This window comes from Erpetoichthys calabaricus, chromosome 11 (genome assembly GCF_900747795.2).
Source record: "Erpetoichthys calabaricus chromosome 11, fErpCal1.3, whole genome shotgun sequence".
Taxonomy (NCBI): domain Eukaryota; kingdom Metazoa; phylum Chordata; class Cladistia; order Polypteriformes; family Polypteridae; genus Erpetoichthys; species Erpetoichthys calabaricus.
In genome coordinates, this window is record NC_041404.2 from 39,314,011 (window position 1) to 39,458,189 (window position 144,179).

Consider the following 144,179-nt stretch of genomic DNA (forward strand, 5'->3'; position numbering starts at 1 on the left):
GTTTGCATAAATTACAAGGCTGTCCATTTAAAAAAGCAAAAATCCATTTTCATAATTTGCCTAAAAATCATTTTCCTCTTTCCCTGGCCAATGAGCTGTTTTGCATATGAAATTACAGCTTTCACAGATTACAGATCTCAATCTTTGCTCCACGGTACTTGTCAGTCAAGTTGGGCCACTTACACATATATATCTGACAGATCCGACAAAATCTTTCTTAAAGCTCATACTTTACAATTTTACCTTGTTTTACCGTATGTTGCTCTGTTTTACTGTGTGATTAACCAAATCTATATTTTATGTAAATTATACATTTTATAAAAAATTATATTTTACCTGTAAACTTGTTACAGCACTTATAGTCAGTGAAGATTTTTGTGTGTTATTATTAGAGACATCCACAAGGATGCGCTGGGGCACATCATCAGTGATGTTTCCAGGGGTCATTGGGTGTTTTTGGTCTTGCAACATCAGACACCTTCACCTAGGTGATCCAGCAGGGGTTGATCAGGCCCTGATGTGTGTCCTTGCAGCGTTTCTCCATGGATCACTCCTCTTCATACACAGCCATCTCAAAGCTCTCTCTGCAGCGCTGCTCCAATGGCTGATCACTCCGAAGGCCCCTTGATGCCAAGCAGTATGTAAACTCTGCAGGAAGATCAGCCAGCAAAGTCTCTGCTGCACACCTCAAATGGGTGGCAGTGAGCTTGCCACCCCTGTTTCTGCCATTCCTTTCAGAAGTCCCTGGTATGTTGTGTGCTTCCAGTTAAATGCCTCCTCAATTTACTTTTCCCAGGGCACCATCAGTTTAATCACGGTTAGTTGTTTTGAGGCCTCTAAAAAATTGACTGTCTGGTCGTAAACATGTTACTATGACATGAGGCGGAAACTTGAGCCACTTGTCCAGGTCGACTATTAACTGTAAATCATGTGTGGTGTTGAGTAGACCTGCTGAATCTCTCGGCTGTAGTTTGGGCTGCTCCAGGTCCTCATACTAGCCATGTGCTTTCTACAGGGGGCATTGGCGCTTGCTGTTAGTGATAGTTAATGAGACAATGTGAAACTGCTTTTAGCACCTGGTCATGTCACCAGTGATAGTGACCCTCTGCTATGGCTTTTGAGTAACTAGTGTCCCTCTTCATAGACAGCCTGGATCAGAAATTGAATGTGCTGGAACTCACCTCACTAGATAATCAAACCAAGTGAACTTGTGCCCTATTGCATAGTCCAGGGGTGGGCAGATTCAGTCCTGGAGGGGCGCAGTGGCTGCAGGTTTTTGTTCCAACCCAATTGCTTAATAAGAAGCACTTATTACTTAAGTAACACTCGTGCTTCACTTTATTTGTCTCGCTCGTTAAGATTTTGAACCCTTATTGCTTATTTTAGTCTTAAACAGCTGTAGTCTTTTGTTTTTTTAATTGCTCCTTATCAGCAAATAACAAAAGAACCCAGCATTTCTCCATTTAGCTTGCTACTATTTACACCTGTGTGTATTTATCACGCACTATTGGGTTTAATCAAATACTTGGAAGGAAAGTGAAGAGAAAAAAGTGAAGCGCTGAGAATAACTCATCTGTTTTAGACTTCAAATCATTTGGATAATATCCTTAGAAAGGTACTTAAATCTAGGATATGAGAATGACTTGACATGGCAGAGTTAAAGCACTAGCAAGCCATGAAATTAAATAATTGACAAGGATTGTTTTTTAATTAAGCAACTGGGTTGGAACAAAAACCTGCAGCCACTGCGGCCCTCCAGGACTGAATCTGCCCACCCCTGGCATAGTCCCATCATGCCCCCTGCTGTCCGATACCTGCAATTCTGCTGTTTTATACTTCCTCTGCTGCTATTTGCACCTTCTGCTAGACAAAGTGGCACCTCTCCTTGCTCCATGCCTTGGTGTATTGTGGCGTGGGGAGATTGCCTAACCCTGCTTGTCCCATTGTCACTGGTCTGACCTCTGCACTGTGCCTCAAAAATAAATTGAAATAAATATATTTGAATAGACTGCCTTCTGCACCTCTTCAAATGTCCAAACCCCTGAACCTGAAAACTAATGTATTTAATCTTTCATGAAAGCCAATCAATCAAAAATAAAACTCCTACCAACAAAGGCCAGAAAAAGTCTATCGATTAAATAAACTAGTCAAAGAAGATGGGCGCAACAGTAGTTATGAAAATAGCATTTGCTGTTTTGGTGATTCTTACTACATTGGGACGAGGATATAACAAATATCCCATTAGTCTAACTGTGAAAGCCAGCTGTGATGGTGTAGGGGGTGCAGAATGTGTTCTTGTGGCAAACATTGTGTTTCTTTAACAAAAAGAGCAAAGCTTGAATGCCACAGCATATAAGGAATTATCTATGAAAAGAGACAAATCAAATGTGTGCGCCTTAATCTAAGAGGCAGCAGCATTAATTACTGCACCACTATACCACATGAAAAGAAGATGCAAATGTATTATCATATACCTAGGTTCACTGTGCAGGCTACATACTTCACATGACTGTATTCTGATTTGGCCATACTCACCAGTCGTAAAGGTCCCATAAGTTAGGCAACCCGGAGCTGAAGGACCTGAACCTCCTCACTCCTGTTCAGAGAAGGCTTCATGAGAGCCTAATCGAATTTTAAATATCACCGTTTAGGTTACTCCATTTTAATAGAGAAACACATAATTAGCATTCTTTATTTACCAGGAAACCAGAAAGCATTTTTTATTTACAAGGCACACCTAATAATGTATAAGTGACATGCAAATGCTCTAACCTTGTGTGAGAAAGAGGAACAGAAAATACTGTAGCAGTTTACCCATTCAATAAACAATTAGCTTAAAAGACTATTTATTGCATTTTTGTGAAAATTCAGGGCGAATAAACATCATAACCTAATGTGCCCATAATACAAAAGGAAATTGTATCCTGTGGAACATGACCCGGACACAACACAATGCCTTTTCCTTCTTCAGGCCGCCTCCTCCTCTCTCCTCCAGACCTTGTCCGTCTTCCACCCGACTCTAGTCACAATATGAAGGGAGGCGGCCCCTTTTATATTCCCCTGGATGTGCTCCAGGTGTGTTCCGGCAATCTTCCACCGACACGCCCCAGTGTGGCGGAAGTGCCGGCTGCATCCCTGGAAAGCACTCCGGGTGTCCCTGTTCCTCTTCCCCCCAAGCACTTCCACCACACCTGGAGTCCAGGGCTCCCAAGGAATCCGGGTGCCCCCTGGCGGTGACCATGGGCCCCTACAGGGATGAGCTTCCATGCTCTGCACCATTGGTCCCCATGGCCGCCAGGGTAGTCGCCCCCACATGGTCTGGGGAAGGCGTAAGCCCTCTTCCGGTCCTCCTGGGCGTCCCGGCTGGGTCGCCCCCCCCAGCCACTTCCAACAATCCATACTCCATGGGAATATAACAAAATTTATATTTATATAGCACCTTTTGTGTTAATTTTCAACACCAACTACTTTACAATGAGATAGATGATAAATAGCCTAAAGAAGACAACCGTGACATAATGTAATAGTAATAAAAATCTACTCTATATATATAAAATCCTAAGCCTAAAAGTGCAACAATTTTATGTGACGTTTTTATGTCAAGTTTTTTGTCACGCTTTAAATCGGGCTTATTTTAAAACCTACATATATATGTTTGGTATCATTCTTTTCAGAATTTATGGAACTTTAATGTGGTGTTGTTAGATTTTTATTCTGCTTTTAAATTATAAATTAAAAAATATGAAGATCTCACATCCCGCGAGACGATACTGTGTGCCAAGAGATTTAGCCATGCCTGGGGCTGGAAAAAAAAGACAAAGAGTAGAACAGCTGCTGTACAGGCTTTAAAATGTTTGAAGCGCCATGCGTGATGCAGATCACCAGCAACCAGCAGCTGACCAAGCAAAGAGGAGGTAAAAATAAATGTATTTGTTTCCCATTGTATCACCATTTAAGAGGGAGTTTTGGAGGAGCGACCGCGTCTCCTTGGGGTGCGTTTAGCCCCCCTCTTCACAATGCGAGCGGCAGAGACGCGAAGTGGCTGGTGTGTAGCACAGGCTGGGGTTGGCAAACGAAACGAGCAGGGGGCAAACCCGTTAGGGGTTGCCACAGCAGATCATCTTTGTCTGCATATTGATTTGGCAAAATTTTACACCGGATGCCCTTCCTGACGTAACCCTCCCCATTTATCCGGGTTTGGGACCGGCACAAAGAAACACACTGGTTTGTGCATCATAACGATAATAAAAATTATAATAATAACATCAGCATCAAAAACATAACAAATATTATTAGACACTTTTTAAAATGCTAAATGTAGAGTAAAAGCTATATTTTCAGCAAGTTTTTAAAAGTGTCAAGCTCTCTAACAAAGGATTGGATTTTTCTCTACAGTATTGGCGCATAGAGAAAGAAGGTTGCCACTGCTGTCATCTTACATTACATTATGTGTAACTGTTGGAAGATACAACAGACCTGCCTTAGAAGAAGAGAGTACAGCTTAGAATATACTTGAGAAGACCAGCTCAGGTAAAGCTTTATAGACTAGCAGAGAACCTTAAAATCAGTTCACTAGCTTAATGACAGCTTACTGAGATCCCTGATTAAGTAATGGCCATCAGATGTGTTCATTCATTTTGCTATATCAACTAAGGGCTATTTACTGTACATCAGTGCAGTGGTTCTTCAGCTCTCCATTTATACTCCTTTTCCTTTTTAGTAGTTTGGTGCTATTTTGATCATTTAGGTTGGCCTTTTTTTGGTTTTATGAGTTTTAATAATAATAATAAATTACATTTATATAGCACTTTTCTCAGTACTCAAAGCGCCATCCACACAGAGAGGAACCGGGAAGCGAACCCACAATCTTCCACAGTCTCCTTACTGCAAAGCAGCAGCACTACCACTGCGCCACCTGTGAGGACAAAGTTTTTGGCTTTGTTGCTCAAGAATTTCTAATTTGGATAATTGATTTTAGGCATTATAGTAGTTTATCCATTGTTGGAATTTTTGTTTGCATTTTGCTTTTTTCAATTTTTTTAATTAGTTTTTTGGAATGTTTGATTTTTGATGCTCTTTTTGAGTTCCTGTTTGTTTGGCCAGGTTTTTGATGTTTTTCCTCATGTTTTTGGGAATAACACAGGAAAACAAGCTAAAATAAAACACCTAGCAGTACAAAGCAATAGCTGAACTCCTAGTTGTCTTTTATATAATACTAGTCGTCCCCTTCAGTTCTGACAAATGCTTTTATTGCTTAAGTTGGTATGCAAGATAAACTAACTAGCCAATGTTAAAGGTTAAATAGTAATATTCAATCTATCTATCTATCTATCTATCTATCTATCTATCTATCTATCTATCTATCTATCTATCTATCTATCTATCTATCTATCTATCTATCTATCTATGTAGCAGTGGGAGAAAAGACCCAACCAGTGCACTCTGCATGCAGAACTGGCCAAGCTGCTAGCCCAGCTGACATCAAGGGGAGACACACAATAGCATTCAATAATAAAATTAATATAAAACTTTCGAACTTTATTTGTCCCCAGGGGCAAATATGGCTCTCTGTCAGCTTGTCCCTAAGGAGCAGAAGTTGAATGGTGTTGAAAGCGCTAGAGAAATCCAGAAACATAATTGTTACTGCACCAAGTGGGAGAGGGATCAGTATAGCATGTAGATGATGGCATCCTCCACTCCCACCCTCTCCTGGTATGCGAACTGCAGAGGGTCGAGGGTGTGGCGGACCTGTGGCCTCAGGTAGTGAAGCAGCTGCCGCTCCATAGTCTTCATCACATGTGACGTCACGGCGACATACCTGAAGTCATTCAGCTCACCAGGACATGATACCTTTGTGACTGGGGTGATGCAAGATGTTTTCCAAAGCCTCGGGACTCTCCCTTGTTCCAGGTTCAGGTTGAAGATGCTCCCCAGCTCCAACGCAAAGGCCTTCAAAAATAGTAAAAAGTGTCCAGGAAACGAGTCCACATAAAAGAAAGTGGTAGGAGTGATCAGGAAGATAGAGAAAAAGGTAGAAAGATAAAGAAGATAAAGTCCTCCATGGAGCTGCTGGAAAGGCTGCCACTCATGGCCTAACTACTATTACATCAATCTCATCAGAGCCTCTGTCTGCTTTCTCTATAGCTGACTCCAATTGTGCTAAGCCATATTGCAAAGCTGTTTTTGGCTCTCTTTACCATTGAAAATCTCAAACAATTGAGGGATAAAGAAAGTAAAGCAATGCAACCTGGCTAACTGATATTATTGCTTGTAACTCTTGTTTGTCATATGTATTCATTGGGGCACACACTTCAAGGGACTTCTGTTCTTTAAAAGTTGCATCCATCCATCCATCCATTGTCTCCCACTTATCCGAGGTCGGGTCGCGGGGGCAGCAGCTTGAGCAGAGATGCCCAGACTTCCCTCTCCCCGGCCACTTCTTCTAGCTCTTCCAGGAGAATCCCAAGGCGTTCCCAGGCCAGTCGAGAGACATAGTCCCTCCAGCGTGTCCTGGGTCTTCCCCGGGGCCTCCTTCCGGTTAGACGTGCCCGGAACACCTCACCAGGGAGGCGTCCAGGAGGCATCCTGATCAGATGCCCGAGCCACCTCATCTGACTCCTCTCGATGCGGAGGAGCAGTGGCTCTACTTTGAGCCCCTCCCGGATGACTGAGCTTCTCACCCTATCTTTAAGGGAAAGCCCAGACACCCTACGGAGGAAACTCATTTCAGCCGCTTGTATTCGCGATCTCGTTCTTTCAGTCACTACCCATAGCTCATGACCATAGGTGAGGGTAGGAACATAGATCGACTGGTAAATTGAGAGCTTCGCCTTGCGGCTCAGCTCCTTTTTCACCACGACAGACCGATGCAGAGCCCGCATTACTGCAGATGCCGCACCAATCCGCCTGTCGATCTCACGCTCCAAAGTTGCAGTCCTACTGAAATTATAAAACCCTTTCTGCTATTCAAAACACCCCCCACCCCTCCAGCACATACTGAGTCAAGTCAAATCAAGAGTATTTATTGTCATTTGATCCATATACAGTAGTACAGCATACAGTGAAACGAAACAACGTTCCTCCAGGACCATGGTGCAACATAAAACACAGGACAACGAAGAATCCACGGCACATAACATAAAGACACATGATATATAACAAGGTGCATGTGAGTCAAATGAAGAGATTACATAAGGCAAAGAAAGCAGAATGTACTTTAGTTTTACTGTCGATCTTTACTCTGAAAATAACAACTAAAGAAAGTCTAGTGTAACAATATGGCTGCAATAGTAAAGATCCCTAACTCTGTACATTTTCCTTCCTAAGTAGGCAGTAGGAAGAATTTTTGCTAGAGATAGCAGCAAGATCATTATCTGTGACTGTCTTCCATGAATAACCTTTGCAGTGTTTTTCTCAGACACCACTGTAATTTGACAAGTCACGTGTTAGTCAAGCTGACATTCGCTTCATTCTCCCCCTCCCTTCATGAGAGTAGACACAAAACATATGCTGTTGTGGTAGCAAGGATCAGTCTTCACTAACCCATCCCTTCCCTTCCGTTACAAACAAATAAAATTCTTTCACTAGGATAGATTTACCTGATTTACATAAAATGATTTCTCAACTGAAAACCTCCACCTGCGTCCTTGACCCAATACCAACAAGTTTTTTCAAAAAAGTATCGGGCGTGCTAATTGATGATATTCTTGACATAGTAAATTCGTCATTAGATACGGGGGTCTTCCCAGACTGTCTTAAGACTGCTGTAGTTAAACCCCTAGTCAAGAAAAATAATCTTGACCCCTCTTCTCTTGAAAATTGTAGACCCATCTCTAACCTGCCTTTCTTAAGTAACATTCTAGAGAAGGCAGTCATTATGCACTTAAATGACCACACCAATAAACATGCTATTCATGATAAATTTCAGTCAGGTTTTAGAGCAAATCACAGCACAGAAACTGCACTCGTTAAAATAGTAAATGACTTGCGGGTAAATACAGACTGAGGCCACTTATCTGTTCTCATCCTCCTAGATCTGAGTGCCGTATTTGACACCATTGATCATAATATTCTTAGAAATTGCCTTAGTCAATGGGCGGGCCTCTCTGGCAGTGTCTTAAATTGTTTTGAATCCTACCTGGCAGGGAGAAAATTCTTTGTTAGTTGTGGTAATTACAACTGAAAGACACATGATATCCTATATGGTGTTCCACAAGGCTCTATCCTGGGTCCGCTGCTCTTCTCAATCTACATGCTTCCATTAGGTCAGATTATCTCAGGGCACAACGTGAGCTACCACAGCTATGCTGATGACACACAGCTGTACCTATTAATAGCACCTGATGACCCCGATTCTCTTGATTTCCTAACACAATGTCTTACTTGTATTTCTGAATGGATGAATAGTAATTTTCTTAATCTAAAAAAAGAGAAAACTGAAATTTTAGTGATTGGCAATAATGGATACAATGAGGCTATTAGAAATAAACTCGATACATTAGGATTAAAAATCAAGACGGAGGTAAAAAGCTTAGGGGTAACTGTTGACTGTAATCTGAATTTTAAATCGCATATTCATCAGACCACTAGGACAGCATTTTTTCACTTAAGAAACATAGCAAAAGTTAGACCTCTTATATCATTGAAAGATGCTGAGAAATTAGTTCATGCGTTTGTTTTCAGTCGACTAGATTACTGTAACGCACTCCTCTCAGGACTACCCAAAAAAGACATTAATTGTTTGCAACTAGTGCAGAATGCAGCTGCTAGAATCCTAACTAGGAAAAGAAAATCCAAGCACATTTCTCCAGTTTTGATGTCACTGCACTGGTTACCTGTGTCATTCAGGATTGACTTTAAAATTCTGCTTATGGTCTATAAAGCCTTAAATAATCTCGCCCCATCTTATATATCGGAATGTCTGACATCTTATATTCCAAATAGCAACCTCAGATCCTCAAATGAGTGTCTCCTTAGAATTCCAAGAGCAAAACTTAAAAGAAGTGGTGAGGCGGCCTTCTGCTGTTATGCACCTAAAATCTGGAATAGCCTGCCAATAGGAATTCGCCAGGCTAATACAGTGGAGCACTTCAAAAAACTGCTAAAAACACATTATTTTAACATGGCTTTCTTATAACTTCACTTTAATTTAATCCTGATACTCTGTATATCCAATTCATTATAATAACTATTCATGGTGGCTCTAAAATCCGTACTAACCCCTACTCTCTCTACTGTTTCTTTTTCCGGTTTCTTTGTGGTGGCAGCTTGCGCCACCACCATCTACTCAAAGCACCGTGATGTTCCAACATTGATGGATTAAAAGCCAGAAGTCTGCATGACCATCATCATCAAGTCCTTCCGTGAGAACCCTAAATACAAAGAGGACTATTTCATTTATGTTAGGTAGAATGCCCAGAGGGGACTGGGCAGTCTCGTGGCCTGGAACCCTTACAGATTTTATTTTTTTCTCCAGCCGTCTGGAGTTTTTTTTTTTTGTTTTTTCTGTCCTCCCTGGCCATCAGACCTTACTCTTATTGTATGTTAATTAATGTTGTCTTATTTTAATTTCTTACTTTGTCTTTTATTTTTATTTTCTTCATTATGTAAAGCACTTTGAGCTACTTTTTTGTATGAAAATGTGCTTTATAAATAAATGTTGTTGTTGTTGTTCTTTTAGGAGAATTGCCAAATACCTGGGCTACACAGACAACGATGGCTCATTATTTGAATTCTATTTGAAATTTTAATGTATATATTGTACAGAAAAATCTCACTTAAACTGGATGAAACTGGTGGCATAAAAAGATCTAAGAAATGATAAACAGCATCACATTCATTCTTGCCTCCCATTCAGGGTTGGCTTCAGCCTTGTGTAAATGTCCCTCAGAATCGATTCTAACAACCCTGCAACCTTTTATTGCACATTTCAGGGATTAGGGAGAAACCTGAGGGAAACTTCATATGCACAATTTGCAAGCTGTACACCAGCAGTAATTCATTCCAAAACGTTTATGTTATAAATGACTGTTGGTGTTTTATGAGGTGACAGATGACATGGTGGTTGCCGAAGTCGAGATAGTGGATTGTTCGGTCTCCAAATTCATATCGGCCTTATAAGCGACATGGCGACAGTACTCATAAGTGACGTGTCTTATCCACTGCTGGCTGTTTCTTTCTGGCCTGAAAATGATGACAAAGACCTTGGGCAGAGTGATGCAGCCAAGAATACCCCAAGAGGATAATGCAATGGACACCCCAAGTATCACCGTCTGCAGATCTTTGATATCACTCACGATTATGAGAATTGTGCATCCCCAGATAGCAAGGAAGATCAACATACTAAAGGAAATGGATCGGGACTCACTAAACGCAGGAGGAAGAGCATTGCTCTTGATAGCCACCCCCCAAGAACCTAAACAAAGGAGCCCGAGGTAGCCATAAGAAATGTAGTACCAGTACTTATTGTTACAGTCACAGGCCATGTTGGTATATTGCTTTGCTTGGGGCACATAGGTGAAGTGAAGGGGATCCCTCAACATCCATGCTAAGCAAATGGCTACCTCTCCCAGAGTACCCACTGTGATGATTATAATGTAGGAGTGAATCTGAAGCTTGCTTGGTCTTTGTGCTTTGTTGGCAAAGGCAATCAAAATTCTGCAGGACCTGGCAAGAATACTGGAGAGGCAGACCGAGAATCCCATAGCTGAGAGAGGCAGGCCAATCAGACATGTGTTATTTGTTGGCGTCACAGCAAACACGAAGGAACTGGAGAAAGCAATAACAAGACCAGCCAAGTAGCAGTAGAAGATGTTCCCTCCAGCCATTTTCACAATAGGGGTCTTAGCACGTGTCAGAAAAACTGCCAGGGACCCCACACACATAAGAATCCCTAATGGGGACAAGATGTAGATCAAAACTTCATGGACAATGGTGAGAGGCAGGCAGTCTGCAAGAATAAAATGAAACAGGAGATAAGGACATTAGCCAAATGACATAAATGAGGCTCTGCTACTCTAGGCATTAAAGTTGTTCTCACAAATACAGATTTTGTTCTGAAGAATGCTTTTCATTTGTAGCAACATTTATCCTGTTGTGGAATTCACATGGACAGTGGACTTTAATAATCCTAAAGTGGAGTTCTTATCTCTGGCAACCCCTTAACAGCCATGCACTCACTCATAATTTGTGCAGAGGGGATATGAGACATAATTGTGATGAAATAGTTCAGATAAGACAAGTGACTCACTTTAGGGAGAAGTTCACGTGGGTAAAAATGTAACTAAATGTACTTTCACACACCCAAGTGTCCGGAGTGTCACGTGGGTGTTGGTCCACCCATTCCACTTCCTCCCCTACTTAATCAGCCATCATAGAGGAAGATGGTGTTCATTTAGAACTTAGCTTCTGACAACGACAGACCCCAGAAGCTATTCTCAGACTACAAGAGATAAAAAATATGTCACTTTTCTTTTACTTTCTTTAACTAAATCCAACCTGGACATTAAATGGGGTGACCCTTAGAGCCCCATCTCTTCTTTTTCTGTATTTCTGATTTAATTCGCAGTGCACAAACTCCTGACTTTATATGTTGTAAGCAGCAGGCCAGTGTTTGGGCAGCAGGGAGCTTTGAGTTACGGTTAGAACCCTGCAGCATACTGTGGCCAGACTGCTGTTGGATGATGGGAAGAGACAAATCCATTAAGTGAAGCTCTGACCTCTCTAAAAGCCAGAAGTGGCAGGCCCGGTCTTAGGTATTATGGGGCCCTAGGCGAAAGGGGGGTCCAGGGGCCCCCTGAGGGGGGCAGAGCCCCCCTGGAAGCTCTGCGAAATGCGTGAAAATTAGACCAAGGAGACGTTTTCTTGTAGCGTTACGAGGTCATCACCCTGCGTCCCTTTTTCGCCCGGAGTAGTTAGCTGCTACAATTTAGCCAGTTTGAACTGTTAAACATGCGAGGGGAGGGTCGGGCCGGGGGCCTGGCCGCCGTCGATCCGGGGCCCCCCGGACGCCGGGGCCCTAGGCGGTCACCCACTTCGCCTATGCCTAAGGCCGGGCCTGGAAGTGGCTCTACTCTGTTGGACCCTTCAGCAAGACCCTTAACCTGCAATTGCTCCATCTTGGGTATGACATTAATCTGCATCAAGCCTTGAAAACAGGTCATCCAACTTGCAGGGAAAACTCAGGGGTTGGTGGCAGGATTGGCATTCCAGCCATTGTAAAAAAACTCACATTGTTCCTGTGTGGTACTGAGGTGTCACCCATTACATGGCTGCACTCGGATCCCAATCCGGGTGGTTCATCGTGTGGTGGGTGCGGTGAAATGCTGTAATCAATGCGTGCTTCCAACCTCCTGCTCTTCCAGTTCAGTCCTAGAAAGCTGTACTGGCTGCAGGTTTTTGTTCCTACCCAGCTTCTTAGTTAGAAACCAATTATTGTGAATAACAGAATCCATCCATCCATTTTCCAACCCGCTGAATCCAAACACAGGGTCACGGGGGTCTGCTGGAGCCAATCCCAGCCAACACAGGGCACAAGGCAGGAACCAATCCCGGGCAGGGTGCCAACCCACTGCAGATAACAGAATTTATTATTTAATTTATTATTTAATTCTGTATTATAAATTTGTTCTTGTTCCAAAAATATCATTCAAATGGAACAGCTTAGTAATTCCTGTTTATTTTTTCTCTTCAAGTTCTTTGCCAACATTTAATTAGATAGATAGATAGATAGATAGATAGATAGATAGATAGATAGATAGATAGATAGATAGATAGATAGATAGATAGATAGATAGATAGATAGATAGATAGATAGATAGATAGATACTTTATTAATCCCAATGGGAAATTCACATTCTCCAGCAGCAGCATACTGATACAATAAACAATATTAAATTAAAGATTGAAAAAACAGACAATAACTTTGTATAATGTTAAATGCTGCGGTGGGTTGGCACCCTGCCCAGGATTGGTTCCCTGCCTTGTGCCCTGTGTTGGCTGGGATTGGCTCCAGCAGACCCCCGTGACAACTGTGTTCGGATTCAGCGGGTTGGAAAATGGATGGATGGATGGATGGATAATGTTAAATGTTAACGTTTACCCCCCCGGGTGGAATTGAACAATCATTATTAAGGCAGATCATTAGCGTAACTGTTTTCAAAGGAATGGATTTGATGGTTTCCTCAGAATAATGTAGATATATACAATATCTGTAGATAAGATATTAGGACAAATTAGATAACCAAATAAGACTGATGGTCTGAACAGTCACCCCTTGTCTTGAAAATGTTAAACCATCGGATAGTCTGCCAAGTTACATAACTTTTTTGACTTAACAGTTTGTAGAAGACATAAAATTAGAAAAAAATATATAAAAAGTCAGCATCCTCAATTGCATTTGGATTGTTTGGTAATCTGAAATGAAAGTTAAATAAAATAAAGGAGTCCAGACTCTTGCTGGTATTTACCTGTTCCATTGCTGAAAGTCCCTCCTGAGCAGGGCTGACATTGCATACAGCAGTGTCCAATCATTACACTTCTTTCTGAGACTTTACAAGATTGAACACACACAGCTGAACTCGGCTAAAAAAATAAAAGAAATATAACACACAGTCATAAAATACATTAATTCAAGGAACATCATGAATAATTGATGACTACAATTATTAAAAATACATTTGTGAAGTTTTCATTACCCAGTTTTATAAAGATTTACAAAACACCACATCCACCCATCAGTTATCCATGAAACAAAAGAGTATTGAGACAATGTTATATTAAAAATCATAATTTTCAGACAGTCATTTCCCAACCTGCTATATCCTAACACAGGGTCATGGGGGTCTGCTGGAGCCAATCCCAGCCAGCACAGTGAGCAAGGCAGGAACAAACCCCCAGGCAGGGTGCCAGCCCACCGCAGGACACACACACACACACAAGGGACAATTTAGGATTGTCAATGCACCTAACCTGCATGTCTTTAGACTGAGGAAACCCATGCAGACACGGGGAGAACATGCAAACTCCACACAGGGATGACCCGGGAAGCGAACCCGGGGCTCCTTAATATGAGGCAGCAGCGTTACCACTGCGCCGCCCCATAATTTTCATAAAAAATTAAAACAGCCCATTTTAAAGGGCACTTTTAAAAATACTAACATACTGTAACTTAATATTTTTGGTGCGAGGGGGTCAGAATCCTCCCACCTCTTGATGCCACTGTCCATTAAACCGGTCACTCAAAAAAAATGAACTTTTGGGGATGCTCACTTTATGTACCTAATTTAAATTTCTTTAACTTAACATAAGATACAGTCTGTGATTAATTATTGTTCAATTTTCTTAAACATTTTTGAAAGTATTCCCAATAAAGTAGTATCTAATAATTAGAAACAGAAAAATATCTATTAATACAAAATGACCAATACTAGGCATAAAATCACTATCAGTATTACACTATGAAAGGGGGAAAAGAATTAAAATAAGTAAGCCATCTAGCTATTAACATTAACTAAAACACAGTAATTTGTTAAACTTAGATAAATAAGTTATAACTTGGAAAGGAACTGATTTATTGTATAATGGGAATTGCAATGGCACAAGAAGATTGGGGGTTTGCTCTGAATATTCGTGTATATCTGGGACTAAAAGATCAGCTGTAGGGCACCAGAGATTGGGGCTTACGCCATTGAATCCTCCCACTTCCTGATGCCACTGTCCATAGAACAGCCATATAAACATACAGTATATTTTTATATGAGTTAGAGCAGCTACACCCTTCTAGTGTAATTACTTACTTCAAACACCATTTATCAGCAGGTTGATAACATCGGCTCTTTACAATAATAATCTCCAGATAATATTGTTCCATCGATTCAGTCTTATATATGCTTACATACTTGCTTTTCACTTCCATTTCTTTCCAGAGAAGTGACTTTTTCTGTACTCTAATGGTTGACTTATACCAAACACAGCAGCAGAGGACGCTTGGTTCTGTCTGGCATTTGCCTCATTTGAATTTGGGATCTGTGCAGTGATGAGTCAAATAAACGAGGAAAAAATACAAAATATACAAGTGGCAGCAACCACTCTCAACATAAAACTGAAGAAGTAAACTAACTCATAGTTGAAGTTGCTCAGAATGGTCCTCCGTTTTAAAATGGACCAGCTCACAAATTCACAATTGTTTTTCAATGGGAACATTTTAAAATTCAAAAACATCCATACAGTGCTGTTTGTTCATGATATCTGAATGAAAATTGAACTGTTTCAACCAATTTCTTCGAAGAATGAGTGTGCCACATCTCAACAGAATTGGTCCAGTTTGTTACATGCAGACAAATGGTCAGACAGGCATGGGATTTCGCAACAGATCCCAGAACTCCTAAAAAGATGCACTGTATGCAGTATTTCTGAATTTCCTAATGTTTTGGACCTCTGATCTGATGGAGGTGGAAAATACAAAAAATGCACACAATATTGGAAAATAATTTTTACTTACTTATCATTATTTTACTTTTCTTTTAAAATTGCAAGACTATAACTCTGTCTTTAAACATTTTGTGAACCTCTGAAAAAAGACCATCACTGTAAGATTTTCAATTAATTATTGTACAAATACTCACAGATTGCGAGACGTTGTAGCAGTTCATATTTGTGTATGTTTTACCTGCATCAATATTGCATACTTTGAAGTCATATTCATTGTTAATTGCAGTGCTAATTGAGCTTGGCAGCTGTGATGTTTCATTCTGGATAAAACAAACAAATAAATAATCTTCACTTCAAAGAAATGTTACTATATATACTGTACTTTCACATTCTACAATATATAATATGACAAAAATGTTTGTGCTGTTCAGCTGTCTCTGAAGCAATGGCTTGCCTGGCTTATGGAGAAAGCAGACCTTTCTGTGATTTGATCAAACCGGGACACCCCTTCTGTGTATGTGCCAGGGGAGCAAGCATGGGCTGCACAGTACCTCCTCGGGACCACTTGGTGGAAGCCCCCCTGGGTGACTGTGGTGCCTCAGATACCCGCAGTGGAGATGGAGTTCTCTACAGCCCTGTTGAGATCTGGGGTGGCCACCAGGAGGCTCTGCAGAGGTTCCTGGGCCCGTCTGGGCCATAGTTCAGCCACACCTGGAGGTACCATTGGAGGCAGGTGGTCAAGCACCTGAAGCACTTCTCGGTGAACTATAAAAGGGGCCAACAGCCACCACTCCAGGGGCCTGAGTCGGGAGGAGGAGGAGGACAACACTTGCCGGGATGAGTGGTGATGCAAGGAAGAACAGTGTGGTGTTTTGGTGCTTTTGGGACTGTGTTGTGCCTGTGGACACAGGTGAAGAAAAATAAACGTTCACTTGCTTTTATACGTGTCTCCGGTGTCAGTCTGTGTCGGGTCGGCGCCTATATAACGCCTTTGCTACACAGGCTTATGTCTGACATCGAGGAGAGAGAGAGATGTCCCTCCATTAGAAATCTTTGAAGACCGATTATTTCTAACACTTTGTGCTGGACTCAGAGCATTTGGGCTGTAAAGAAACTTACGTCAGAATACTGCTTGTAGATTTCTGTTCTGCATTCAGTACTGACGTCCTTGAACTGTTGTTAGCTAAACTTCTGCAAACTTAACTGAATGCTCGGATCTGTTAATGGATTTATTTTTTTTTTCACAAACAGTATATTTGGATGGGCTCCAACCTTCCAGACTATATCCATAGTAACTCATGTGCCCCTCACTTTATCCTTCACTCTATTCTCTGTACCAGTGACTATAGGTCTACTGACTCTTCAGTAAAAATCATTAAGCTTACCAATGACGCTGCTGTTATTGGACTAATTACTAATAGAAGTGAAACAGCATACAGAAAGGAGGTGACTCATCTTTGTTTTTTTGCGCCACAAATAATCAGATACTCAATGTCACCAAAACAGTGCAAATCTTAACTGAATTTTGCAAGCAGCAGTTACAACCTCTCCCTCTAGAAATTAATGACTCTACAGTCAATATGGCCAAATCCTTCAAATTTTTGGGCACAAACATTTCCAGCTGGGACCTCAACACCACTGCCATCACTATGAAGACTCAGCAGCAGATGTATTTTCTACAACAACTAAAGAAATTAAATATTTTCCACTTCTTCCTAGAACAATTCTACAAAGCCAATAGTAAAAGTGTGATCACTTTATCTATTGTTGTCTGGTTTGGTTCATTAATGGTGCACTCCAAAAATAAGTTACAGCTTGGTTGTGAGGTCTACTGACAAAATAATTGGCTTTGCTCCTCCATCTATTGCAGACCTGTTTGTATCTATTGTTATACACCATATCAGAAGGATCACCATGGACTCATCTCACCCAGATCATCACTTGTTCCTGGTAAATGCTTTAGTGTCCGTTAAAACTAAAACTAACAGACAACTAAACAGTTTTTTTCCCAGAGCCATAGTCCTTGTAAACCAGTAACTTTATCTGTCTTCCTAATTTATTCCTGTGTTCTTTTATATATGAAGGGTGTGTTTGTGTAGACATATTCACATATGTGTGTCAGGTGCACACACACAATGCATGCACGTGCTTTCATTTGCACATCCTCTTTATAATTGCATTATTCTGCAACTGTTTATAGGTTAAGTTTTTTAATTTGCATCATTTATGTAATTTATATGTCATGTGGTTTCCTATTATCATTTGCTTGCTCTCAGAGCCATTCAAGTTGAAGTGTTAAGTTGACTGGCAGTTCTAAACTGATGTCACACGAATGGCCCTGTAATATATCGGCACCCTTTCCAGAGTTCCAGCCTTGTGCCCAACATTGCTGAACATGCTCAGCACCTCAGCAGCCCTGAATTGGATTATGCAGGTTTGAGAACGTTATGCATTGTACAAGGCATTAATAGGTACTCTACTTTAGGAATTACATTTTAGGTTTGCTTTCCTTCTGAAAGCAAATGCGGGAAAAATAAATAGTTGCATTTGTGATCTGAGTTTAGTTAAAAGCCCTCTTATGTGTGTAACATTAAGAAAAGTTGAATACCGAACCAATTACATATATGTGACTCATCTAAACTTGCCTTTAAAATATTCCTAATTGACAAAAATTAAAAACAATGAACAGTAACCTTTATCAAACTAGGGCAGCACTGCCTTTGCATATTACATTTTTTCAAAGTGCTTACATTTCTACTTTAATGGTCTAAACTTTTCGTATGTATATCACATTTTTCAAATGTGCTGAAATATCTAAAATTTACATTTTGGTATGCTAAAGGCAAATCTACTTATTTTTTTGTTTTTTATTTTTAGATAAAATTAAATAATCATTTTTGAATGAAAAGTTTTATTTGTTTTGGTGTAATTATATATTTCTAATCCTATGTTTAACATTCTTCCTTAATGACCTGTGTATGAAACTGACTACAGGACTATAAATGGGGAAATGCTGCCTCTCGGTGGCCAAAAACGCTATCAGCATCGTCTTCAGTCAGTCAGTCAGTCAGTCAGTCAGTCATTATCCAACCCGCTATATCCTAACACAGGGTCACGGGTGTCTGTAGGAGCCAGTCCCAGCCAGCAGAGGGCGCAAGGCAGGAACAAACCCCTGGCAGGGCGCCAGCCCACTGCAGGACACACACACACACACACACACACCCACACACTAGGGACAATTTAGGATTGGCAATGCACCTAACCTGCATGTCTTTGGACTGTGGGAGGAAACCGGATCACCAGAAGGAAACCCACGCAGACATGGGGAGAACATGCAAACTCCACGCAGGGAGGACCACATCATCTTCAGTCTCCCATTAAACACTTGCGGTTTACTATATGTCACATTTATTACATTTTAATTTTTTGCAATTGTTCCTTTATAAATCACAAAACATGTTCATTCATATTTTAAGTATGTTTTTAACAATGATTTTAAGTAAATACATTTTATAGCCTGCACACTTCGCTTTCTTTTTGTTTTGGTTTACCAAGAAGTTGCTGTGCAAGGTCAACTGGAAGTGTGCAGCACATGACATTCCCAGGTCTTGGTTTGTCCAACTTTAAGGACACAGCAAAGAAAGCCTTCATTTGTAAAATGTTTCAGTCTGATTTTTGGCAACTGGTTCGTTTGTTAATTGGCTTTTATGTTATAATTTGGCTCTCGTTAACTGAAATTATTTTGGTTATAGACTCCTCCACTACATTCTTGAATTTATAATTTTTGTTTCACATCCTAGGATTGTTAATCAGCAATTTGACTTCCCAGTGTTGACCTTTGCCGCTTTATAAAACCCCAGTCCTTCTCTTGATTCCATTATTACATAATTAGGTCCACTTCTATTACCCCCAGCGGAGTTAGTACTAGGGATGTAAAATAGATTGATGTACAGTGATCCCCCGCTATATCGCGGTTCAGCTATTGCGCCCCCGCTACATTGCAGATTTATTATTATTATTATTATTATTACTAGGGGGCTCTGCCCCCTGCTTGCTTCACTCACCCACCCCCAGGTTTGGCTTACTGGATAAACAATTTAAAGAGATTGCTATTTTCATGGGAATTGTTACATATGCAATGTTTTCATTTTTACTTTAAAACTTTTGTAAAAACAATATTTGTCCTTTATTTCCTGCCCTGGTGGTTAAATCTCTTTCTCGCGAGACTTCTAATGCTGCTCGCGTTGTGAAGGGAGGGTCTGAATGCACGCTAAAGAGATGCGATCGGTTCAGCTGGTGTCTTGCTGCTGCTGCTTGCCAGCTGTGTGTACTGCTTGTCGCGCTTTGTGTCAATCATTTAAGACATTTGTGTATCTGCTGCTAGTGTTCTGAAGGGGGGGGGGACACTGTGTCACGGGTTTTGTTTCCTAAGTTTCCTAAGTTTTGTAATGACCTGGTCTGCGCAACCCCCTACGCTCCTGCCACTTCATGTCTCTCCCACTCGTGTTGGGGGGGAGCTGAACGCACGCTAAGGAGAAGCGGACGGATCAGCTACTGGCTTTGTGCTGCTTCTGCCAAAATGCCTGTTCTGCTTGTTGCTCTGCACGCCGATCATTTAAAAGCTTGTACAGCAGCTGTCCTTCTGTCTCACTGCCTTGTCTTGCGTGACGTTAAAATGTCTCTCGCTGGATGTCAAATTGTCTTCTGAGAAGATCACACCTCATCTCCCTGGTCTCCCTGCCAAGATTTTTTTTTTTTATAATAGAGAGATGTTACTCATATCCTTAGCCTGACATCCACATATCATATGTGTTTACAAAGTGTATTTTAATAAGTTTACATGTGTTTAAAATGAGGGGGAGGGATATTTTAAGGCTTAAACTATAAAAAAAAACATTTATTTATATGATCTTTCTATATTGCAGATTTTCACCTATCGCTGATGGGTCTGGAATGTAACTTCCGCAATAGGCAGAAATGTAAAGAAATGTATCAATACACCTCTTAAAAATTGAGGTTCAACGTTTACCTTAAGAAATTCTTACATCTCCTGCTGTAATGCCAAATTAAAATTAAATGTACTTCATAAGTATAAGAGGACATCCATCCATCCATTTTCCAACCCGCTGAATCCGAACACAGGGTCACGGGGGTCTGCTCGAGCCAATCCCAGCCAACACAGGGCACAAGGCAGGAACCAATCCCGGGCAGGGTGCCAACCCACCGCAGATAATAATAATAAGAGGACATGTTTTTCAATAAATCTTAATTTTTATATTTTTGACATTTCTTATATTTCCATGCCTATGTAAGCAGCCAGAAACATTTCACTTTCAGTGAAGTATAGCATTTTCATGAAGCTGAACAGGACGATGAGATTTGTTTCCCTACTAAATACAAATTCTCTGGAAACATTTTGGGCTTGAAACAAAGTCGGGTAGCATCAATAAAACAAATGCAATCTTTAAAATCTGTAGAGCTATAATTAAATACACGGACAACACAACCAATTTCACAACTCATAGGAAGAGAAGGCATAGCATAAGCTCAAATTCATCTGCAACATGACAAGAATTAAGTAGGTGTAAAAGTAAAATCTTCATACAAACATTATTGTAAGTATATTATTAATATATATTTTGTTCTATATACAGTACTTTAATCAAATAAACATGTAGCATCCACTTAATCAAAGTGACCTTTCTCTTCGGTCATTGTCAGAGTATTACAGTATGTGCAGACAGTGCTATTAAAGAAGAAAGCAAAAATCAGCATACAGTACTTAATGTGTGCACAGGAGGAAAGTTCACATCTGAGCTATCAGAGTGGCATGACACTGGGCACCAATTCACCTTGTTGTTAGGATCCAAAAACATTCCTAAACAATCTAGCTATCAGAGATTCTGGGTTTGGAAATACAGATTAAAAAAAAAAACTAAATAAGCAAGGAATGGCAAAATAAACAAAAAAGGGAAAGTATCCAAAAATAATTAAAAGCTTCAAATTACAAGCTTAACTGAGAATAGCGGAAAACCACAAAATAAGACTGAATACTGTTATACAAACCCACATCATGCACTTTACTGAAAGAGAATTCTGTAATTCCAAAACTGAAACTGTAAAGAATAAATGCCAAACTCAGTACCTTTATACTCAAGAACTAAATCGTTCAGTAAAATCAAAACACCATGCTAACTCTAACAGGGTAAATCCTAATAGTTGAGTGCTTTATCTCTCCATTCTTGTCTTGGGTTGTTTAGTCCCACACATGGGAATTTGAAGCCTGTACAGTTCACCTCAGGCACAAGACAGGAATCAGTTTTGGACAGAATGCCAATCCATGACTGGTCACTATCACACCCACTCTCACTCAAACAGGGTCAGTTTAGGGTCACCAATATAACTAACACTCATCTCCCTGATGTGTGGGAAGAAAGCCAAAGGCTCCAGGAGCACTGAAAGGACATGCAAACTCCACACACATTGTGCCTGGGTGCTTGCAAATGTGAGGCAAGAGCACTAACTATTGTCCCTACCCTGAACTAAAGTACAAAAAAACATGAATAAAATATTTTTTAGCAGGCAAAATTTCAGTAAAACAAGAAGAAGTAATTGATTGATTAAGTTTTCTAAGGAAATACTGAGAATAGAGTTCAAATACGAAAATAACAAATCAAAGGTTAAACATACCTGTGTTAAATACTGTGAGGTGTTGGTCCACATCTGACACTGTTGCATATTGTTGTAACATGTATTGTTGGCAACTTTATAAAGGATTTGAACCAGAGTGTAAATTTGACCAATCATAACCCCAGACCAATTTAATTGATACTTTCTAGAATCTGAAATGTTGTTCTGGAGTGTCACTGTGACATTAAAGTTGGCAGAACCTCCTATGATGGAAGATGCTTCCGAAGAAGTTGTTATATTTTTCATGACTTCCTAAGGAAAGACAGGATTTGCAGCATTTTCATAATAAATTGATATTTGAAGGATTACAAAATTCTAAACACATATACTGTATCTACTAAAATGCGTTTGTTATTGTAATCAATTTTCTCATTCTCATAGATCACACTCTTTAGATAAGGAGGTCATAAATATTAGAATAATTCTTTAATAATAATAATTCTTTGCATTTATATAGCACTTTTCTCACTACTCAAAGCGCTCAGCAATTGCAGGTTAAGGGTCCTGCTCAAGGGCCCAACAGAGCAGAGTCCCTTTTTGGCATTTACGGGATTCGAACCGGCAACCTTCTGATTGCCAGTGCAGATCCCTAGCTTCAGAGTATAAAAGTATTGAAAATATAAAAATCTGATCAGCCAGGACCAAAAAGAGAAAGTCAAGAGACATACCTTGGAGAAAGAGTACGAAGCATCATCAAGTCGTATCTCATGGTAGAGCAACATCGAGTGATTTAGGATGTTACTGAAGTACGTCAAGTCCTCAAGTGATTCAAGGCAACAGTACACAAATGGTCTTGTAGTGTTTCCTGACACACTTGTAATTAGTCCTTTAAAATCTTTTAAAGTACCAAAGAACAGAGTAGCATTATCTGTATGTCTCAAGATATTTTTTTTTATTTCATTTGTCTTTGCGTTAAAATCAGAGACTACCATCTTCCAGTCATTGCAATAATCTGAGCTGTTTTGATTTTCAAACTCTATGTATTCACTGCATGCATCATAAATTGTTCCCACAAGGGTCCAGTTTTTTACTGCAAAGAATGACCCAACAACTTGACCAAAATTAATTAAGTCTGGAGAAAATGATTGCAATCCATTTCCATTCACCACAATCTGAAAAGAGAGAGAAAAAAGATTTGAGACTAAGCCTTCAGGGTGGTATAAGCTGTTATCTTTCTGTTTTGTGTAGATTCTGCACAGTGTGAAATATCCAGCCATCTTTTTTTCTAACTCTCTTATTTGGTTAAAGGGTCACATAGGGCTTAAGACCACTGCAGCAGCATTTGGTATCAAAGAGAAATTAACCCTGTATGGAATCCTGAAACTTCTAATCGACTGATGCACACACTCATATTAATACACAACAGCAAGCATTTCAGTCACTCATCAATCTAACTTCCACTGAGAAGCAAATCAGGGTTCCTATAGAAAACCTACAATGACAGAGCAACCATGTGGAAACTCCATGCAGTGAGCAGGTTTGAGATGAAAACCCAGGGGTCCTGAAGATGCGAATTGTGTAAAGTAATTGCTCACATACTTTCAAAAGCAAAATGATCTTCTTGGTGGATTAGTAGAGCATTTTAAATTACTTAGTGTAACCTCCTCACAAACTGGCACTGCCCAGAACCTACACCAATATGGTACCACATTATTCAGATTTGTAAGTAATAGGAGCTTTGCTGAAAAGGATAGACAGGTTAACAATACAGAAGAGACTACACAAAAACCAAATAATAGGCACTTCTGTGCTTTTCTAGGCAAGTCATGGGACACCTTCTGACTGAGAAGCCACTCACCAGTATAAGACACATTGACCACAATGTCTCTCCCATCTTTTCTTTGAATTCTGCAACCCTGAGACCTCATATTTCTTAAAAAGGCCGTGGCCTCTTTTTTTTTTATTGTGGCCCAAGGTCCTTACTTAGTTACCATCTTAAAATGAGAGAAAACACTTCCAGCTTTTCTAAGGTTTCCCACACCGTTTTTTAATCCAAAAAAAAAAAGTTTCGGCTGTGCTTGTATTCTGTAACTCATTTTAAACATCTTTAGGCCTCAGTACAATGTTCTATATCCTTGTTATCTATGTGGTTATCTACATTTTGTGGTAGCCTAATTAATCTTGAAATCTGATAAGACAGAAAGAATAGGATCATAATGTCATTGTGCTCCACAAAAATGGGCAGTCATGCCCCTTGGCAAATAGGAGTAATTAAACAAGAACATCAAATTATTTGACATAATGCTTCAGACAGGTAGGTAGAAATAAATTATAATTACACTCAGAGACATACAGTAAATACAAATGTTCCTAATTAATTCCCTCTTATCAGGTTTTCAAATTCATTTTACAAAAGATCATCTAGTGATTGCTTGACCTTTTATTGTTATGGTATTACATGTTGTCACACATGTGCAAGTAGGAGGCAGCTAAAGGTCCTGAGTAATGATAATTACACAACCAACCAAAGGGTGGCGGGGTGTGCTAACTGTCTTTCTCAGTCACTTGCAGACCATTCCACCATCTTGACTGCTGTGATCAGTACTGTTTTGGACTCAGTTGTGTGAACATCTCTGTTCAATTATTGCAATTTTAGCAGCCAGAATACAATACATGGTTGGCTGCCCCAAACCTTTATCATGTCTTTTGGCATATTGAGCGACGGACACTGAGCAGGCTCCTGTCAATCATAGAGAATCCACTGCATCCACTAAACAGTATCATCTCCAGACAGAGGAGCAGCTTTAGCGGCAGAATGCTGTCACTGTCCTGCTCCACTGACAGACTGAGGAGATCGTTCCTCCCCCAAACTATGCGTCTCTTCAATTCCACCCCGGGAGTAAACGTTAACATTATTCAAAGTTATTGTCTTTTTTTACCTGCATTTTTATTACTCTTTAATTTAATATTGTTTCTGTATCAGTATGCTGCTGCTGGAGTATGTAAATTTCCCCTTGGGATTAATAAAGTATCTATCTATCTATCTATCTATCTATCTATCTATCTATCTATCTATCTATCTATCTATCTATCTATCTATCTATCTATCTATCTATCTATCTATCTATCTATCTATCTATCTATAATTTGTAACAATGTATTTATTGGTAGACTGGTTGGGCAAACTCCCATGCACCCTCCAGGACCCTGCTAAGGGTATAGAGCTGGTCCACTGTTCCGCGACCAGGACGAAAACCACACTGTTCCTCCTGAATCCGAGGTTCAACTATCAGACGGACCCTCCTCTCCAGAACCCCCCAATAGACTTTTCCAGGGAGGCTGAGGAATGTGATCCCTCTGTAGTTGGAACACACCCTCTGGTCCCCCTTCTTAAAGAGGGGGACCACCACCACGGTCTGCCAATCCAGAGGCACTGTCTCTGATGTCCATGCGATGTTGCAGAGACATATCAACCAAGACAGCTCTACAACATAAAGAGCCTTGAGGAACTCCGGGCGTATCTCATCCACCCCCGGGGCCCTGCCACCCAAGGAGTTTTTTGACCACCTCGGTGACCTCAGTTCCAGAGATGGGGGAGCCCACCTCCGAGTCCCCAGGCTCTGCTTCCTCATTGGAAGGCATGTTAGTGGGATTGAGGAGGTCTTCGAAGTACTCCCCCCATCGACCCACAACGTCCCGAGTCGAAGTCAGCAGCGCACCATCCCCACCATATACAGTGTTGACACTGCACTGCTTCCCCCTCCTGAGACGCCGGACAGTGGACCAGAATCTCCTCGAAGCCGTCCGAAAGTCGTTCTCCATGGCCTCCCCAAACTCCTCCCACGCCCGAGTTTTTGCCTCAGCAACCACCGAAGCCGCATTCCACTTGGCCTGCCGGTACCTATCAGCTGCCTCCAGAGTCCCACAGGACAAAAGGGACCAGTAGGACTCCTTTTTCAGCTTGACAGCATCCCTCACCACCGGTGTCCACCAACGGGTTTGGGGATTGACGCTACGACAGGCACTGACCACCTTATGGCCACAGCTCCGGTCAGCCACCTCAACAATAGAGGCACGGAACATGGCCCATTCGGACTCAATGTCCCCCACCTCCCTCGAGATGTGGTCGAAGTTCTGCAGGAGGTGGGAGTTGAAGCTACTTCTGACAGGGGGCTCTGCCAGATGTTCCCAGCAGACCCTCACAACACGTTTGGGCCTACCAGGCCTGACCGGCATCCTCCCCCACCATCAGGTGGTGATCAGTTGACACCTCCGCCCCTCTCTTCACCCGAGTGTCCAAGACATGTGGCCGCAAGTCCGACAACACGACCACAAAGTCGATCATCGAACTGAGGCCTAGGGTGTCCTGGTGCCAAGTGCACATATGAACACCCCTATGCTTGAACATGGTGTTCATTATGGACAATCCGTGATGAGCACAGAAGTCCAATAACAAAACACCACTCGGGTTCAAATCGGGGGGACCATTCCTCTCAATCACGCCCTTCCAGGCCTCACTGTCATTGCTCACGTGAGCATTGAAGTCTTCCAGCAGTACGAGGGAGTACCCAGAAGGTATGCCCACTAGAACCCCCTCCAGGGACTCCAAAAAGGGTGGGTGCTCCGAACTGCTGTTCGGTGCATACGCACAAACAACAGTTAGGACCCGTCCCCCCACCCAAAGGCGGAGGGAGACTACCTTCTCGTCCACCAGGGGTAAACGCCAATGTACAGGCTCCAAGTCGGGGGGCAATAAGTATGCCCACACCAGCTCGGTGCCTCTCACCGGGGGCAACTCCAGAGTGGTACAGAGTCCAGCCCCCCTCAAGGAGATTGGTTCCAGAGTCCAAGCTGTGCGTCGAGGTTCCCCTTCAGAGAGGTGACATTCCACGTCCCAAGAGCCAGCTTCTGTAGCCGAGGATCGGACCGCCAAGGTCCCCGCCTTCGGCAACCACCCAACTCACACTGCACCCGACCTCCTTGGCCCCTCCAATAGGTGGTGAGCCCATGGGAAGGGGGACCCACGTTGCCTCTTCGGGCTGTGCCTGGCCGAACCCCATGGGTGCAAGCCCGGCTACCAGGCGCTCGCCATCGAGCCCCACCTCCAGGCCTGGCTCCAGAGGGAGGCCCCAGTGACCCGCGTCCGGGCGAGGGAAAACGCCGTCCAAATTTTTTATTCATCATAGGAGGTTATGTTGAACCGCACCCCTCACCTAGGACCAGTTTGCCTTGGTTGGCCCTACCAGGGGCATAAAGCCCCGGGCAACAGAGCTCCTAGGATCATTGGGACACGCAAACCCCTCCACCACGATAAGGTGGCGGTTCGAGGAGGGTACATGTGTTTTGTTGACTTGGAAAAGGCGTTCAACCGTGTCCCTCGGGGAATCCTGATAAGGGCTGTTCGGCCCCTGTACAACCGGTGTCAGAGCTTGGTTCGCATTGCCGGCAGTGAGTCGAACCCATTTCCATTGAGAGTTGGACTCCGCCAGGGCTGCCCTTTGTCACCGATTCTGTTCATAACTTTTAAATTTCTAGGCGCAGCCAGGGTGTTGAAGGGGTCCGGTTTGGTGGACTCAGGATTGGGTTACTGGCCCTGGTAGGGCCACCCAAGGCAAACTGGTCCTAGGTGAGGGATGAGACAAAGAGGGGTTATACAAACCTCCTATGACGAATAAAAAATTTGGACGGCGTTTTCCCTCGCCCGGATGCGGGTCACTGGGGCCCCCCTCTGGAGCCAGGCCTGGAGGTGGGGCTTGATGGCGAGCGCCTGGTGGCCGGGCTTGCACCCATGGGGCTCAGCCGGGCACAGCCCGAAGAGGCAACGTGTGTCCCCCTTCCCATGGGCTCACCACCTATGGGAGGGGCCAAGGAGGTCGGGTGCAGTGTGAGTTGGGTGGTGGCCGAAGGCGGGGACCTTGGCGGTCCGATCCTCGGCTACAGAAGCTGGCTCTTGGGACATGGAATGTCACCTCTCTGAAAGGGAAGGAGCCTGAGCTTGTGCATGAGGTTGAGAGGTTCCGGCTAGATATAGTCAGGCTCACCTCGACGCACAGCTTGGACTCTGGAACCAATCTCCTTGAGAGGGGCTGGACTCTCTACCACTCTGGAGTTGCCCCCGGTGAGAGGCGCCGAGCGGGTGTGGGAATACTTATTGCCCCCCGACTTGGAGCCTGTTCATTGGGGTTTACCCCGGTAGACGAGAGGGTAGCCTCCCTCCGCCTTCGGGTGGGGGGACGGGTCCTAACTGTTGTTTGTGCGTATGTGCCGAACAGCAGTTCGGAGTACCCACCCTATTTGGAGTCCCTGGAAGGTGTGTTAGAGGGCATACCATCTGGGGACTCCCTCGTACTGCTGGGAGACTTCAATGCTCACGTGGGCAATGACAGTGAGACCTGGAAGGTTGTGATTGGGAGGAATGGCCCCCCCGATCTGAACCCGAGCAGTGTTTTGTTATTGGACTTCTGTGCTCGTCACGGATTGTCCATAATGAACACCATGTTCAAGCATAGGGGTGCTCATATGTGCACTTGGCACCAGGACACCCTAGGCCTCAGTTCGATGATCGACTTTGTGATCGTGTCGTCGGACTTGTGGCCATATGTCTTGGACACTCGGGTGAAGAGAGGGGCGGAGCTATCAACTGATCACCACCTGGTGGTGAGTTGGCTTCAATGGTGGGGGAGGATGCCGGTCAGGCCTGGTAGGCCCAAACGTGTTGTGAGGGTCTGCTGGGAACGTCTGGCAGAGCCCCCTGTCAGAAGTAGCTTCAACTCCCACCTCCGGCAAAACTTTGCCCACGTCCCGAGGGAGGTGGGGGACATTGAGTCCGAATGGGCCATGTTCCGTGCCTCTATTGTTGAGGCGGCTGACCAGAGCTGTGGCCGTAAGGTGGTCGGTGCCTGTCGTGGCGGCAATCCCCGAACCCGTTGGTGGACACCGGCGGTGAGGGATGCCGTCAAGCTGAAGAAGGAGTCCTACCGGTCCCTTTTGTCCTGTGGGACTCTGGAGGCAGCTAATAGGTACCGGCAGGCCAAGCGGAATGCAGCTTCAGTAGTTGCTGAGGCAAAAACTCGGGCATGGGAGGAGTTTGGGGAGGCCATGGAGAACGACTTTCGGACGGCTTTGAGGAGATTCTGGTCCACCGTCCGGCGTCTCAGGAGGGGGAAGCAGTGCAGTGTCAACACTGTATATGGTGGGGATGGTGCGCTGCTGACCTCGACTCGGGACGTTGTGGGTCGGTGGGGGGGAGTACATCGAGGACCTCCTCAATCCCAATAACATGCCTTCCAATGAGGAAGCAGAGCCTGGGGACTCGGAGGTGGGCTACCCCATTTCTGGGACTGAGGTCACCTAGGTGTTCAAAAAACACCTTGGTGGCAGGGCCCCGGGGGTGGATGAGATACGCCCAGAGTTCCTCAAGGCTCTGGATGTTGTAGGACTGTCTTGGTTGACACGCCTCTGCAACATCGCATGGACATCAGGGACAGTGCCTCTGGATTGGCAGACCGGGGTGGTGGTCCCCCTCTTTAAGAAGGGGGACCGGAGGGTGTGTTCCCACTACAGAGGGATCACACTCCTCAGCCTCCCTGGAAAAGTCTATTTGGGGGTTCTGGAGAGGAGGGTCCATCGGATAGTCGAACCTCGGATTCAGGAGGAACAGTGTGGTTTTCGTCCTGGTCGCGGAACAGTGGACCAGCTCTACACCCTTAGCAGAGTCCTGGAGGGTGCATGGGAGTTCGCCCAACCAGTCTACATGTGTTTTGTGGACTTGGAAAAGGCGTTCGACCGTGTTCCTCGGGGAATCCTGTGGGGGGTGCTCCGGGAGTATGGAATACCGGACCCCCTGATAAGAGCGGTTCGGTCCCTGTACAACCGGTGTCAGAGCTTGGTCCGCATTGCCGGCAGTAAGTCGAACCCGTTTCCAGTGAGAGTTGGACTCCGCCAGGGCTGCCCTTTGTCACCAATTCTGTTCATAACTTTTATGGACAGAATTTCTAGGCGCAGCCAGGGTGTTGAGGGGGTCCGGTTTGGTGGGCTCAGGATTGGGTCACTGCTTTTTGCAGATGATGTTGTCCTGTTTGCTTCATCAGGCCGTGATCTTCAGCTCTCTCTGGATCGGTTCGCAGCTGAATGTGAAGCGGCTGGAATGGGAACCAGCACCTCCAAATCCGAGACCATGGTCCTCAGCCAGAAAAGGGTGGAGTGCCCTCTCAGGGTTGGGAGCGAGATCCTGCCTCAAGTGGAGGAGTTCAAGTATCTTGGGGTCTTGTTCACGAGTGAGGGAAGAATGGAGCGTGAGATTGACAGGCGGATTGGTGCGGCGTCCGTAGTGATGCGGGCTCTGCATCGGTCTGTCGTGGTGAAAAAGGAGCTGAGCCGTAAGGCAAAGCTCTCAATTTACCAGTTGATCTATGTTCCTACCCTCACCTATGGTCATGAGCTATGGGTAGTGACCGAAAGAACGAGATCGCGAATACAAGCGGCTGAAATGAGTTTCCTCCGCAGGGTTTCTGGGCTCTCCCTTAAAGATAGGGTGAGAAGCTCAGTCATCCGGGAGGGGCTCAGAGTAGAGCCGCTGCTCCTCCGCATTGAGAGGAGTCAGATGAAGTGGCTCGGGCATCTGATTAGGATGCCTCCTGGACGCCTCCCTGGTGAGGTGTTCCGGGCACGTCTAACCGGGAGGAGGCCCCGGGGAAGACCCAGGACACGCTGGAGGGACTATGTCTCCCGGCTGACCTGGGAACGCCTCGGGATTCTCCCGGAAGAGCTAGACGAAGTGGCTGGGAAGAGGGAAGTCTGGGCATCTCTGCTCAAGCTGCTACCCCCGCGACCCGACCTCAGATAAGCGGAAGAGAATGGATTGATGGATGGATGTCTACAATTTTTTTTTAATTTCGATTCACTTTCCATTTTGTTTGCAATTGTGTTCTGTGACTTTAAATGTGCTACCATGTTCTGTGTGTTGTGGGTGGGACCCTAGGAGACGGGGCCACCCTGACATTACAACTGCAGGATCCTCTTTCCAGGTTTATATTGAGCCAATGTAAGAAAGATCACCTGACATGCTTTATGGTCTTTTTGCAGGCCTCTGGCCCCTTTTTTCCACGTTTATGTCTCCAGGTCACAACACTTACTTATAGGCATATCCACTCCTATCAGGATAGCAAAATATCTAGTTTAAAACAGAATTTAATAATATGAAACTTCTTGGAGGTTGTGGTTAATTTTGCTTGTCTGGTGGAAGACAGAAATGCTTTAAGGACATTAACAGGGGCTCTGTTAAGGTAAGCAGTACCACTTCACACCACGAGGGGTTGCTCATATTTTGTCCATTTATCCTACACAGTTCTAAAGAATGCTCAGTAGCCGAGTGAGGTCACTCCCCCCTTTCCCTGGAGGTCCATCCTCTTTCAGGCAACACAACATATTAAACCACTCGCCAGCAGAAATGGGCATTAATTATTGAACCAAAGAGGACAGGAGACAGAGCTCTTTCTTTGTGAAAGTAGCATGATTGAGCAATTGCAGTGTCTGGCAGCTTATTTCTTGTTTCTTCTTCTATTCCTATTTATGGGTGCTACAACTGATCAACCATCGACATCTATCCGTGTCTTTTACATCATTTTCTGCCACACCGATTGCTTTCAATGTCCTCCCTCACCACATCTATAAACCTCCTCTTTGGCCTTCCTCTTCTCCTTTTGCCTGGTGGTTCCAGCCTCAACATTCTTTCCCCAGTGTCCCCTCATCTGTCTTCTGCACATGCCCAAACCATCTCAATCTAGCCTCTCTCACTTGGTCACCAAACTGTCATATCTGTGTTGTTCTTCTAATGGTACTCATTCCTAATCCTTTCTACCCTCATTACTCTGAGTGAAAATTGTAGCATCTTCAACTCCACTACTTCCAGCTCTGCCTCCTGTCTTTTTGTCAGTGCCACCCTTCTCAAACTATTCAGCATAGCTGGTATCACTACCATTTTATAGACCTTCGCTTTCACTCTTGCAGGTATTCTTCTATCACAAATGATGCCTGATATTCTTCCCCACTCAGTCCACCCTGCCTGCACTCTCTTCTTCACCTCTCTGTTGCACTCTCTGTTGCTTTGGAATGTTGAACCCAAGTATTTAAATTTGTCTGCCTTTACCACCTCTGCTCCTTGCAGTTGCACCCTTCCACCACCTTCCCACTCATTTATGCACATGTACTCCATCTTACTCCTCCTGACTTTCATTTCTTGTCTCTCCAGTGCATACCTCCACCTCTCTAGGATCGTTTCAACACATACTACTCTCTGCTCTCATTACAGATCACAATGTCATCTGCGAACATCATAGTCAACGGTGACTCCTGTCTGACTTCATCTGTCAACCTCTCCATCACCATTGTAAACAGGAAAGTGGTCCAAACCCAGTGGCATAGCTTGAGTTCATGCCGCTCGGGACAGGGCGGTGATTCAATTTGCCCTCCAACATATCTGAATATGTTAACCTATTTAAATGGAAAATTAAAATGACATATAGAGAAAAATTAAGATACATTTTGCATAGATGTATTCCTATATAGGGATACAGCAATAATTTTTCACATATAATTATTTAAAGCATCAACTAGACAAGAATATAGTATAGACTCACTGATAAGCTGTGTTCTAATAATTAGTTTAATATAATTACGCTTCAGTTTCCTCCCACAGTCCAAAGACATGCAGGTTAGGTGGATTGGCGATTCTAAATTGGCCCTAGTGTGTGCTTGGTGTGAGGGTGTGTGTGTGTGTCCTGTGGTGGGTTGGCACCCTGCCGGGATTGGTTCCTGCCTTGTGCCCTGTGTTCGCTGGGATTTCCTCCAGCAGACCCCCGTGACCCTGTGTTCGGATTCAGCAGGTTGGAAAATGGATGGATGGATAATTACGCTGCGAAAACCAGAACCAGAGTAGTGTACAAGTGATAGGTGGGGACGTTTTCTGCCCATAGCAAGAACGCATTCAGATTGATAACGAAACAAAATTATAAATTGTAAATTAGTTGTTTATCTTCCTAGAAATTATTATCGGTGTAATGTTTGTTTATTTTTGTTATTGTCTCATAAATTTCAAATGCTCTGTTTGATGCTGTCACAGAAAGGCAGTCTGAAAATTATTTTTGAAGCTTTTGTGGATAAAAATCAGAGAATTTCAGTCATGAGTGATATTTTTCCGAACCCTGCTGCTTACACACGAATTGCACTGAGCCTTTTGGTCAATACAAAAATGTGCCACCCGGGGTGGACTGCCCCCTTCGCCTGCCCCTAGCTACACCACTGTCCGAGCCAATCCGTGATGTAATTCCACTATCCCCTTGAACCAGGCTGTCATTCCTAATACCACACACCACACCGCAGTCACAAAGTCCTCATACATATCCTGTACCACCCTCACATACTTTTCTGTTACTCCTGACTTCCTCATACAGTACCACAACTCCTCTCTGGCATAAACATGCAGTGCAATTCTTCCTGACCTTCTCTGTACTTCTCCAAAAAAAATGATAAACAAGAAGCTTATTTCTTGTTTGTCATTTGTTTTTGTTTTTTTTCTGTTATTTAAATGGGGTTCAATGGAGAGGTGTCCCAAAACTTTGTCTCTTTAAATTTTTTTCATTATTTTCTTTTTGATAAATATATAAACAAAGACCAAAATACAGGGAATCCTTGGGTTATCTGGAACTCCCTAATTAATCTTTTGGATCTACCTGAAGAAAGCCTCAAAAACAAAATTGTATGGTGTCCCTGAAAGTAAATTTTAAAAACAAGCTTTGGTGTACTTTGATAAATCACCCTTGCTCAGTTTGAAAGAAAACATGCTAAAATTTGAATTTGGAAGAAGATTATCTTATCACTCAATTGCTACATAAAAGATCTTCAGAAAAGACCAAAAAACGTGTATTGCCACTCTACCGGGTATACCTCCTGCTCTTCCTCTCCTATCAAAGAGGACTGTTTCATTTATGTGAGGTAGAATGCCCAGAGGGGACTCGGCGGTCTCGTGGTCTGGAACCATTTTATTATTTTTTTCTCCAGCCGTCTGGAGTTTTTTTTTTGTTTTTTCTGTCCTCCCTGGCCATCGGACCTTACTCTTATTTTATGTTAATTAATGTTGTCTTATTTTAATTTCTTACTTTGTCTTTTATTTTTCTATTCTTCATTATGTAAAGCACTTTGAGCTACATTTTTTGTATGAAAATGTGCTATATAAATAAATATTGTTGTTGTTGTTGTTGTCTCCATTCATCAAAAAACAAATTTTGGTGCCTCCACTTTAAATATTGCTTCCAGTATTAACTTCCTGCAGTGGCCTCAGAAGTTAAAGTTCATTGGACTTTCATTTCATTAATCTTTCATTTACATTAATAAATTAAAAATAAAAAGAAACAGCACAGATGCCATCAAACATACACAAATGCATACACATACAAAACACACTGTTTGATGTTATATATATTTTACTGTCCTATGTTGTCTGAATATTGATTTGGCAAAATTTTATACCGGATGCCCTTCCTGATGTAAGTCAGAGAGGCGAGATTGCGTTGGTTTGGACATGTGCAGAGGAGAGATGCTGAATATATTGGAAGAAGGATGCTAAGGATAGAGCTGCCAGGGAAGAGGAAAAGAGGAAGGCCTAAGAGATGGTTTATGGATGTGGTGAGAGAGGACATGCACTTGATGGGTGTAACAGAACAAGATGCAGAGGACAGAAAGATATGGAAGAAGATGATCCGCTGTGGCAAACCCTAACGGGAGCAGCCAAAAGAAGAAGAAGACTGTCCTATGTAGTTTTAGTTCCAGGTTGATGATTAGGGAGTTTTCTTGTATTTTAGCCTACATTAACCTCTAAATGGTGTGATTCTGTTTCTGTGCTCTAAAATCACTTGAGCTTCAGTACTGGTCTGTGTCAGGATGGCACTGTAGCAAGTTGTTTCACCCGATTACCTTAATGTAGATGATAAAATAGTCATTTTAGCTGCTAATGAGTCATTTAGTCTGACTATACTACATAATGAAAAAGAAGAAAACAACAGACAAAATTTTGTATTTCCTTCTAAAACAAATGAATTAAATGTCCCAAATAAATAAATATAACCCAAAGGTTTAGTTGCTGGTGATACAAGTCGTAGCACCCTGACTGCTGGCAGCTTCTTCTGTCACTCACAGAAATGTGTTTGTGTCATGAAAAGTGTCAACTCTGTGTGATACTAGTCAGAAGTACAAGGTGGTGTGAATTTTCTTGCATGTACTGTATGATGTGATTTGTTTATTTAAGATATGCTTATACTAAGTAAAAAGATTCTGCATGGCTAATTATACACTCCAGAGTACCAGAGTACAGTGTTCAGCCAGCAATGAATAGGATACCACAGGATATTTCACATATTAAGTATAAATCACAATTAAAAATAAAGGACAAAATGTCCTCCTAGTCATTCTGTTGTTTGTTACCTGTAGGGTTCCCGGTCCAAAGTTTGTTAAATAGTTTAGAGAGTCTTGAGTAAAAAGAAGAACTACAGGCAAATTGTCCAGAGGGCAGTTATCATTATAGTAACAGTCATTTTCATAGTTATCAAGGCAGTCTCCACAAGAGCTGTAGAGTTTATATCCCAGTTTAAATCCAGAATAATTGTTCTGTGTGTTGTTCAGTGCATATTCAAGTGCAGTAAAGACTGTATACATTAGTTGGCTGTATAAAAAAGAAAACAAGAGGTCAACAATGGGTGTGAAGTGCATAAAGCATTAAATAAAATACAACGTATACCACAGTGACACAACTACAGTACTTGTAAAACACATCCACCTATACATTTTCTAAATAAACTTTCTTCTTTACAGAGTCATATGGTGTTGGGAGTCAGTCTTCATTTTGACATACACTTTGGTGAACAGTGGTGCAGTGGTTTGTGTTGTTGTCTCACAGCTCCACAGACCTGGGCATCACTGTGTATACATTCACAGCAGAACATGCAATGACGTTTCAATATTTCAACACTTACTCAATGCTTCCTTGAGCTGTGCAAACTTCAAACATCCCCACAATATACAAATCACCATCTTTCTCTGACACACATGGCAGGTTTACTTGTGCTTGGCACCTCCAAAAACATCCCAGGATCAAGAAAAGACAAATGGTTGAAACATCTTGCATTTTTAAAATTCCTCTAAAAATCAGAAAAAAAAGAAAGAAAGAAAAATGAATGAGATCAGCCAGTGTAGCACTTACAATCCTACTGTATGTACAAAATTGGACACAAGATAATTTTTAAAAAATTAATTTGTTTATTTTGATTAATTCATTAGATGAACTTGATGTCTCTCACAGAGGTTTAACTCTTGGAGCAGAATTACAACTTGTTCTGAAATTTCAATCAGTCTAAATTTCCCTTTTAATAATAGGTCAACATGATTAAGGAACAATTATGGCATTAGAAGCTGCCATGTCTACGTCTATATGGAGGAAAGGTTTTATTCTTTACTAACTGGAAATGGCAGGAGATGATCTGATGAAAAATGTCTCAATTTTGTTTTAGAAATAAATTCCAGTCAAATTGGGCCTAACTGATTTGACAGCATTGAGTTTGCTGGTGACACTAGTCTTGGTGGTCTTATTACATATTAGACTACTCTGTGCACAAGCATATGGTTCCTCAGGGATCAATGCAGATCTGCTGCTACTTTTATATAAACTGCTCAAAAAATTAAAGGAACACTTTGAAAACACATGAGATCTCAATGGGGAAAAATCCTGCTGGATATCTCTACTGCTATGGACTGATATGGTAATGTGTTAGGAACGAAAGGATGCCACATCATTTGATGGGAATGAAAATGATCAACCTACAGAGGGCTTAATTCAAAGACACCCCGAAAATCAAAGTGAAAAAATGATGCGGTGGCAGGCTAGTCCGTTTTGCTGAAATTTCATTGCAGGAACTCCAAATCATACTCAGTAGTTTGTATGGCCCCCTTTTCCTTGTATGCATTTCTGACAATGTCGGGGGGGAGCATGCTTCTAATGAAATGACAAATGGTGTCCTGGGGGATCTCCTCCCAGATCTGGAACAGGGCATCACTGAGCTCCTGGACAGTCTGAGGTGCAACTTCTGAGGTGTTCTATTGGATTGAGGTCAAGCAAGCATTGGAGCCAGTCAGTGGTATTAATTCCTTCATCCTCCAGGAACTGCCTGCATACTCTCGCCACATGAGGCCGGACATTGTTATGCACCAGGAAGGAACCCAGGACCCACTGCACCAGCATAGGGTCTAAAAATGGGGCCAAGGATTTCATCCCAATACCTAATGCCGTTGTCTAGCCTGTACAGGTCTGTGCGTCCCTCTATGGATCTGCCTCCCCAGACCATCACTGACCCACCACCAAACCAGTCATGCTGAACGATGTTCCAGGCACCATAACATTCTCCACAGCTTCTCCAGACCCTTTCACATCTGTCACATGTGCTCAGGGTGAACCTGCTCTCATCTGTGAAAAGCACAAGGCACCAGTGGTGGACCTGCCAATTCCGGTATTCTATGGCAAATGCCAATAGAGCTTCATGGTGCCGGGCAGTGAGCACAGGGCCCACTAGAGGTTATCAGGCCCTAAGGCCACCCTCGTGAAGTCTGTTTCTGATTGTTTGGTCAGAGACATTCACACCAGTGGCCTGCCTGCTGGAGGTCATTTTTTAGGCTCTGGAAGTGCTCATCCTGTTCCTTCTTGCCCAAAGGAGCAGATACCAGTCAGTCCTGCTGATGGGTTAAGGACCTTCTACAAGAGGCCCTGTCCATCTCTCGTAGAGTAACTGCCTGCCTCCTGGAATCTCCTCCATGCCCTTGAGACTGTGCTGGGAGACACAGCAAACCTTCTGGCAATGGGAGGCATGTATTGATGTGCCATCCTGAAGAAGTTGGACTACCTGTGTAACCTCTATATGATCTAGGTATCACCTCATGCTACCAGTAGTGACAATGACCGTAGCCAAATGCAAAACGAGTGAAAAACAGATGAGGAGGGAAAAATGTCAGTGGCCTCCACCTGTTAAACCATTCATTCCTGTTTTGGGGGTCGTCTCACTGTTGCCCCTCTAGTGCACCTGTTGTTAAATTCATTAACACCAAAGCAGCTGAAACTGATTAACAACCCCCTCTGCTACTTAACTGACCAGATCAATAGCCCAGAAGTTTCATTGATTTGAGCGATACTCTGATTAAAAATGGTTCCTTTAATTTTTTAAGCAGTGTATATATAAATAATGTAGATAACAATATAAACGACAAGCTGGTTAAGTCAGAAAAGTATACCAAATCAACAAGGAATAATCATTAACCTACAATCAACCAATTCATCACAAGCAACAAGCAACCTGGACAGAATTCAGACTTGGACAGACTTGAAGGACATTAAAATTTAATATAAATAAATATAAAATATTACACATAGGAAGTAAAAATGGTAGACATGAATACATAATGGGGAATCTGAAACTTGAAAAGTCACCTTATAAAAACAGTCAAAGACACTGCAGTGGACTGTGAACTATCCCTATCCGGAGGGTATAAGTGAAAAGGAAAATTGACAAATAGGAGGAGATCATTCAGTCCATCACACTTGTTTGTTTTGCTAATAGCTAAGCTGTCCCAATGTCTCATCTAGATACTTCTCGAAGGTGGTCAAGGTTGCTCCTTCGACTACATGACTTGGTAGTTTGTTCCAGGTTCCAACAGGCTTCAGTCCTAAATGCACTTCTTCTTCATTTCCACTGATGTCCTTGAGTATTGATTCACTTTATAGTTGAAAGAATTCAGCAATGCCTTTGAGGATTTTAATGGCCTGGATTAGGTCCCCACACAATCTCTTCTGCTTAAGGCTAAATGTATATACAGAAATAATAATAATAAAGACTAAAAGAATGTTGAGTTCTAGAGCTCAATGTATAGAGTGCAAGCCAAGGGATGTGTATATGAAACACTTCTGAGGACTCATCTGGAGAACTGTGCACAATTTTACTCTGCTGTGATAACAAGTCATGATAATCGGGAGTCCCAGAAAGAACAAGCTTCAAGTGGATGAGGGTGCACATGTGAGCTAGCATGTGCCGCTCTGAAGTTGATTGGGGTACTTGGTTGATTGCGCATTCACGTGCAAATGTGAGTGGGTCAGTCAAGTGCTTCATTCACACGTTGGAGCAGGTGGAGGCACCTGCACTCAGTCGGGGCTATAAAGGGAGCCTGCACAGCAGAGAAGATGAATAAAAGAGAAAAGAAAGAAGTAAAAGAAGAACAAAGATTAAGGGTATGAGAAACAGGTAGGATTAAGAAAGCTCATGCTGCGAAAAATAGGTTGTTGGTTGGGAGTATAGGGAAGTGAATGGCAAGCCCTGTACTCAAGAGCGGGGCTGGAGAAGGGGCTCTCCTACTGAGCAATGCTGTGGAGTGCGAGCAGCCCCGTTGTACGGCGTCTCACTTTAGATGCCAAAGGACTGGCTGAGGGAAACGTGAGCTGGGTTCAGAGTACAGTCCTACAGATGCTGCGGGACTGGTGGTGGGAATCCACACCCAGGTTTAAAGGATGACTGCACTTGTCTGCGGGTGTCTCCTTTTGCTGCCAGGACCTGATGGGATAAGCTGAGGAGACGTCAGATTTCAGAAAAGGCATTGGGGCTAGCATTTTAAGGAAGAAGATTCTGCATGTAATTTAACCTGATTTTGTTGGATTATTTATTGAACATTTTAATTCCATGTTTCACTTCATTTTATGGATTAGTTATTTATTGAAGAAATATACACTGCACTTTTTGTCACTGTTTGTTTTTGTAAATGCCAAACAATGACGAAACACTCAAAAATGTATTTTCAGAACCTCCCTTCCAGGCATACAGACAACCGCCAAACCTGCGTCAACTACTTGTCCGAAACTCCCTAAGTGGACCAACAGAAAATGGCACATTTCCCTGCCTACAGAAAAGATGTAAAACATGTGCTCACATTTATAATATAGACCATGTAGTTATACCACACTGCCAACTAGAACATTGCAGATCATCTAATTTGGTCTACCTGATTCTCTGTATGAAATGTCCTCACACTGCACTCTATGTTGAAGAAACTGGACAAACACTCCGCCAAAGAATGAATTTACAAAGGTTCCACATCAAGCATGGCAACACAGATGTTCCTGTAGCAGCCCACTTCAACAGCCATGGACACTGTGAGAGGGACTTTAAAGTCACAGTGCTTATGGGCAACTTCAGAACACAGCAAGAGAGAAAAGAATGGGAAATGAAACACATGCTAAAATGTAACACATTACAACATGGTTTAAATAGAGACAAGAGGTTTATGGCCAGATATGAGGATTATTTACAGTGCATCTCTCTAACTGACCCAGACCACCTGACGACAGATCCACTTTGTATGGAATAACTCATCAAAAACTTCAAAAGACTCTTTTGGACAATTATCTTATGAAAAGATCTGGACCATACATTGTTCTCCTCTCTTGCTAAATGAATCTTACCTGAAGAGGTCTATTCATTTTTTATATTTAAGATTTCTCACTTAAAGGTTTTCCAATGTTGTTATTTGTCCTAGTGTGTATATAAACACAGGGAACTCCAGTTTCTGTATTACATCTTGCCTGAGGAAGAGACCTGAGCTGCTTTGAAAGTCTGCATATTGTAATCTTTTTAGTTAGCTAATAAAAAGTGTCATTTTGCTTGACTTCTCAGTAAATAAAGGCACAAAGATTTGCACCATCCCCTTGCTGACCATGTGTGTCCTCACTTGCCACGTCTCATCTTCTGGTACGTTATCAGTAGCTCCGGGTTTAAGAGGCTCCCAGAAACAATCAAGGAATAGAAGCTGACCCAGACCGTAACATCCACGTGTTACAAAAAACACGTCAATAGGATTAGCAATTTTGTTGGGTTGAATGGCTTGTTGTTGCCAAGATTGTTGTAATGTACTAAAAACAGAACTTGTCAAAGGGTGGAACCTAATCAGTGTGCAATTAAATTAAATATGTGAATGATCACTCTGTTATTTGGATGTGAATGGCTATGGTGTAAAGGGAGTGCAGAATTTCAAGCTTCTGAGCCCCAACACTCCCAGCACTCGATATCAGAGAAAATGAAGACATATGATTGGTAAAAACAGCCAGTGTAGCGCGAGGGAGGTGTTGTGTTCAATCTGGCTTAAAGGGATGCAGGTGAAACTAGACACGTTTTACATAAGCAAACTAGCATTTTAAGAAATAAGGCAGTATGTCAAAAAGGCCCCAAAGCAACTAAAAGGCACCATAACAGGCTAAATGACTTCCTAAACAGGAAAGGTTTGTCATCACAAGCATAATGGAAGGGTGATGCAATGTAAGACATCAGTCTCTTTTCATTTCAGAAAAGACGAAAAACTGGAAATATTTTCTAAATAATTGGTAAAAAAACACCACTCATTGTGGTGGGCTGCTGCCCTGCCTGGGGATTTGTTCCTGCCTTGTGGCCTGTGTTGGCTGGGATTGCTCCAGCAGACCTCTGTGACCTTGTATTAGGATATAGTGGGTTGGATAACCCATTCATTCTCTATATAAATCCATTAATTCCATTACAAAAACACAAGGAACCAGGGCCAGTCCCAGAAGAAATGAACACTGTGAAACTCGAATCCATCACAGGACAGACCAATTCAAACTTGAAGATTTAAAACCTGCAAGCAAATGAACACAAACACTGAAATGTCAAAGAAGGTACAGAAAGATGACACACAGGAAAAGAAAAAACACACCGTGCCAGTATTGCACATCTTGAGTGTTACAGTATTGCTGCAGGAAGTTTTGTCAAGTATTTATAAAAATAATAATTAAAATGCCAGTAGTTACAGAGTCATTTCCTTGGTTAATGTCTGAGTAGGACTGTGTTTCCTTCCTACACTGTTGAAGTCCACTCACCAACTTGTTTGTCCTCCTGTTTCCATGATACCATAGGTGGAGAGCACATTCTCATCTATCTGGTAATTGTCCTGTATTTCCACTAAAGACAGTGTCAAGGATCTACCCTTGTTACATGAATGAGTTTGGTGGTCTTGGGTTGAAATCAAAGGATATCACTTGGTGATTTTCACTTTGATTTGGACATGTCTTTTCCATGCTGCGGCCAAATACACACTGCTCCTTATTAAACCTTCTGAAATAAAACATGACTAGAGGAAGATTTGTCCATGGTGATTTTTAATAATGGTAATTTTGATGTGTACTTCCTTAATCCAGTTGCTCTTCATCTACTGCCGTCGCCAGATGTTTTGAGAATGACACAAATATTAATTTTCACAAAGTTTGCTGCTTCGGTGTTTTTAGATCTTTTTGTCAGATGTTTCTATGGTATACTGAAGTAGAATTACAAGCATTTCATAAGTTTCAAAGACTTTTATTGACAATTACATAAAGTTTATGCAAAGAGTCAATATTTGCAGTGTTGGTCCTTTTTTCTTTTTCAAGACCTCTGCAATTCACCCTGGCATGCTGTCAATCATCTTCTGGGCCAAATCCTGACCGATGGCAACCCATTCTTGCATAATCAATAATTGGAGTTTGTCAGAATTGATGGGTTTTTGATTGACCACAAATTCTCAATGGGATTAAGGTCTGGGGAGTTTCCTAGCCATGGACCCCAAATTTCAATGTTTCGTTCCCCGAGCCCTTAGTTCTCACTTTTGCCTTATGGCCCGGTGATCCATCATGCTGGAAAAGGCATTGTTGGTCACCAAACTGTTTTTGGATGGTTGGGAAAAGTTGCTCTCAGAGGAATTTTTCTTGCCATCCTGTATTCATGGTTGTGTTCTTAGGCAAAATTGGCTGAGAAGGCAACCACACACATGAATGGTCTCAGGATACTGTTGGCATGACCTGGGACTGATGGCAGTGCTCACCTTTTCTTCTCCGGATAATCTTTGTTCCGGATGCCCTAAACAATCGGAAAGGGGATTCATCAGTAAAAATGACTTTACTGCAGCAGTCCTCAGCACTCCAATCCCTGTACCTCTTGCAGAATATAAGTCTGTCCCTGATGTTTTTCTTGGAGAGAAGTGGCTTTCTTGCTGCCCTTCTTGACACCAGGCCATCCTCCAAAGGTCTTCACCTCCTTCACCGTGCGTACAGATGCACTCAAACCTGCCTGCTGCCATTCCCGAGCAAGCTCTGCACTGGTGGTGCCTAAGAACACAGCCATGAATAAAGAATGGTACCAAAACATCCTCCGAGAGCAACGTCTCCCAACCATCCAAGAGCAGTTTGGTGACCAACAATGCCTTTTTCAGCACGATGGAACACCGGGCCATAAGGCAAAAGTGAGAACTAAGTGGCTCATGGAACAAAACATCGAAATTATGGGTCCATGGCAAGGAAACTTCCCAGACCTTAATCCCATTGAGAATTTGTGGTCAATCCTCAAGTGGCGGATGGACAAACAAAATCCCTCCAATTCTGACAAACTCCAAGTGTTGATTATGCAAGAATGGGCTGCCATCAGTCAGGATTTGGCCCAGAAGTTGAAAATATTGACACATAAATTTAATGTAATTGTCAATAAAAGCCTTTGAAACTTTTGAAATGCTTGTAATTATACTTCAGTATATCATAGAAACATCTGACAAAAGATCTAAAAACACTGAAGCAGCAAACTTTGTGAAAATTAATATTTGTGCCATTCTCAATACTTTTGGCCACGGCTGTATGCCACAGCAAGAAAACTGGCTGTGAACTGTGTCAAAAAACTAAGCATCTCTGGTCCACTAGCAAAAACTTGGCCTAAGATCCAATTTGGAATTAAAATACACTAACGGTATTCAAGGTCCAGAAAACCAAAGTTAACATATGTGATTATAACAAATAACTTAGATGATGTAAAAAATGTATAAAAAAGCTGAACTTGCAAAGAAAAAAAACATCAAGCGTACCCTTCTCTGATTTAATTAATTAATTAAATATATGTATGCTTTTTAAGATAGTAGTAAATAAGAATATGCAGATTGTAATTGAAATGAAAATTAGTAATAAGGAAATGCATTTAGAACATTTGAACATTAAAATAATCTAGACAAGAACAGACCAATCAGCCCAACAAATCTCACCAATCCTATCCACCTAACTTCTCCAAAATAAAATCAATTTAGTTTTTGAAGGTTCCTAAAGTCCTACTGTCTACCGTGCAACTTGGTAACTTGTTCCATGTGTCTGTGGTTCTCTGTGTGAAGAAAACACTTCCTAATGTCTGAACAAAATTTACTCTTAACAGGATTCTGTGATCCCATGTTTTTGTCAGTCAGTCAGTCATTTTCTAACCCGCTATATCCTAACACAGGGTCATGGGGGTCTGCTGGAGCCAATTCCAACCAGCACAGGGCGCAAGGCAGGAACAAATCATGGGCAGGGCACCAGCCCACCACAGGGCATTCACACACACACACCCACCCATACACCAAGCACACACCAGGGACAATTTAGGATCACCAATGCACCTAACCTGCATGTCTTTGGACTGTGGGAGGAAACCGGAGCACCCAGGGGAAACCCACGCAGACATGGGGAGAACATGCAAACTCCACGCAGGGAGGACCCGGGAAGCGAACCCAGGTCTCCTTACTGCGAGGCAGCAGCATTACCACTGTGCCACCGTGCTGCCCTCCATTGTTTTTGTAACAGCCTTCACCCACTATACTAATTCCATTAATAGTTTTAACCATGTCAGTCATTTACTTAAACTGAGCAACACCTCAAATCTTTTCTCATACCTCATCCCCTGCGGTTGTGTAATCAGCCTTGTCGCTCTTCTCTGGACTTTTTCCAGCTCTGTTATGTCCTTTTTTGTAGCCCAGAGACCAAAACTGCTCACAGGATTCAAGATGAGGCCTCACCAGTGTGCTATAAAGCTTTATCAAAACCTCCTTGGACTTGTACTCCACACATAATAGTGCTATGAAACCTAACATACTGCTTGCCTTCTTAATGATTTCTGAATGCTGTCCGGTTGATAGTGGCAAGCCTTCAACAACTCTTAGGTCTTCCTCATAAGTGATACTTTCAACTTTCAGAGTTTCCATTGTGTATTCAAATTTAACATTCTTAGTTACTACATGTTACTACATGTAATACTTTTCCTTTACTTATATTAAATTTAATCTGCCACAAATCTGCCCAAGCCTGTATGCTGTCCAAATTCCTCTATAATGATTTAATGGAGTCAGGGCATCTGCCAATTCACGTAATTTGATATCCGAGTAAGTCTATTAATAATAAGTGTATTATAACTGTTATTCATACAAAGAAATACATCCATCCGTTCATCATATTTCTAAACCTGCTTATCCAGTGCAGGGTCACAAAGATACCAGGAGCTGTATTTGTTAACCTTTACTTTATTAAAATTAAAAAAGGAAGCACTGCATCGCCCCAGAATGGAATGCCCTTTTTAGGATAAAGGTACACAAATAAGTGAATGGATTTAAGGTAAAGAGTGCTGGGCTAGGAGAGTCAGGGTAAAGTTGTTACACGATACAACATAAAACAACTTATGTACCACAGTAGGTAAGCAATAAATCAACATATTATATTTTACAATACTGTCAGTTAATTCCACGGTTTTCAAACATTTTTGAACAAGTACCACTCCGCGAGGACCAGTAAACTGAAGTACCACTGTCAATGAATCGTTAATTTACGCCCATGTTGTTTTGAAGAAAAAGTCACTATAATCACTATAATGACTATAACTATGACGTTAAAGTGATATTAAACTAATTAAGGAAACGGGTGTCCGCGCTAATAAAAGCCGGCTTGGAGTCTTCCACGCATTTACAGTAGTATACTTATACTATATATGATTATATGCAACATATTGGCATTCTAGCAACATCGAATCGTGGAAAATAAAGGACCACACGAGTACCACTTGGCATGATTTGAAGTACCACCAGTGGTACGCGTACCACAGTTTGAAAACCGTGGAGTTAATTCTTTGTTATTGTATTTTGCTTTGTGCTTTAAAACACTGACTGCCACAGTGAAAACTGATACATTTGTTTCCAATGGCAATGTAAATATATGGTGTTATTTTAATATACTAATTAAAAACATTTTCTTATTAAGCAAACTACCAAAAAAAGTATTTTCTCTAAAAACAAATGTGTTTGACTTATCACATTGGCACATGCAACAGAAAATACCTTGTGCATGCCAGCTATGTAATAACTCAGCTGGGTCTAACAAGTTAGGTGCAACAATTCATTGCAATAGAATGTCATGTTTCCATTTGGACTAAGAAATAGTGAGATGCTGATCGTAGAGAGATATTCAGATGGAAGTGGCTCTACATACATAAATTAATTTTGTGAAAAATAAATGTCGCCCAAACTATAGTTTGTAATAAATAACTAACTGAAAGTGAAATATTCTATTCTTTGAAGCCTCACTGATTTTTCATTCCTATTTCAGATGCCACTATCTTCTATTTACACGTGCTACCCATGTTTTTGTATTTGGAGTTATAGTTGCACAGATGGTTTATGAGAAAACTTGTAGGTGGTAGCTATCTATGGAGGACCTAAAAGAAGTTAATTTGTTTTCAGCTGTCAACATGTTAATAAATAAGATAAAACCTTTCTAAAATGCATTGGGCCAAGATGCTTGCAATTTTCTGGTCTCAGAGATTCACATATGGGGTCAACTTAATGGTGTTATTGAAGAGTTAGGGATGTAAGGTACAGGATGACAAGGGCTTCAGGCCTACAACAGGTAATTGAACGTGATAAAGTCCCATCGTCCTTTTCGGTGACCAAAGGCTACACCTGCAGGATGAACCTTAAAGGTCACCATTGCATCTAGATCTGTCACCTCTTAGCCTGGTAAAAGCAGCCAGATGACCTTGGTGACCACCTAGTCCCAGCTCTAAATCACACACTCAAACACACCTTGGTGATTTTTACTTAAGATTCAACATTCATTTTAGCTGTAGGTTATATCTACTGTTTACTGTCAGGGTTTTGACAGCAGTATAAGATCTTTTATTGTGGGGCTCTGGCGATTTTCAAATGAAGAGTGAACACCTTCCCAAAATGTGTGATTTGTGATTTTGGTAATTCCAGCTCTGCAACATTCTTCACATGGGTTTGGACTGCAAAAATGTCAAAGGTTTAGGTCTAGCTACAACTGACACTGTGTGAAAAAGTTATTGTCCCCAAGTTAAATCAACACCATTAAAAAGATAAGTAGAGTCAGCTGATTGACCACAGCAGGCTTGATTAGAGCCAGCCTCAGTCATTAGAAAGCTTACTTATGATTCCATATTCATCTTACTAGCACAGAGATTCACAAGCACATAAAATTATGATTAAAGGATAATTCCTGAAGGGGTTTAGAAAAAGATTTATTGATATCTATCAGGCTGTAAAGGGCCACAAAGCCAAGGCACTGGAACTCCACCAAACCACATTGAGAGCAATTGCCTCCAAAAGGAAAACACATTCAACAGTAATGAATCTTTATGGGGTGGCCAGTCTGACAATATTATTCCAACAGAAACAGTGCAAATCATCATCCACAAAGTCCGCAGGGATCCAAAAAGATAATCAAGGAATTACAGACTTTTCCTGCACCAGCAAAGGTCAGTGTTCATGACTCCATCATCAGGAAGGCACTGGGTTAAAAACACACAATGAAGAACCTATTGATCAGGTCAGAAGAGAGGGGGGTGCAGCTGGTATATCACTATGAAGCTCAAGGAGGCCCATGAAGCCCAATGCATCCCATAATTTATATTACAATTTGAACATTTATTTATTTAATTAATTTTATTTTTATTGTATTTTTTAAAATTTTGCAAGTCTGTTTAGTTTCAAAATTAGTAGAATTGTTAAGACTTAGTATTGAGTCTGATCTGGCAAAACTGATTAGTTTTGATTATGTAATTCAGAGTTTCTCCAGGAGAAAGGCCAGGAAAGCACCTTTGTTCAGCAGACAATAAATGCTATTATAAACATCTTTTACTATTGTAAATATAATATTTTATTATTACATTTATACCTATACACAGTTATCTAAATGTATCACTGTAATCTATGATTGTTAGAAATAAATAATAATATACACACATACACATGTATAGAATTTTGTATAAGGGCCCACACACCTTCTTTGCACCGGGGCCCGGATTTTCTCTCGGCAGCCCTGCTATTGGTAATCAAGAAGATCATAAATGTGCTCCTTTGTCAGGAAGCACCTGAATGGTCCCCAAACCTTAAGGGAGAATTCTCACTGGACACATTCAACAAAAATACAGTTTTTTTGGGTGAAATGAGTCCCTTTATGACTTACATAAAAAAAAATAACATTACACAATAAGACCATTAGTCAAACATGTGTGGTGTGGGGATGTTTTGCTCCTTCAGGACCTGGATGATTGACTTGAGATAATTAAATCCAACTCTGTATCAGAAATATTTTAAGGAAAATGTCCAGTCATTTGTTCCTTAGATGAAGCTGAAGTGTAGCTATCATATGCAGCAAAACAATAATCCAAAAACAGGGCCACATCTGAATGCCTGAAAAAAAGAACATCTGACTTGTTGATTGACCTAGTAAAAGTTCAGACTTAAACTCGACAGAGATGCAGTGGCAGCACCTAAAACAAGCCAATCAAGCCCCGAAACCTAACAATGTTTCTAAATTGAAGCAGTTCAAGAGGGTTATTCTAACCATACACTCCTAAAAATAAAGCTTGCAGAGTAGTTGTTCAGAGCAATGCCACGGGGGAACCATTTTTGGTTCCCAAAACAACCATCCAGATGAAGGTTACAGAAAGAACCTTTTTGTTTTGATCCATATGATGCCCCATAAATTGAACTGAACTGCTGATAAAAGATTTGTGAAATACCAAAGCATTTGTGATTTGAGAAGGACTCTAGCTGCTTATAATAACAAGGACTACATTCAGATTTTCTTAATCTGTGAGTGTCCTGCTAGGAAGCCTACTATACATTAAAATTTCTGCTTTGTTCGCTTGTAAGGAACCTTTTCAAAGTCCAAAGAACCAGTATCATATGCAAAGGACCCTTCACTGAATGAAATGATTCTTTTTCAAGCAATAGTTCAACAAGGATCCACACAACCCAGTAAAGTGCCATTTCACAAACTTTATTTTTAGGAGTGTAGCCATTGCAACTAAAGGAGCTGCAGCCAGGTGTTAAGTGTAAGGAAGCAGTTACTTTTGTGACAGTGCCAGTTGGTGTAGGATAAATTTGTTTTTTTTGTTATTAAAAAAGTGTTGCATGTTAAAGGTACTTTTATCCACTATTAGATTTTATTTGGATACAATACAATATTCAGTGTCAAAAATTTGCTGAAACAGAGAAAATCAGGAAGGTGGCAAATACGTTTTCATAGAACTATTTTTCCCATTCTGTCAATTACATGTAATATTATAAAATTTACCCTTTAATTACTGTATATACTGTGACGGACAGCCGGGTCCCATGCCCGGCAGGGACGCCCCTGCTGCATCTGTTCCCGCGGAGCAACCATGGGCAGCTCAATACCTCCCCCGGGATGCTTGGTGGCAGCCTCCCTGGCGGATGGTGATCCACCAACCTGCCGCATGGCTCCATGGGAGATGGAGTCTTCCACAGCCTGGTTAGGAGCTCAGATGGCCGCTAGGGGGAGCTGCATGGAGTCAACAGCCCGGCTGGACGAATCTTCAGTCCCACCCGGAAGTGCAATTAGGACCAGGTGGTCAAGCACCTGGAACGCTTCCGGGTGGGCTATAAAAAGGGCCAGCCACCACCACTCGAGAGCCAGAGTCAGGAGGAGGAGGACTAAGCCTGATGAGGAGTGGTGGTAAAGGAGAAAGGATTATTGGGGTGTTTACATGCTTTATGGACTCTGTATTGCCTGTGGGTCACAAGGAAGACGTGCGCCCACGGGTGAAGAAAAATAAAACCTGTGTGTATTTGATACATGCCTGTGTGTCCATCTGTGTCGGGTCAGGCACCTATATAGCGCCTCAGTTACAATACTTTCTAAAAGTGATGCAGACTAAACTAGGCAAGTTATAATCCTAGTGAAAGATGCTGGACCATACACAGTTAATTATTATTCAAAAATTCAGCAGCAGGTTCAAGCATTTATAGCTTATCTGGAGGAAGCCAAATCAACTTTTTAGCTTAAAATGCGATTACGTTTAAACCATGCAGTTTAATAGTATTGCAGTGAAGGGTTTAGACTAGCATGAGAACTATGCCCATGAGCGTGCAGAACACTGAACGCAGAGATCTTTGTTTAAATTCCTTAATAGTAATAAGATGTTAAACATTCAAAAATTTGAAAAAGCCAAATCCTGCAGTACTTATTTATATTCCCTGCTTTGTGCCTCTATTAATGCAAGTTATCACCAATATACTAACAACCCAATTGCACTTCACTCACTCAAAATATGGAACCAATGTAGGAAGCATTTTAAGATGGAGAATCTTTTATCTGTGGCACCTCTGCATGAGAACTACCTTTTTCAACCCTCGTGAACATATGCAGTTTTTAATATCTGGAAAACATTTGGGATTAAATTACTTAGAGATCTTTATATAGACAACACATTTGCATCCTGTGAACAATTACATTCCAAATTGAACTTTCCAGCTACACATTTCTTTCACTATCTTCAAATTAGAAACTTTGCCAAACAGAACCTGCCCGATTTTCCTCATCTCACACCTTCCTTTATGCTGGAAAAAATATTGCTCAGTTTCAAGGACTCAGACAGCATTTCTGCAATATATAAAATCATTTTACAGTCCCTCCCTTTCAAAGATCCAAGAGGACAATGGAAAAAGGATCTCTCCCTCAACATATCAGAAAAGGAGTGGAAGGTAGCAATGCAGAGAATTCACTTGAGCTCCATATGCACAAAGCATACAATTATTCAACTCAAAGTTATATATCGAGCACATCTGTCTCGTTTAAAATTGACCAAAATGTTTCCAGGGCAAGATCCAACCTGCGAACGCTGCAATCAAGTTCCAGCCTCACTGGGTCACATGTTTTGGGCGTATGCGCCAAGTTAACATCATTCTGGACAAAAATTTTTAAGTGCCTTTCAGACAGCCTTGGTGTCACAATCCCCCCTAACCCATTAACAGCTGTGTTTGGTGGACCTCCAGATGGGCTTAAAGTGGAGAAGGACAGACAGACTGTGATTGCCTTCACTACACTGTTGGCACATAGACTTATTTTGCTAAACTGGAAGAATCCTAACTCTCCCCTTTTAAGTCAGTGGGTACCCGATGTTTTATATTATTTGAAATTGGAAAAAATCTAATTCTCACTTAGAGGATCTGTGCAGAACTTTTTCAAAACCTGGCAGGATCTAATCAATAACATTTTAAATTAAGCTCTTAAAGCACCAAGGAAGCAGACTCTCTTCCAATTTCTTTTTCTTCTCCATTTATCTTTATCCACTTATTAAACTCATCAATTTACTTATTTTTATAAGCTTTAAGTTTTACTCCGTTGACCATGCTCTTTCTCAGGGGTGGGGGTTGATTTGTTTTCAATCCTATTTTTTTGTAAAAATTGATCTATTTGTATGGAATGATTACAATAAAATCAATAAACTAAAAAAAAAATTTGAAAAAGCCACATAATGTGCACATTGTATTTTGTTGTTCTCATTTATTTTTAACGAAACCGTCTGACTACAACCACAACTCAATCATTATTACCCCTGTCATCCCAATATAACTAAGAGAGCTCAAAAGGTTGTATTGAAGAATTGGGTAAGGGTGCTCCAGGTTGACCAAGAATTCATGACACATACCCACCCAGCCACTCTATACTTTACAGATTTCATTTTCATACTTACCATTTATGTATGATAAATGGCAGAGCCAAAATTATGTCTCAGCACCTTGCTTTTCCCCAGCAGGTGAAACTGCCCTGTTGATCTCCAAATATGTTATTTTAAAATTCAGCAATCCATTTTACAAAACCACTTCTTCAACTACACAATTGCAAATGCAGGAACTGATTTCAGTTACTTCCTGCTCGGTCTATCAAAGAGAAAACCTGCATTTAAATAAACAGAAACCTTTTACCGGGCTCAGACATGGGCAGCGCTTAATTTCCCAGGACCTCTAATTTTGAGCCTCATTCACTCTGGGACACCCAAATGCACTCCATGACCCTAAAATCTGTATTAAATGATTATATTACTTTTCTAATGTTTAAATAAAGTTTATCATAACTTCATAAAGCCCTGCTTTAGTGGTTCTCAACCTTTTTGGCTTTGGCATGGAGTTTTATCTATTTTTGTTCAGTGATGACAAAATTAGCAGTAGTCTTAATATAAACTCACTGACATTATCCCCAAAATGGCACACAGTAAATGCATATTCCGAATTTAAATATATTGTACATAATAGATTAAATACGAATGATACTATCCAAACATATAAAAATAGCACATGGGTTTGTAATACTGAATCAAATGTGGTGTCCATTTGTCTTTGTAATTGGAAACCTGGGCTTGTCTGATTTTCACGTTTGTCAGAAGCAGGGATGACTGAAGAGAGTGCGGAGAGGAATATGTTTTAGTTTGCTGGAGGCTGATTCTGGAGAATTTTCGGTGCACTTACATAATGCATGATAGATAGATAGATAGATAGATAGATAGATAGATAGATAGATAGATAGATAGATAGATAGATAGATAGATAGATAGATAGATAGATAGATAGATAGATAGATAGATAGATAGATAGATAGATAGATAGATAGATAGATAGATAGATAGATAGATAGATAGATAGATACTTTATTAATCCCAGGGGGAAATTCACATGAGGCAAGACGAGCTGCTTTAAATTATACTTGGTAGTTCGATGTGATATGAGATGACGCCCCGAGTGACTGCTGATTTGTTGTGCAAACAAGCTACAATGTTTTTTATAAAGCCTCAAGATTTGCATTTATTCATTTAAACAAAGTTGAATGATTTCCTTCTTTAGCCTGCTCTATTTCCTAATGTTTTCATAGTTTGGAAGGCTTCAGGGTCACAGTTATTGAGCTTTATCAGCTGTTTATTGCACACTGTGAGATATGGTCGGCCATTCAACCCAGCCAAAACACCCAGGCCACCAGATGGAGCCCTCCTTGCAGCATGGAGGTGCCCCAAATGCCAGCAGGGAATCATGGACAGTGGAGTTATAATGCACAGCCCTGCTGGATACCATGGGGGCCGCCAGGAGTCGCTGCAGGGAGGCCCAGGGATTTATATTTTCCGTATACTTCCGGGCTGAAGAAAAAGAGAAGTTTTTACCTGACCCGGAAGTGCTGGATAATCATATGGTCTGAGGGCTCAGAAGCACTTCCGGGTCGAGGACTATAAAGGACTGTGGGAGATCCCAGACAGATGAGCTGAGTTGGGAGGCAGGGTGGCTAAGCGTCTGGGAGTGGAGGATTGTTTATTGGTTATTGTTCTTGGATTTATTGAGTATTGTGGAGAGGAGGGTGCTTTGTGCACTTATTTATAATAATAAATATTATTATTGGACTTTTATCTGGTGTCTGACATCTTGTCTGAGGGTTCAAGGGGTCAACAGTGCCTCTAATTGTCACAACACCAAAAACAAATCAATATGCACACACATTCAAACCTTACTTAATACTGCCACCCCTCCTGCTTCCTTAACTACAGGGGCTGTCAAGGTTCATAACACAGTCACTGTTCTACATCATCCCTCTTTAGCTTTGTTTTTTATTTCAAAATATATGAGCAAGTTTGCTTTAATATTTTCTTTAAACACATTCAAGAATGAAACATTTTATCAAGAGTTCAACATAGCCTTTCAAATTTCAGATCCGATTCACTGCATATATTTAGGATTAGGTCTGCAGACTCTTCCTGCCCATATCACACATACATTTTGATTTGAATTAGAAACATGAACTGTCTATAATGGTTCATCGTTACTGAAACATCACTTTGCATTTCAGAACTGTTTGAATAAGACTGTCTGTCTTCTTGGAGTTGATTGGTTGGTGATTTAATCAAGGAACTGGAATCACTAGAACACATAGTCTGTTGTGGCTTTGGCTCTGGGACAGGTAAAATGTGTCTGCAATTTCTTCTGTAGTCTACTCCTTCTGAGTGAATTATGTAGGACCTTGGTTCATCATAAATGTCCTTCACAGTTCCTACACAATCATGACTAGTTGAAATCTGAATTCTCACAACTTCACCTTTCAACAATGGTCGAAGAGGACTACTGGTTTTGTCATAGAATAACTTCTGTGAGTGATGCTTTTTTGATAGTTGAGCTTTGACTACCTTATTACTCATTGAGGATGCTGATTAGAAGAGTTGTACGTGTTTGTCTTGATATCAGTCATGGAGCTGGTAAACCAAGTGCCTGGTCACAGAGGATGCTTTGAAGATATAGTAAATTGAGTATTACATCAGTTCCATCTCAATTGCAAGAAATGCTTTCCACTACGGACTGCTCATTCAGCCTGACTGTTAGCTTGTGGATAAAATCCCAAGATGCAGCAAATTCTTTAAAATTATCTGAGATGACTTTATGTGGAATTCCATGAACTGAGAAGTGCCTCTTTATTTTTGTAATTACTGTGTTAGATGTCAGATTATGAAGTAAGTCAACTTCAAACCATCCAGAGTACGAATCAACTAGTACCAGGTAATGTTAACCTTTCCATTCGAAAATATCTCCTGCTACTGTTGACCATGGTAAATCAGGGATTGGGTTTAGGTGAAGAGGTTCTTTTTGCTGATGTGGTTTGTTACTATAGCAGACTAAACATGAAGCTTCTCTTTCAGTATCTTTAGACACTGAGGGACAGAACAGGATACCTCTTGCCCTACTTTTAGTTGATTCAGTGCCTGGGTGGCCTCTGTGAAACATTTTTATATAGTCCTCTCACAATGATTTATGAACTACTACTTTTGGGCCTTTCATAATGATACCATCTTCCACCATGAATTCATCCTTGATTGGCAAATACTGCTGAATTTCAAGTGGTACACTTGTTTGATATGATGGCCAGCTTTGGTTGATAACATCACTCAGCTTTTGAAGAACTGGGCTTATAGCAGTGTAGTTTCCTAACTCATCAAGCCATGATAATGAAATGTGCTTGACTTCCATGACTTCAAAATCAGTTGTTTCATTTTCATGTTGTTCTGTGGAATGGTCTGCCTGCTACTATAAGACTAACTGTACAGACTGCATCTCTGTTGTTAGTCATTAGCACTAAAACATAAGTAACATGATAGTTATAATTGGACACTAACCCTCACCTATTCTGTTTCTCTTCTTGGTACTCAAATGTGGCACTTGGTGCCACGGCCCACCTGTTAAGTTGTTTTGCCTGCCTAAGGTAAAGTCATCCCTGATGGAGGATTGCAGGAATCATGGGAAGGAGGGGTCCTTTCATCGGATTGGCTGGCCCAGTGCTGTTTCAGCCATGGAACGGCCAAATGGGGGAGGCAGCTTGATGGATGAGGTCTCCAGGACTCTAAATATATGCAAATCTTCTTATGTGATATCATTTACTGTTAAATTCTGCTCCGTACTTCTAAAATTTTTATTTTTATACTGTATTGAGGATTTGTTCTGTTCTGTGTATTATATTGTATTGACCCCCTTCTTTATGACACCCACTGCATGCCCAACCTACCTGGAAAGGGGTCTGTTTTTGAACTGCCTTTCTCAAGGTTTCTCCCATTTTTCCCTACAAGGTTTTTTTTGGGAGTTTTTCCTTGTCTTCTCAGAGAGTCAAGGCTGGGGGGGCTGTCAAGAGGCAGCGCCTGTTAAAGCCCATTGCGGCACTTCTTGTGTGATTTTGGGCTATACAAAAATGAATTGTATTGTATTGTATTGTATAGTGCCATATGGCCATAGTGCAGTAACTGACGCTCTCTTACAGTGCAGATAATGTGCCTCATTCGGGACTCTGTGAGCAACCACTCATTTGACAGTGGTACCCAAGGATTCTCTGAAGGGACACAGTACCGAAGGAGTCCAGTCTTCATCTTAGGTCACTGGATAGCGTCCATGTCTTGCAAACATATAGCAAGACAGGAAGCTCCAGGACTCTAAAGACTTAGACCTTCATCCTTTTGCAGAGACATCGGGAGCTCCACACACCACTTTCAAGCGACCTCATGACCACCCATGCTCTCCCAGTCCATCTACTGAATTCATAGGAAGAGTCACCTGAGACATGAATGTTGCCGCCGAGATGAGTAAACCCTTCAACAAAGTCGACACTTTCTTCACAGACAGACATACTGCTAATGGCAGTGCCCAAGAGGTCATTAAAGGCCTGGATCTTTGGTTTTTATCCAGGACACTCACAAGCCCAGACACTCAGACTCCTCACTCAGTCTCTCAAGAGCCCTGATCAGAGTCTCTATTGACTCCGTGAAGATCACAGCATTGTCTGCAAAGGCAACATCAGTGAATCTTTCTTCACCAACAGATGCCCCACAGTCGCTGGACCTCATGACCTTTTCCCATCACCCAGTCCAGGCAAGTATATGAGCAGAGTAGGAACAAGAACACACCCCTGATGAACCCCAGAATCAACTGGGAAAAATGCAGAGGTTCTGCCTACACTCTGCACAGCACTCATAGTACCAGTGTACAGGCTGGCCATGATATCCAGTAACATTGAGGGGATCCCACAAAGTCACGATGTTCCGCAGAGCAACTCGATCAACTGAGTCGAACACTTTACGGAAATCGACAAGTGCTTCAAAGAAGCTCTACCAATATTCACATTTTAGCTCCATGAGAACTCTTAAGTGCCAGAATGCAGTCGATGGTAGACCTTTTAGGCATAAAACAAGACTGCTCCAGTTGCTGGTAGGTGAACAATGTGATCATGGATCATATTGAGGATGACCCTAGCAAGGACCTTACCCAGCACTCAAAGCAGTGTTATTCCCCTGTAGTTGCCACAATCCAGGCAATCACCCTTCCGTTTCCAGATAGGGAAGAAAGTCTGGTTTTCTAGTCAGTTGGGATGATGCCCATCTTCCAAATGGAAGAAAAAATTGCTTGCAATGCCAGGAGGACAGCCTTACCACCAGCCTGAAGAAGTTCACCCCAGATACAGCAGATCTCTGCAGCCTTCCCTACCCTTAACTGGTTCACTAACTGTACAATCTCAGTGAGACTGGGTGGTTCAAAGCTAATTGGAGGATCAGCCTCATGAACTGTGGACCCAGAGATATTAAATGCCCTAGCTGGTGGATCAGCTTTAAACATCTGCTCAAAGAAGCCAGCCCAGTGGGTCACAACTGCAGTGTCATCCATAAAGACGTTTCCATCAGTTGCCCTGATTGTGACTCTCTGAGGAACAGATTCAGATGTGCGTAATGCTTTGATTACTCTGTAACCAGGACATGGGTCACTAGACCACAAATGGTATATCACTTGCTCACAGATTCCATTAACAAGCAGATCCTTATCTGCCCTCACAGACCGGAGTTGTCATTAAGCCAAGAGCTGCAACTCCTCTCGATGATGTCCAGAATGCCCTGTGAGATGAAACACCTCCTTCTGGGAACACTGGTAACACCAAAACAACCCTCAGCAACCTTCAGGGTCTTGTCACAGAAGGTATCCCACATAACATTAGGATCAGCAGTCATGCCCTAATTCGAAAAAGGTATTGATTTACTTCATGAGGTAGAAGTACATACTAAACAAGAACAGTGGCATCAGATATTTGAAATATTAAAATCTTCTTCTTCTTTTGGCTTCACCCATTCAGGGGTTGCTTCAGCCATCTCCACCTATCCCTGTCTTTAACATAATTTTCTGCCACACTGACTGCCTTCCTCACCATATCCATAAACCTCTCTTTGGCCTTCCTCTTTTCCTATTGCCTAGCAGTTCCATCCTCAACATTATTTTCCTGATGTACCCCTTATCTCTCCTCTGTACATTCCCAAACCATCTGAATTCTAGCATCTCTCATTTGAGCATCAAACTGTCGAACCTTTTTTGTCAGTCTAATATATTCATTTCTAATCCTGTCTACCCTTGTTACAAAAATCACAACATCTTCAACTCTGACATTTCCAGCTCTACCTCCTGTCTTTTTGTCAGTGGCACCATCTCCAAACCATACAACATAGTTGGTCTCACTACCTCCCTTGCACTCTTGCAGGTACTCTTCTATCACCAATCACTCCTAGCACTCTTCTCCACCCAGTCCACCATGTCTGCATTCTCTTCTTCACCTCTCTGTATATAAATTCATTTACCTTGACCACCTCTGCTCCTTACAGTTGCACCCTTCTGCCACTGTCACCCTCATTTACGCATATGTACTCCATCTTACTCTTACTGACTCTCATTCCCCTTCTCACCAGTGCATACCCACTCCTCTCCAGGGGCCTCATGTATAAACGGTGCGTACGCACAGAAATGTTGCGTACAAACGTTTCCACGCTCAAATCGCGATGTATAAAACCTAAACTTGGCGTAAAGCCACGCACATTTCCACAGTACCTCATACCCTGGCGTACGCAATTTCTCCACTCGGTTTTGCAGACTGGCCGCACCCAGCGTCAAAGCAGTGCTGCTGTTCCTGTGTGGTCACCCTTTCTTTCTTAGATCCACATTCCTGTCGCTGCTTTATAAATACACTAAAACTAACTGCATATTGTTTATTAGTGTAATGCATCTGATTGTAATTAACCTGCAGCAATATAATGGTCCAGTGAATAGCCATAGTATTCCAAATACCATAACTGCTTTAGCGTTGTTACTCTCACTGCATCTTCTTCTTCTTTCAGCTGCTCCTGTTAAGGGTTGCCACAGCAGATCATCTTTCTCCATATTACTCTCACTGCACCACTCGGAGTATTTATATCACTGTATCTGAGTGGGGAATCACAGCAGCAGCTGATTGGAAAGAGAATTATCGGTATACAGCATGAAGCAGACGCTGCCTGAGCCACAGCAAAATGCTTCAGAGACTTCCTGTACGGACTTCGCGGTTTAGAAAACGTTTCATCCCAAGAACTATAAACGCACTCAATCAGTCCATCAAGTGCTCCTTGTAGAACTGTTTGTACTTATAAATACAATTACCTCACTGTAAACTTGCACTACAGTTATAATATGCACAACCTGCGCCACTTTATAAAGCGCGTATTTACATATTGATGACAATATAATTTTTAAGATGAAATGCAGCAAAATATGTTGAGTATATTATACAGATAAAACTATAACTTCATTTAAATAATCTGTATTGTTAATAATTAAACATGTGAGGACACGGTGCTGCAGTGCTAGCTAGTTCAGGGATTGTTCCTACATTGCGTTGTATTCTTGCTGGTCCTGACGCGACACTGGAAGGACAGACGGATAGAATAATTAAACACGTACTACAAACATATTTCAATGTTCCTTAAAAGTTTTGAAGAGTCGGCGTTCTAAGCTTACAGATGGCTTCACGTCTATTACAGAGCTGATTGTGTGGCCATTGTGTATTTGGATAAAGAAAAGTAAGGACAGGAATTGGAGGTTAGTAAGTTTGAAAGAGACAGTACTTCTGTAATAAATTATTTCATTGAAGGTCATGTATGGCGCAGCAAGCCTCTTGCGTGAGACATGAACAAGAACTGTGCCACTGTTTTCCCATGTTTAATAACATGCTTTCATTCCTATCATCATGAAAAAGATATCACGTATACATCTCAGTATTTTAATTATTCAGAGAGCTATAATATCACAAATGTAATGGATTCTGTGTCCTGTCGGAGAAAAACAAAGCCCGTTTAAGAAGCACGTAGTGATTCACACACATAGAGCACATAGAAGATCAAATACAGAACAAAGCATTTAATGTGCCACTTTAGTTACAATGGGATTTGAGAAACTAGTAAATTAAACGATTTTAAGATGAAGTTTATGATGTTCTACTTTAATGGCAAAATAAACTACATGATTAAAGTGAATATTTCGAGATTAAAGTTGACATTTTGTGCTTTTTTCCCACTGTGTGCCTATTTTTTTTTCACTGTACCCTAATAAGCTTTCATATGACACTCAGACGGTGGGCTACAACTCGCCTTTTCACAGCGACTTTGATATGTGATTTCTTTTTTATTTCGGGCACTGTGCGACTTTGTGAACTTGAGCTTTCGAGTTTCTCCGACACTATGTCACTCGATCAACTTCCTTTTGTTGTTTATATCACTGTTTAAACCAACAAATAGTACGTTTTTCCTTTGCCTCCACTTGGTATTCGCTGAAATTCTTATATTTTCCCCCGTGCTTTTCCCATTGTCTTTTCACAGAAGACTATTTATATTGATTTGCATATTCAAAGAGACGTAATTCTGGGAGGAGTTGGAGCAGGACAGAAGGCGCGTGCACATGCGTTACTTTTCACGCTGATTGGGATTTATGTAGTGGTAGAATGTGAAAGTTTGCGTACGTACAGATTCCTGCATCTGGACTTTTCTGTGCGTACGCACATTCCCGCTTTTGTGCTTATGCCATGTTATAGTGTGAGTTCTACGCACGGCGTTACACATGAGCCCCAGGTTTGCCATAACCTGCTGCCTACAGTATTCTCACTACAGATCTCAATGTCATCAGCGAACATCATAGTCCATGGAGGATCCTGCCTGATCTCATCTGTCATCTTATCTATCACCATTGCAAATAAGAAAGGGCTTAGAGCCGATACTTGATGTACAGTGATTCCTCGCTATATTGCGCTTCGCCTTTCGCAGCTTCACTCCATCGCGGATTTTATATGTAAGCATATTTAAATATATATCGCGGATTTTTCGCTGCTTCGCGGGTTTCTGCGGACAATGGGTCTTTTAATTTCTGGTACATGCTTCCTCAGTTGGTTTGCCCAGTTGATTTCATACAAGGGACACTATTGGCAGATGGCTGAGAAGCTACCCAACTTACTTTCTCTCTCTCTCTCTCTTGCGCTGACGTAGGGGGGTGTGAGCAGAAGGGCTGTTCGCACACCTAGACGATAGGGACGTTGCTACCTTCTGTGTGCAGCTGCTTCCTGAAGGACATGCTGCACGGTGCTTCGCATACTTAAAAGCTCGAAGGGCACGTATTGATTTTTGACTTTGTTTTTCTCTGGCTCTCTCTCTATCTTTGTCTGCTCCTGACGGAGGGGGTGTGAGCTGCCACCTTCAACAGCTTTGTGCCGCAGTGCTTCGCATACTTAAAAGGCAAACAGCCCTATTGATTTGTTTGCTTTTCTCTCTATCTCTGTGACATGATCTGCTCCTGACACGCACTCCTTTGAAGAGGAAGATATGTTTGCATTCTTTTAATTGTGAGACGGAACTGTCATCTCTGTCTTGTCATTGAGCACAGTTTAAACTTTTGAAAAAGAGACAAATGTTTGTTTGCAGTGTTTGAATAACGTTCCTGTCTCTCTACAACCTCCTGTGTTTCTGCGCAAATCTGTGACCCAAGCATGACAATATAAAAATAACCATATAAACATATGGTTTCTACTTCGCGGATTTTCTTATTTCAGGGGTGGCTCTGGAACGCAACCCCCGCGATGGAGGAGGGATTACTGTAATCCCACTCTCACTTTGAACCAGGCTGTCATTCCTACCACACACCTCAGCGCATTCACACTGTCTTCATACATATTTTGCACCACCCTCACATACTTTTCTGCTACTCCTGACTTCTTTATACAGTATCACAACTCCTCTCTTGGCACCTGGTCATATGCTTTCTGTAAGTCCACTAACACTCAATGTAATTCCTTCTGACCTTCTCTGTACTTCTTTAACAACACTCTTAAAGCGAACATCACATCTGTAGTACTCTGTCCTAGTTTCATACAATAAACTACAGATCGTTACCTCTCCTCTCAGCCTAGCATCCATCATTGTTTCCCATATCTTCATGGCTGATCAACTTTACACCCCTATAGTTACTACAGCTCTGCACATCTCCCTTATTCTTGAAAATTGGTACTAATATACTGTACTTCATCACCACTCCTCACACATCTTCTGTCTTTTCAAGATTTTGTTAAACAATATGGTTAGAAACTCTATTGCCATCTTACCTAAACATCTCCATGCTTCCACTGATACATTGTCCATGCTAACTGCTTTTCCACTTTTCATCCTTTGTATATCTTCCCTCACTTCAGCCTTGGTGATCTCTGGTACTTCATGATGTACTATTTCCAGTTCATCCAACCTATACTCTATCTCATTTTCTATATTCATAAGTCCTTCAAAGTACTCCCCGTCTTACTCTCCCCACTTGTCAGTAAATTTCCATCTGCCTCATTTATCACCCTGACCTACAGCACGTTCTTTCCCGCTCAGCCCCTCTGTCTGGCCAATTGATACAAGTGCTTTTCTCCTTTCTTTGTGTCCAGCTTCTCATATAGCTCGGCATACACCTTTTCCTTAGCCTTCGCCACCCCACTCTTCACCTTTAACAGCATCTCTTTGTATACAAGTCTGCCTTTCCCGTCTCTTTGGTTATCCCATTTCTTTTTCGCTAACCTCTTCCTCTTTATGCTTTCCTGTACTTCCTCATTCCACCACCAGGTCTCTTTGTCTTCCTTCCTCTGTCCAGATGACACACCAAGCACCTTCCTAGCTCTCACCCTTACCACTTCAGCTGTGGTGTTCCAATCATCTGTCATGTCTTCACCATCCTGTCTCACTTTCTCTCTGAATTTCACACAATAGTCGTCCTCTTTCAGCTTCCACCACCAGATCCTTGCATCAATTCTCACTCTCTTCCTCTTTTTCACCTCAGAATTCATCCTGTTTACAACCAATTGATGCTGTCTAGTTACACTATCTCCTGCCACCAGTTTACACTCTCTAATCTCTTTCACATTGCATCTCCTACATAGGACATAGTCTACTTCTTTGCACCTTGCTCCACTCTTATACATCACCCTGTGTTCCTCCTTCTTCTTAAAATATGTATTCATCATGCCATTTCCATCCTTTTTGCAAAGTCATCCACTATCTGCCCTTCAACATTTCTCTCCTTAACACAATACCTGCCTATCACCTCCTCATCACCAGAGTTCCCTTCGCCAAGGTTCCATTAAGATCCATTAAGATCTGTTCCAATCACCACTCTTTCATCTTTAGGTATACTCTCCACTATTTTGTCTAACTCACTCCAGAAATCTTCTATCTCCTTCATCTTACATCCCACTTGCAGACCATATGCACTGATGACATTTAACATTACCCCTTCGATTTCCAACTTTATGTTCATCACTCTCTTCACCTCCAAAACATTCCTAACATACTCTTCCTTTATAATTTCCCCTGCCCCATTTCTCTTCCTGTCCACACCATGGTAGAACAGTTTGCACCCACTTCTGATGCTTCTGGCATTACTGCCTTTTCACTTGGTCTCCTGTACACACAATTCATCTACCTTTCTCGGCTCTATCATATCAGCCAGCTCTCTCCTTTTACCAGTCATAGTGACAACATTCAAAGTTTCGACTCTTTCCCTTCCTTCTTTCCCATTGTGTTTAAATTTGTTTCCCCCTCTTGTTCCCCTTTGCCTTCTTTGACCTGCAATAACATAGTTTCTGCCGATAACCTGCTGGACAGCAGCATCAGTGGCAGTCGTTGGTAACTTAGGCCACAACCGATCCATTATGGACATTTTGTTTCTCATCCGCATGTTTGATTTAGCACAGATTTTATACTGGATGCTATTATTGACGCAACCCAGTTTACCTCAGCTTGGAACTGGCACTAATACCACACTGGCTTGTGTGACCCCGGTGGCTGAGTTATTTGAAATATTAAAATATGTGCTTCAGTTTAAATGTTTAAACTTTAAATAATCTCGATTTTAATAGAAATTGATCATTTTTCACCCTCTGATAGAGGGCAATAGAGGGCTAGATCCCTAGTAAAGGATTAAAAATCAAAAATGACATTATATTTGTAATCGCTGACCTTGAAATAGTTCAAAATGAAACTCTGCATGCGTGTGTTTAGAATTTTTCATTTTTTAATTTCTGGGAGTGGCTCATAAAGGGCTAGGACCGGTAAATAATCAAATATCAAAAATATTATATTTAAGATCAGCAACCTCAAAATAGTATAAAATAACACTTTATGTGAGTTATTTATCAATCCCCATTTTTCAAAGTTTTTTCAAATGAGTAAGTTTAACCACCATTTCCCATTAAGACAGATAGATAGATAGATAGATAGATAGATAGATAGATAGATAGATAGATAGATAGATAGATAGATAGATAGATAGATAGATAGATAGATAGATAGATAGATAGATAGATAGATAGATCAGAAGTGATTTTAAAGTGTTTGTAAGCAATTCTTATGAACACATTAAAAAGACACATGTAGGTCTGCTTAATATTAGTTTGCCTTTTATTTAGTGTAGTCTGAATAAAGTTTACACACCTTGAATAGCTCCTTCAAAAGTAATGTAATGATCAGGCTACGGATTCAGGGGTCCATGTGGCTGGACAGCTACCGGTCACTGGGCTTTCAAAAGGGCGCTGTGCGTTATGCAAATAAAACATCTCAGCGAGAGGAGGAGGGTGGAAGGAGCGCGGCAGACAGGATGGAAGGTGGAAGGTGCTGGAACAGAAGCGCTCTTGCTGGGCTTTGTTGACAGGGAGCAGGAGAACACAGTGTGCGGATGAGAAGGAGCAGCAGCACGATGTGCGGGAACAGCGAGGAGAGAATGAGCAAGTAGAGGGGAACGTAAACGTAAGAGCGACGTGCTTGTATCACTGAAGTGGAAGCCTAACCATGTTAAAGGAGTTAAACGAGTCCGATTGCGACTAAAACGTTGAGGCGACTACCACGGTTGGAACAGTGCGAGTTTAGTTGGAAGCCAGTTAATAAAGGCTAATATAATTAGTGCGTCCAAACTCCAGAAACACGTGCTGATGTTGTTCCTCCCCTAATGGTTGTGGATGTTACAGTATTAATTAATTTAAAACGCGGAGCAGCTTGAGCAAAGATTAGCCCATTGTGATTGGCTGAGTGAGGGTCCGTCTCCTGTACAGTAACTACTTTTGGACTGGTGGTAAGGGGAGTGATATAAGGTGTGTGTAAAAGTAAAATAATAATAATAATAATAATAATAATAATAATAATAATAATAATAATAATAATGGATGGAAAGATGTGAATGTGGAATCGGCAGACGTCTACCCGATAGATTTGAATAAAACAGGCAAATGAACGGGAAAAGACTGAAACGAGTCATTTAGTCAGTAGAGTGTTTTTAGTTGGGTTAGCTTAGCGCAGCAGTTCAAGCTGATAACACGCACTCGCGGTTGCACTCGTAAGTTTGAACTTATCCGGGAGTTTCAGATATTTATCTAAGACGGAAGGATTTCTCTTACTCAGTAAGAAGAATACATTTTATCTGTCTATAAAAGGAATCACATCCAGCACAGAAACCGTTTCGGAGTTTAGCACGCGTGAGTCCGTTGGACATTTTGGACGTTTCAGTACTCCAGAGTTTGCTTGCTCGGGTGTATCTAAAGAGCAGTCCAGTCTGTCGTTTCGTCACCTCGCACCCACCTAAGCGGTGGATTATTTAGAGCATTATTCTTTTGACAATTATAATATTGTAAATATTATGGATGTTTAAATTTCCTTTACAAAAAAAAGAAGAAATTTATGTTGAAACAAAGCATTTTTAAATATGTAACTGAAGTAAATTTAGGAACATAAAGAACAGAACTGGACTGGAAAAAGAGGCAAACTGTTGAATGATGAATTGGTTTTATATTTTTAAATTTTTTTCTTTTTTTAACAATGATGCTAAATGTTGAATTTTATAGTTTTTGTGCGCTATAGCAGTTAACCAGCACAGTTGTATGTAAGCCAGTAAATATAAACGAAATTAGATCACTTCTTAGAAGATTGAGAAGGACTGTTTTCAAAGGAAAATTTAAAAAAACTATATTAGGTACATTTATTACACAACCTCAGAATGCTGCCCATGGATTAAAGGATGACAAAAATAATAAAAATTACATTATACTTAATTAAGTAAACAAGAAACCATTCAAAAAGGAGGACCTAGTTTTGGCAGCATCAGTGAGCAATTCTGAAATCCCAAACTTGGTGATTAAGCATAAAAAGCCTTTACAGTGAAACACAAACCTTGAAATACGATGTGAGCAGCAAACTTGAATTCAGGTTTCTTGAAGGCAAGCGCAGTGGCCAGAGATGTCAGTGTCTCCTTACTGGCTGCACCAGAGCTTTCTCCTCATAAAGATCCTGCATTTTTGCATAAATTACAAAGGTGTCCAATTGAAAAGGCAAATGATACGCAAGCAGAACACTCCTTTTCATATTTCATGACCATTTTCCTCTTCCCTGGGGCAACAAGCTTGCATTGTGCATGACATTTTAGAACGCTTTGTCTGAATTCCAGTTCTGGTGATTCTGCTGTACTTGACAGGCCAGTTCAGCCACTTCAATGTCTACTGGAGTTTTTAATAGATACCTCAAAAGCACTTCAAAGAACTCACATGCTATAATTTTGCTTTACTGTAGTACTGTGTGTTTAAATAAATCTGTATTTTTATGTTTCACCATTATGTATTTAAGCTGTCAAGCACTCTGAGTCTTTACACAGTAAAGAGCACCATATACAGTAAAAATGAATTACATCATGAGAGGTGGAATTCATGAAAATGTTCATTTTTCAGCTCAACTCACAAATCTGCTTACTACAATGCTGAATATTTCAACAATTGGACATCAGCCAAAAAAAATCTCCCCAGCAGTGTTTTTGTGGCCAGTAACAGTTCAGTGATGAAAGAGAGCAGTCATAACAGATGAGCGATGGAACTAAAGGTATCATTTGGGGTATTGGGGTTCTTACTGTGTTAGGCTAAGGATTTGACAAATACCAATTGAGTCAAAAAAATCAGCTCACGAGTGATGGTCTAGGTGGTGCAGCGTGTGTTCTTGTGGTAGACATTGGGATCCTTTGACAAAAAGAACAATGCTTGAATGCCACAGGATGTGAGGAATCAGCTATGTCAAGAGATAAATCAGTTTAAGTTCCTGGAGCTAAGAGGCAGCTGTATTATCACACCACAAACATGATACAAGCTTATAATGGTGTACCTAGGTTTTCCATACTTCACACATCTGTATTGTAAATTTTTAAATATTTTGGTCATGCTTACCAACCACATGTTACGACAACCCTGGGCTAAAGCACTTGAATCTTTTCACTCCCAAGAGGCGAAGGCTACAATACATAAGGACCTAATCCAGGTCCTTATTATTACTGATCAGGATAATCCAGTTTAATAGTAAAAAGCATACTTGAATACTGGAGTAAATGAAGGGGAAGTGAATTCAAGAAGAAAACCAGTTCTTACAATGGCTGGCCACCTCACTCATTCTGACGTTGTCCGCAGCATCTTTGCCTCTTCTGGAAATCACTGGTGGAAACTTATTCCAACCTGCAAGTCTACAAAGCCTGCTTTTTAAGATATTGCAGACAGGAAAGTCGATGTGCTTAAATCTAATTTCTTTACAAAGTGTGCGTGAATTTAGGCTAAGTGATTTCCCTTCAGTTTGTTAAGTTTGATGGATGAAAGGCCAGAGGTCCACATGACCATCATCATCAAGTTATTCCATGTGAAGCCTGAATACAATGAGGACTGATTGAGATCATTTATGTTAGGTAGAATGCCTAGAGTGGGCTGGGTGGTCTCGTGGCCTTGGAACCCCTGCAGATTTTGTTTTTTTTTTTCTAGCCGTCTGGAGTTTTTGTTTTGTTTTTTTCTGTCCTCCCTTACTTTTATTCTATGTTAATTAGTATTGCCTAATTTTATTTTTTATATTTTGTCGTTTTTCTCTTTCTTCATCCTGTAAAGCACTTTGAGCTTATTAGTATGAACATGTGCTATATAAATTGTTGTTGTTAAGGAATGGGGTGTTGCTGGCATTAGGATGTTTGTTCAAGTATAATCCTGTTGTAGTAAAGACCTGCTGTTGTCACTTGTTACTTAGCTGACACTTTTATCCAAGGTGTCCATTTGGGATTCAATTGGTGATACAATTTCTTTTATTTTTCTAATTAGAGCACAGGCAAATGAAGTGACTTGCTCATGTCACACAGTGGTGTCAGTAGTGGGATTTGAACCCACAGCTTATGAATCTGACATCTAAACCCTGCATGCTGCATTTTTAGAAGCCACAGGTGTGCTGATTGTGTGAAGCTGAAAGTGCAGGCTACGGTTTGTGGTCAGTTAAAATGAGTAAATGTTATTTCTGTATATGAAATATATGACCTTTGTAAATTTTATTAGTTCCTATGAGATCAGCATTTTTATTTTTTAGGGACTATTCCACCCAAACATGTAACTTTTTTATTTTTACTTACCCTTTGTTGTTTGTAGTGATGGGCAAGAAAAAAAATGTAATGTCATGTTTTCAGGGAGAATGCAGATCTCAAAGTGTATCATTCAACAGTCTTCAGTGGCTGCGGGTAATGCTAAAAAACAGCAAACAAAATTAAAATGTTTATGAAAAAAAATCTCAAGTTACTTGTGTGGCCTAATTCACAAGTAAGTTATCCAGACAAATGGTATGCACACCCCCAGAACACTTGCACTTTTTGCTAAAATGATGGTAGACCAGAAATCTTTCTTAAATCGGGATCCAGAGAGTTAAAGAAGGACAAGATCATAGAAAGAAGACTTCCAGACTTGAGATTTAGAAAAGCCAGTTTGGACCATCAGGGGGCGTACCGCTCCCCAAACCCTGACACAGACAGGCTGAGACACAAGTCTTGCCAAATAGCACACCTTTTATTTAAGTGGGGAAGTGTTTTTCTCTTGTCCCACACTTCACAGCACAGTACAAAAAGTGCCAAATACAACACAGTACTTTCTCTCAGTCTCCACGCCTCCTCCCACAAGCATTGTGTTCCACCTCCCGACTCTTGTTCGTCACTGTGAGGCTGGTGAGTCATTTTATAGTCTCCAACCCGGAAGTGCTTCTGTTCTTCCACCCACGTGGTCTGTAAGCACTTCCGTGTTATGCAGAAACCATATGGCTCCTCTATTTTTACAGCACCCCCTGGCGGCACCCACGGTACTGAACAGGGCTGAGATAAAAGACCTCCAAGTCTCATAGTGCCCTGTGGTAATCCGGGGCACTGCTGCAATCCAGGGGAGTTGCCATCTAGCGTTCTGGGGAAAGCAGTGCTGCCTTCCACCATCCTTCCACTTCTTCGTCTTGTGAATGAGGCTCGTACACCAAGAAATGTTCAACAAGAGTTAAAGTCAAAATTCAAAAGTAAAAGCAAACTTTATTGTCATCTCAACCATATACAAGTATACAGATAGACGAAATTGCGAAGCTCAGGGTCCACAGTGTAACATCATGAAGTGCAAAAAATAAATAAAAAATAAATCCATCCATCCATTTTCCAACCCGCTGAATCCGAACACAGGGTCACGGGGGTCTGCTGGAGCCAATCCCAGCCAACACAGGGAACAAGGCAGGAACCAATCCCGGGCAGGGTGCCAACCCACCGCAGGACACACACAAACACACCCACACACCAGGGCCAATTTAGAATCGCCAATCCACCTAACCTGCATGTCTTTGGACTGTGGGAGGAAACCGGAGCGCCCGGAGGAAACCCACGCAGACACGGGGAGAACATGCAAACTCCACGCAGGGAGGACCCGGGAAGCGAACCCAGGTCCCCAGATCTCCCAACTGCGAGGCAGCAGTGCTACCCACTGCGCCACCGTGCCGCCCTAAAAAATAAATTACAAATAAAATTAAAATTTAAAATTAAAACACAAACAAGACAAGACATTGTGCAAAGACAAGACAAAGATGTAGCAGCAATATTGATGTGTAGTAAGCAATATGAACATTGATGCAATGTATGGCATTTGCAATCTAGATACATAAATATAATCAATAGATATGTAATATAATACATAAATAAATGAATAAAAGATATAGATAATACAGAAATTATCAGCGTATGCTAATAGTTGTATAAGACTTGTGTAAACAATGACAGGTCAGAATGTTTCACAGCAGAAGGATATCAAGAGTATCAAATACTTAAATGTCAGTATGAGATCTTCAGTTCTTTTCTACCTGCACACTCGTCTTTGCAGGACAGTGGCTCGCATGTATAAAAGTTCTGTTTTTAGAGGTGGTTCAGGCCGTGTCGAAGATCGCAGGGGGCAGCCTGGTGTTAAGAAGTCTGACAGCTTGGGAGTAAAAACTATCCTGCAGCCTGTCAGATCTGGCTGTGATGCTGCAGTATCTTCTCTTGGATGGCAGAAGTGTGAAAGTCCATGTGAGGGGTTTAAGAGGTCCTGCACAATGCTGCAGGCCTTGCAGACACTGCGTTTGTAAAATATGTCCTGTAGTGAAGGGAGAGGCACCCCAATAATGTTCTCTGCTGTCTTCACTATCCTTTGCAGGCGCTTGCAGTCAGATATGTTGCAGTTGCCATACCAGACCGTGATGCACCTAGACAGAACACTCTCAATGGTGCCTCTGTAGAACATGGTGAGGATGGAAGGGGGAAGACGTGCTCGTTTCAGCAGCCTCAGGAAGTGTAGTCTCTGCTGGGCTTTCTTGATTAGTGATGAGGTGTTATGCATCCACGTAAGTTCCTCAGTTATGTGCATACCAAGGAACTTGGTACTGCTAACAGTCTCCACATCTAAACCGTTGATGCTGAGTGAGATGTGGGCAGGATGTGATTTTCTGAATTCCACGATTATCTCTTTTGTCTTGTCGACATTGAGAGATAGATTGTTGTCTTCACACCATGCGGACAGCCGTCCCACCTCATCTCTGTATGCTGTTTCACCATCCCTACTTATCAGTCCCAAGAGGCTAATAGTAGTTGCAGTGGAACCAGTCGTATAAGGTCACCACTGAGTAAGAGGAAGCAACCCTGAGTGGGATGCAAGTCTATTACAGAGTATACTCACACAGAAGCACACTGTCTCTCAACTTAGAGTCCACAATTATTAAGAAAGAAAGCATACACTCCAAGATAGATACCATGGCAGAACAGAAAATGAGTGAACTAGAGCACTAAGATGGGTACGTTTACTCAAATTCCTAATCCTGTATATATGGCATATGTAGTAGACTTTAAGGGCACTACTGGGCAGACACCAAACCCAAGTTTATGTCCAGAAGTCCAACGTAAATGAAATTGATAAGTGTTGCCATGGTGGTTGTCCTTCTGGAAGTTTCTCCCATCTCCAAACAGGTTCTCTGCAGCTTAGCCAGAGTGTCGGTTTCTCGGTCACCTCTCTTTACCAAGGCCCTTCTCCCTTGATTGTTCACTTCTGCTGGACAGCCATCTCTAGGAAGTGTTGTAGTTGTTCCTCACGTCTTCCATTTCACAATTATGGAAGTCCCTGTGCTCTTAGAAACCTTCAGTGAAGCAGACAATTTTGTTGGTTGAGTGTGAGCAGACTGCTCCAAACACACACATACACACACACACACACACACACACGCACACACACACACACACACACACACACGTCTTTCATAGAGAGAGCTGAGGTGATAGATAGATAGATAGATAGATAGATAGATAGATAGATAGATAGATAGATAGATAGATAGATAGATAGATAGATAGATAGATAGATAGATAGATAGATAGATAGATAGATAGATAGATAGATAGATAGATAGATAGATAGATAGATACTTTATTAATACCAAGGAGAAATTCACATACTCCAGCAGCAGCATACTGATACAAAAAAAAAATAAAATTAATTAAAGAGTAATAAAAATGCAGGTAAAAACAGACAATAACTTTGAATAATGTTAACGAAGAAGGACGCCTCACGACTGGACAAACTGGTGAGGAAGGCAGGCTCTATTGTAGGCATGGAGCTGGACAGCTTGACATCTGTGGCAGAGCGACGGGCACTGAGCAGACTCCTGTCAATAATGGAGAATCCACTGTATCCACTGAACAGTATTATCTCCAGACAGAGGAGCAGCTTCAGCGACAGACTGCTGTCACTGTCCTGCTCCACTGACAGACTGAGGAGATTGTTCCCCCCCCCACACTATGCGACTCTTCAATTCCACCCGGGGGGGCTAAATGTCAACATTATTCAAAGTTATTGTCTGTCTGTATACCTGCATTGTTATCACTCTTTAATATTGTTTTTTATTGGTATGCTGCTGCTGGAGTATGTGAATTTCCCATTGGGATTAATAAAGTATCTATCTATCTATCTATCTATCTATCTATCTATCTATCTATCTATCTATCTATCTATCTATCTATCTATCTATCTATCTATCTATCTATCTATCTATCTATCTATCTATCTATCTATCTAATTTTATACCCTGACATAATTTAAAATGATAGGAAAATGTCTAATATGTGTGGGAGATCTTTTGGATCATTTCCTAGATACAGGAGGATGTCATCAGTTTAAAATGAAATTAAGTGTTACGTAATGACATAGGAGTAAGAAATGTAGATGTTTGAATGACCTCGGCGAATGGCTCTAAAGATAAATTAAAGAGAAAAGGGAAAGAGGATAGCCCTGTCTGGACCCTTTCCTATTAAGGAAAGAAGGCAATATGTCTGTATTTATAAGCAACACAGCAGAGGGAATAGAGTATAATGTTTTACTCAAGTCTGCAAACTCAGTTTAAATCTCATTTTGTCCAGTACAAGCAAAGAAATGCCCAATTGAATTGATTGAAAGCTTTTTCAGCATCCAAGGAAAGTAAAGACGTAGGTAAAGGAAAGGCTGGAGCTACATGAATTGTATAAAGGAGTCATCTAAGATTATCTGAAGCAAACCGAGAGCAAATAAAACCAGTTTGATTGGGGAGAATCAATTTATGGATAACAGATTGAAGCCTGCGTGCAAGGACTTTACCAAAGAGTTTGATGTGTTGATTAATTAAAGATAATGGCCTGTAAGTCTAACATTGGGTAGGATCTTTGCATTGTTTTAATAAAAGAGTAATGACTGCGGTGTTGACACTTGGATTCAGGTACTGTGAAGAAATGGCCGCAACAGTCTGTTCATTTATTACGAAAAGCATTACTTTCATTGTTCCAGCTGTTTATTGTAGGACGTTAGCTTGGATTTCACTTGATCAGTCTAGGCAGATATGATACTGTGAGTGTCGTGAGAGATGGATGGGTGTCCCAGCTGGAATGGAGGTTGGCTTCCAGCTAGAAGAGGAAGCACGATGAAAGAAGATGAGGCGTCTGCTGCCCAAGATTTATTCTGCCCCCATACACAAGGTGGCAGCATCCCACTGGTGGGACAACCATCGGAATATTTGCAGGGCATTCTTGGACTTGTAGTCCTATGGGACAGTCTTATTGGGGTTCCTGGGTGCCACCAGGGGTAGCTATAAGGGATCACGAATGACGTCTTTAATAGACTTCTGCCTGACCCGGAAGTGCTTCCACTGTGCAATGCTGTGGCACCAGAAGTACTCCCGGGTCTGGCCTGTAAGAGTAGTCAGAGTCAGGAGGAGTGTGGACAAGGCTTCAAGGAAAGTGTGGAAGTTACTAAAAGTGTTGTTTTTCAAAATTGCATTATTAAGAAAGAGAATTGAGAGAATGGTTGAAGTAAAAATAATTAAGAAGATCTTGTACTTGAACCCTGGACTGTGTTGTGTAGTTATGTCTGGGGGTATGTAGTTCTGCTACATCCCTTACTGGTCACAGTACTCATTCAAGTCTTCATTTTTTCTTGGAATATTTTATTATGGATGTAATTTTCTCCTTTCTATTCTTTATACCATATTTCAATTCCCTCTGCCACACTCCCAGCTTAATCATTTAAATCCTTTGATTATAATCTGGCGACAAATGTTTTGTAAATGAACGACAACAACAATAACAACATTTATTTATATAGCACATTTTGAAACAGCAATTTAGCCCAAAATGCTTTACAAAATGACAAAAAGAAAGTTACAAGAAGAGAAAATAGTTAAAAATAAGCAATAATATTAAAGAATAAATAACAGCACAACAAGGTAAGTTCAGATGCCAGGAGGACAGAAAAAAACAAACAAAAAAAAACTTGCTATATCTGTGTTTGCCAATCACTAAGATTTCTGTTTTTTCCATATTTAGTTTGAGAAAGTTTCTACTCATCCATTCAGAAATACTGCTAAGACATTGGATCAGAGAGCCAAGAACATCAGGGTAATCAGGCGCTATCAATAAATACAGATGTGTGTAATCGGGATAGCTGTGGTAGCTCACCTTGTGAGTTGAGATAATCTGACCTAATGGAAGCATACAGACTGAAAAAAGCAGCGGATGTTGTACAGATCTTTGTGGTACACCATATACAATATCATATATCTCTGAAGTATAATCACCATAACTAACAAACAAGTTTCTACCTGTTAAGCAAGATTGAAACCAATTTAAGACGCTGCCAGATAGGCTCACCCATTGTCTAAAGTGTGGTTTATAGTGTCAAATGCTGCACTCAAGTCTAAGAGAACAAGCACAGATATACAGCCTCTTTCTGCATTAATTCACAAATCTTTTACTACTTTAACCAATGCAGTTTCTGTACTACGATTTGTTCTAAAACCAGACTGAAATTTATAGAAAGTTTTTTCAAGTAATAACTGAGCTGCTTAATAAGTGCTTTTTCTAGAATTTTAGAAATTGGTCTAAAATTATTGAAGACAGAAGAATCAAGATTCTTTTTCTTGAACAGGTGTTTAATAACTGCAGTTTGTAAACAGTAAGGGAAGACCCCCATATCTAATAAAGAGTTCACTATGTCAAGTACATTATCAATTATTTGTTAGGCTTTAAAAAAGCCTTTGAGTCTTCCATGGTTTAACAGTGCTGGAGGATTTCTTAAATATCTTTTCAGGTTCCACTATGTCAGCTGCAGCTCTTACCTTAGCATTAACATTTTCCACTTTATTATTCACACTATTAGTTCTATTGAAGTATGCACTACAACCAGATTGATTGTTTAGAATATTAGCAAAAATTGAAGCTGCAGAAGTAGCAAAAGAATTTTTTACAATATGCTTCAAATTATTTGTAGTTATCAGTATTTATATGTTAAATAATATGCAAAAATGATCATAAATGCCAACATCAATGACCTGCCTCACATCAACTTTTACTCCTTTTGCAATCCCTAAATCCAATGAGTGGCCTCACTTATGCGTGGGCTGGCTGACATGCTGAATCAGAGTTCTCTTGCTTTCGGGTCACATTGGCTATCCACATGAAAATTAAAATCACCTACAATTAGATACCGATCATAGTTAGTTGTTATTATGGATACTAAGTCTGAGAATTCCTCAATAAAAGATGCATCATATTTTTGAGGTCTATAAACAGATAACATGAGAGACTAGGTGACTCCTTGAATAACGACCGCTATATATACATTATATATATTTTTACCATTTAATCGGCTTGAGTAAATATTCGCTAAACCACCTCCTTTTTTGCCTTGGTGAATTGAATGAGCAAAGCTGTAATTCAGGAGTGCCGCTTCAATTAATACTGCAGCACAACTGTGACAGTAATTGTGTTTTTTTTTTTTGAGTGAGTGAGATGAATGTGAGAAGTCTTCATTACCAGCCTTGATTCTGACTGGGCTTGCAGCCTGACTGGTGTTGGATGCAGAGTGCACTGCGTGGGTCTCTTCTGGCACTACAGTACCAGGATCATCAAGGCCTGAGTCTGCTTCCTCCAGGTTTGCTGTATTGTAATGCTCTTTTTGGCTTCAGCTGTTCTTTAGGAGATTGTTCTTAAGAAACATATTGAGCTCTATATAAATGTTGAATATTTCAAAAAATTTAAAGGAAAATGAATTAAAACACAACACTACAGCCTGACAAATGGATAACATTGGTCGTAAGGCAAAAGACAGCTATCAACCAACTGACCATGATATTGTAGATTTTTTTGTCAAAATTCAGTTTGTGTGCTTATCCTGAATACAGCATGAAGGCAAACATTAAAATTGCATTTTAATAAAATCACCTTAAGTCATTGTTTAATATTGACAGGAAAATTATATAAATGGTTAATTTTTGGTGGAAATTATTTTTTTTTAAATAGTTTTGGGGGCCAGCCCTATATAAGCTATGCCCAAGGAGAAAATCCAGTGAAATCCCATATGCACAATTTGCAAATTGTACATAGGCAGTAACTCTTGACAAAAAATTTGTGTTTTTTCAATGGCAGTTGCTGTTTCATGAAGTGACAGATGACATGCTGGTTGCTGAAGTCGAAACAGTGGAATGTTGCGTCTCCAAATTCATACCAGCCTTATAAGCAACATGGCGACAGTACTCATAAGTGATGTGTCTTATCCACTGTTGGCTGTTTCTTTCTGGCCTGAAAAGGATGATAAAGACCTTGGGCAGAGTGATGCAACCCAGAATACCCCAAGCAGACAATGCGATGGACACCCCAAGTATCACTGTCTGCAGGTCTTTGATATCACTCATGATTATGAGAATTGTGCAGCCCCAAATAGAAAGGAAGATCAACATGCTGAAGGAGATGGACTGGGACTCACTGAAAGCAGGAGGAAGAGCGTTACTCTTGATGGCTAACCCCCAAGTAGCCAAACAAAGGAGCCCGAGGTAGCCAAAAGAAATGTAGTACCAGTACTTGTTGTTGCAGTCACAGGCCATGTTGGTATATTGCTTTGCTTGGGGCAAATAGGTGAAGTAAAGGGGATCCTTCAGCATCCATGCTAGGCAAATGGTTACCTCTCCCAGAGTACCCACTGTGATGATGATAATATAGAAGTGAAGCTGAAACTTGTTTGGTCTTTCTGCTTTGTTGGCAAAGGCAATCAAAATTCTGCAGGACCTGGCAAGAATACTGGAGAGGCAGACCGAGAATCCCATAGCCGAGAGAGGCAGACCTATCAGACATGTGTTATTTGTTGGGGTCACAGCAAACAGGAGGGCACTGGAGAAAGCAATAATGAGACCCGTCAAGTAGCAGTAGAAGATCTTCCCTCCAGACATTTTCACAATGGGAGTCTTAGCATGTGCTAGAAAAACTGCCAGGGACCCCACACACAGGACGATGCCCAACGGGGACAGAATGTAGATCAAAATGTCAGGGACAATAGTGAGAGGCAGGCAGTCTGCAAGGATTAAAGGGAACAGAAGGAAAGGACGTCAGCCAAATAAAAAAAAATAAGTTCTGCTACTCTAGGCACTTAAATGGTATTCACAATCCAGATTTTTTTCCTTGGAAAATGAATTTCACATGTAAATAGATTTATAAGGTTGCAGAATTCATATGAATTGTGGTAGATGGGGTGGGGTAGAGTTCTTGTCCCAGGCAACCACTTAACATCCATGCACCCACTCACAATGTGAACAGAAGGGCTATGAGGCATAAAGGTGATGGAGCAGATAAAATGAACCAAGTGTCTCAGTTAAGGGAGATGGTCAAGTGGAAGTGGGTCACCCTAGGGTTATGCCCAGAACCCTGCAGCGTATTGTGGCCAGACTGCTCTTGGCAGGCAAGAAGTGAATGTTCCACTAGATGAAGCTCTGGTCTCGTCTCCCTTGTCATGAAACAGGCCAGTTGGAGCTTTAAAGTGACAACAGCATTCAACTGGAGAGAAGTAGACAGGCCAGATAAGTTTCAGAAAAGATGTTGGAGGTGAGAAAAAGCAGGATCATGCGTAGATGGGCAAGTGCGGTGGGCAGCACATGGGTTAGACAGGAGCTTCACCTGCAGTCAGGGAAAGGCCATCAGGTTTAGAGTTTTACCCCTTTACTTTGCTGTCTTCTCTGTGTTCCTCTCCTTATAGTTTTTATTTTATTAATTCCATGTATTTTCTGGGTTCTGTGAGTCACAAAGAGAACTGCTACTGTTGACAATGTTGTAATTAATGTTCATAAGAAATGGCTTAGAAAGGGTGTTCTATCTTCTCAGTAAATCACATTAGAAATATTAATTCTATCACTCATAAAAAAACATTTTTTATTAATGAAAATAGTTAAGTACTTAAAAATCTATATATATAATTCACTAAAGCAGCCGACCATGGCAGGCAAGACGCGAGACAGAGCCCCGCTCACCAACAATTCACTAAGCAACCGACCATGGGATACACACTTCATACAGCGATTCCCAACCGCAACAAGATGCTTATTCTTAGATGGTTCTCCCAGTGGTGGGCCGTCAGGGCCTGCAAGGCCTTCTCTGCTGGCCTAAAAAAATATCTGAATCACAAACTGATGTTAATTATATTTTGTCCATGAATACTTATTAAAGAATTCCAAATAGTCTGTCTGCTTCCTTTCATAGCTATTCCGATGGCTGTGCTGCTTCCAGACATGTATTTTCGTATTAAAGCATTTAACCAATCACATTTCAGCCATCATTTGTTGCCAGGCAGGGTCAAAGTCAAAGAAGTCTGCCTGGAGGCCTTCACAATCCATTCTGCATGCCCTCTAACACAAAATAAATGTCGATTAAACTGTTGCTTCAACCAATCAGATTTTGAGTTGCTTTCACTAGGGCCCTCTAGCAGGCATACGGCAACGTCACCGTATTCAGACCCGTTGATTGGATAGGATGGTGCGGATGGTGTAATAGAAAAATCTGAATGAGAGCATCATGGGGCAGCTGTACACATTGGTATGTTTGGCAGTGACCATTCCCGTGTCTACTGCTTCTGTCGAGCGGACATTTTCAGCCCTAAAGCGAATTAAAACTTATGCCAGAAATACGACAGGGCAGGTTCGACTTTCAGCATTAGCTTCGATGGCGATAGAAAGGGACTTCGTGATGGAACGGATAATCTGTACGACAGAGTAATTGAACTGTTTTTGAGGAAAGAGAGGAGGATGGATTTTGTTTACAAATATTCCGAATTTTTGGTGAGTAAAATGTTGCGATTTTCCTAAATAATATTGCAAGTTTATGAGTTATTATTGATGTTTTTTATGTGTGTCGTGGGCTGTAGCTGCAGTAGAAAGGAACTTGTTCACCACTGGTTTGTCTATTCAATAAAGGCATTTATTGTGGCTACAGGAGTTATCTATCTGCGATGCAACGGCTCTTTATACTGTATTTCTGCATATTAAGATGGTATTTATAACCATAAATTAGTTTTTGAGGGGCGGGTTGATTCAGACGGAGCACTACTGAATGCCTAGGTGTGAAATGCACAGTCCGCCACTGGGTTCTCCTCCTGCCACCCTCGCAAACTGTTTTACACGCTGCATACAGCAATTCCCATCCGCGAGAAGCATGCTTCTTCATAGATGGTTCTGCAGGAATGGGGAAAACCTTTGTCTACAAAAACCTGATTCATACAATACTAAGAGCATAGTGTATTTGTTGGCTTGCCCGCCTGCCCGCCCACCCAACTGTTACCAGCATTCACCGCAATGTACTGGAGTGTAAAACTATCGCAGCTGCTACCTCACGAACTGTCCTTATTCCCCGGATATCCCTGACCCCAACAGATTCAAATTTGCCTTTTACTTTTACACGCAGACAATTTCCTGTTAGATTGGCCTTTGCAATGACAATTAATAAGGCACAGGGACAAACTTTCAAAAAGATATGCCTGTATCTGCCAAACCCAGTTTTCAGTCACAGACAATTATATGTTGCTCTCTCCAGAGTTCCGTCTTTTCATTCACTCACAGTTGTATCCTCAAACCCACCCCATTTGAAGAACTGTATCCTTCAGGGAGTGTTCAGTCATCAATAAATAATTATGCGGCAGTTGGCTAGTATGGTATATTTGAATTAATGTTGATTAGACTAGTGCTTGTGTGAAGCAGATTCAGTCATAAAGGTATAGCTTCCTATCGATGTGACTGTGATTAGTACTTGTAAGAGTGACAGTTAATAAAGTAACTTTAGAAAAATTAGAAACGTTTAGACAAGAATAGGCCGTTCAGCCCAACAAGGCTCGCCAGTCCTATCCACTTAATTCCTCGAAAATATCATCAAGTTTTGAAGGTCCTTAAACTCCTACTGTCTACCACACTCCTTGGTAAGTTATTCCTTGTGTTTATGGCTCTCTAAAGAAAAAAAAAACCCTAATGTTTGTGCGAAATTTATCCTTAAAAAGTTTCCAGCTGTGTTCTTGTAATTTTAAACACTTCAGTCATGTCACCTCTTAGTGTCCTTTTGCTTAACATAAAAAGCTGTGTTAATCTTTCCTCATAACTTATCCCCAGGAGTCCTGAAAACATCCTACTTTCTCTTCACTTGGCCATTTTCTAGCACTGCTATGTCTTTACACAAAGAACTCCAGGTGAGACCTAACCAGTGTGTTATAAAGCCTGAGCATAACCTCCTTGGACTTGTACTGTACACATCATGCTGTATAACTTAACATTCTGCTAGCCTTCTTCATGGCTTCTGAACACTGTCTGGCAGGTGATAATGACAAGTCCACTGTGACTGCTAAAAAATTCACTAAGCTGTACTTCTAATTTTCAGACCTCCAATTGTGTATTCAAACCTCACGAGGAGAGGCCCTGTGTTTAGAGAAGAGACAGCTAGAAGAGAAACCGGGATTGTGAGAGACTGTGGGGGGTGTTTGGTGGCGGTGCACATAGTGACCTTGTATATAATAGTGTTGTGAATAAACGTGGTGATGAGTGGAAACGTGTCCTCCTGTGTGTGTCTGGGCCGTCCTATTTCACAGTGGCATAGTCGGCAGGATGCTGCACCTGGCTCAAGGTGAGGACCTGCATTCCAAATAATATCTGTGAAAGGCCTGGCACAACAGGGGAGCTCACCCACGTCTCGCAGGGGCGGCGTGCACCCAACCCCGCAGCTGCAGAGTGTGTCGCGGACCATTGGCGGTCCGTTGGTGGACTTTGAGAGTCAGGGGCGGCTCACCAACGCGGCAGCATCGAGAGGAGCTCTCGGGAAAGAGAGGCTGCAGCTGGGAAAGCCGCAGCCTCTCCTCCTGACAGGCACGGGATTGGACAGGCCCTGTGTTTAGAGAAGAGACGGCTAGAAGAGAAGCCGGGATTGTGAGAGACTGTGGGGGGGTGTTTGGTGGCGGTGCACATAGTGACCTTGTATATAATAGTGTTGTGAAAAAACGTGGTGATGAGTGGAAACGTGTCCTCCTTTGTGTGTCCGGGCCGTCCTATTTCACACTTCCTACATGTAATACTTCACATTTACTGACATTAAATTTCATCTGCCACACATCTGCCCAAGCCTCTTTAATGATTCAACAGATTCTTCATTATTTGCCAATCCACCTAGTTTGGTTTCATCTGCAAACTTAACCAGCTTATCATTTATATTCCTTTCCAAATCATTTATATATATTATGTTGTTTACATTTATATTATATATCTTTGCAATGCATTTCAATCCAAATAAAACAGATACACAGTATGTATTCAAATCCAACAATATTCTAAATTATGTAATTTCTTTTAGAGACGCTCTGTGCAGTGGCAAGTAGCTGAACATATTTGTGGCAAATTGACATAAAAGAACAACAGGACATAAGAAAAATGCATTGGTGGTTTACACCTGTGTCAACATTGCGGTGATTTAGTTAGCTCACTCTTTTATCCTGACTTTGATGTCACAATAATGTGAATGTTTGAATATTTCTACAAAGTGAGTTCTCAAACGTTACGTGACTTACTTCATGTCACACAGGGAGGCAATGGTGGGGGCTAAATAGCAATCTCATGGTATACAGTCCACCTTATTTCTTACTAGGAAATATGCAGTTTAAAAAAAAAGACTACATGACTATTCATTTTCATTGTCTAAAGCTTTTTAACATTTGACTCTGTAATACAGGGGATTCAGAAAGTAGTCAGACCCCTTCACTTTCTGCGCACTTTACTGTGTTGTAAATTTAATTGTAAATGGATAAGTTTGTCATTTTTACCCATCGATCTACACTCAGAATGAAAACGGGTTTCAGAAAGCTTTGCAAATTTATTAAAAAAATGTTCTCCTTCATGTATTCGTGCCCATTGCCTTGCCTGTCTTATTTGTTTTCAGGTTCTTCCTGTTTACTTTAATTGTCCTTGGAATGTGTTTAGAACTTGATTGGAGTTCAAACTGAACTGATTAGACATCGCTTAGAAAGGCACCCACACCTGTGTATAGAAGGTCCCACAATTCACACTGCATATTGCAACAAAAAAACAAGCCATAAAGCCAAAGGAACTTTCTGTAGACCTCTGTGATCAAATTGTCGTGAGCATTGATTCAGGACAAGGGTATAAAACTAATTTCTAAACCTGTGAGTGTTCCCAGGAGCACACTGTTCTCAATAAATGTAAAACAGACAATTTTGGAACCACCAAGAGAATTCATAGAGTTAGCCATTTGGCCAAACTAAATAATTGGGCCTTGGTCAGGGAGGTGACCAACAACCCAATTATCACTCTAACAGAGCTTCAGAAGTCCTCCGCTGAGATAGGAGAACATATCGGAAGGATGTGGATTTCATCAGTCAGGCATTTATGGTTGAGAGGCTAGACGGACGCCTCTCTTGAGTAAAAGTTTGCCAAATAGAATTTAAAGGACTCTGGAAGCATAATGAAAAAGATTCTCTGGTTTGATGAGACAAAAATTGAGGTCTTTAAGCAGAACTACAAGTACTGAGACTTGGCACTGCTCACCCACTGTCTAATACAATCCCTGCGACGAAGAATTGTGATGGCACAATCATGCTGTGGGGGTACTTCTCAGTGGCAAGGACAGGGAGAATGAATGCAGACAAAATACACAAAATACAGAGAGGTCCTTGAAGAAAACCAGAGTGCATGTGACCTAAGACTGGGACAGCAATTCACTTTTCAGCTCGGCAATGGCCCACAGCATACAACAAAGACAATGTTGGAGTGGCTACAGAACAAGTCTCTGACTTCCTTTGTGTGGCCCAGACACTTAAGGCCCACAGAACGTCTGTGGAGAGACCAGAAGATGGCCATTTACATAGACTTCCCATCCAATCTAATGGAGATGAAGATGATCTGCCAGGAAGAATGGGATAAACTGCCCAAATATGCAAAGCCTGTAGAGAATTACCCAAGAACACTTGAAGCTGCCATTGCCGACTAAGGGGCTTTCACAAAGTACTGAATTAAGGATTTGAATTCTTATATGAGTGAGAGATGATTAATAATTTTGCCAACCTTTCTGAAAATATATTTTCTCTTTGTCGTTATCAGTTATTGAGTTTAGACTGATGGGCAAAATGGCAAATGTATCTATTTAAAATTAAATCCAGAACACAATAAAGTGTGTAGAAAGTGAAGGGATCTCAATACTTTCTGAATCCATTGTAGATCTTCAGCAAAACCAGTTTGTTTTAAAGGAACAAATTCAAGGCTTTCCTCAGAATAATGCAGATATGCTGAGACAGCTTAGCTAACACAGTGAGATTGATGGACTGATTGGTCTCCTCTTGTTTGTCAAACTTGTTATGTATTTGCAAATGTACTCAACTATTCTGACTAAAAGTTTCAGAAAATTATGAATTAAGAAAGAAATACTTGTGTATATAAAAATCAACACAAACAAACTTTAAGCGTTTAATGCATGGTGTGTTTAGAAATCTGAAAATGAAAGGTAAATAAAATCAGAGCCTTCAAACTCTTGCTGGTATTTACCTGTTCCATTGCTGAAAGTCCCTCCTGAGCAGGGCTGACATTGCATACAGCAGTGTCCAATCATTACACTTCTTTCTGAGACTTTACAAGATTGAACACACAAAGAACTCTGCTACAAAGTAAAAGAAAGTATAAAGTATAGTTATAAATTATACAAATGGAGAAAAGATCATACACAGTTGAGGATTCACCTGCACATGAAACAAATAAAGTTAGTAGAAAAGAAAAGAATATGGTGTAGCGCAGCAGAAGCAGTCAGGTAAGCCACACAAAGGTGGCCAAACCTGACACCTGTGAAGCTATAAAGAGTCACCCGAGTGGCAGAAGCTGTGTGTGAAGTCAACCTACCACCTCCTTCTTGTTACCATCTTTGGTATCATACCAAAACTCTCTATGAAAGTGTCATATTTCACTCTTGTTTCGTTTTTTCTTTTTTGGGTCATTACTAATGTTGATCGTTAAATCTCTCAAAACTTGTCACTGCTGGAGAAACCAGCTGAAAGTTCAAATCTGCCTATATAAGATTATGACTTTGGGTGGATGGGAACTAAAGTTTTTGGGATAGGAGATAATGCACATTAAGGTTAACGCCAAGGCTATCGACTATTACTGTAGTTAATTATTTTTAAACATTAATGACTCAAATTTGTATTATTCTTTTCATCAATTTAAAGATTTTAATGTATACAGAATTTCATATATTTAAATAATTTTTAATTGAGTTTTAATTACATATAATAATTATATACTATTTTGGGTATCGAAAATGGTATGGAATTTCAGATCCTTAGCTAGGATCATATCGAAGTTTAAAATTTTGGTATTGTGACAACTCTAGTCTACATAACAAAGAATCTGGGTGTGGAAATAAAAGAATTCATGCTTAGGACAGGGCCACCCCAAAATCTTTTCACGATAAAACAGCTTACAATTATAGTTCAAGTAGCATCACAACAATGATCATGTAACACAATTGAGACCGATGTCTTAAAATCCTCGACTACAAAATGGCGGCATGAAATAATGATAAAACCAAACAACAAGTTTAAAATGAAGAAACAAAGTGAAAATGAAACCAAAAAGAGCAGCATTCAAAACTGTTAGGATTTTATTTTCTATTTCTCCTTTCTCCTTCTTTCTTTTATTTTTTCTCTATCGCTAAATGTGAATCTTATGTTTCTTTTTGGATTATCCATTTGCTTTAATAGTTATAAAATATTTTGGACTGTTTAGTCCGCCACTTTGTATTTTCATGATCACTGCCATTTTGGGCTCTACTTGTTAGGGGTCATTCCTCAAAAGGTGAGACCATCAGGTAATGAAGGTGGAAAGAAAAACAAAAACAAAAATGCCAAAAACGATTTGCCTGAATGATTACCCTGGACAGTTTTGTTGTGATTTGCAGCACACAAAGTGGTGAAATGCTATGAGGCCTCTAAAAGACCCATAAAAATAGGCCAGGCTCCTCCATAGACTTCCCAAAAAAGGCCTCACCTTAGGCAGCCTGACCCAAAACACTTCAGCCTGACCCAAAACGCTTCAGCCTGCCCAGGCCCAAAAAGGGAATCTGGCTTCAAAAGTTCTAAATCTATCCTTTAATGTTCTAAAATGTACAAAGTACATATAAATGTCCAACAAAGGAAAGGAACCATGAAAACAACCATGAAAACCCATGGTTTGCAAGGTAATACAAAAATCTTTATATTTTATGATCTTTATTAAAATAAGCAAAAAGAAGGGGGTTGAGGTGGGATGATGTGCTTGGCCACTGAATTACTTTCTCCCTGTTCTTCCTCAGGAATGCAGCAGTGCCCTTGAATGTTTGTTTTGGGTCATTATGATGTTGAAAGAGTGCCCCAGATCCAGGGTACAGAGAGATGGTAGCATCTTCTTCTTCAGTATGTCACAGTAAATCTGCAAAATCAATTTGCCATCAATGAAGTGCAATTCCCTGACACCTGCAGTACAATCCCACAGAAGAACATTGCCACCACCATGCTTCCTTTTTCATTATACGCTTCCTCCTTGTGACTCCATACTTTTTGGATGCCATCAGTTCCATAAAGATTTACTTTTGTCTTATCACTCCAACGTATAGAGTCCCTAAATGTCTTCAAATTTGTCAAAATGATCCCTGGCAAATGCTAAATGCTTTTTGTTAATTGGGGTTTAGCAGTGGCTTACTTCATGGATGACACCCTTGCATTGTGTCACAGGAAACACTCACTCCAGTTTAGCATGCTACTGCTTTAGCTAACTGTGATGAACTTGCCTGCAGATTTTCCTGAGTTCTTCTTATCACAAAATGTTCATATCAAGGTGTTAGTTTCATGGACGGCGTGGATGTCTTGGAGAGGGTGTCACAAGTTTTTTCAATTTATGAATTACTTTTGCCGCTTTATTTCGACTGATTAACAATGCTTTACTAATTTTCATGTAGCTTTGACCATACTTGTGTATAGAAATTACTTTCCTTCTTAAGTCTTGTGACATTTCTCTCTTATATGGTGCCATTATTGCCAGCTTTGAATGGGAGAAGATTTTGCTTGTTAAACACCACCCTTAATTTTCAGTTATCTGGTGAAGACCTGTGTAATGATTGGTTAGACTCATCTGTTGTTGAATTCCTGTTAATTATCATTTTATCAAGTGTTATCTTAAGACCTTAAATGGGGTGTACTCATTTTTTCACCATGATCTTAAATCATTTTGTTAAAAAAAATCCAGTTTTGTTTTTTATACTGACAAATCTCATTTGCAACCAATAAACCACATTTGCTGAACGGTTTTATAGTATAGGATCCCATAAAAAGTAATAATTCTAAAGGGAAACAAATCAATTTCTGAAAAATCATTTAGGGTACTATTCATTTATGCTGGGCACTTGCTGGGAAATTAAAGTAAACATAATAATGGCAATGTAAAACCTTTTATGTGTTGTTATTCATCTCAAGTTAGATTAAAATTTAGATTATATTTAATATTTCATGATGATGTTAGTCATGTACTGAATTAAAATTGAGCCTGCAATTATCTGCATGAAATAAACTACAAATAAGCAAAATGCCGTTTCACATATTTTCCAGAAAACTGCATTAAGTCAGCAGATAAACTGAAAGATGACCCAAAGAGATTATTTCAGTATTTTAGTAGTAAAAGAACAGTCAAAGAGAAGGTGAAGTACATCAGGGATAGTAAAGGGGAATTAAAAAAATACAGACAATGAAATAGCGGATGCTCTAAAGTTGCATTTTTCTATGGTCTTCACAAGTCAGGAAGTGGATAACCTTCCAGCAATAACAGGGACTACTAAGGAGTTACTGAGGATTTGTAAATTGTATAGGAAGAAGTATTAGATTAAATAGACTAGAATCAAACAATTCAACAGTACCAGACAATATTTATCCTCGAGTTCTTAAGGAGTATGGCGAGTATATATATAAACCCTTGAATATTTAGGAAATCACTATGTACTGGGAAAATTCTGAAGGACGGGAAAATGGCAGATATTATCCCATTATAATAAAAGGGTGATCAAGCAGATCTAAGCAACTATAGGTCAGTAAGCTTAACAAGCATCACAGGAACATTAATGGAAGGAATTATTACTAATTATTAATACACAATGGGAGGTCTGAATTCGTAGTGGACATGTCACTATCAACTTCCAGACAGTGTTCAGAAACCATTAAGAAGATCAACAGAATGTTAGGTTATATAGCGACCTGATGTGTAGAGAATAAGTCCATGGAAGTTCTGCTCAAGCTTTATAACACACTGGTTAGACCTCATTTGCAGGACTGTGAACTGTTTTGGTCACCAAGCTACAAAAAGGAAATAGCAGCACTGGATAAAGTCCAGAAAAGAGTGACTAGGCTGATTCCAGTGCTACAGGGTAAGATTAAAAGAGCTGAGCCTTTTATATTTAAGAAAAAGAGGAAAAACACATACAATATATACAAAACAAGTTTTACGAAAAATATTCATAACATACTAGGATACCTTTAATATAATATACAAAATGATCTTTAAATATCAATAAAAGCTCTAAATTTGAAGAAAACAAACTTAAGTCAAGGATGAGAGCCTGGCTAAACTTTAATATAAAGGTCTGCATCAGACACTTCCTAATTTGTCCAAGTTTGTGGATCAAACCAAAAACCTAATTTTCTTTCTTTCTTTCTTTCTTTCTTTCTTTCTTTCTTTCTTTCTTTCTTTCTTTCTTTCTTTCTTTCTTTCTTTCTTTCTGTCACTTTGACCTTGATCATCAATTTATGTTCACATTTATTTATTTCACATTTAAATTCTTGATTTTGATGCTCTCTTTTTTGGAATTGTAACTACAATTTTTGTCCCACATTCTGGGGTTTGTTATTTGATTCTTACTCTCCTGGTTTTAATCTTGGCTCATTTATTTTACCTGACACATCTCGTGATTCCATTTCTTTATTCATACGGAATCTGCCTAGTGCAGTTAGTACAAATGGAAACTAAGAGGTGACATCATTGAAGGAATTAGTCCAGTGGATTGAGACTGTTGTTTTAAAATGAGTTCTTCAAGAACACGAGGACACAGTTGGAAACTTGTTAAGGGTAAGTTTTGCAAAAACATTAGTAAGTTCCATAGACACATGGAATAAGTGACCAAGTAGTGTGGTAGACAGTAAGATTATAGGGACTTTTAAAACTTGACTTGATGTTTTTTAGAAGACTTAAGCTTAAATTAAATTAAGAGCTTGATTCTTCTAGCATTCTAAAGTTGGTGTTCTTTATCATGACTTGAAGATACAAATGTATTAGGATCAGAGAACTAGCATAATATATAAATATATACTGTATATATACTATATATATATTGTGGCAGGCGGTCGGCTTCCATGCCCAGCTGGGTCGCCCCTGTACACTATATTCAGGGGAAGCAGCCTTGGACATTGCAATACTGCCCCCTGGACACTAGATGGCCGCCCCCTGGGCTGGAGCAGCACCTCGGGTTCCCACAGGGCCCCATGGGAAATGGAGTTGGGGGCAGCCCTGCTGGGTCCCGCAGGCACCACCAGGGGGTGCTGTGTTTGGGACTCCTGAGCCCGTATGGGCAGCATATTCGTCACACCTGGAAGTGCAGCCTTTTCTTGGTGATCAAGCACCTGAAGCACTTCTGGGTGAACTATAAAAGGAGGCAGCAACCACCACTCAGGGCCAGAGTCGGGTGGAAAGAGGACAAGGTTGCCTGGGAGGAGTGTGGTGCCAGAGGATTGGTTTGTTTGTGCTGTACTGAAGTGCTTTTGGGACTGTGTTGTGCCTGTGGGGTTCATGGGGAAGATGTGCCCAACAGGTGAAGAAAAAAAAGTCTGTGTCATTTTAACACATGCCTTAGTGTGAATCTGTGCCGTGTCGGGTGCTATATAGCGCCTTATTCACAATATATAAAAGTACACAAGTAAAGACGCTAATATGTTTGCAAAATTCAGATGTTAGAGATGCTGCCTTCTTAAATACAAATGTCACATTGCACAGCAATAACTAATAGTAGATCTAAAAACACTTATTTTCCATCCATCCATTTTCCAACCCGCTGAATCTGAACACAGGGGTCTGCTGGAGCCAATCCCAGCCAACACAGGGCACAAGGCAGGAACCAATCCTGGGCAGGGTGCCAACCCACCGCAGGACACACAGAAACACCAAGCACATCCAACCATCCATCCATTTTCCAACCCGCTGAAACCGAACACAGGGTCACGGGGGTCAGCTGGAGCCAATCCCAGCCAACACAGGGCACAAGGCAGGGAACCAATCCCGGGCAGGGTGCCAACCCACCGCAGGACACACACAAACACACCCACACACCAAGCACACACTAGGGCCAATTTAGAATCGCCAATCCACCTAACCAGCATGACTTTTGACTGTGGGAGGAAACCAGAGCGCCCGGAGGAAACCCACGCAGACACGGGGAGAACATGCAAACTTCATGCAGGGAGGACTCGGGAAGCGAACCCAGGTCCCCAGGTCTCCCAACTGCGAGGCCGCAGTGCTACCCACTGCGCCACCGTGTCGCCCACACTTATTTTTTCCTAGCTTAATAAAGATACAAAGTATGCAACATTTCCTATTCTCCTCACACTTAGGATAACTGAACGCAAAGTATAGTGAGAATATAAAGAAGAAAAGTACAAAATATAAAAATACACAGCATTTTTAGTTCTTATTATTTTGCATTCTATTTAGTAATCTTAGATTCAATGTATTTACATAGTTTTATAAACTTTTTAAAAAAGGCTGTTACTGATTTTAAACCAATGAATCTATAAATACTTACAGGTCGAGAAACACTGTAGCAGTTCATATTTTTGTGTGTTTTATTTGTATCAATATTGCAAACTTTGAAGTCATATTCATTTTGAATTGCAGCACTAATCAAGCTCCTTAACAGTGATGTTTCATTCTAGATAAAAACAAACAAACAAATAAATAAATACAGTTCATGTCTCAACAATTTACTATGTATGCTTTCACATTCCACAGATTATCTAAAATAATATTTGTTCACTTCAGCAGTCTCGGAAGCCATGGTTACGATTAGCTAGCTTTGTAAATCTTAAGGTTATACAGAAAGTTGGCTTCATGTGCTTTGATCTTGCTGGGGGTCTCTACGCCTCATTCAGCCCAGCATTGAATGCAATTATGCTTTTGGCCACATGGACCTGGTAGAGAGAGAAGGAGAGGGATGCTGTCAGAAGAAGTGGAGCCATCCTGAGAAGCCATTAAGAGTGTCCATGCCAGTGAAGCTGAGTGATAGAGAGAGCATCAAGTAGTTAAACAGTAGAACTTACGAGTCCTTTTTTTTTTTGCTTAAGTCCATCCATTGACCTTACTATGCGGCAACTGGTGATTTCCAGAAGGATCCTGGGTGGATTGGGCAATTGAGAAAATGACAAGTGAGGGATGTGAAGTGGACACACAGCATAAATGTCCAGGCAGGGCACACAGCATAAAAAAAATAATGGAGCAGCATGGAAGGAGCCATGGAAGATTTTTCACGTGAGGGAGAGACACGGTGTTTCTCAATGAATTAGGCTTCCAGCACCATTGATTATAAAATGACATCCATAAAAAACATCACACATAATGAAATCTATGAACAGTTTATCCATCCATCCATCCATTTTCCAACCCGCTGAATCCAAACACAGGGTCACGCGGGTCTGCTGGAGCCAATCCCAGCCAACACAGGGCACAAGGCAGGAACCAATCCCGGGCAGGGTGCCAACCCACCGCAGATGAACAATTTATTTTGTTGTGTAATACAACCATCAAATGACGGCATTAGAGTAACGTTCCACTCAAAATTGATACTGTTGTACATTACTTACGTCATGTAGTTTGTAGTGATGGCTGAGAAAAATTTCAATCTCATGTTTTCTTGGAGAACAGACATTACAAACTTTTTGATAGAATAGGCATCTATGGTGGGCAACACCGGACAACAGCAAATGATGTCAAAAACATCCATGAAGAAAATTTCACATTATTCGTGGCACATAATCCACACTTGAGGACATTCAGTTGTATTCTCACAACATACAAAATGCATGTGTTTTTTGTTAAACTATTACTAAGCAAGGGGCGGCACGGTGGCGCAGTGGGTAGCGCTGCTGCCTCGCAGTTGGGAGATCTGGGGACCCGGGTTCACTTCCCGGGTCCTCCCTGCGTGGAGTTTGCATGTTCTCCCCGTGTCTGCGTGGGTTTCCTCCGGGCGCTCCGGTTTCCTCCCACAGTCCAAAGACATGCAGGTTAGGTGGATTGGCGATTCTCAATTGGCCCTACTGTGTGCTTGGTGTGTGGGTGTGTTTGTGTGTGTCCTGCGGTGGGTTGGCACCCTGCCCGGGATTGGTTCCCTGCCTTGTGCCCTGTGTTGGCTGGGATTGGCTCCAGCAGACCCCCGTGACCCTGTGTTCGGATTCAGCGGGTTGGAAAATGGATGGATGGATGGATGGATGGATATTACTAAGCAAATACCAACGCAATTTAAAGTAATCTACAAACAGAAAGCATCTTTATGCGGAATCGCACTTTTTTGTTTTGTTTTTTTGATATCATTTGTTGAGGGTCAGCGTTGGCTACCATATATGCCTATTCTATCAGAAACTTTGTTATGTTTGTTCTCTACAGCCATCACTATAAACTACATGGGGTACGTAACATATAAAAAATATACAGTATGTCATTTTTGGTTAGAGCATTTCTTTAAAAAATATATCCCAATTAACACTGGGCAGAAGATCATTTTCTTAATTGTTTATGCTGTGGTCTAGGTTGGGTCACCTCAATTCTGACTTAACATCTCCATAATAATGCATTGGCTTAGCTTTATTTGTGCAAACTTACAAGGAAGGAACTGTTAATTGACTTTGAGAGGTGCAGAAGGGTATAAGCAGTCCATTAACAGTTTCTTCCTTGTAAGTTTGCACAAATAAAGCTAAGCCAAAGCATTATTATGGAGATGTTAAGTAAGAACTGATATACTGCAATATCTGATCTCCAAGTATAGTGGAGAAAGTAAGAATGCAAAAGTGAAGATGAGAGCAAATGAGCTAGAAGAACTGGAGCCCCTTTGGTACTTAGGGTCAATGTTTCAAAGGGAAGCAGGGCTAAAGGCAAACTTTAGGTATACTAATACTCTGATACAATAATATGGCTGCAAATAAAAAAGGAAAAAATACACAAGATGGTAGTGAGACCAGCAAAGCTGTATAGTGCAGAAACTTGAGGTTCAACTAGAAAAACGCAAAGTTTCAGGAGATGAAAATGCTGTGATGGATGTGTGGGATGAACAAAGGAGGAGAAGAGGAAACAGGGACAGTTTAAATCTGAATGGGATATCATGGAAGATGTTGGGGAGAAGATTGTATTGGGCTGGTCATTTATGGAGGCTAGATGAAAATGGTGTGCAAGGGAACATTTTAGAGATGGAGTTGTCAAGAGAATGAAGGAGAGAGAAGATGAAAAAACAGATATGGCAGTGAATGATATGCAGGACACTGGGTGTAATAAGGAAATGGGCAGTGCGATAAGTGGTCCGTGGTGCTGTGCTGATTTTAAATAAATAATCGAGACCCACAATAGTGCAGGCTCTAATCAGGTGTGAGTGCAATTCACTTACAGGACAGCCGGGAGTGCCTGCCTGATCTCTAAGACACGTCTGAGTGTATGTATGAGGCAGGTGCCTCATTACTTCCTTGAAGGGTGCAACACGTTCACACCTGCGGCCATATAGGAGCATTAGTATAAAAAGAGCCTGCATGGGACAGAAGGGGGGAACAAAAGAAAGACAAGAGCCATGAGAACAGCATTGGTAAGAGAGGAAGAATGAGCCAGCAGCCAGGGTGTGTGAAAGGCAGCACGGTGGATGTCCTCATGACAGAGCAAAGGATCGTCCCCACTGATTTAATGTTGTGGAGTGGGTGCAATAGCGGTGGAGTCCTCTCTAGGGATGCAAGGTATGCTGGAGCATGCGAGAAGGAAGACGAGAGGACAACCAACCCTGAGCAGTCTGGCCGACGCCACTCATGGCAGCCAAGATGGGGGTCGGGTTGGAGAGGACCGCAAGTATTTCTGTCAGCTGAATGAGTAATAGGTGCGCTGGGCTCGTCTGAAGGAAACTGTGATGGTTTTATTCTTGTTTTAAGTTCTGGATTTGAATTGCACGGATTTTCACTGTTTTTATGGATTATTTATTTATGGAAGAGAGCACTGCACTTGAGGCACTGTTTGATTTTGAACCGTTTTAATAAAAGCACTTCTTCACTTTATTGCACCTACCCCTTGATTTGTGGATGAGTGTCCTCATCTGCTGGCTCATCCTCGGGTATGTTATCAGCAGTAGTGGGTTAAAGAAGCTCCCTGGAAGGACCCAGTAGCATAGGGCCGATCCACACTGTCACAGGCAGAAACAGGAGGTGATGGAAAACAGATATACATCTCTACTGTGGCAAGTAGAGACAAGGGTAAAGAGAGCGGGGAGAAGAAGTTTTTGCTATGACTGTTCCTCATTTTTCACCATTCCTTGTGTGTTTTATTCTACAATAAATTCCTCCTTTTCTCTGATAGAGAATGCCCCCTTGTTAGAAAAAAAGCCTGTCATGGGCAAAAATACGAAAACCAAAACTATTCATCCATCCATCCATCCATTTCCCAACCCGCTGAATCTGAACACAGGGTCACGGGGGTCTGCTGGAGCCAATCCCAGCCAACACAGGGCACAAGGTAGAAAACAATCCCGGGCAGGGTGCCAACCCACCGCAGGACACACACAAACACACCCACACACCAAGCACACACTAGGGCCAATTTAGAAACACCAATCCACCTAACCTGCATGTCTTTGGACTGTGGGAGGAAACCGGAGCGCCCGGAGGAAACCCACGCAGACACGGGGAGAACATGCAAACTCCACGCAGGGAGGACCTGGGAAAACTATTCATTTAGCTAGTAATTCCAATCCCAATGATGAATTCATATGATGATTCATTAATTCAAAATGTTTAAAGCATTGAATATATAATACAATAAACAAGAATTAAATAAAAATAGTAATTTATTAATAAATAATTAAAAATAACTAGGTGAAGACATAAACATCTATTGACTATAAGACTGTATTGACAAGCTAAGAAACAAGGCAAGGCAAAAATTAACAAAATGGAAAAGGATTCCAAAATGAATTACAAAATTCATATCTTCATATCTAGGAAACTTCAAAATGAAGTAAAAACTCTTATAGAAATGCCACCACAAGGAAATTTACCCAGAGACAGCTCTGTAATTCTACACCTTAAACTCTGAATTAAAATGCCAAACTGAGAAACTTTATATTAAAAGACCAAATAATCTGTCAAAAATCAAAGCAATACGTTAGCCCTGTAAGCACAAATCCAAACTCAAAAATCCTAATACTGAGAAAAATTTGAAACCAGATGAAAACAAACAAGAATAATGGAGTTTAGGTGGAGTCTAAAGAGGAGTGCCACATGCAAGGTGAACATCAGAGCACCACACACACACACACATGAGGTGTGTGAGGTGAAGCCCAGCCCTTGTAACTCTGACTAAGGTGGCTGCCATAATTAGCGTATTACCTCAGTTGCTCGTGATTGGAGGCCCCACCCCCTTTGGCTCACTGCCTATAGACAAAAGGGGAAAACGATTAATAAAAGGAAAAAATAAAAAAGATACGGCCAAGAGGAACATGACACCCCTAGGGTGACCAGTCCTTTCTTCAATGGCATAAACATTGAGGTTTGTATTCTACGCGGCACAAACCATTGAATGCTACAGTACATTTGAACATTGATGTCCTCAAAGGTGTATTCTTTCATTTTCACAGAGTAGCTCTTTGTGAATAGGTTTTATTTGCAGAGTAATACTCCCTACAACAAAGCTAACAAATCCCTGGGAAGGTTGCATTTAAAGGAATATAAGCCTGAATTCAGCGTAATGTATTGACCTATTTGGATAGAACAGCGACATTTGTGAGACATGTTAGACGTGGACGAGCATCTTTGTGCCACATTTTGACACTGTGTGTCCTGTTTTGATGACAAATGCAGAATAAATACTTTTAATGTGGCTGTATCTAATAAGGAGTGCAGTAAGTACAGTGCCTACAAACAGTATTCATCCCTTGGTTTTCACAAATTACGTTATACTGTACAATTGAAATGCTGTGGATTTAATTTGGCTTTCTTGATGCGGATCAGCAGAAACAAACTCTTTAATGTTAAAATGAAAACAAATCTCTGCAAACTCATCTAAATTAATTATAAATATAAAATACAACATCATTGATTACATAAATATTCATTTAGTAGATGCACCTTTAGAAGCCATGGCAGCCTTGAGTCTTTGTGCACAGGTTTTTGTCTTTCTCTATAAGATTTGTACATTTGCACTATTTATTATTATCTATTATTTATATTCTTTATTCTTCTTTGCAAAACTTTTCAATCTCTGTTGGGATGCATGGTGATCGGGAGTGAACAGCCTTTATCAAGTCCAGCCACATATTCTTAATTGCATTGAGCTCTAAACTCATTCAGCCACTCCAGGATATTAACATTTGTTGTTCTAAAGTCAAATCTTTGTAGCTTTAGCTTTATGCTTAAGATTGTTGTCTTGATGGAAAACAAATCTTCTCCCATCATTTAGGTTTCTTGCAGATTGCATGAGGCTTCCCCCCAGGATTTCACTGTATTGTGCTGCATTCACAATTTGTCCAGAACCTGCTGCACAGAAGTATCCCCACAGTGTGATGCTACCAGCACAATGCTTCACGGTTGGGACAGTATGTTTTTGAAAATGTGTAGTGTTTGGCTTACCCTAAATGTTGTATTTAGTCTGATGGCCACAACTCCCAATTCTGGCCTCATCAGACCACAGAAATGTTTCTACTTGACTTCAAAGTCTCAGATGTGCCTTGCTTTACAATGGCTACTCTCCTTCTTGTTCGCTTTTCCAGCAGATTAACTGCAAGTTTGGTCTCTTTTTGTAATACTGCAGCCAGTTAATGCAAGTTTGTCTTTTAGGTTAGTGTTCTTCTTTTTATGAATGTTTGACACTCATGTAACTTTGTGAAAATCGAGAGGCAAAGCAAACTACAGCTAAAGTTGGCTCCTTTTTTTTCTACTGCAAATACCAAAAGGTAGTTACTATCTATTTTTTGCCATGAGCAGAGCTTGATTAAGGTGGGTGCTATTGATGCTGCAGCATTAGGCCCATTCCTGAAATAGGCCCAGATGTACAGTGGGTGTCGAATGCACATGCACCAATCCCGAGAAAAAATAGGCCTTTTTTGCGCTGCAGCATCAGGCTTCCAATTTTGTCTTAATTCGGCCCTGGCCATGAGCTGTGAACACTTACCTTTTAGGACTGACCTATTTTGCCCATAAGAATTATTGCTTATTACAGTGTTTCCCTGTAAGTTGTACTAGATTTCAGTGCAGCTTTTGACACTGTTGATCATAACATTTTTCTAGACAGAATGGAGAATTTAGTAGGCATTGGTGGTCGGTTAGCTCATACAGTATTAGATAAACAGCCTTGCACTTCATTTGTGTTAATAATAGCTGTTCTGAGAGGATTAAAGACCAGCATGGTGTTCCTCAAGGGTCTGTATTAGGACCATTTCTTTTTTCTTTATATGCTACCCTTGGGGAATCTCATCTGTAAGCTTGGTGTACAATTCTATTGCTATATGAATGATACACACTTCACCTTTCTGTTAAACCTGATGAACATTTTTAATTTCAAGAAATATTGATTGTATAATTAATAATAAGGCTTGAATGTTAAACTTTCTCCTTACAAATGCTGACAAAACTGAAATTTTTCTTTTGGTTCTAAGAATGTAAGCTGTGGAATTCCACTGTTTCTCTTCAGTTGCTGTTTTGTTGTTTTAAAACCTAAGTGATGTCTTTGATTCAAACCTGTTTTTAAGCCCTATGTACTTAAGATCTGTTTTTTCATCTACAAAATATTGCTAAGATCAGGTATACTTGTATGTTGTCTGTCAGCAATGTTGAGATTCTAGTGCATATGTTTAGTTCTTCTAGACTGATTGCAGTGATGCACTGCTGACCAGGTGTTCCGCTTCTCAGCCAATGAAATCACTGCATGTTGTCCTGTTATGTGTGCTTTGAGTGAAAACAATTTCAGTAAGTGAAAGAGCTTTGGCATACAGAACCCCAATGTTATCGAATAGCTTGCCACCTTTGGTCCGTATGCTGAGACTATTATCTTTTTAGTTTGGGTTTTAATTCCCTTTTATTTCTGAAAATTTTTTGTTGTGTTTATTTTACTGTTCATACTTGTTGAATTAACTTTGAATTTAGTCACGTTTGACTAATTTATTTCCTTTGCTCATCTTTTTTTTTTCTTCTAATTTAATTATGTTTTGTATTATTTTTAATTTCACATTTAATATTTAGCTATTTTCCATTGTATTATCTAATTGCTTTTAGTTTTATATAGTAACCTATTTTGCTTCATTCATCCCCTGTAGCCCTGGAATCAGCCGAGTTGCTCTTCTCTGGACCTTTTCTAGTGCTGCTATGTCCTTTTTGTAGCCTGGAGACCAAAACTACACACAGGACTCCAGATGAGGCCTCGCCAGTACATTATAAAGGTGAAGAAAAACCTGTTAGGACTTGTACTCCACACATCGTGCTATATAACTTAACATTCAGTTAGCCTTCTTAATGCCTTCTGAACACTGTCGGGAAGTTGATAGCTTAGAGTCCACTATGATGACTAAATCCTTCTCATAAGGTGTGCTCTCGATTTCCCGACCGCCCATTGTGTATTCAAACCTAACATTTTTACTTCCTATGTGTAATACGTTACATTTACTAACATTAAATTTCATCTGCCACAAATCTGCCCAAGCCTGTATGCTATCCAAGTCCTTCTGTAATGATGTAACGGATTCTTGGTGGAACCCTCACCAATATTCTTTTTGCACAATCGCTTAGTTTTTGTGGATGATCTGCTCTAGCAGTTGTCACACACATGCGCATGGGAGGCAGCTAAAGGGCTTGAGTAAGGGCAGTTCTGAATCAGACCAGGATGTGGCAGAGTGCACTGACTCTTTTTCTCCCTTGCCTGCAGACCATTCATGGGAGATTCCACCTGGTCCTCTTGACGTCACTTCCGGGTCTGAGCCTATTGAAGGAGATCTTGCCAGCTCCGGCCCCTGTGATGTCACGTCTGGGCTCGAGCCAATGGTTGAAGACCCTCATGAGCCCGACCCCTTTGACCTCACTTCCTGTCTTCCCCTTTAAAAGTCTCCACCTTTTCCCTATTCCTTCAGTTCTGTTTTGGACTCAGTTTTGTGCACAGCAGTGCTATCATTTAAAACTCAATTTGCAACCAGGAAACCAAATTTACTTGTGGCTGCCCCAAACCTTGCTATGGCTCTTTGTGGAGTTTGTGACACAATCTTACAGCTGTGCAATACTCTTTCTACTTCTTTATTATTTATTCGACAGGACTCCAAGCAATATTCAATGACATGGATATAGTTTCTTATCTCTATCCTCTGACATGGGTTTTTCATGGAGTTGCTTTGAGTGATCTTTTATGTTCATTATGTTCATGCAAAATTTGGTTCTTCCATATTCAGGTGCATTTACACTACAATCAACTGAAACCCCAGACATGTGGTCTCCTTAAATGGATTCTGTGACTTCAAAAACCATTTGACACCAGTGATGATTTAAATGTGTTGTATTAATGGAGGTGAATACTTATGCAATCAAATATTTGTGTTTTATATATGTAATTGATTTAGACCACTTTCTAGAGGTCTGTTTTCACTTTGACATTAAAATCTTTTTTTTCGTTGGTCAGGTAAAAAAGATTCTTTTCCCTTATTTGAAGGAAAACATTACTAGTGACTCTTGATGCCCCTACAGATTCCCCGCAACTTTTGGCCAACCTCCTACATAGGAAAAAGAGCAACTGGAATTTTCCATTCATTCTGGACCCTGATTCCTTTGAAATTAGATAGATAGATAGATAGATAGATAGATAGATAGATAGATAGATAGATAGATAGATAGATAGATAGATAGATAGATAGATAGATAGATAGATAGATAGATAGATAGATAGATAGATAGATAGATAGATAGATAGATAGATAGATACTTTATTAATCCCAAGGGGAAATTCACATACACATATATATATATATATTGTCACAGACGACTGCGGTCATTACCTGGCCGGGATGCCTGGTGGGACCGGAAAGAGACATTAATAGTTTCGGGGGCACAAGGGGGCCGCCGCCCTGGATAAAAAGAGGACCACGGGAAAGGGACAAAGAGGATTTGACCCATTGGGAACCGTGGCCACCGCCAGGGGGCGCTTTAAGCCTCAGGAGACCCGGATGTGATTACTTCCGCCACACTTGGCAAGATGGCGGAGGGATCGGCCAGGGACGCCCGGAGTGCTTCCGGTTCAAAGGGCAGCACTTCCGCCACACCAGGAAGTGCTGCCGGATGGACATCATCAGCCACCTGGATCACATCCGGGCAGGATAAAAGGGGCTGCCTCCTTGCAGTCAGTGAGCCAGAGTCAGGAGTGGGAGAAGGACGAAGCTCCCTGGAGGAGTAGAGGCAGCAAAGGACTGAAATATAGTGGTGATTATTGCTGAGTGCACTGTGTGTTGTGGTGGATTTGTGTTTATTTAATGGAAAATAAACGTGCGTGTTTTATAAAGATGTGGTCTTCGGGCAACTATCACAATATATATATATATATATATATATATATTAGGCAGACATCTAACAACTGGTAGAGCAATGATCCTTCCATTCTTAATTTATTCACTTGTACAAGGAACTGCCTCGTTTTCAGTAAGTTAACCACACTGACAGTGTCTTACGTCTCTTCCTGCAGTGGTATAGTTGGCAGAATTTCCCTCTGGGCACCATTACTGACTGGCCAGGCATAAGAGATTTGATTCAACTTCTGAAAGACCAAGAAATGTGCTCCTTAGGCTTACTTGTGTGTCACTATCCAGATAGCCTCAGTCACAAGGTGGGAATCAGTCACAGGTCACCATCAGGGACACATCCACTTTGACTCACACAGGACCAGTTCAGAGTCAGCAGTAAAACTAACACTCATTTCCCTGATATGCGTAAAAAGCAATGACTCCAGAAAAGACTTACACATACTGTACACTGAGAGAATATGCATACTCCACACATATTGAGGTTGGGTGCTTGCAATAGTAAGGGAAGCCCCACTAACTAGTGTCCCATAATGTCTCTACACCCTGCACTAAAGTGTTACAAAAATAATAAAATATCTTTTAGAAGTCAGCATTTCCATAAAACAAACATAGAATAAATTAATTAAAAATGCTAAAGATACTTTGAAATTTTCAAAAGAGTTCAATTAATAAAATAATGAATCAAAGGTTAAACACTTTCTGACCGTACCTTTGTTAAACACTGTGAGGTGTTGGTCCATATCTGGCACTCTTTCAGTCTGCTGCGGCATGTGCTGTTGGCAACTTCGTAAAGGACCCGAATCAGAGTGTAAATCTGACTGAACATAACTTCAGCCCAATTTAATTTATGCTGAATATTCCCAACATCTGAAATGTTGTGCTGGAATGTCACTGTGACATTAAAGTTGGTTGAACCTCCTATGATTGTAGATGCTTCAGCAGATTGTGTTATATTTTTCATGACTTCCTAAGGAAAGACAGCATTTGCAGCATTATCTTTTTGAAGGATTATAAAACCTCAAGTACCCACATCCATTAACAAGTACTTGTGACAAGTAATTTATTGTAGATGATCAAAATGATCAGCCTGACATTGAAACTATAAAAATCTGATGAGCCATTACCAGAAACAGAACAGTGAAGTGACCTACCTTGGAGTAAGAGTAAGAATCATCATCAAGTCGTATCTCATGGTAGAGCAACATCGAGCGATTTAGGACGTCACTGAAGTCCGTCAAGTCCTCAAGTGTTTCAAGACAACAGTACACGAAAGGTCTTGTAGTGTTTCCTGACACACTTGTAATTAGCTCTTTAAATTGCTTTAAAGTACCAAAGAACACTGTGACATTATTTGTATGTCCAAAGATATTATTTTTTATTTCATTTATCTTTACATTAAAGTCAGAGACAACCATCTTCCAGTCATTGCAATAATCTGAGCTGTTCTGATTTTCAAACTCTATGTACTCGTTGCACGCATCATAAATTGTTCCCACAAGGGTCCAGCGTTTTTCTGCAAAGAATGACCCAATGACTTTACCAAAATCAGTTAAGTTTGGCAAAAAGGAAAGCAATCCATTTCCATTCACCACAATCTGGAAAAAGAGAAAGAGAAAAAAAAAGTCTGTAGTATTGATTCAGCCATATACCTTCCTGTTTTTTGAAGAATCTGAACTCAGTGTAGTAAATCCCATCAGACAGAGACTTTGGGAAGTTCAAATGGGTGTGAATTATCAATCCATCTATTTTTTAAATCTTTTAATCCTTTATATGGGGTAATGCAGTCAACTCTGGCCTAAACAATCCACTGATGTACACACTTGTGTTAATACAAAAAAGGCCGTATTACAGTCACCTATTAACCCAATGTTAATGGATGCAGGAGGAAGCCAGAGCAGCCATTGAAAACCTACAAAGACAGAGATAGAAAACCCAGGCCTCTGATCTGTTAAACTCCAGTTACCATATCGTCCACATAGGGTGCCATATCCATTGCAATTCATACCATTCTGGTACACTTGGATAATAAAAACTAATATTCCAGAGTCCTGTTTATAGAATAAAGATCAGCATTTCACTGTGTACCATCAGATATAATCATCATGCTTCTTCACCTCTGCAACAGGATTTTCTACTTTTTCCTGTCAGACCTCAGCATGTGCAGATTGAAACCTGTTTGGTTTTGTCTTTAGTCGTAGGTTGGACTTGTGTGAATAACAGCAGATAGCCAATAAATGCTAATCCAGAAGTATAATATACAGAATACAGCAACGATACGAGGCTTTAGTCCTCACTAACAGACAAGAGGCTCGTCTGTCTGATATCTCACTTTTTACGTACCATGCAGAATAGAAAAAAAAGAAAAAAAGCGTTGATATTGTGGCTGAACTTGCCATACTCATTAATCCTTCATACAGTGACAGCCCCATCAAACAGCATACTATTGGCTGTTAGAAAAAGGGGTGAGTACAACTGTGCTGGAAGATTGCCACACATTTGGTAAATGTGACATGGCCAGTGGTTTTCTGCCATGTAAACTGACATATTTTGGCAATAAGACCAGAAACTGTAGTCGCAAATCTGAAATAAATAATAACTAAAAATCATGTAATGCGACTATGGCTTTAATTTACATGATGAAATAGCCATTTTAGTTGGTGGTAACTGATTTAGCCTAACTCCAACCTGAAACAAAGGGAAGAAAGTTTTCTTGTAAATTTAAAATCACATAGAAATCACATAGAAAAATGAAAATGTACAGAAGATTATTCCCACCACACACAAAAAAATTTTATTGCATTATTTCACAAAAGTATTTTTCACTTTAGTGTGCAAAAGATATTTCCCTAGTGTTCTCAGTATCATCGTGCACATGTATACTCCAAACGTTATGTGACGGCTAGTAAGAGTTAGATTAAAAATGTGCATAACGTGCAATCAAGTGACAAGTATTGAAAAATAGTCACACATTTAATCCTACTTTTGCACAGGGGAAAATTTGATCTACATGGTTTAGGGTCACAGGGAGCCAGTGATTAGTGCAGCAGCACTGGGGGTAAAGCACAAAGCAATATTGTGCTCATATGGGGAATGAGAGGTTAAGAATGCACGTAGTTTGCAATCAAGTAACAAGAACAAGAAAAGGTACAGGCATACATTTCAATATAACAGATTAAAGTTTAAGAAGATTAGTACAGATGTTATAACATAGGAAGAATGGTTGTACAAAGGTGTTATTCCTGCCTCTCGTGCTAGGGTCTGCATGGGGTTTGCATGTCCTCACATGTGTGCCTGATGTTACCAGCAGCAGCAGTCAAGATCTTTTAATACTAGAAACATGTCACTTGTATTTCTCAATTAACATAAAACAGTTAGTTGCTCATGTGCTGTGACATAAATGATATCCGTCCCCTTTCTCCATCCCCAACCCAAAACTTTGAACATTCAAAGTATGAATAGATGCTGTGCCACAATATCAAATAAATAAATAAGTGAAATAAAACTAAACAGATACTTTATTTATAAGTTTCTGTTAGCAGACTGCACGCCACACAATCTTTTCTGTTTGCCGCATGCTCTTTTCTGTTTGATGCCCTGCAAATGACCAGCGTACTGTCCACCATGGTTACTTCTTGCTTTATACTCAGTGATGCTGCGATAATCACAGGCTTCCTGGTGACCCTAAACTGAGTGGATTAAATTTATCCCTGAACACTTGCAGGCTTAAATGCCTACTTTTAGTCAGTTATTGTCACTTGATTGCACGCTATGCACATCCTTAATTTATCCCTCATTTGTCATCACTGGATTTCCGGAACACACATGTACACAATGATACCAACCACAGCAGGCCATATGCTTTACATAATAACGGGATTAATAATTTTGCAAAATAATGCAATAATCATTGTGACATAACACAAAACATTTGCAAAAAAAACTCACTTCTTCTGTGAAATAACACAATACTTTTGTAAAATAACATGTTTTGTTTTGAGTGGCAAGAATATGGTTCCATGAAAATGTCCCGAATGAAGAAGTTCCAACAGAAAGTTTTGTTGTTGTTGAAGCAAGCATCAGCACTGCTACAGTGAGCAAGCTGGCTATTCTACTCTACAAAAATGCATTTCTATTTATCATAAATTGTGTTAGTTCTGTACAACTCTTGTTGGGAGTATAAGGTGGCATGGCTTTAGCTTGATGATTGCATGTTGTCACACACGGCCGGGGTCCTTGTCCAGCCAAGACACCTCTTCACTGAGGGGACCTAGGGAGCAAACATGGACAGAACAATACCTCCACCGGGACGCTAGATGGCAGCCCCCATGGGTGGCAGTAGTGCCTCAGATTCCTGCAGGGCTCCATGGGAGATGGAGTTCTCTACAACCCTGTTGGGATCCGGGGGTGCCACCAGGAGGTGCAGCAGTTTGTTCCTGAGCCCGTGTGGGCGTTTCTTCCGCCATACCCGGAAGTGCAGCCGGAAATAGGTCATCAAACACCTGGAGCACTTCCGGGTGGGCTATAAAAGGAGCCAGCAACCACCACTCCGAGAGCCAAAGTCGGGAAGAGAAGAACTAAGCTTGCTGGAGAGGAGTGGAGGAGAAAGAAGGAGAAAGTAAAGTATTGTTTAGAGGTGAATTGTGCTTTGGACTGTGTTGTTGGCTCCTGGAGTTGGAGAAGACATTCCACACGAGTGAAGAAAAATAAAAAGCATGTTTGTTTTTATAAGTGTGTTTCCCGTATGTGTCTGTGTCAGGTTAAGCGCTGGTATAGTGCCATCGTTGTCACAATGTCCATGTATAATGTGACTTGCTCATTTAAGGTGTGTTCATTCTAAATGATATTATTCTACATACAGTAGCTAATTGTATATTCCACAGTACCAAAGTAAGATTTCAGAGATCAGTCAGCAATGCAGCACTTACAGGCTGCCCAGATTACCATGGGGTATTTTACATGCTGCGTATAAATAACCATCATATTGAAAAATAAAAGACAAAATGTCCTTCTTAAGTGTTCAGACTTTTGTTACCTTTAGGGTTCCCGGTCCAAAGTCTGTTAAATAGTCCAAAGAGTCTTGTGTAAAATGGAGAACTACAGGCAAATTGTCCAGAGGACAGTTACCATTATAGTAACAGTCATATTCATAGTTATCAAGGCAGTCTCCACAAGAGCTGTAGAGTTTATATCCCAGTTTAAATCCAGAATAATTGTTCATTGTGTTCTTCAGTGCAGACTCAAGTGCGGTGAACACTGTATACATAAATGAGCTGTTTAAAAAAGAAAACAAGAGGTCAGCAGTGGGTATGAAATGTAAACAGTTAAATTAAATATAAGATAAATTACACTGAAATAATCACTTGGGGAAGACATCCATGTATGCATTTTCTTAGTATACTTTTACTTTTACAGGATCATGTGGTGTTGGAAGTCAATCCAAGCAACTTCATTTTGACCTACACTTTGGTGTGGGGGGGGGGTTGTGCATCAGATCTGGGCATCACCATGTACTGTACATTCACAATGGAACATGCAATCCCTTTTGAAAATTTCAGTACTTACTCAGCATTGTCTTGTTCTGTGCAAACTTGAAACAACCCCACAACGTACAGGTCACCATCATTCTCTGACACACATGGCAGGCTTACTAGTGCTAGGCTCCTCCAAAAACCTCCCAGGATCAAGAAAACACAAATGGTCGGAACATCTTGCATTTTTAAAAATTCCCCTAAAATCAAAGTTAAAATGACAAATGAATGAGATCAGCCAAATTGAAATTACCACTTACACTCATATGAGCAACATTGGACACCAGATCACTAGTGCAAGGTGATTATTAATATTGATTAATCCATTTTCTGAACTTGCTGTCTCTCACTCAGCCTTAACTTTTCTATTAAATTTGAACATCAGCTTGTTATGATATTTCAAACAGGCGTAAATTTCCTCATGGAGACCATGAAAGGATAATAATAATAGTAATAGACGACATGTTGAAAGATTTTTGTTGTACCAGCTGCCATACCACATGCACTTCAGAAGAGGTCATCCACCATGATTGGACCCAACTAGTGCTTGGATGAAAGACCAACCAGGAAAAGCTTAGGTTGTTGCTAAAAGAGGTGTCGGTGAGGCCTTTTTGAATGTGGATGTCAATGCCCCAGTTCATTGATGGGGACACGGTGCTGTAAGAATGGTGCCATCCCTTGGATAAGATGAAAAATTGAGGTCCTGAATCTCTGTGGTTATAAAAGATCCCTGGGCATCCCTCTTAAAGAGTAAGGTGTATCCCAATGTCCACGCTAAATTGCCCTCCTTGGCCTACTCATTTTTGCTCATGTCACACACGTGCACATGGGAGGCAGTAAAAGGGCATGACTGAGGTTAATTCCACACCAGACCAGGGGGTGACAGAGTGTACTGACCCTTTCCCTTTTTCCACTGCAGACTGATTATGGGAAGTTCTGCTTGGTTCTGAGGACCCCTCTTCCGTTTCCACCTCTGATGACGTCACTTCCATTTCTGGCCATGATAATGTCACTTTCGGTTCTGGCCCTAATGGGATCACTTCCTGTCCTCTCTATCTTTGCCTCATCAAGGCAGTTCTTTTCTGGACTCAAATCTGTACTCAATTGTACACAACACTTAAATCTGTTGCAGGCAGGAAACAATATACTGGTGGCGACCCCAACTGTTTTTGTGGCTCACTTGTCTCTTTTTTGACACTCCCTAATCATTCCTTGTCTCTAATTGTCTCTCTCTCTTTCATCCCTTCACCATCTAACAGCTAATGTGTGGTGGGCGTACTGATATAATAATTGCTACTGTTGCATCATTCAAGTGGACACTACACATTAGTGGTGGATGGCACCTCACTGACTAAGACAAGTGCTTTGAGTAGTAAGCAAAGTGCTATACAACTGTAAAGAATTATTATTATTATTATATCCACTACTAAATGGAGTAGAAGTCTGACATATTAGTAGCAGCAAATAGCAGGAGATAATCTAATGAAACATTTCAAATTTCCTTTGAAATAAACATCAATCAGAGAGTTTAAAAGATGTGGCATGAAAGTCAGCATTTAAGCCTAACTGATCTGTCAATGCCACCATTTATTCAGCTTTAAATTGTTAAGTACTGAACTCTTAGTGGATAAAACTAAAGGTCATAGTTCTTTAATTTCCCCCTAATTTAATGTTGCATATAGGAATCATAGCAAGAGATTATGGAATGTGTTTACTGAGTTTTCTGAGGTGTGTCTGTCTATTAAATAACGAGACTGTGTTTCTGTCTCTTAAACAAAGCAATGAGAACTGATTATGAGCACTTGCCATGCAGGTTTAAACCTGTCCAAACTGGCATGACAAACGACAACACTCTCTGCTGTGTAGTTGATTGTCAGTCACCATTTAATTCAGTTGTGTTTCCCTTTCTGGACTGGAATCATGCTAAGTTTAAAAGTTGAGCAATGTGGCAAATTGAAATTTTTAGTAAACTTAGGGTCAAATCAATCTTTTCAAATGCTTATTGAGGCTTACGGGGAAGTCTGCATGTCTGGTACACATGTGTTTTTCCTAAATTGAAATCGGAACTTAAAGGAACACAATTTGAGTAAATGGATGCAGTAAAGAAGTAAAGAAGAAAATGTCAGATGTCTTGAAACAGCTGACAGAAACTGATCTGCTCCATGCCCTCGACCAGTGGAAACCAACACTGCATCGGTGCATAATTGCAAAAGGGGAATATATTGAAGGGGACAAGCATTAGAATTATTATATAAATAAAAGGGAGTTATTGTATCAGTCATGTTATTTAATAGGCAGACCTTATATGTGCTTTATTACCTGGTTATTCACAGAAACCCAGTTTCAAAAATGCCATATAAACTCTTATTCTGCTTAGGAAACTAGGCTATTGGTCTCTGTGAAGCCGGGTTAACACACCAAGACTACTCTACGAGTAACCCAGTTATTTGGCCATGTAAGCCCATAACTGGGTTACAGTTAAGGATACAGCAGTCTGTACATGACTTTGTTACGCACACGTATCCTGCCGCCACAACTTGTAAACAATCTGAAGTATCCAAAAAGATGCATTTCTCTAGGCAAATGTTTGCGCAATTACAATATTCCTTTTTGTGGCTGAAATAATCTGTCTTGATTTCTCAAAAATTGGTGTTGATGCGCTGAATATATAGTGCTAAGCTCAGCAGCAGAATCTCATGAGCAGTATTGAGGGGTAATGAGTTAAAGTAACATTTTATGTTTATAGTATTTGGACTGTACTGTCAATAGATATCTTTATTTCAATCCTCATACACCGCTGCTGGGGGGATTGTTTTGTTTTGGTCAGGCTCTGTCTCCAGGTATGTCAGAGGACTGGGACTTTGTGAAGTGTGGTTTAGCCTCACTTGTGGAGGCAAAATGGGGGTAGGGGAAGAACGAGAACAAACTATTTCTAGTCTATCCTTTAAATCCTTATAATTGTAAGAGCCAATGAACCAATAGACTTCGTGGCAATAACTCCTGGAATAACTGGAAATTAAGGCCAAAGCTGTCTTATGTAATAATGTGCTATCTTAAATTAAGACTACAAAATGTCAACAAAAGTTCACCAAACAGTTTACTTTGTGAGCTGGAATGTTAAAGGTCTCAATCACGAATTAAAGAGGAAGAAAGTATTCTCTCACCTAACAAGACTAAATGCTAAAGTAGTATTTTTAAAGGGACCTACTTGGTAAGCAGGGATCTGGTCCAGCTGCACAGAGACTGGACTGGTCAAATATTCCATTCCAGCTTTACAAAGAAAACTAGAGGTGTGGGAATTTTTATACATAGAACAATCCCATTTGCAGTATCGGATGTAGTATCTGATGCTGAAGGTCAATATGTGATTGTCATGGGTGATTTATTTAACTGTAAAGAAATTTTGATAAATATCTACGCGCCCAATGTGGATGATAAGGACTTCATCCAAAATGTATTTGCATCCATTCCCAATGTGAACACTCATAAAATTATAATGGCTGGTGACTTTAATTGTGTTTTAAATCCAGACCTAGATAGGTCTCCTGCTACAGTGGCGATGACATCTAACACTGCAAAAACAATTACACAGTTTATAACTGATCATAATTTATCAGACCCCTGGAGATTCCTAAACCCAAACTCAAGAGCATATTCCTTCTACTCACTAGTGCATCACTGTTACTCAAGAATTGATTATTTCTTTATAGATAAAAATTTCTTGCCCACAATTAAATCTTGTAAGTACTATGCTATTGTTATCTCCAACCACGTCCCTTTGATCATGGAGCTTAAATCACTATGCCCCATATATTCATCTCGCAAATGGCGTCTTAACCCACTGTTATTAGCAGATGAGAACTGTACAGAGTTTATATCCAAGCAAACTGATTTTTTTAGAGACAAACACATCCTCTGAGACCTCTGCAGGAATCCTCTGGGACACTCTGAAGGCTTTCTTAAGATGACAGATTATTTCATATCTGTCCCACAAAAATAATTTGGAAACCATGAAGGTATCAGAGCTAATCAGTGAAATTACCAGAAGAGATCAAGAACATGCCAGTTGTCCGAATGAGGCACTTCATAGGAAAAGACGGGCTTTGCATTCAGAACTCAACCCTTGACAACAAAAGAATCAGAACAACTCACTTTTAAATCACAACATCATTACCAACACAGACAGAGACAAAATCATTGACCATAAAAATATGATGCACACATTTAGAGACAACTATAAACACAACTTAACGTTGGATGCATTACAGAAACCACAACTAGATGCTCTCAGTGCAGAAGAATTGGACAAACTTCTGGCACTATCAGAATAACTAGATGCTTTGAACTCACTTCAGAGCGGGAAAGCAACAGGTTCTGATGGTTACCCTGCCAAATTTTATAAACAATTCTCAATTAAGCTAGCTCCCCTTTTATTAGCAACATTTACAGAAGCTAGAGACAATAAAATTATACCTCAAACTTTTCACCAAGCATTAATTACCATGTTTCCTCAGCAAATTAAGTACTTATTACAATGTATATCATACAGAACAATCTCACTTCTGAATAACGATGTTAAGATACTATCCAAAGTCCTTGCCAGTAGGTTTGAGAAAGTTCTTCCTTTGGTAATATCACAAGACCAAACTGGATTTATTAAAGGCAGAAACTTAGCTTCCAATCTTCAATGCCTGTCTAATGTAATATATTCACCCACAAAGTCTAACACTCCGGAGTGTGTTGACCACTTTTGTCTTTGGATAAATGCATCTGCTAAGCAAATAAATGTAAATCTGCAGACAGAGGGAGGTCCTCCAACTGCTACTTAATGGTGGCCGTGTCCCCTGAGCCTCTACATAAACCAGACATGGTCAATAGCTGAATATATTGAAATGTGCATAAAAAACATATACTGCCTATACAAAACAAATAATGCACAAAATACTCAAAACATAACATACTTGGAGATCTTAAACATAATATACAAAATAATATTCAAATACCAAACAAAACTGTAAATTAGAAGAAAACATACTTAAGCCAGGGAAGAAATCCTAGCTAAACTCTAATATAAAGGCCAGCATGTGACTTTCTAATTTGTCCAAGTTTCTGGATCAAACCTAAAAAGCTTGGGAAAGAAGATCATAACCTGCTTCAGCCTCACTACAAACCAAGAGTGAGGGAGCTACCTGCAACCACACGCTCATTCAGGAAGTGGTCTCCTGAAGCAGAGCAGGCTCTGAAGGAATGCTTTGGAACTATGGACTGGGATATCCTGTAGGGATCACATAGTGAGAACATTGAGGAGGTTGTTGACTGCACTACTGACTAGATCAACTTCTGTATGGACATTGTAGTTCCAGTAAGAACAGTATGCTGCTATGCAAACAACAAGCCATGTATTAGAAGTGACATCAAGGGCCTTTTGAACCAGAAGAAAAGGGCTTTTAAAGGCGGTGATCAGCATGAGCTCAAGCGCGTGCAGAAGGAACTCAGAGTCCACCTCAGGGCGGCGAAGGAGCAGTACAGGAGAAAGCTGGAGCGGAAGTTGCAGAATAACAGCATGAAGGAAGTGTGGGATGGGAATGAAGATCATCACTGGCTGCAGCTCGAAGCGGGGTGCCACCATTGAGAGAAACGTGAAGAGAGCAAACCAAATGAACAACGTCTTTAACAGGTTTGAGCACCCTAACCCATTCGCACCTCGGAGTACTGCACCCTCCACACATCCTTCTGCTGATACCAGCATAGGAGAGACATCCCCACCCACAATTACAACAGCGCAGGTGAGCAGAGAGCTGAGGAGACTTCGTGCCAGCAAAGCAGCGGGTCCAGATGGAGTATCGCCATGACTGCTGAAGGCCTGTGCATTGGAGCTGGGGAATCCCCTACAGTGCATCTTCAACCTGAGCCTGGAACAGGGGAGAGTCCCGAGGCTTTGAAAAACATCTTGTATCACCCCAGTCCCAAAGGTATCACATCCTAGTGAGCTGAACGACTTCCGGCCTGTCGCCCTGATGTCACATGTGATGAAGACCATGGAGTGGCTGCTGCTTCACCACCTGAGGCCACAGGTACACCACACCCTCGACCCTCTGCAGTTCGCATACCAGGAGAAGGTGGGAGCGGAAGATGCCATCATCTATATGCTACACCGATCCCTCTCCCACTTGGACAGAGGCAGTGGTGCTGTAAGAATTATGTTTCTAGACTTCTCTAGCGCCTTCAAAATCATCCAACCTCTGCTCCTTAGGGACAAGCTGACAGAAATGGGAGTAGATTCATACCTAGTGGCATGGATCGTGGACTATCTTACAAACAGACCTCATTATGTGCGACTCGGGAACTGCAGGTCTGACATTGTGGTCAGCAACACAGGAGCACCACAGGGGACTGTACTTTCTCCGGTCCTGTTCAACCTATATACATCGGACTTCCAATATAACTCGGAGTCCTGCCACGTGCAAAAATTTGCTGACGACACTGCTATCGTGGGCTGCATCAGGAGTGGACAGGAGGAGGAGTATAGGAACCTCATCAAGGACTTTGTTAAATGGTGCGACTCAAACCACCTACACCTAAACACCAGCAAAACCAAGGAGCTGGTGGTGGATTTTAGGAGGCCCAGGCCCCTCCTGGACCCGACCCCATGATCATCAGAGGTGACTGTGTGCAGAGGGTACAGACCTATAAATACCTGGGAGTGCAGCTGGATAATAAATTAGACTGGACTGCCAATACTGATTCTCTGTGCAAGAGAGGACAGAGCCGGCTATACTTCCTTAGAAGACTGGCGTCCTTCAACATCTGCAATAAGATGCTGCAGATGTTCTATCAGACGGTTGTGGTGAGTGCCCTCTTCTACGTGGTGGTGTGCTGGGGAGGCAGCATAAAGAAGAGGAACGTCTCACGCCTGGATAAATTGGTGAGGAAGGCAGGCTCTATTGTGGGCATGGAGCTGGACAGTTTGACATCTGTGGCAGAGCGACGGGCGCTGAGCAGACTCCACTGCATCCACTAAACAGTATCATCTCCAGACAGAGAAGCAGCTTCAGCGACAGACTGCTGTCAATGTCCTGCTCCACTGACAGACTGAGGAGATTGTTCCTCCCCCACACTATGCGACTCTTCAATTCCACCTGGGGGTGTAAACGTTAACATTATTCAAAGTTATTGTCTGTTTTTACCTACATTTTTATTACTCTTTAATATAGTTCTTTTTTGTATCAGTATGCTGCTGCTGGAGTATGTGAATTTCCCCTTGGGATTAATAAAGTATCTATCTATCTATCTATCTATCTATCTATCTATCTATCTATCTATCTATCTATCTATCTATCTATCTATCTATCTATCTATCTATCTATCTATCTATCTATCTATCTATCTATCTATCTATCTATCTAGCATTGAGTTCTTTTGTTCTTAGCTTGGATTTTTGTTATAAACCTTTTTCTGTCTCTTTTGCCATGATATTCAAATTCTGTTCCAGCTTAGTTCACCTGTAAATTTTTCATTTTGACTGTCTCTTTTTTGGAATTTTAACTAATGTTTTTGTCACACAATTCTTGCTCTCGCTCTCCTGGTTTTTACCTTAGATAGTTTCTTTCATCTCACACATCTCCTGATTCAATTTCTCTCTTTGTATGGATGCTATCTATTGCAGTATGAATGTAAATTAAGAGGTGACATTATTGAAGAGTTTAAAATTACTGAAGTAATTAGAATGGTGGGTCCCAGCCATGCTTTAAAAAAAGGTCTCTAACAAGAGCATAGGGACACAAATGGAAATGCATTGAGAGCAAATTTTGAACAAACATTAGGAAGTTTTTCTTCACAATGAAAACTATAGACACATGGGATAAATTAGCAAGTAAAGTAGATAGACAGTTAGAGACCATAAAACCCTGACTTGATGTTATTTTTGAGAAATTAGGTGAATAGGATTGGCAAGCTTGTTGGGCCAATCAGCTGATCAAACTTGTTCTAATGTTCATATAATAGAACTGAATGGTGAAACCTAATCAGTCTGCAATTAAATATCAGGAGAACAAAAAAAGTTGTGAACCTTAAGTTTTCAAACACACACACACCTTTATATGTCAATGGCCAGGGTGTAGAAGGAGTGCAGAATTTCAAGCTTCTGAGCAGCACACTTTCCGGCACTTGATATCATAGAAGGTCAACCCAAGTGATTGGTAACAGCAGTTAGTGGAGCAACAGAGAGGTGTCATGTTCAGTCTGGTTTAAGTGGATGCATGTGTACTGGTAAAACTACAGTAGACAGGATTTCAATAAATAAACCTGTATTTTAAGAAATATCTGCCAAAAACACTACAAGTAACTAGAGGTACAATAATAATACACATTTATAATCCATTTCAGGCATTGACAATACAGTCAAGATGGTGGAAAAGCACAACCTTCATTAGTTTTACATTTGACGCACAGACATGCTAATTGGCTTGCCAAATATAAGGTTACTGTAGTGATTTCTGTATAAGAGTGTTCAGCCCTTACAGGCATAGTGAAAAGAAGATGAAATGTAAGAAAGAGATCAATCTCTTTTCAAAGCTGAGAAAAAGAGACCATGAATATATTATTTAAAGTGAAGATGAAAAACACTTGCTCTGTGCAGAAACCATTTATTCCTTTAAAATGTCACAAGGAGTCACTGTCTGTCCCAGAAGGACTCCTCACAGTAAGACCAAAATCTGTTATATGACATCCCTCTGAGTATTACTATGAGTAGAGATGATGGACCAGGAACACACCAAAAACGTGGTCAAAAATAACAAGGGGTCAGAACCAAAAGGACAAAGAGATTGAGATTCCAAAATAAAAGAGAAAAAAAAAATCAACGTCCAAAGCGCAAAAGGGACGTTAAAAACCTGACACTAGGGTCTGCTTAAATTGAAACTATTACTAAGTTCTTTGAAAGCTTATGATTAAAGCACCACCATATCAGTGCCATATCCTGTGACATCAATAGTACATCTTAATCGGTCATGTAATCCATGACAGTGCCAGGATTTTATAACAGAGTGGGCCTAAATTTGTCACGGGGAGGCCTAAGGCTGTTTTGTATTAGATAAACTGTATATTCATTAAGAAAAAGTTTAGAAGTCTAATCATACAAACATAAACAGTGGTTGAATGTTTTTTTGTTAGCACAAATATAATCCACTTACAAAAGATGGAGATAAACTGACTGTCCACTTTTTCATAAATACGACATACCAGCTCATCGCAAGGCACAAACACCCAAAAATTATACTTGTTTAATTTTGGCCATTATAGCATTATATAATAGCAAACAGTCAGATTCCTGTTTTGACATTTGTTGTAATTTGTGTGTGCAATTTCCAGTCTCTGAATGCAGAAGTGAAAAAAATAAAAAAATGATAAAATCTAATCTTTCGATGTCCTCTGTTTTAGCCAGAAACTGTTAACTATTGCATCAATGAACCACAGAGCTTCACACTTTACTGGCTGTGACAGATCTGTGACCTGGCTGATCCTCTGGTTGGGTGATTGCAGATTTTCCAGCACACTCGTAGTAGCATAGAGTTTTCACTTGCCACTGGGGCATCACCAAAATTGCCAATGCAGACATCAGATTCTGGTACATTTTACACTTCTGCTTGTTTCCTTTCAGCAATAAAACTTTAACAGTTTGTTCATCTAGACATCATTCACATCTCCCTTCAACAAGACCTACTCCAACAGTAACTAGTGATGGACGATTCATTCCATTTGACTGACCCTTTTCAGAGAATCATACAAATCAATTCAGTGGAGCTCAATAGGAATGCTAAATAACTTCAGTAGGTTACTAGTCGATACCCTCGTGTTAATGTCATGTGTTTGTGTGCTTGTGATTGGTAACATTTTATCAAGGGAGATGTGTATTAAAATGCATGTATGGAGTATAGGGTAATTTTCATTTGAGGAAAAAATAATCCATCCATCCATTTTCCAACACTCTGAATCTGAACACAGGGTTACGGGGGTCTGCTGGAGCCAGTCCCAGCCAACACAGGGCACAAGGCAGGAACAAATCCCGGGCAGGGTGCCAACCCACCGCAGGACACACACAAACACACCCACACACCAAGGCCAATTTAGAATCGCCAATCCACCTAACCTGCATGTCTTTGGACTGTAGGAGGAAACCGGAGCACCCGGAGGAAACCCACGCATACACGGGGAGAACATGCAAACTCCACGCAGGGAGGACCTGGGAAGCGAACCCGGGTCTCCTAACTGCGAGGCAGCAGCGCTACCACTGCACCACTGTGCCGCCCGGAAAAAATAATGGGTGGGGCTACGTCCCCCTGGGCCCTATACTGGCACCGAGCTTGGAATGGATAAATATGTTCCTATGAACTCTTTGTTGATTATTCCTTTGAATTTTCTGGCTAAAAAGGGCCACATGCTTTCTAACTTTTAACTATGGTTTCTGTTTTATTCCTTTTTGTATTGCCTTCTGGTTTACGAACTTTACACATCTCTGAATATGATTTCTCTTGTCTCTGGTATTGTTCAGGCAATGCACTGACTTTGCATACTCTCTGTTTCTCTCTATATATATTTTCATTATGCCAAACTCTGTTTCTGTTGTTTTCATGCCTAGTCTTTCATCCATTGCTTTTTCTCACTGTCTGCTGAGAGACTACTTGTTTTTTTTTGTCTATGTTACTCCTAAACTTTAACATTGCATAATAATTTTTCCATTGGGCCTGAACATTGGGACTCCCCAAGTACCAAGAAAGTGGTGTTAATGTGCTCATGTAGGGATGTGTTACTGCCACAGGACCTGGATAATTGACTTGAGGTAACTCAACAAACCTTGAATCTTGCTTCTTCTTCTTCTTTTGGCTGTTCCCATTAGGGGTTGCCACAGTGGATCATCTTCTTCCATATCTTCCTGTCCTCTCCATCTTGTTCTGCTACACTCATCACCTGCATGTCCTCTCTCACCACATCCATAAAACCTGCTCTTTAGCCTTCCTCTTTTCCTATTACCTGGCAGCTCTATCCTTAGTATCCTTCTCCCAATATACTCATTATCTTGCAATGTATCAGAATATTTTAAAGGAGAACATCCTGTCATCTGTCCATGAATTAAGGTTGAAGTGTAGTAGAGTCATGTAGCAAATTAAAGTTCTAAAATTCAAAAGTACGTCCACAATAGAACGGCAGGTGAAAAGAGTGAAAATTAAATTTTTAGACTGGCCAAGTGAAAGTCCAGACCTAAATCCGAGACAGATGCTGTAGCAGGACCTAAAACACATCATTGATATTTAAAAGCCAACCAATGTTTCTGAGTTAAAGCACTTCAGAGAAAGAGAATGGGCTAAAATTCCTCCACAGAGGCGTGAGAGATTTAATAATGAATTCTAGGTACTGTTTGTTTGCAGTCATTGCAGCTTACCATGGTGGAGCTTATTATTAAGTAAAAGGAGAAATTACTATTCACACAATGGCAGTGGGTGTTGGATAACATTATCCATTCAATAAAATGATGAAAGTAAAAAATTAAAAGGTACCAACACCTAAAATTAGATTGTAGCTGAATACCTGAAAGCATGCAGTGTCAAAATTTTACAATATCAGAGGAAATCAGAAAGGTCAAATACTTTCTCACAGCACAGTTGCATGAAATATTACCAGTTTTTAACTCTTAAATTATGTACTCTTTAAAAATAATGCCTACTAAAGACACCTGATTACTTCTCCTTCATAGCCACCCAACTTCAGAGGACAAGGTGATTAAAGGCAAGTTACTGTTATAGCGACCCTCGTGAAAGATGCTGGAGTAGACAAGGTGGATTATTGTTAAAAACAATCAACACCAGATTCAAGAATTTCATTGAAGAATCAAGTCAGGTCAAGTTGCGGAGCATGCACTGGTACAGTGCGTTACCGCACCCAGTACACAACGAAACAACTCGGTTTCCCAGTTTGCAACCCCCCAGGCAGACACGCGGTCCAGTCCCACCCTACAGAAATTACCCTCTATCTGCCGCAGCCAGATGTTACGTGGGTGACCTCTTGGTCTGGTCCAGCCACTCGGGTCCCCAACAATGCGGATCTTACGAGCCGGATCACCCTCGGGGAAATGTGCCACATGGCCGTAGTGCCGTAACTGACGCTCCCTCACAATGCAGGTAAAGTGCCTCATTCGGGACTCCATGAGCAACCGTTCATTCGACACAAAGTCAAACCAATGGTACCCAAGGATTTTCCGGAGAGACACAGTACCAAATGAGTCGAGTCTTCATCTCAGGTCACTGGATAGCATCCATGTCTCGCAACCATATAGCAAGACAGGGAGCACCAGGACTCTAAAGACTTGGACCTTCGTCCTTTTGCATAGATATCGGGAGTGCCACACACCCCTTTCCAGTGACCTCATGACTCCCTATGCTCTCCCAATCCGTCTACTGACTTGGAGAATGCCTGGAAAAAAATTGTGAGCAGTAAAGTTTAAAATGCCATTACATCAAAACCATGCAGTTTAAAAGCAATGTGACGGGGTGTTTAAAATAAGAAAACCTTGTTATTGACCATACAGAACACCAGATGCTGAGATCTTTGTTTAAAGACTTACTAAATAAATGTCATATGATGATGAATATGCACATTTTTGTATTTTGTATTTGGTTGTTCTACTTTATGTTTTTTGCAAGCAATCCGAATGCAAGCTTTCTGTGACTATCCTGTTTTACGACTTGATCTTATTACCCCTAACATTCTAATATTTCTAAGAGGACACAAGTAACTGTATTTAATTTCTGGCTGTGGGCACTCTGGATCAGACTAGAACTCATCGTCCTCAGGTCCTATGCAGCTTTCAAACTTTATCTTTATGCTTGTCCTTTGTGAATGCTGAGTGACAAAGGACAAGTGTAATATAATATACAGTATAATAGAGTATAATTAATATGATATACAGTATACTGCAATACAATATAATATTTCCCAATGCCTTGCTTCACCTCAGCAGGTGACAGCGCCCCACTGACTTGTTTATTATTCATTCATTAATTTTCTAAGACCACTTACTGGAATACACGATTATGGTAGCAGGAAACTATCTCAGTGACATCGGGCACAAGACAAGAAACCAGCCATAGAATGCCAGGGCACACTCACGCATAAATTTAAAGTCCAAAATAATCATAACCTGCCCATCATGAAAGAACAGAAAGAAGCCAAAGTACAATGGAAACATTCATAATGGTGAAATTAAAAAGTCTAGAACAGAGCATGGGATTTGAATTCAATTTCTTGGAAGCTAAAATGCAATAGCAGTTCACTTAGTGTCTGCATTTATAAATGCCAAAAATTTAAAACACTAGGTTTGACAGCCGGGGAGATTAGAAATCCTGTGAGAAACTCATAGATGTTAAAAAGAATGTGAAAACTTTTTTCTGTTCACGTCTAAAGAATAGAAAACTTTTCTTGTACTACATCAGCATGTAACCACAAAAGTAAGTAAATAATAAACATTAATTCTAAGCTGAAAGATAAAAAGTGTCCCGTATCTTACTACTTTTTACCCACCACACGAAGCTTCAGGATTATAGTTTGTCTTCTTCTTGTTTTCATGTTATTATAATAGAACAAATCAGATCCAGAGGACAGATAAAATGATGGTTACAGATATATTTATTTTTGCTGCTCTGTCCTAATCAGAGTGTTTTATGAGTTTCTCTGCTGAAGAAAACCTTTTTAGTCTTAAGGAAAACTGAAGAAAATGAAACCAATATACAAGAATTGATACTGTTGCAAAGTCCCCTAATTAATACAGGAATAAATATGCAAAGAAATAAATGATTGTTAATGAAATAAACAAGAAACTACACAGAAAGAAGGACGTTATTAACCTTAGCCACTTTGGTTAACAATTATAAAATCCCCAACTTAGTAATTAGATATAAAAAGCCTTTAGAGTGAAACACAAACCGTGAAAGATGTTGTGAGCAGCGTTACTGGAATTCAGTTTTTCAGCAGGATGGCAGAAGCAGCGGCTGCAGGTGTCGGTGTTCTCTCTTCACTGGCTGAGCCAGAGCCTTCTCTTCATAGCGCATGCACTTTTGCATAAATTACAACGATGACCAATTGAGAAAATGCAAGCAGTGAATTGCAGTAAGTGAAATGGTCCTTATCACATTTCATTATGTAAATATTTTCTTGTTCCCTGGGGCAATGAGCTGTTTTATGTACAAAGCTACAGACAATTTTGCTACATGGCTGATGATTCTCAGTCCTTACTTTGCTGTATTTTACACTTAAAGGGGCATTGTAGTATTTAACAGAATCCACTAAAAGAGTTCTAAAATCTTGTAATCTATAATTCTGCAAGGCTGCCTTCAGGACCTCTTCAAATATTGGAACTTCAGGCCAGTTCCCAAACTGCACACTAATGTGCTGAATATTTACAAAATAAACAATCACCCAAAAGTATCGAGCCAACAAGGGTCATGTGCCTAAACAAATCTGTCAATTTAAAGATAACATATATATAATATATATACATATATATATTGTCACAAACTCGAGACAGAGTCATATAAAGGTTTGGGGCAGCCACCCGTATAATCTGGTTTCCCGGCTACAAAGTTGCTTTTCAAAATAATACAGCACTGATGTGCACAAAACCGAGTCCAAACAGAACTGAGGGAATAGGGAAAAGGTGGAAGGGGAAGACAGGAAGTGAAGTCAAAGGGGTCGGGCTCATGTAGGTCTTCTGCCATTGGTGCAAGCCCGGACGTGACATCACAGGGGCCGGAGCCGACAAGGTCTCCTTCCATTGGCTCCCGGAAGTGACGTCAAGAGGAGCAGGTGGAATCTCCCGTGAATGGTCTGCAGGCAAGGGAGGAAAAAGAGTCGGTGCACTCTGCCACCTCCCGGTATGTCTCGGAACTGTCCCTATTCGAGCCCTTTAGCTGCCTCCCATGCGCACGTGTGTGACAATATATATATATATATATATATATATATATATATATATATATATATATATATATATATATATTATATAATCAAATCCTACAACGCGACAAGACTTTTTAGAGATGAGACTTTTTGGAAGAGAGATTTTTTTCAAGTCCCTCGAGACAAGACTTTTGCCTTGAGATTTTTTCAAGTCACGCCCTCCATTTTCAAACAAGACCACAGTCATCTCACCTCTCACCTGTTAATGCTTTTGTCAGACACACTTCCTGCAGCTCTCAGCTCTTATACATTTTAACCTTTAGCTCACTTTAAGCTCCCAATTAAAAAAAGATGTATTATGTCCAAATCTTATTGAAGAATTTCATCACGAAGTGTTATCAACATAGAAAATGAGTACACGGGCAATCCTAACACTGAGATACGAGGAAGTCAAACGAATTAACGCCAAAAATGTCAATCAGTTACACGGCAAATTGGTTAAATGAGTATCAATAGACTAGGCCGAAACAGTTGGTGGTAATCATGCAGAAGATGAAAATAACAACTTAGAATATCCTGAAGAATATCTAAAAGTTTTAACAATGTCCGGTCATCCAATGGCCGAATTACTGTAGAAAGAAGGATGTATCCAAGAAAGGTAATTTAGTACATCTTCCATGGATAACATTACATAATTAAGGAGATCTTGATATGCCATTTGTATTAAAACATTTACAGTTTCCTGTTAGAATAACTTTTGCAAAGCCAATTAACAAATCTCAGAGCCAAGCATTCGAAAAAGTCGTTTTACTTAATAGAGTGAAAGAAACAACATTCAGTCACGGGCAGTTTTACGTCATGTTGATGCAAATATAACAATTCCCATGAAAATTACAATCTGTTTAAATTGTACATCCACATCCCCATACACGAGTGGCAGAACCACAAAGAGGCTAGCGCATAGCGCAGGCAGGGGGGTTGGTGAGCGAAGCAAGCAGAGGGTGAATCCCCCTAATATATATATATATATGTAGTGTGATAGACGGCCAGGAACCCTGCACCGCCGGAACACATGGAGGAAGGACGGACCGGGAGAGTGGCACTTCTCTTCCTTGGGTGCCTGGACAGTCCTAGAGTCCTGGAGGACAGCACTTCCGCCACACCAGGAAGTGCTGTTGGACCAGGGATGGTGTACGCCCGGAGTGCTTCCGGGTGCAAGGGCAGCACTTCCGCCACACTGGGGAGTGCTGCCGGAAGTTTGTCATCGTGCACCTGGAGCACATCCAGGGCAGGATAAAAGGGGCCGCCTCACTCCATTCGGGGAGCCGGAGTCGGGCGGAAGAGGACAGAGCTTGAGAGACAGGAGTGGAGGCGGCCGAAGGAACTAGGACTGAGCAAACTGTAAATATTGTATATAGTGTGTTGTAAATAAACGTGTGTGTGGTGGACATTCCAGTGTCATGTCTGTCTGTGGTCGGGCAATCTTTTACAGTAGATACATTGCATGATGCTCCTGAGCATATCATCACTGATGTTACCTGGGGTCAACAGATGTTTTAGATCTTTCAACATCAGACAACTTCACCCAGGTGACTCAACCATGGTTGATCAGGCAGTCTTGTTCTGATTTATAGCCATCTTGAGGCCCTTCCTGCTGTCTTTGTGATGTTCTTGATGGATCTTCTGTTCTCTCAAATGATGCACTGAGGGCTCTATAGAGTGATTGTCCTACAAAGCCCTTGTAAACCAGTCTTGATGGGCATATATCTTGCCTTCCAGCCCAGTCTGCAGCAGTCCTCTTTCTTGGCTTTCTTCTTCTCATGGGCATCCTGCGATTGGTCCTCCCCTGGGACTGTCATTTCCAAAAGAATGATGAACTTCATTGTTCTGAGACAATGTGGATGTTTGGCGGAGGTGATGTGCTGTTGTAATTACATCCACTTCTCCAAATCCTCAGAGAGCTGCCAGTTACAACAATTGCCAGGTCTCCAACTTGCTTCTTGTTTCTTGCTTGTGGCTACTCTCCAGCCTCCTCAAAGTTGCATTTATTTGTCTGTGAGGTTAAACTTGTTCTTAGTCTTCTCTTAATTCCCATGTAGATAGCTTCTACATTGAGTTCAGCAGCCGATTATGGTGTCAAGTGTACTGACCATGCCAAAGAGTTTTTGAGCAGTAGCTCAAGATGTGCTCCAATGGACAGACACCTCTTTGCCCAGCTAATGAGATTAGATGGACTGAGCAAGATATCATAACAGATGATCAGAATAGTGGTGCTGCAAGTAGCATTTGGGGTTTTGGTGTTGTTACTGAGTAGCTCAACAGTGCCCGCAGTGATGATTTAATGGTGTGAAGTGCTACACTCTGGGATCCTTTGACAAAAACAGATAAACAGCAATGCTTGGATGCCACTGGATATGAGGAACCTGCTACATCAAAAGGTAAATTAAACCTGGAACTGAGTAGCAGCAGTATTAAATATTGCACCACCATATCATGTACAAAAATGATGCAAATATATAATGATATGTCAAGTTTTATGATGCATGCCACTTACTTCTCATGTCTTTACTGTAATTCCTTGAATACTTTGACCATGCTCACAAGCAACGTGTATTTCACCCTTCTCATGTATATGCCAGAAAATGCCTAATAACGGGAAAAGCCCAAGCTCTTACTAACTGTACAGACTGTCATATCAACGCACTGTCCAGCTCATACCATTGCCCCACTTCAGTCTTCTCGATTATAAACCTGTCCAATCAGACCTAAATAAAAAAGGAAAAATACAAATGGGTAGAGCATGAGAAGAGCAGGTGTGTTATAGATCACTTTTAAAATGAAATTGAACAACTGATGTGTTAGCGGGCTGCAAAAGAGAAAATGGATGGCCATTCAATTTGAGAGCCTAGTGGTGTAACAAAAAAAATAAATAAATACAGAGAAGCAAAAAACATTGTTATGCCAAAAAGTATAGCAACCTGACATTTGCAAACTCAAAAATAAAGTTATAAATAAGTAAATGATAATCTGAAAAGGCCATAAATACCACAGTTGAGAGTAATAAGAGTGACCTAACAGCAGCTTTGCACGGCACAATGACACCAACGTAGATGTGAACGACAACCTGGAAGACAGTGAGATCACTACAGGAGAAACGACGCACCAAACAAAGCCATACCTGAATAAAGAAATCCTTACATGATCATTTTTTAAACTTGGTTCAAATATAGAACCCATAACATTCCATTGTGTATCACCTTTTTACCACAAGTGTTATTGTCCTTTTAAAATTGTTTATTAGATGTTTGCTAACTGCGCTGTCAGACGAAAGCTGATTTCTGTAGATGTGATGCTGCATTCACCAATTTGTTTGTTGCATTCATTGTAATATATTCATGAACCACATTTGGTGCCATGGGGGTTCTGAAGGGGAAGGCCCCCAACATGTTTGCCTGCCTCAAAATGATATATTCATATACATTTTAATGCATGTGTTTTACATAATAACAAATATATAAAAAAATAAATAAATAATAAATTTAAAGAGAATAAAATAATACTGTTTGGTGAATAATGTAAAAGATATCATTTTTCTCTGGACAGTAATTCACTGCTATTTTGAAAGTCACAAACTGAGAGTGCAGGACAAAACTGTGACAAAAAATGCATACAATAAAAAATGCTTTCCCATTCAAGGCATTGCCTCGACCGTTACCATCGGGTGTTCTCAATTCGCATTTGCCAGAATGCCTGCAGCTGTTTTCTTCAGCAGTGAAGGCTCTGGTTGCCTATTCCATCTCAGAAACAGTGGGGTAACGTGTAGTAATTTAATTTTGGTGGATGCTTAAAAACAAAAATGACAGGTTCATCTGCGCATTAAAATGTTAAATTACTTTTTACTTGAGATAGCGTTTACGATGCTTCCAAAACAATATATGAGGGACGTTCAAAAAGTTTCCACACTTTTTTTTAACTCTATTAGGAATTTCAAACAATTCAGGCTCTGCATCGGTCTGTCGTAGTGAAAAAGGAGCTGAGCCGCAAGGCGAAGCTCTCAATTTACCAGTCGATCTATGTTCCTACCCTCACCTATGGTCATGAGCTATGGGTAGTGACCAAAAGAACGAGATCGCGAATACAAGCGGCTGAAATGAGTTTCCTCCGCAGGGTGTCTGGGCTTTCCCTTAAAGATAGGGTGAGAAGCTCAGTCATCCGGGAGGGGCTCAGAGTAGAGCCGCTGCTCCTCCGCATCGAGAGGAGTCAGATGAGGTGGCTCGGGCATCTGATCAGGATGCCTCCTGGACGCCTCCCTGGTGAGGTGTTCCAGGCACGTCTAACCGGGAGGAGGTCCCGGGGAAGACCTAGGACACACTGGAGGGACTATGTCTCTCGGCTGGCCTGGAAACGCCTTGGGATTCTCCCGGAAGAGCTAGAAGAAGTGGCCGGGAAGAGGGAAGTCTGGGCATCACTGCTCAAGCTGCTGCCCCCGCGACCCGACCTCGGATAAGCGGAAGAGGATGGATGGATGGATGGATGGAGGAATTTCAAAAACAAATTACATCGCTTTTCTACATAGTCACCTTTGTTTGCAATTGAATTTTCCCAGCGTTGTACCAACTTTTTAATGCCCAATTACTACTCCTCCCACCTTCACCAAAAGTGTGGAAACTGTTTGAACGTCCTTCATATGTCTACCTTAATTGCCACCTATAAAAGTTAATACTGATTAATTAGACTTTGCGAGGCACTGAATATAGATGATACATTGCACACAAAGAACAGTTACATCTTAATTCACATGGGCAGCAGTGTTATTTTTCATTTTATTATATTTTAATATCTTTCTAGTACATGATTGAGTGTTGTGCTTGGGAGGCATATACTGTACCTGATTCATCTCATCTCCCTGCCTCCTGTGTTATGTTAGAGACACATGTTTTTTCCTGTCAGCTGTCATATCTAAATGTGTCTGGCCCCTGTTCATATAAATAAAATCAAATACAATGAAATTAATTTTACAGATTAAAGTAACATACTTTAAACAGTGGCTACGTTACACATGCCACTGGGACAAAACAATGACAAGTCAGTAGATGAAACGTGAGTCGAGAAAACAAACGAAGTCCAAATCAGAAAATCAAGCCATCAAAACCCAAAATGAGATCACAATCAAAGTCAGTACACTGTCAAGGGTTTGTTGTCTAGACTCTGAAACATGAAGTACTAGACATTGTGATTGGCATTTCATCAAGATAATCAATGAATGTACTGCATTGCCAGCTTATAAACCGTCACCCTGATTATGTCACTCACTGTGACTTTCTGAGTCTGCTGCCTAACAAAGCAAACTGCCATTTAAGTAAATTCAAAATGAATAATAATACATTTTTTATCATACCAAAATGCTTAAACAAAATAATTAAATATTTAAACTCTTTATTTTCAGATTTGTGGAAAAAAAAGTCCAGAAAACCAATAGCAATAGCAAAAAATATGTGAAGCCAGGAAAAATACTGCATATAAAGTATAAGACATATCTTCAGGTTTCAAACCTCCTGTTGTAAAATCAAGTTTAATATTGTTCATAGGGCGGAACGGTGGCGCAGTGGGTAGCGCTGCTGCCTCGCAGTTAGGAGACCCAGGCTCACTTCCCGGATTCTTCCTGCGTGGAGTTTCCATGTTCTCCCTGTGTCTGCGTGTGTTTCCTTTGGGTGCTCCGGTTTCCTCCCACAGTCCAAAGACATGCAGGTTAGGTGCATTGGTGATTCTAAATTGTGCTTGGTGTGTGGGTGGGTGTGTGTGTGTGTGTCCTGCGGTGGGCTGGCACCCTGCCCGGGGATTTGTTCCTGCCTTGCGCCCTGTGTTGGCTGGGATTGGCTCCAGCAGATAGATAGATAGATAGATAGATAGATAGATAGATAGATAGATAGATAGATAGATAGATAGATAGATAGATAGATAGATAGATAGATAGATAGATAGATAGATAGATAGATAGATAGATAGATAGATAGATAGATAGATAGATAGATAGGTACTTTATTAATCCCATGGGGAAATTCACATACTCCAGCAGCAGTATACTGATAAAGAAAATATTAAATTAAAGAGAGATAACAATGCAGGTATACAGACAGACAATAACTTTGAATAATGTTAACATTTACCCACCCGGGTGGAACTGAAGAGTCGCATAGTTTGGGGGAGGAACGAACTCCTCAGTCTGCCAGTGGAGCAGGACAGTGATAGCAGTCTGTCGCTAAAGCTGCTCTTCTGTCTGGAGATGATACTGTTTAGTGGATGTAGTGGATTCTCCATGATTGACAGGAGCCTGCTGAGTGCCCGTCTCTCTGCAACAGATGTCAAACTGTCCAGCTCCGTGCCTACAATAGAGCCTGTCTTCCTCACCAGTATGTCCAAGCGTGAGGCGTCCCTCTTCTTTATGCTGCCTCCCCAGCACACCACCGCGTAGAAGAGGGCGCTCGCCACAACCATCTGATAGAACATCTGCAGCATCTTATTGCAGATGTTGAAGGACGCCAGCCTTCTAAGGAAGTATAACCGGCTCTGTCCTTTCTTACAGAAAGCATCAGTATTGGCAGTTCAGTCCAATTTATCATCCAGCTGCACTTCCAGGTATTTATAGGTCTGCACCCTCTGCCTGCGATCACCTCTGATGATACGGGGGTCAATGAGGGGCCTGGTCCTCCTAAAATCCACCACCATCTCCTTGGTTTTGCTGGTGTTCAGGTGTAGGTGGTTTGAGTCGCACCATTTAACAAAGTCCTTGATTAGGTTCCTATACTCCTCCACCTGCCCATTGCTGATGCAACCCACGATAGCAGTGTCATCAGCGAACTTTTGCACGTGGCAGGACTCTGAGTTGTGTTGAAAGTCCGATGTATATAGGCTGAACAGGACCGGAGAAAGTACAGTCCCCTGCGGTGCTCCTGTGTTGCCGACCACAATGTCAAACCTGCAGTTACCGAGACGCACATCCTGAGGTCTGTCTGTAAGGTAGTCCACGATCCATGCCACTAGGTATGAGTCTACTCCCATCTCTGTCAGCTTGTCCCTGAGGAGCAGAGGTTGGATGGTGATTAAGGCGCTAGAGAAGTCCAGAAACATAATTCTTACAGCACCACTGCCTCTGTCCAAGTGGGAGAGGGATCGGTGTAGCATGTAGATGATGGCATCCTCCGCTCCTACCTTCTCCTGGTATATGAACTGCAGAGGGTCGAGGGCGTGACGGATCTAAGGCCTCAGGTGGTGAAGCAGCAGCGCTCCATGGTTTTCATCACATGCGATGTCAGAGCGACGTGGGAGTTGCGCATATTTTGTATATACTTTACAACATTTCTCTGTTTATGTTTTAATATAATATTTTGTATTTATGTTGCAATTCTTTTTTACATTATATGTATTATACTTTCACGGCACATGGTGTGTATTTGGACGTGCCAATGAGTAAGAATAATTTTTAAAATAAAAATTATGTAATAACCATTACATACATTATCAGTGACATATCTGGATACACCTAGAAATTTTCTTCTTTTTGATGGAATTTGGTATTGTTTTGTTTTTATCAAGATACCAATAAATTGATTTTAAAATACAGCTAATGCATCACTGGTGTTTCAAATGGCTATTACTGTTTGAAATGACTGATTTTTAATTTATTGCTCACATATGATTGCAAAGCCCCATTTTCAGAAGACATTCCTTCAGTGCCCCAAACGGCAACTCCTTTAGCTTATCCTTAATTAGTCCTGTGTAATTGATAATTGGTTATTACAGAAACCTAAGTAATTGCATTAGCAGCACTGAAACCTGCTATTCTGCTTATTTGGATTGCAACATACTGACATTCTTAAAGTTCAGTTTTAGGTTAATATTCAAAATAATAATAACAATAATAATATTTAACAAGTCTGTGCAGTCATTTCAGCCAAAAAATGTTGTTTGTTTATTTACTTGGAAACAGACCTGTTTGATTCACATCTATACTTATGAAGAGTCCAAACAATGATCTGAAATTGAAACCTGACTGTCAGGCAAATGAAGGAAACCTCAGATTGATGACATCCTGTTTAGGGCAACAGTAGGATGTAATAATGTTTGCTAACATGGGTGATAAAGTGAAAGCAGCAGATTTTTGGCCATTCCAGTAGCTACTATATTTCTTCAGATACTGCTTCATTCTATAAACTCTGTCAAACTTTTTCTGCATGGAGATCCATCTATCCATCCATCCATTATCCAACCCACTATATCCTAACACAGGGTCACGGGGGTCTGCTGGAGCAAATTCCAGCCAACACAGGGTGCAAGGCACATACACCAAGCACACACTAGGGACAATTTAGAACCGCCAATGCACCTAACCTGCATGTCTTTGGACTGTGGGAGGAAACTTATGCAGACACGGGGAGAACATGCAAACTCCACGCAGGGAGGACTCGGGAAGAGAACCCAGGTATCCTTACTGCGAGGCAGTAGCGCTACCCTCTGTGCCACCGTGCCGCCCTGCGTGGAGATGCTGATTCAAATTTGTAATTATACATGTCTTCCCTGAGTAGCTCATAAACTGTATTGTGATTCATTTTTCATTCATTGTAAAGATAAACAGAGAGCAATGTGGAAAGAACAATGGCTTCAAAAATCCACACACAGAACAAAGTCTTAACCACTGGAATCATTAGATTCTTCTTTCTCTTAACATAAAAAAAAAGAAAAACGATCTTTATAAGATATATCAGAATGGTTTGAATTACCATGAATTAAGCTAAATGCAGCAAAAGATAAAATGAAGATCTAAGAAACATGGCACAGCATCCTGTCCATTTTTGTGTGGTTATGGATTTTTTATCCTTCCTGACTTATTTCTTGAAATTGCTGTTAAAGAAAACTAGAGGATAGGTGGGTGAATGGATCCTGTATTGGTTCGTTTTGGCAAAATATAACAATGTGAGGTTCTTTGTGAGATGTTACACAATTCAAAGATTTTCCTTTAGCATTTCAACATCATAATTCTTCATTAGTTGTGGTAATAATACTTCAAAAACACCTGATATTCTATATGATGTTCCAAAAGGCTATATCCTGGGTCCGCTGCTCTTTTCAATCTGCATGCTTCCATTATGTTAGATTATCTCAAGGCATAACGTGAGCAACCACAGCTATGCTGATGACACACAACTGTATTTATCAATAGCGCCTGATGACCCCGACTCTCTTGGTTCACTGACAAAATGTCTCACTTGTGTTTCTGAATGGATGAGTAGTAATTTTCTCAAACTAAATAAGGAGAAAGCAGAAATCTTATTGATTGACATAAATAAGGGTATTAGAAATAAACTTGATCCATTAGGCTTGAAAGTTAAGACAGAAGGTAAAGAATTTAGGGGTAATTATTGACACTAACCTGAATTTTAAGTCACATATTAATCAGATCACTAGGACACCATTTTTTCACTTAAGAAATATAGCAAAAGTTAGACCCCTTACAACTTTGCAAGATGATGAAAAATTAGTTCACGCTTTTGTTTTTAGTCGACTAGATTACTGTAATGCACTCCTCTCAGGACGACCCAAAAAAGACATAAATCGGTTACAACGAGTGCAGAAAGCAGCTGCTAGAATCTTAACTAGGAAAAAAAAATCCGAGCACATCTCTTCAGTTCTGATGTCACTACATTGGTTACCTGTGTCATTTAGAGTTGACTTTAAAATAGCAGCCTTCTGCTGTTATGCACCTAAAATCTGGAATAGTATACAAATAGAAATTTACCAGGCTAATACTGTGGAGCATTTTAAAAACCTACTAAAAACTTATTAGTTTAACATGGCTTTCTCATAGCTACATTTTAGTGTAACCCTGATATTCTGTGTATGCATTTAATTATCTTTTTCTTTCATGGCTCCACAATCCATACTCACCCCTACTTTCTCTGCTGTTCTTTTTCCAGTTTTCTGTGGTGGTGATCTGCGCCTCCACCACCGGATCAAAGCACCGTGATGTCCCTACATTGATGGATTGAAGGCCAGAGGTCCACATGACCGTCATCTTCAAGTTCTTCCACGTGAAGCCTGAAAACCATGAGGACTGATTGAGATCATTTATGTTAGGTAGAATGCCCAGTGTGGGTTGGGTGGTCTCGTGACCTCAGAACCCCTGCAGATTTTGTTTTTTTTTTCTCCAGCCCTCTGGAGTTTTTTTGTTTTTTTTTTTGTTCTCCCTGGTCATCGGACCTTACTTTATTCTTTGTTAATTTGTATTAACTAATTGACAAAGTGTGGCCTAATTTTTATATGTTTTCTTCTTTCTTTATTTTGTAAAGCACTTTGAACTACATCATTTGTATGAAAATGTGTTATGCAAATAAATGTTGTTGTTGTTCAACTTAATTGCCATATGTACTCCATACAATGAAAATCTTATTCTTCGAGTCCTCCAACAATAAACAAGAATACTCAGCAACAGACAAGAATGCACAGCAATAAACAAAAACCCCTCTGGTGCAAAAAAATGCAAAAAACAAAAACAGAAGTAAGAGTACACGTGCAAATAAATGATTCAGTGTAAGCTCTGCGGGTATATGGTCTTACGATGGCCTTCCATCCTCCAAACTCGAGCGAGCCTGCAGTGCTGAGGTGAGGGGCAGTGGATGGGTTTTATTTACAAGCCTGAGGACATAAAGGGTAAAACTGTCTTTTAGCCTTGATGTTCTTTCTGCTATACTCTTACAGCATCTCCCTGATAGTAGCAGTATCAACAGTTCATGTTTTGTCCTCAATAATGTTATGGGCCTTCCTGAGAACTCTGGAACTATAGATGTCCTCTAGTGCAGGGAGTGCTGTTCCAATGTTATTTTGTGCCAATTTTACCACCTGCTGTGGAGTCTTTTGGTCCCATGCCATACTGTCCCCAAACCAGACTGTGATGGAGTAGGTGAGGATACTCTCAATTGTGCATCTGTAGAAGTTGGGATAGAGCTTGGCACGACAAATTTCCTCAGCCTTCTCAGAAAATACAAACCCTGCCTGGCTTTCTCTGCCAGGTCTTTAGAGATCCTTAGAGATGTGGCCATTCTCTCCACCTCAGTCTCTCCAATGTACAGTGGTGAGTGCTGTCCTCTCTTCCTCTGTGTGTCAATAATCAACTCTTTGGTTTTTGCTGGTGTTGAGAAAGAGATTACTGTCCTGACACTACTTCACAACGTCAGCCACCTCCATCTTGTATGCTGACTTATCACCCCCTGGAATTAGTCCAATGATGGTAATATCATCCACAGATTTCATTTTACTTGACCATTACTTCCATGTTCTCAGGGCATGATGTATTCAGCGACTTGTGCTGCTAATTTACAGCTACAGAGACCTGGGTTAAGACCTTGGCCCACTTGTTTGCTTGCATGTTTTTATCATGTCTGTATTGTGTTTCATCAGATATCCTTAAGAAGAGTAGGTTAATGGACATATTGTCTCTAAACTGGCAGGGGTTAGTATTGCCTTGTGCCTGATGATGCCGACATGAGTATTTAGACTCCATGCAAATCTTTACTGAATATTTTTTTACATTTTGATAAAAAGTATTTCTTGTTTAAATATTACAGAAGCTGGACAAACACTCTGCCAAAGAATGAACTTACATAGGTTCCACATTAACTGTTTCAGGGCTGATGTCGACTTTTGTCAAAATTCAGGAGTAGAGGATGGTAATAATCTGTAAACTGCAACAAAACTCACCCTTACGTTATAGTTCAACTCTTTTTGCTAGAAGGAAAGTTACATAGCTTTGTTGATTTTACCTCGATTCCCTATGCATGCATGAGTAGCAAAGAGCAAACAACCTCTAAAATGGCACCGACATCTGGCGAGAGATCAAAGAGAATGTGCAAAGCAAAATACTCCATGGACGTTTTACGTAATTTCGTAGAATAGGACTCTGATTTGTCAGACTCCGAGTTTGATGCAAGTGATATGGAGATGGAGATCAAAAACGAAAGTGAGGCATCAGCATCATCTGATCGATCCCCAAGTGATGAACACTTTCATATAGCTGATACGCCTACAGCACTGTTTGCTTGGGAGGACCACCACTTATGATGACAAGAGGCACAAACCAGATTGCGTCACACTGCGACTGCCACCCACCTACTGTGCGAAGACAGCCAGCCCACCATGCATTCCTGCTGACCATCGAGGTGCCCCCAACGCAGCCACTGCCACCAGAGATGCCAAACATGCGCCAACAGCAGCCACAGCACATAGCAACAGACATTTTATGTTGACTTATGTGTGAAACCATTGCTTTGTGTGTTTTTCAGAAAGCTGTTTTTTGGAAAAAATATTCAGCCCTCAAAGAGTTAAGCATGGCAATAGGGATGTTCCTGTAGCAGCTCACTTCAGCAGCCATGGACGCTGTGAGAAGGACTTTAAAGTCACAGTGCTTATGGCCAACTTCAAGATGCAGCAAGAGAGAAAAGAATGGGAAGGTAAACTCATGCTAAAATGTAATAGATTACAACATGGTTTAAATAGAGACAAGAGTTTTATGGCCAGATATGAGGATTATTTACAGTATATCTCTCTGACTGACCCAGACCACCTTACTACAGATCCACATTGTATGGAAAAACTCATCAAAAACCTCAAAAGAGTTTGTTGGACAGTTATCAAAAGATCTGGAATGTTGTTGTTTTCTTCAACCCTCTAAATGATTCTTGGGCTGGAGATTTCTATTCATTTATTACTTTTCAGTTGTCTCACTTTAAGGATTTCCAGTGCTGTCCCTGTCCTGGTGTCTATATAAACACAGGGAATTCCAGTTTCTGCATTACATCTTTCCTGAAGAAGGGGCCTGGGCTGCTTTAAAAGCCTGCATATTGTAATCTGTTCAGTTAGCCAATCTGTTGATTTTGCTTGACTTCTCATTGCATCCATAATGGCTAACATGGTACATATCCTACTACTACAGAATAGTCAAATAATGTTTGCCTTGATACTTAAGAGAAAATAGTCTATTTAAGTCAACACAAGAAAAAAATGGCAGAGTGAGCAGACATCAGTTACAACTGTGGCTAAGAGAAACCATAAAGAATCTTTCCCTTCATTGCCAACATTCCTTCTGATTAAATCAAGGGCAAAAGGTACATCATTCCTTACCTCATACTTGGTATATAAAAAGGAAGATAAAGCTTTCTGGAAAATTACTGAAGTAAAACTAAAATTTGCTAATAAAATAAATAAAACTGGAAGTGAAAGTGTCTGATACTAAGTGTACTTAACTACAAGTAAGTGAAGGATCTCTCACAGTTTTATATCCATCCAACTGAAACAGAGTTACAGGGAAGCAAGTATCGAGCAGAATGGCAGGTGTGACACTAGAGGATGCTGTCACTCCTCAAACCCACTAGACAAACGTCCAAGACACCAGGTAAAAGCACCAGGAAATATTTTAATTTCTTTTTTCCTCGATATAATGTGCCTTCAAAGCACCACCACCACAATACACAATAAATCAATAATCATTAATACAATTCTTTTCCTCCTCTCCTTCCAGCAGCTCTGTCACACTCCCTCCCAACTCCAGCTCACTTCCTGGGTCTCCACCAGTCCTTTATATAGTTCTTGACCCAGAAGTGCTTCTCTTTTTCTGTTCACATGACTTGTCAGCATTTACAGGTCAGATGGAGAATTACATTTTTCTTCAGCCCGGAAAGTACTTCTGTTCTTCCGTCCCCATGACTTGGGAGTACTTCCGGGCTATATGGGAAACTCTCTGCGTCTCCCTGCAGCTTCACACGGTGGCACCCATGGTACCCAGCAGGGTTGTGAAGCCAAACTCCATCTTCCATGATGCCCCGCGGGAATCCGGGGCACCTCTAAGCTGCAGGGAAAACACCATCTAATGTCCTGGGTGTATCAGCCGGGATGAGCTTCCGGCTGTCCATCACACAGGCTAATTCTTGGGCAGGGCGCTAACCTAATGCAGTGTGAACACACACACATCAGGGGCCAGTTTAATATTACCCATCCACCTAACCCACATGTCTTTGGGTTGCGGGAGGAATCCAGAGCACCCACTGGAAAGCCAATGAAGCTCAGAGAGAACATACAAACTCCACACAGGGGGCACCTGAGACTTGAATTCTGCTTTACTTTTTCCGAGGCAGCAACATTACTATTGTGCTGCACCTGCCACTTTTCATATTCAAACAAAGAAATGTTCTTATAAACCTAAAAAAATCAGCCTCCCTTCTTTTTTGTGTGTGATTTGTATTATGATCATTAAAGTATAAACCAACATAAAGCATTGACATTCAGCGTGTGCAGACATCTTAATAACTGTACCTTAATATAGATGAGTAAGCGACAATAGGAGAGACTTTCTGACTTCTCCTACTTTATGAAGGAGTTATCTGTTTCTGAAAAATCCCAAGTGACTTTTTGCAACATGAACATCTAATTACAATTTATTTAAACGGGAAACCTTCTTAACTGTTCCCTGGCAGCTCAAATGCTCCCCATTTTTATTCAAATAACCCCAAACTACACAAAAAGTAAAAGACTGAATTTAACCATAACATTAGTCATCAAAATAAACTCTAATCTTTATATATAAAACTAGCAAAATAACGCGCTTCGCAGCGGAGAAGTAGTGTGTTAAAGAGGTTATGTAAACATATATATACATAAACATATATACTTATATATACATATCTACATATACACATATCTACATATATACATATACACATCCACATATATATACATATATCAACATATATATACACATACATATACACACATACATACATACACACATATATATATATATATATATATATATATATATATATATATATATATATATATATATATATATATACATACAGACACATATATATACATATACATATTTACATATCTACATATATATACACATATATACATATCTACATACATACACATCTATCTATCTATCTATCTATCTATCTATCTATCTATCTATCTATCTATCTATCTATCTATCTATCTATCTATCTATCTATCTATCTATCTATCTATCTATATATAGTACTAGGGTGTTGTACCGTGTTAGCCATTATGAATGTAGAGAAAAGCCAAGCAAAATGACACCTTTTATTGGCTAACTAGAAAGATTACAATATGCAAGCTTTCGAGGCAACTCAGGCCCCTTCTTCAGGCAAGATGTAATCTATCTATCTATCTATCTATCTATCTATCTATCTATCTATCTATCTATCTATCTATCTATCTATCTATCTATCTATCTATCTATCTATCTATCTATCTATCTATCTATCTATCTATATAAATACATATATATCTCTATCTATCTATCTATCTATCTATCTATCTATCTATCTATCTATCTATCTATCTATCTATCTATCTATCTATCTATCTATCTATCTATCTATCTATCTATCTATCTATCTATCTATCTATCTATCTATCTATATATATACATCCCCGTGCTTTGCAGCGGCGAAGTACTGCTTTTAAATTTTTATTAAGAAGAAAACCTTTTTAAATTGAGTGAAAATATACCAATAAGAATTTGTTAAGGATCTGTTTTTTTGTGAAGCTGACTTCACACAGCCTCTCCGCTGTTTTATAAACGAACGTCATATAAGGTCTTCCTTTTTTGTTGCTTTGCCAACGGAAGCAGCCTTTTTATTTAATCCTGTTTTTACGATTGTTCTGTTTGTATATCACGTTGTCAGTTCAGCACTCCGGTTGTAATATGACCAAGCCGTGCAAGCCCACTCTTGAGAATGCAACGTATAGTTGTACAGGAGAAAAGCAATCTTGCCTGAAATCAATGGCAACCTTTTGTAGGTCTATGAACTTAATTTAAACTTTAGGTTTACACGGTGCTTTCTTTCCGAAGTACCTGCACTCATGAATATGTCTGTATGTGTCAGTCGGTCAAATCCACGCGGTTCGCACCGGCGAAGTTCTGCTTTTAAATTTTTATTAAGAAGAAAAGAAAACCTTTTAAAATTGAGGTAAAATATACCAATAACAGTTTGTTAAGGATCTGTTTTTTTTGTGAAGCTGCCTTCACTCGAGTGATCACTTCGAGCTTTAAGCCTGAGAAATCACCCCGTAAATGCACACGTTTAATTGCACATCTGTTAATATGTATGCTTACAAAGTGTTAAAAGACACTCAACAATTACACAGTATTAAAAGACACTCAACAATTAACGTCATTTACCTTCGTTCCCGCGTTTGACTCGTGCTGTAAATCTCTTCCTTGTTTTCACTTCACATGATTACGTAGGAGGCGTAATACGTGATGACGCGATACGTGACTCCGCCTCCTCCATTAGAGTATATGGACAAAAAACAGGTTCCAGTTATGACCATTACGCGTAGAATTTCGAAAATGAAACCTACCTAACTTTTGTAAGTAAGCTGTAAGGAATGAGCCTGCCAAATTTCAGCCTTCTACCTACACGGGAAGTTGGACAATTAGTGATGAGTGAGTCAGTCAGTCAGTGAGTCAGTCAGTCAGTGAGGGCTTTGCCTTTTATTAATTAGTATAGATAGAAGGTCTGTCTGCCTGTATGTTCCCCATACAATTCTACACCCTTTGTTATGTTATGGGAATTGTTGTCCTCTTTGAAGCTCAGAACTGTGACCCTGAGGGTCTCAGTGGATTTTTCTTAATTCCATTGTGCTACAATTTACACACCAGTGCCACCTGCTACTCAGAGCAAGTGAAACATCCCAACAGACTGAAGCCAGACTAGTAGACAAAATGACCAAAGCTTAACATTACATACCGGGGCAACACCATGTGCTGCTTCCATCTATTGTAATATTAAAAGGGGTATTTTGCACTTTTTGCAAGGGGCGTGCTGGGTGAGTCTTGATGAAGAGTGCAAGTGTAGTACATCACAAGGGGGAATCAAAGGGTTTGCTGTTTAACTTTTGTTTTGTCTGGTTTTCTTCACAGTTTAGCCACTATGAAGCATCTACCTTGAGCTAAGAGGACAAGTCAGATGTAACAGCATTCATGATTATAACCCAGCAAGGACTTACCACAATTCTAGAATCCAACTGGTCCCGCAAAGAACAAATTCTTGGCTTGTGAAAGCAGAGACATTGATAGAGAGGTGGTGTGAATGACAGTTGGAACAGCAAGCAATAACAACAGGGTCTCCTTTAAAAAAATAAATAAAATCTTTGTTTAATCCATTATACTAATATACTCAAGCAATGTAGGGTACTTCGGCTAGTAAAGTTTAATAAAGCTCTTTACTTCAACTTCATCACTTCTAGTTTTGCATTCTGAAGAATGGCCTTTTTGTTTTTTCTTTGTCTTTCCTAATGAGTTCACAATCTGCTTTGGACCTGTGATTCCCAGGATAATGTGAGAAGACATGTGAGCATTACACGTGTCCAGGTGAATAAACCACAGCACATGAACACATAGTATACTTCACCGGACCCTAAGAATCCTTTTTGGAGGAGTGTGTTCAAAAATGGTGGCCTCAACTGAAGAAATAACCGAGACTGGGATTGCACATCTTGTGGTAGAAAATTATGAATGCCCTGATTTAAGCAATAAAACACAGGCAGGAGAAAGCATCAATCGTTATTCTTTATCTAAATCACCGAAGAGACAAAAAGCATCATATTAGTGTTTTTTGCAAAGACAAAATTGTCCTCTGTGCTATATTTATACAATCCATTGATTAGGTCACTATTCTTTAAAAGGAATTCATTACAAATTTACAAAACTTTTAACATGATTGGTTACACCTTGGTGCTAACAGAACATGGCAGATGTTGATACCTTAGATGACCACAATTTAATTGATAGTGCTGTTTGCTTAGGATGTACATGACATTTTAAATGTATTATTTTTATTCTTATTTTAGGAGATGTGTGAATTTCACAAAGAAGAGAAAAGAACAATGGCCTATATATATATTATGGTCCAGCTGGGTACAAAAACAGGAAACAGTATTATAGAAGAAAGGCTATGCCATAAATATAACATTTTTCTCTTAATGGGTCATATAAAATAACAAGAAATACATTTTCATAGTGAATAATAAAATAACAGCATCAGCTTTTAAGCATGAGCCCAGAAGGACATGAGATTCAGACACCCGCCAGGTCCACACATAGAGCAGGGTTCAAATTCAACTCTTACGATCTCCAATATCCAGCCCCTCCCAAAACATCTAACCCCTCCTTAAAACATGCAACCCCGCCCCTTTCTGCAGGTTGCAGTAAGATGGACTTGAAATGAAAAAGTAAATGATCAGGAGTTAACACCAGTGGCACACAATTTAAAATCATCCAAGATTTTTTGTGTAGCTAAAGCAGGGGAAGTCCATATTTTAGGTAATTGATTGAGTAAAGCATTGTGCATATTTGAGTAGCCATTTTGTTTTCTAGTTTAATAGCATGGTAATGAATGTGTCCAGTAAAATATATCAGACTAAAAGTAGCCATTTGCATTTGAAAATGTAGCAAATGAAAAGTAGACATCAAATGTTACATTCAAGTAAAGCAGAGATATTCCCAAAACATACTCAAATACAATAATAAAGTTTTTTCTATGGTGATACTATATAACACTGCTTTACCCCTCACCACTTTTTACATTTGTATACCCCTTGTAAAAGAAGTGTCACTTTTTGTGTTATGCTTTTGGTGCAGCCTTTGATTATTGTGTGCTGAAGTGCATCTGCTTCTCTGTTATGCTAGTTAGTCACAACCAGTCATCCTCAGCAAAGGTTTCATTGGTGATCAGAAAGAAGTCTGCAGGATCTTGTCAAAGTCTTAAAAATTTTAAAGAATAAATGATTGCTGTACAGAAAATGGTTATGGATCACTTTATAAAGTATTTGCCTTTTAGAATAAGTGGTGCTGTGTTATGATGTGACTGACATCACAGTGTCTGCTGAAGTGATGACAGTCGAGTGCTGGGTCTCCAAATTCATATCAGCCTTATAAGCGACATGGCGACAGTACTCATAAGTGACGTGTCTTATCCACTGCTGGCTGTTTCTTTCTGGCCTGAACAGGATGACAAAGACCTTCGGCAGAGTGATGCAGCCAAGAATTCCCCAAGAGGAAAACACGATGGACACCCCAAGTATTACTGTCTGCAGGTCTTTGTTTTGACTCACGATTATAAGAAGTGTGCAGGCCCAGATGGCAAGGAAGACCAGCATACTGAAGGAAATCGATCGGGACTCACTAAATGTGGGGGGAAGAGCATTGCTCTTGATCGCCAATACCCATGAGATCAAACATAGCAAGACAAGGTAGCCAAAAGAAATTAGATACCAATAAATGTTGTTGCAGTCACAGGCCACATTAGTAATTCTTTGTCCTTTTGGAAGATAGGTGGAATGAAGGGGATCAATCAACATCCATGCCAAACAAATGGCTACCTCTCCCAGAGTACCCACTGTGATGATAATAATGTAGAGGTGAAGCTGGAGCTTGCTTGGCCTTCCTGCTGTGTTAGCAAAGGCGATCAAAATTCGGCAGGACCTGGCAAGAATACTGGAGAGGCAGACCGAGAACCCCATAGCTGATAGAGGCAGGCCTATCAGACATGTGTTTTTTGTTGGGGTCACAGCAAATAGGAAAGCACTGGAGAACGCAATAATAAGACCTGCCAGGTAGCAATAGAAGATGTTCCCTCCAGAAGTTTTCACAATGGGGGTCTTGATATGGGTCAAAAAAACTGCCAGAGACCCCAAACATAGGAGGATGCCCAGCGGGGACAGGATGTAGATCAAAACTTCATGGGCGATAGTGAGAGGCAGGCAGTCTGCAAGGATAAAAGGGAACAGAAGAAAGGACATCAGCCACATGAAACGAATGAAGCTCAGCAAAGTCGGGTGTTAAAGTTAGGCTGGCAAGTCTGCTTTCTTATTTGGTTGGAGACTGGGGTTTATATGAAATTAGATGGCTGTATACTCCATGTGAGAGTGTAAAACCAATAACAGACAAAAAAATAATGAACACCTTAGAATTCCAAGTATGTATAGTGGGTATGAGGCAGAAGGGTGGGTCGATAAAGGAAGACCATCATCCATCCTTCCAGTTCAGGTTTGCATTCATAGCCTATTTTTTGTTTTGTAACGGATGAAAAAATAAATGCTTTTAGATATATAAACATAGACCCATACAGGGGAGCCCCCATCCCACATATCATACCAAACGAGGTGAAAATGAGTGAAAGAGGAGAAATCAAATTATGAACCAACACAAACCAGCCATTGACTTGTTGAAGAGCATGCAGCTAATTTTCAATTTTATAGCTGGAAGATTGACTAATCCTGGATTCAGATAGTTCTAGAAGGACACCATTATAGAAAGGAAACCACCAGACTGAAAGAGTAGCAAGGCCAGGAAACTTCCAATGGAAGCTGCAAAGGAAGCAGTCATATGAAACCTTCACTGAATGGGAGAAATGGAAAGTGATGGGCTTGTTGTGACACCACTGAATACAAAGCAGCAAAGCAACCACGGAGAGGCTGCAAGTCTATCACAGAGTGTAATCAAACACAAACACACACACTCTCACACAAATTTGAGTCAACAAGTAATTTAACATGTGCGTCTTTGAAATGAATGATAAAAACAAGCGCTCAGAAGAAAAGCCTGTTCAAACAATGAGAGAAAATGAAAACTTCACACAGGTAAATATCATGGCAGAATTGAAAATCATGGAATCATACCTCTGGAGCTGTAAAGACAGGTACATTTACTCAGACTGCTAATCCTTTATTTTTTGTAGTTTTTGGGATTTTAATTCTATCTGCAGTATGTAATCTTTGTTTTACACAGATGAGTCTTATATTTTCAGTGGTAAATGTTGGATTTCTGCTGAACTCCTATGACACAAGTCTGCTTCTGTGCTAGAGGTGAAATGTTAAGACAAAATATTAATATGTTCAGGTACCAAGGCTAGCCTTGTTATTGTATAGTGTGGCCTGCAGGGGGTGCTCCAGCTGCCCAAGCCTGACACAGACAGACACCAGGCACATGTTCCAAGCACAGCACACATTTATTAAGTGGGAAACATTTCCCTATCATTCCCCACAGCTGCACAGTTCAATAAAGCACTTTACAGCACATAGTACTATCTTTGCCTATTTTCTTCTCTCTCGCTCTCTTTTCCTCTCATTCGCCTCCACTCCTGCTCTAGAAAGCGTTGTCCTCTCCCTCCCGACTCTGGCTCCTGGAACGAAGGCAGACGGCTCCATTTAAGCTGCACCCAGGAGTAAAAAGGTGGCTGGAATCACAGGTGTGGTGAAAGAACAAAGTAGGGCTCTGTAGCTCCCCATGGTTGCTACCACGGAACCCAACAGGGCTGTGGCAGACCCCAATTCCCATGGAGCCCTGTAGGGCTCTGAGGTGATGCTGCAACCCAGGGGGAGGGGGCTGCCATCTAGCTCTCCAGGTGAGTCAGAGCCCTGTGTACATCTGCTTTCCTGGTCCTTCCATTACGACAGCCTCCTGGCTGGGAAAGAGCCCCAGCCGTCTGTCTGTCACAATAGATGAGCAAAGAAATTCATGAGAGTAATTAATTAAGCTCAGTCTGTGGTCTCGTGAACGGGTGCCACATCAAATACTCCCCTTGAATAGCTAAGGACTAATTAATCATTTCCCTGATCAACAAAAATTGTGTATCCTGCTTTGATTATTGTTTTAAATACAGCCATATATGATGCAAGAAGAATGGATTGGGGAGGAAGAACATTAGCTCTTTATCGACATCTCGAATCACACAAGTTTATTCAAGACTTAAGACCTTGAATCCATTGATTTTTATAATAAAATACCTCCTATTTGATAATTGTCTAATTGTCTCTTTTTCTTCCACAATATGTATAATATATAGCATATAGACTGTAGGGGGCACTCTTGAACAAACTCTGAACCCAAATAATGGAAAGATTTTTATTCCAAGAAGTAATAATAACAAGGCTACAGGGTTCTGAAGACTATAATACAAATAATAATGAAAACACAACAAACCCTAAACCCTCCCTGGGCCTACGTAATTTTGGATGGTAATCCTATGAAATCTCTTTCCCACCTAAACAGCATACCTTAAGTTCATGGTGCATTTTGATTGTTAGGTGTATCAAGTTTGCTCAACTAGAGCTGCTAATCTTGTTGCTGGACCATGTCAATATGCATGACTGAAAATCGCTGGGCATGTGAAATGTAGCTGCTGTGTGACAGATTTCCAGTAAGATTGTGCTCCCTACTTTTTCTGATAGCCAATATCATATTGTCTGGGTTAAAAGGTACAGTGAGTCCAGCCTCAGTCTCCACCCTTTTTTTCTTTTTTCATTCTGCTGTGGTGTGTATAATGTGAGACATCAGACAGGCGAGCTCCTCTCCTGTTTTTGTGGTCTATAACACCCGTGTTCCTTATTTCTTGTTGCTACAATCCATGCATTGCACTTTCAGATGAACATTTATTGGTTGTCAGCTCTCATACACACAGAGCCCACCTCTTCGACTAAAGATGAGGCATGTCATGGACTAGTTGGAGTGAGTCACTGGGCAAGTCATACTAGACAACTGGTTTTCAGTGGAGTGTACCTCTGAATTCCTCTGACTCACTAGGATTACATCAATGGAGGCTGTGACTGAAATTTACTGGAAAAGTTGTCTAATGTCTCCTCTGTCTATTTTCTGACCTCCCCTCCTCCTTCTCCTTCAGCATTAGTTGAGCTCCTGCCAACACTAAACCTCCCATCTTCAAGCTGACTGATACACTTTTGGAATAGGCACATTGATGGCCTTGGAATCTCCTGGAAGCAGCCTCTTAGTCCTACCCCTAGAGTCTCCAGGTCTCTCTGCAGTAATCAAAACCATATATTCCTTAAATGGACAGTCTATCTCCATCACACCTGTCTATTATCGTGGAGCCAATTGAGAATTGGAAGACATCTGACCTACACTATGTAATCTTCCACTGTCCTCCATTTTAATTTATGTCCCAGGAGTAACTAGCACCCACTCTCCATCCAACATATTGGGCCATAACACCTTCTTTTGGTGATGAATTTCTGTCACCAGAACTGTTACCATTGCCAGTGCACTTACCACCGTGGTATCTTATGGCCCCACTGCTTTCCTGCACTGCCATGTTTGTTTGGCCATAGCTCATGAATTTGTTAATGGACAGACATTTCTGGTTTCAATCTACTTTGTTTCCTGTCTGCTTAAACAAATCTGTGTCTTTATGTGTATCCCTTATGTCATTCATAATCTGTAAAGTCAGCATTTGTATCTACCAGTGAACTTGTCTCAGCGCTCAGTTCCTGCACTCTGTGAAGAACGCTATATAAAACTTAACGGGAATGAATTGCAGCTGTGGCCCCTACCAAGCCTAATGTCATAATATGCACGTATTTGTAATGTTGATTTTGATGCCACATTAATATCTGTTGTGTTAAAAAATGGACAAAAGTACTGAATATTTTTTAAGGACCAGGAGACAAAGAGTCTTTAGTGGTAATCAACAGGAGAAGTGCTAT

The 144,179-nt window shown here is 40.7% G+C and overlaps 1 protein-coding gene across 5 annotated transcripts; it reads right to left on the bottom strand.

The window, feature by feature from the left end:
* Positions 1-9,532: 9,532 nt before the first annotated feature.
* Positions 9,533-119,777, bottom strand: LOC114660340 (G-protein coupled receptor family C group 6 member A-like). 5 transcript variants are annotated; one of them, XM_051933854.1, is made up of 9 exons: positions 119,631-119,777; positions 105,691-105,856; positions 105,161-105,398; positions 101,280-101,723; positions 100,838-101,095; positions 90,151-90,276; positions 83,832-83,943; positions 77,050-77,332; positions 9,533-10,665 (listed from the first exon to the last, which is right to left on the bottom strand). In XM_051933854.1, exons 2-9 carry the CDS (start codon positions 105,840-105,842, stop codon positions 10,038-10,040), a joined length of 2,241 nt encoding a protein of 746 aa, XP_051789814.1. In that variant the 5' UTR covers positions 105,843-105,856; positions 119,631-119,777; the 3' UTR covers positions 9,533-10,037. The 5 variants fall into 5 exon arrangements, with proteins under 5 accessions (XP_051789814.1, XP_051789815.1, XP_028668809.1 ...); XM_051933855.1 differs by lacking the exon at positions 77,050-77,332 and having other exon boundaries at positions 9,533-10,948; XM_028812976.2 differs by lacking the exons at positions 77,050-77,332; positions 83,832-83,943; positions 90,151-90,276; ... (3 more) ...; positions 105,691-105,856; positions 119,631-119,777 and adding exons at positions 13,467-13,581; positions 15,624-15,749; positions 22,120-22,371; ... (2 more) ...; positions 36,084-36,248; positions 66,312-66,384 and having other exon boundaries at positions 9,533-10,948.
* Positions 119,778-144,179: the final 24,402 nt, after the last annotated feature.

Bases quoted from the DNA above. Each gene is read 5' to 3' on its own strand.
- LOC114660340 (XM_051933855.1), bottom strand. From the start codon at position 105,842: ATGCAAGATGTTCCGACCATTTGTGTTTTCTTGATCCTGGGAGGTTTT. The intron at 90,277-100,837 runs GTACGGTCAGAA...GTTTTTATCTAG, and splicing joins CCTCACAGTGTTTAACAAAG to AATGAAACATCACTGTTAAG. The intron at 10,949-83,831 runs GTAAATACCAGC...TTATTCTTGCAG, and splicing joins GACTTTCAGCAATGGAACAG to ACTGCCTGCCTCTCACCATT.